At 41.1% G+C, this 144,179-nt stretch overlaps 1 protein-coding gene across 7 annotated transcripts; it reads left to right on the forward strand.

Annotated features, from left to right (window-relative positions):
* The first annotated feature begins 441 nt into the window (after nt 1–441).
* On the forward strand, nt 442–92,269 carry BBX (BBX high mobility group box domain containing). 7 transcript variants are annotated; one of them, XM_037063342.1, is made up of 15 exons: nt 442–613; nt 7,716–7,958; nt 18,693–18,888; nt 22,407–22,474; nt 29,601–29,681; nt 33,065–33,139; nt 40,543–40,623; nt 55,164–56,166; nt 57,152–57,290; nt 60,328–60,476; nt 72,431–72,520; nt 73,883–73,942; nt 80,940–81,137; nt 83,061–83,247; nt 87,326–92,269. In XM_037063342.1, the coding sequence occupies exons 1-15, from the start codon at nt 452–454 to the stop codon at nt 87,411–87,413; spliced, it is 2,820 nt and encodes a 939-aa protein (XP_036919237.1). In that variant the 5' UTR covers nt 442–451; the 3' UTR covers nt 87,414–92,269. The 7 variants fall into 7 exon arrangements, with proteins under 7 accessions (XP_036919237.1, XP_036919238.1, XP_036919241.1 ...); XM_037063343.1 differs by having other exon boundaries at nt 80,940–81,128; XM_037063346.1 differs by lacking the exon at nt 80,940–81,137.
* The last annotated feature ends 51,910 nt before the right edge of the window (nt 92,270–144,179 follow it).

Raw genomic sequence — 144,179 nt, forward strand, 5'->3', positions numbered from 1 at the left:
AAACATTTTTTTGCCCAAATTTTTGAGGGGGAGATAAGGATACACATATTATATGTGGGTAATATATGAAGTAACTTGTATCTATTCTTGTGTTTTATAGTTGTTAGTTACAAAAAATTTCTCATACCATAATATGTTAAAAAATAAATGCTAAAATTCCTTATAATATAAAAGCAAGTATCTAGATATAAATAAATAAAAATTGAATTAAAAATTAAAATGAAAGTTTTTTTCCTGAAAGTTTGGGCCACAAATGTGGGTGCATATTATACAGTGCAAAATACAGTACTCAGAATTCTTACTGAATTCAGTAAACTCCTGAGCTGGTAGACACCTTAGTCATTAAAATTTTAATCCAATTAAAGCTAAGGAAACTAAATAAACTAATAGTAATCAAACTTACTTTGATTTCTCTATTGTTCTCCCCTTTCCCTTTTCACAGATCACAGTAATGAAAGGCAGTAATAAAAATAAAGATCATTCAGGGGAAGGAGAAGGGGCTGGAAAACGACCCAAAAGAAAGTGTCTTCAGTGGCATCCATTGCTGGCAAAAAATCTCGCTGAGTTTTCAGAAGAGGAGGAAGACGAAGAGGAAGAGGAGGATATTGATAAGGTAATTCCTCTGTTTGTTATATAAGTTTTAAGGTTTTGGGTTTTTTTTTTAGCATTTATTCTAGGAATTTCAGTGAACACCTGTAGTCCATGCAAAAGATGTGCTTCTAAAGTCTGTGTAATTTGAATCCTATTTAACTACTTAATCTACATTTTTATTCCAAATGTTGATGATTCTTAAAGTGTCTGTACTTCCTAATGGTTTAGACTGAAACAGAGCTTTCTTAAATAGTGCTTCGATCAATTAACTAATGATGTGATGGTAATACTGAGATGCAGTGAAGGTGAGGGTTTCATAAAATTTGATGTGCTCGCCTGGCAGCCAACCCGTTGTTCCTCTGGCCTCTTTCTTTGCTTCTCGCCCAGCACGGCCACCTTCGGCCGCCCCACAGCTGTTGAGGTCCTCGTCTCTGGGGCGCCTGGCTGCTCTCACCCCATCCAGCCTCTGTTGCAATCAGTCCGCCGGGTCCCCTTCTCTGGACTCACATGGGAGCAGCCAGCTTTTGTTCAGAAAGTCACACAACCATGCAGGTGACTTTAGAAAGCCACATATTCCTCCAGGTCTTGACCTAACTCCTCATCATTAAGGACTATGTCCCCACCAGATGGGACTCCTCATTTTAGGTGTTCCTCCCACCCAACTCATTCCAGGTCAGAGGATTTCCTTCATAGCACTTCTTACTATTTGCCTTGTGTTTAACAATGTCCTTGTGTATGTCTGTTTTTCTCAGCTGGAATATAAGCTCAGTAAGAGCAGGGGTCTTGCCCTTCTTAATGCTCCTCTCCTTCCTTAGAAATTAGAATGGTGCCTGGCACATCGTAAGTATTGAATAGGTATATGCTCAGTAGAAGAATAAATGACTACGTATTTTGTTATTATAAATTTTATAAACACATTTTTTAACATTCTTCAGGCCTTTGACATTTCGCTCTTGGCTTGTGTCAGGTCCCTTTTCACCGTCTCAGCTGGTATTGTAAACATTTTTCCTGTTTTCTCAGATACATTCTCTAGATACGTTTTATGGTTTCTCTCAGTCTTACCCTTTCCCCTCTTTTATAGAGAAATTAAAAATGACCTCTTCAGTTTCCTCTCCTCTACTCACCTGTACACTTTTCTCCTTATTCATCTTTTCCCCCTTCTTTCCTTGTTCAGAGAAATAGGTGTTCCTCCTTCTTTTTGAGGACAGTGCGAAGTTTATACTTACTTCGATCTTTCTGACACATTTGCACCTGTTGATCACTTGCTCCTTGAAACTGTGTCTGTGTGTATGACATCACTCATTTGTATTTCTTCCCAAGTGAACGTGCCTAGTTTCTTTCAGTTGATGATCCTCCATTACTCCACCCTCCAGTGTTGATTTCTTCTGGGTCCCTTATTTTAATTTCTGGACTTAAATTTCTGACTATTTACTTGACATACTCACTTAGATATTACATAAGAATCTCTGTTTGATTTTAGTTACAAACAACACTGGATAGTATTTTACTACTGAAGAAAATAGTCAAAAAGGCAAATAATGAAAAAATAGTAAACCATTAAATCAATGCTGTAGAAGGAATTTGTAAATATTCTACACATGTAAAATATGTTAAGACTGAGTTCTTTTTATTAAATGTATTTTAAAACAAATATGTTTTAAAACAAAACAAAAAACAAAAAAAAGAATCTCAGTTTGAAGGTGTTCAAAATGAAGCCCTTTTCTCTCTCCTCCAAACCCTGTTCTCCTACATCTTCCCTTTCTCGGTGAGTGGCAACTCCCATTTTCAAGTTGGTTCCCCTGGAAACCTTGTCTGTTTTCTTTTGCACAAATCTCATATTCGTTTATCCATCAGCAAATTATCAGCTGTGCTTTCAAAATATGTCCTCAGTTTGACCATTTCCTAGCACTGCTGACCATTTCTGGTGCTTATTATTCTCTGTCTCTCTCTGCCTCTGCTCTTGTCCTTTTACAGTCTTTTCAACAAAGCAGCCAGAAGCATCCTTTCAGAATGGAAGGCTGGTTGCACTGCTCTTCTGCCCCAGGAGGGCAGGGAATTTGTATGCTCACTGCTCTAAGTGCATCACCTACAACAGTGCCTGGTGTCTGCTGAGAGCGACTTCAAATTCAGCCTGTCAATACTGATCTTTCTGCTCTGCACCAGATCTGATTGCTTTCATTTGAGAAAGCGTATTCTTTGTTTTGTATGAAGGGGTCTTGCCACTGAAACAAGAAACAGTCTTCCTTTTTCAAACTTTACGTCCAATTAGATACCTCTTGCTTTCACCTTATAAATAAATATTGTCTTTGTTCACATTACCCATTCTCATTGTTGCTCCCTTGACTCAGCGCCGTTTCCTTTTTTGTCTGCACAGCTGGAATAAACTTTTATCTGGTCTCTCTAGTTTTGGTTACTTCTAGTTTTGCTGTTATGATTCATGCTTTACACAGCTGAGAAGGTTTGTCTTAAGATACAAATCTAACAATGTCTCACCTGTGGTTTTTTTTTTTTTTAACTGGCTTCCTTCCCCCTTAGAGGGGAAAGGAAGGAGAGAGAGAGAGAGAAATATCAATGTACGGTTGCCTCTGGTGTGCCCCTGCTGGGAACTGGCCCGCAACCCAGGCATGTGCCCTGACTGGGAATTGAACTGCGATCATGTGATTCGCAGGCTCACACTCAATCCACTGAGCTATGCCAGCCAGGGCTCACCTGTGGTTTTAAGCAGGCTTTCCATATCCTAGTCTAGTATTAATGTGGATTTGTTACAAAGTATTACAGTACTGAGCCCCTGGTGAAAGAAAAATAAATTCAGATAGAGAGTTTTTCATTTTTATTTAATTTTATTTATTTAGTCACATTTTTTTTGGTTAGTTAATATTACTAGATAGTAGTTAAAAACATTTTTTGCTGGCCTGTACTTGACACATTAAAAAGTTGGCCATCTGTATTGGACCCCCCAAAGATTTTATTGGTCCATAAAATCTGAAACCAACTTTCAAACAAGTAGTTGGCAAACTTGTTTACATGATTAAAAGCATGTTTTGGGTTCGCTTTTTTGAGGTGACAGAACACACTCTTCATGAAGTAGCTTTTACCTTCTACATTCTTATGTCCCTTTTCTAATCTTTATATATGGTTGCTATTGAACTGCATATTGATGTTTGAATAAACCATCCAGCCTTAATCCCTATTAGTTCCCCCATGTCTCCCCATTGACTACCTGGTGTTCCAATTCATCTTTAAGAATTTAGTTCAGACAACAACCTTCCTAGGGAATCTTCTGCGTGCTTCCACCCATGTAATAGAGCTTCATTATTTCACTGGTTCCTTGTTGCAGTCAGCATACTGCTTTTTAATTTCTTTGTGTGTATGCCTTTCTCTCCTCTCAAAATAGCGAGCTCCTCAGGTCAGGATTCTATGTTATTTATCTCTCCCCAGCTCTTGGCTTGAGTTTTATAATTTAGTAACTGTGTCAGCAATTAGTCTGTTGTGAAGGGAAATGTATTTACTTCCTCGGCCTGCATCACACATTTTTGTCTGCTTGTTTTTTCTTTAGCTTCTTGTCACTTTGAGAATGCTAAAGAAATATTCCTTGAAAATACAAATTATTGTTAATGGTTGTATAAGTAATAAGAAAAATAAACCTATAGCCTTTAACCCATTAATAATCCCTAAAGTATTTCCAAATCAGATAGCTATGATTACAGTTTTGTTCTGTATTATTGGTGTTCGAAGATAATTGATGGTTAATTAAATATGCTTGCAATACTTAATTTAAGTTTGAAAGCTTTTTAAAAGAATACCAAATTAGATTAAGCTAGTGATTTGCCCAAGAGTATCTTACTGTAACAGTTACTCAATAAACATGATATAAAAGAACATGATTGCCTTTATAATAATGGTTCTCAAAGTGTGATTTTTATACCAGCAGCACCAGCATCTGCTGGGAACATGTTAGAAAACCAAATTCTTAAGCCCAGCCCCAGATCTTCAGAATCAGAAACTCTGGGAATGGGGACTAACAATCTGTTTTAACGAGGCCTTTAGGGATTTCAGTGCCCACCCAAGTTTGAGAACTACTGACCTGCTGTATAACACAGACTCCCAACAACCACAGTCCTTCTTGATCATACCTGTGAAACAAGAAATTAGAGAAACGGTTTTAGTAAGCATTCTGTTCACGGTTGCATTGTTTTAGGAGAAATAAACGTAAAATCATACTTTAGCATTAGAAGATATTTAATAATCTTAATATATTCTGAGATTCTATTATCAAAGATGTGCTTTAAGAAATTTAATCTTTAGCCATGTGCAGAAAGTATTCGTAAGAGGTGGAAGACTGGGCCATAGGCGAGTATACAGATGGAATGGACAGGATCAGGGAGCACTGTCCAGTCCTTGAAGACCTTGAGTTGAATGAAACGCTTAGAAAAAGGGAGGATTCAGAACTGGTTTTAAGGGTTTGGGCCTGGATGAGTTTATTTTTATCACTGTAGCATTTCACTAGACAGGAAAGTTTCATACTCACAAGCTTGAAAATTTACAATGTAGTTTTTCCTTCAAGTAATGTTAAATTTCTATTTTGATTGTTAGAGTAGAAGGCTAGCTACTTGTGATGTACACAGAAACATTGCATGGTGCTAGATTTTTATTATCTATCTCCATGTGAAACATTTTCATATTATTAGCTATAAAAAGCACTTTACAAAGAAGAGAAAGACAGCTGTCAATATTTGTGTACTCTGTGTGAATATTGTTAGTAATCTTCAAACCCATATACTACAATGGGTTTATTCATTCATTCAACAATTAAATACTAATGCTCCACCAGACATTGACCTAGATGTGCTATGTAAGGAAAAAATATAAGCAATTATAACGCAATGTAATGTGCTATAATGTCATATACTCAAGTTGCTATAAAAACTAGGCAGAAGAATACACCATAAGTTGTTTACCAACCTCTAACAGTGGTTGATAATTTTTTAAAAATAATTTTTTCTCAGTTTTAAATTGTTTAAATGGAGCTAAGGAAAAAATACAATTTTAGCTGTGGCTGGTGTGTCTCAGTTGGGCATCATCCCACAAAGCAAAATGTCTCTGGTTGGATTACCGGTCAGGGTACATGCCTGGCTTACAGGTCCAGTCCTTGGTCTCCCTACTTGGTGTGCGCATGTAGAAGGCAACTAGTTGGAAGTTCTGGCCAAGATGGAGATGTAAGTATAAACCCTTCACTTCCTTACACAACCAATCTAAAAACAATAAATAGCCAGAAGTGCCAGAAAATCAAACTTCATGGAATTCTGACAACCAAGGAATTAAAGAAACGTTCACCCAGACCAGTAGAGGGATGGAGATGGGCAGCCAGGCAGGCAGAGAGGACCTGGCCGGGAGGAGGACTACCTGGGCAAGGCAGGGCTGGCTGAACAGGAAACTAAGACTCAAAGCTGGTGGTAAACTATGGCAGGGGTTGCTACCATGGGAGAAACTCCCAGTCTCACATGAGAGTTCACTGGAAGGTGGAGCTAGAGCCAAGCAAGTAGCTTCATTGTTCCCTGTCTGATTCCTCCTCCACAAACAGTGCCACGAGGCATCAAAGAGGGTTGCCTCACCAGGTGAATTCCTAAGGCCCCGCCCCCTCCCCAACATAATAGGTGCATCAAGACAAAAAAAATACGGCCAAAATGAAAGAATAGATCAAAGCTCCAGGAAAAAAAATACAAATAAGCAATAAAGAGATAGCCAACCTATTAGATGCATAGTTCAAAACACTGGTAATCAGGATGCTCACAGAAACGGTTGAATAGGGTTGCAAAATAGAGGAAAAAGTGAAGGCTATGAAAAGTGAAAGAAGGAAAATATACAGGAACCAAGAGTGAAGGGAAGGGAACCAGGACTCAAATCAATGGTTTGGAGCAGAAGGAAGAAATAAACATTCAACCAGAACAGAATGAAGAAACAAGAATTCAAAAATTGAGAGGCTTAGGAACCTCCAGGACAACTTTAAACATTCCAACATCCGAATCATAGGGGTGCCAGAAGAAGAGGAAGAGCAAAAAATGGAAAACTTATTTGAAAACATAATGAAGGAGAACTTCCCCGATCTGGAAAAGGAAATAGACTTCCAGGAAGTCCAGGAACTCAAAGAAGTCCGACCCAAGGAAGCACCAAGGCACATCATCATTACAATACCCAAGATTAAAGATGAGAAAATCTTAAAAGCAGCAAGAGGAAAGGAGGTCTACAAAGGAGTTTCATAAGGCTAGCAGCTGATTTCTCAAAAGAAACTTTGCAGGCATGAAGGGGCTAGAAAGAAATATTTGAAGTCATGAAAGGCAAGGACCTACATCCAAGATTATTCTATCCAGCAAAACTTTCATTTAGAATGGAAGGGCAGATCAAGTGCTTCCCAGATAAGGTCAAGTTACAGGAGTTCATCATCACCAAGCCTTTATTACATGAAATGTTAAAGGGACTTACCTAAGGAAAAGAAGATCAAAACTATGAACAGTAACATGACAACACACTCCTATAACTATCAACAGTGGAACCTTAAAAAAAACAAACCAAAGACAAAAGCTAAGCAAACAACTAGAACAGGAACAGAATCAGAGAAATGCACATCACATGGAGGGGTTTCAGTGGGGAGGGGGAGGGGAAGAATATTGGGGGAAAGGTACAGGGAATAAGAAGCATAATTGGTAGGCATGAAATAGGGAGAGAGGTTAAGAATGGCATAGGAAACAGAAGTCAAAGAACTTATATGTACAACTCATGGACATGAACTAAGGGCGGGTAATGCTGGAGGGTTGGAGGGTACAGGGTGGAGGGGAGATAAAGGGGAAAATTGGGAAAACTGTAATAGCATAATCAATAAAATATACTTTTAAAAAAAGGCAACCAATTGATGTTTCTCTTTCACACTGATATTTTCCTCCCTTTCTCCTCCTCTTTTCCTCTCTCTAAAATCAAAAATAAATAAATACACAGACCTGATATATCCCTTCCGTGCTTGAAACTCTTCAATATTTAAAAAAAATACAATTTGAAAACCAAGACTAATTATTAAAGCAAAATTGCCCAGCATGTATTAAGCATCTGGCTTTTGTTTTGGTTGGTAATAGGTACAACTTCTTGGGGCTGATGGCCTAGAGCAAGATGGTGGTGAGGCTGAAGATGATGAGTCACCAGAACAGCGTGCCCGGAGACCAATGAATGCATTTCTCTTATTTTGCAAACGCCATCGCTCTCTTGTACGTCAGAAACACCCCAGGCTTGATAACCGAGGTGCTACCAAGATACTAGCTGATTGGTGGGCTGTTCTTGATCCAGAGGAGAAACAGAAATACACAGACATGGCCAAGGAGGTAGGTTCCAGTGACAAGGTTTTTATGGTAGACGTGAGCAGTCCATCCTGTAACCTCCAAGGAAGCAAGTAGGGAATTCCTACCGAAGGCCTAGCAGCAGGAAGGTGAATTCCAAAGTAGGTGTTAAGTAAAAACGTGAGGTTTGTTCCTAGTTCTGAGTTCACATTCCGAACACTGGTGGAGTGCCAAGAGCAGTATATTACCAAGAGGTTTTTTCCTCATTGTATGTACTCCACTGATGGTTAGAAGCAGTTGATTTTTATGAATGGTGATTTATTTATTATGATTTAGTTTCTAAATAGTTTTTCTGAGAATTCAGTTTCTGTTCTCAGAAAATGCCTGTAGTAAAAGATGGCCAACTCAGGTTACTCTAGTTGTATCATAGGAAGAGTCTTGATCCAGTTCTGATGCCAAAGAGCTTTGTGATGGTATCTAGGTCAATCTCTGGATCTCAGCTTTCTTCATTTTTTTATATTAGAATGAGGAAGTTAGGTAAGAATTTGTATCCCTTACAGCTCTAACATTTTTTGGTTTTGTAATATACACAGTTATCAAGAGATAGACTCCTGTTTTGTTGGTAGTGCAGCATGAATATTTGAAACTAGTAAAAGACAGTGGAATGGGATATACTGTGATATGTACATGCATGTTAACACTGTGTAGGCAGTAGTTAGTGAGAACCGTTTCCATGCACGAGGGCTATTCAGAAAGATGGGACATGAATCAATTCTAAAATCATAGCAATGACTGCATTTCTTCAAAAATCATATACTGCTCTGTTTCTAAATCTGAAACTAATGAGCTCATTGTATATTTAAAATATATTGTGTAAAGACTATTTAAAAGATTTTATTTATTTTTAGAAAGAGAAGGGGGCAGGGAGAATGATAGAGAAACATCCATAGGTTGCCTCTTTTATTCATTCATTTATTTATTTTCAGAGAGAGGGGAAGGGGAAAAGAGAGGAAGAGAAACACTAACATGTGAGAGAAATATCAATCAGTCGCCTCTTTCATGCCCCCAACTGGGGACTTGGCCCACAACCCAGGCATGTGTCCTGACAGAGAATCGAACTGGTGACCTTTTGGTTTGTGGAATGACACCCAACCTACTGAGCCACACCAGTTGGGACATAGAATATATTGTATAATGGATTTATCAAGTAAGGGGAAAACAAAGCAATATCATTGTGGTTAAACCTGAAAGGACTAATTCTAACTTTATTTCTTCAGTGTTGCCGCTTGTAAATGTTGCCACTTCTAAAAAATCTCGATTCATTAAAACTCTACCACCCAAACATTTGGTTAAGTTCTGTGAAAAGATGAACCAGCAGGGGACAAAATACAGAGTTTCAAGTGACACATATTATTAGGCCTTTCAGTGTGTGGCAAAAAATAAATATTTTAAGTGATGTGGTTTTATTGAGTTGTTTAACAAGCTCACATGGAACATAAAATTTTTTAGCCAATGTTCAGGGTAATTTGAATCAGAGTAAATGATTAGCCTAGCTGCTGTGTAATTAATGCTCACATAGGCTTCGGGAATTGACCGCTCTTAGAGACAGGATTTGTACTGTGTAGGGCATCTGGACAATTTAAAATCAGTTCTGGGAACCTACATGCTTTTAAATGTTTCAGTAGATTCTCACTAGCATAACAATAATTAACAGTAAAACTTTCTCATTAAATACCTTTAGATCTTTTGGTAGGCATGCTTATATGGTAAAAAACAATTATCTGAAGCCTCATGGGGAACTCCATTAGCTTCCTATAATTAAACAATCAAGTTTGTTTTGGATAACATGCAGCCTGTACTGAGTCCGTATATTGTTTGCCATTTCTTAAATACTGCTAATTTACAAACCCAACATGGCCACTTGAGGAGTATTATTTTCGTACAGGAAATCCCTTACTAATTACTTAATTAGGGTCAAAATATTTGCCATATTGGTGCTGTAATGAAATTTGTTAAGGTGGCCCCCTGCAGTCTGCTTCAAGTGGAGACCGTAAGTGGATCTTCACTTTGCATCTGGCCTTGTTTACGTATGTTACCATGAAATGTCTTACTCCTAATGCACGGTGTGGAAGATTCAGCTACTTCCAAAATCAGTTGGTTTGTAGTTATAAGCAATACTTCTTTCCATTTACTTACTTAAATGGGTTTGAAATTACATTAAAGTGTGAGTAATTCTGATGTTGCTTTTTTGTGTTAATATTGCAGCCTTAATTGAAATGTCAGTTTAATAAATAAAAACTTACTGAGTTGTTTCAAGGTACCAGGACCTGGGTGGTTGCTAGTGATGAATATTTTCTCAGTTCCTCAAGATCCCTCTCAGGCAATCATTTTAAAAACTCTTTTCTTTGTGTACGCTTTTAATTTTAAACCCCCAATTTAAAATGCATTCTCTGTTAGGACAAGACATATTCTTTCAGCATATCTGAGTGTGAATGTGAATGCTTATGTGATATTCACCAATATCTATTCGGTCATTATCAGTTGAGTGAGAAATACTCAATTTTTTCTCTTTTGTTTTTAAAAGAAACATTCTAAAAACAGCAGTGAGTAATAATGCAACTTTAGAGAGATTTTCTTTTATCTGAAAAAACTTTAACTCTTTTATTGCTTCTGATTATCTTCTATTAGTGCATCTAATGAGAGGAAGTATCCGTTCTGGGGTTTGTTTTCCGTTTCTTGAATTATTGCCCAATACTAATTTGCATTGTGGAAAAAAATGATTGAATGAGGGCTTTGTGTTCTCTGATGAGTCTCATTAGAACAATCATTTGGTTGTAAGTAATGTAAAAATGCCACCCTAAGAATATCACCTGGGTAGCTTTCTAAACTTCAGCAATGTGCGTGGTGGTATGGTGTTGCGGCTGTTCATGGATTCCAGTTTCTGACTGTGACTGTTCTTTAGGAGATGCAGAAGTAATACGACTTTTCCTTTTCACATATTTATGTATGTACTCTTACAGGTATAGCAATACAATCTGCCTTTTTGCTAAAGTATTGCTGGAACCTTCCACTATTTACTTCAAGTAATGATTATACTTAATTCACAGTCAGTTTAGAGGATCGTGTATCTTGCCCTTCAGGTTGAGCAGAGTCAGTGCAAAGAAGAGAGGAGAATCTGGAAAGTTAAGGCAATTTTGAATGACCTTTATAATACCTTATGCCTTTTTTTGTGTAGAAACAGAAGCATGAGGCTGAATGCATGCATTTATTGATTGATTGGCTTATTCTGGACTTACTATTTTACATAAGCATAAACATGTAAAGTCAGTTGTGATGGTCCCCGTTCTGCAGAGCAGGGATCTCAGGCTCTTTGGAGTTAGTATCTTGACCACTCACTCATACATTTGTGGAGCTGGGATATTCTTTGCCTGTTTGGCTTTGGTGCCCTTTTACTACTACTTGCTTTTCACTTTAGATGATGGAGAAAGAGATAAGTGGATTTGAGTTAAGTATGGCAAAATGGTAACAACAAGATGTCATGGGTCTTGGGGGCAGAGTCTGCCTGTGCTAGGGATGGGTATTAAGTGGGGGGGGGGGTGAGAAGAGGCTGTATGAACTTGATAGAAGCTGACTTGGCTTCAGTATAGGATTCAGAGGAAAAGAAAAGGACAAGAGCAGAAGTGGGAAAGTAAGAACAAGTTCAAAAACAATAATGTTCATTTTGCGCCAAATCTAGGATATGTGTAGGAGTAACAAGAAATCATGATGTTAAAGAAAAATTATGAGACCATGCTGCAAAGCTTGGAGGTTCATTTGTATGCCAATAAAAGAATTATGGAAAAATGCAATAAAGTGTAACTTGAATGTAAACTATTAAAGACGTTTGTAAATGTTGCTGTCTATTGTCAGTACTCTAGGAAACATTGCCATCAACGTGCTGCTCCGTGGAGTTTTTAGTGATTAGTTCTTCCTCCATATTTCAAGAAAAAAGTTAGCCTGTTTTGGGTTATTTATTTACAATTGGGATACTTTGTATAAAGACCATTCATTCCCCTGTGGTCAGAGATGGATTCCTGTGGCTATTATTACACTGAGAGGAGCACCTCATTTATCCAGCCTCCACGAGAACCTGTTACACATAGAGATTTCCGCAAAGGTGAAACCCGCCATTCCATTAAACACTTTTTGTTTTATATATTTACCCTGGAAGTTTTGTTTAAATTTTGTTTTCATGCCTTCTTTCTTAGTATTCAGAATGCCGTTTGAATTTTTGACAATTTCAACTTACTGTTTGCTAATAAGAAGTATTTTAGAATCTGTAATTTTGGTAGACCTTTGTGAATAATTGCATTTTATTTCAACTCATTATTTACAAACAAGAATTACTTTATAGTCTGTAATTTGGTAAGACCTGTGTGAATCATTACATTTTACTCCCATTTTTGTGTATTTGATGGCTCTCAGCTCTGCTGTTCTTTTGAATTTCCTCTTTGCTTTCCCAGGGGCCTGCCTTTTGGATCTACTTTTCCTTGTCAATTGACATTTCTCTCCTCTGTCAGTTACTCTTGGCCACGTCTGATGGAATGACGTACTGTTTATGGGGTTTTCTGAATGTGGCTTCATTAGGGGCTCCGTCACTTTGGGAGGATGTGGATGATAAAAGGAAAGATTTCAACTCTGTGTTTCACAATATGCGTTGTTTCTGAGGCCTTTCCCGTTTCTATATTTCAGATATCAGTACTTTCCTACTATATTAAAAACAATATTTTAGCATTTGTATTTGAGATGATAATAGTCAATTTCTGAATATTATACTATCCTGTCCAAGGTTCTTTTATGTAATTTAACTCATTTAATCCTCAGATGAATCCCATAAAGTCGATATTATTTTTCAATATGATGAGGACACTGAGGCGTAGAGAAGTCACATGTCTTATCCATGGAAGCAAGTTAGTGGTAGTGGAGCTGTGGTTCTCCTACTTGGCCCTTACCTTTCTCAGGTCTTTTGAGTTTCTGCCTCTGGAAAGGGCAGTAAAGATGCCTGTCCTCCCAAGGTTAGATACAAAAAGGCAATGAAGGTGCAAGCATTCTGTAAAGTTTAAAAAAGCTACGTAAATAAATGTTAGCTTCATTGTTATTTCTGACAAGCAAACTTATGTTTGCTTGTATTTGATATTTCACCTAATTATTATTTATTATTTTAATTAGGAGCTGTAAACACAAGGAAGGGCTACAAAAATGCAAAATTTGTCTTCAAATCACAAGAATCAACAAAACTAAATACATCATTTGCCTAACTTAGCAGATACTGTCCAATGTGATTAATAGCCCTTAAGAAAATAGATGTTCAGTTAGGTGAACTAATGACTTGATTTCAAAAATATCAATTTGCTAATCATTAGTGAACACTAGCATTTAAATACTCAAATAAAATAAAGTCACAAAGAGTTATGATGACCCCATAAATAGTGATAAATAGACCTCATAGTGATAAATTGAGCATTTAAACTCTATCTCTAACTCATTTTGGTGTTGATTTCAGATGTTAATTTTTAGATTGATGGAGGGACCTCATGCTGAAATTCATGTAAGATTTTTGGTAGTTTTTGTAAGAAGACCAGTTTCAGTTATGAAAGATGTTGTCACTAACAATCAGGTTTCTCAGGAGTCCTCTTTCTCCCCTCCAAGGTTTGATCTACTAAATGAGTTCTTTCCCAGTAAGATATCACATCCTTTGTTAAGAATCATTTACATGTTTTGGTGAAAGTCAGTACATGTTATGAAAGTGATTATACTGTCATTCTTATGAAGGAGTGATTACCAGCATCAACTGTTTTTAAAGCATTGACCAGACTAATTGAACTTATGATGTGGAGCTGTGCTGAAGACAACATAAAGCAGTGACAGTCACCGACTGTAATCATCTCTCTCTCACACGTATTCCACCCACCCACCCGCCTCCCTCTCACTGGTTTGTGAGCATCGACAAGACAACAGACAGTCTTTAGACACTGGGGATGAAAAGGGCACGACTTAGAGTCTCTGCCTCTGTATTGTTTACAATCCGTGATTAGCCACACAAACATACAAGGTGAGGCAAAAGTAGGTCTACAGCTGTTTGTGTGGAAAATAATACAATAATTAATAAATAATAATACAACCATAAACTGTTTCGCATACTGACAACTGTAAACCAACTTTGGGCAGACCCTGTATATTTCTTTTTACATGTGGTCCATAGGCCTTTCCCTGGCTCAGGTGTGAGAAATGGTTTTGCAAAGGGTCAGTAAAAGGGGAGGCTGCCAGTGGGTTGGAGAACAAAGGGCAAGAAAAAAGCCTGGAGTATGTGGGTTTTTATGGAAAATGGTAACTGAGAAATCACTGTGAGGGTTAATGTGCTGTCATTGTATCACAGTATTAACCTTGCAAAACCAAAGTCAGTGTAAATGATCAATACCAAGACAGTATTCCTTAGCTTAACCAAGTATGTATTGAGCAAAAAGGTTAAGAATGTGGGAGATAGGAAAAAGAATAACACAACCCTTGTCTTTAAGGATTTAATACTTAGGTTCAGAAGCCATAAATTCATGCAAAGACTCACAGGTCAATGCAAGTAGTGTGTGAACACCAAGGGTGGCCAATACATGTGAGGCAGGAAGAGCCTCAGGGTCAAGGACAGCCTATCTGTCCTTGGAACTGGGCACCGCATCAGTCATTTGCTCAACATCAGTCATTTGCTCGACATCAGAAAGACCTAATCATTGTTGTGATAAGGTTATTAAGGAATGAAATGAGAGAAAACTCTATGTAGACTGTATGTATGCATGTAGCGAAACTTAGCATGCTGGTCAACTGGTCAGCCACATGGGCAAATATCTATCATAACAGGATTAAAAGGGCCAAAGAGCCCCCACTTGTCTGAATGCACAGGGTAGGGCTGTTCATGCTGGGGCCAGGAGGGTGAACTCAGTTATCCTCTAAGAACGTCACTCTCAAGCTATTGGCCCTATCTTGTAAATAACCTCTTGCTAAAACAAAGTTTTCAGAAATCTCCCATTAGTAAAAAGCCATCTCATGGCTTATGTTTTTTTCTGCTAATTTTCAACCCGTTAGATAACCTAAGTGATTCTACTTACAAACACAGCTCCTGAGTTATGCGAGGTGCTCAGGAAATACTGGCTCCCTTCTCTCCAACCTCGACCAGCGACCAGCGCCACATTTCATTAGCAATAATAACGAGTCACTGTTATTCAGTAATGGTGGTAAATACGTCCTCTCTGTGACAGCATTTTGCATGCTTCATGTACAACAATGGCATTATTATATACGTGAAGACAATAACTTATGTTAATATTTTAAAAATTGGATCCTAACATTACTTTCTAGATCATTTATAAGAATGGAAATTTTATCTTAAAAAGCACCTTAATGTTAATGAAAGAGATATTTACTAACTATTCTCAAATTGTTTATTTTTAATGCAGGGGTAGGGGGGCGGCTACCTAAAACACCAGTAGTATTTCTAGTTATTAGTACAGTCTAGATCTTCACCAGAATGAAAGAGGATGGTAACCATAGTGAATAATAAGGACCCTGGGAATGCCTATACAAAAAAAGATAGCTGATTCTGGTTCAATATGTAAAATATAGCCATAAAACCTACCAGAATTTTGGAGGAAAGATGACAGAGAAAATTATCTGCTATTTAAAAAAGAGATATGGCACATTTTTTAAAATTGTGTCAACCCCTAACATATTCTGTGACAATTGTACCTCTTCTCTGTGGTAGGCAGAAATCACTTTGTACAAGGGTGAAAGGAAGATTTAAAAAGTGGCACTAATTTCTACTTCTTCCTTCTAGGGTCTCTCCCTCACAAAGTTTTTTAAAGATTTTATTTATTTATCTTTAGAGGGGAAGGGAAGGAGGGAGAGAAATACCAATGTATGGTTGCCTCTTGTGCGTCTCCTGCTGGGAACTGGCCTGCAACCCAGGCATGTGCCCTGACTGAGAATCAAACCTCGGTTGTTTGGTTCACAGGCCTGCACTCAATCCACTGAGCTACGCCATCCAGGGCTGCTTCGCAAAATGATTTTTTAAAAATTATCATTTAGATAATAAAACTTAATAGCACTATCTTATCTGAATTGTTGCTAGGTATCTTTACTAGAAAGAAAATTAGACTTGTTTTATGTAACAGAACATTGACCCTTAAAACTTTCATGATAAAATCACTCCAATAAAATTATACACTTCAAAAACTGACTTGACTGAGTAGCCACAGAAGTGCTTGGCTATTCTATTGTGGAAAAGTCATAAAGGAAAAGCTGAATGCAAGGTTGTTAGTTTTAAGCTGAGTTTAGCTATAGATACTATTACCTAATTTGGCTAATAAGGATTATTGTGGCAACAGTAGTTCATTTTCATATGCAAATTTTTAAAGGACAATTTTACTTCCTAATTTGAGTGATTGGGAGAAAAGTTAATCGGTTTGTACTAATTTAAAAAAATTAAAATTTCAGAATGTTTTTAAAAAGTGTTACTTTTTAGAAAATAAATAGGGATCTGGGTGAGTAAACATTATCTACGTTTCTGAAAGTATATTAATTGGTAAATTTTTGTTAACTGATTAGAATTGTAGAATACTTGTTTTCTTTAAAAAATGTGTTCAATGACGTTTAGTAATTTCCTTAAGCACTTTAAACTTTCTTCTTACAGAATAGTTTACAGCATGAATTTGCAATTGTTCAGAGTGCAAAAGTTAACTTTTATCTGCATCCCTTTGAATGATCACAGCTTCCAAAGTCATCAAGATTTACGGTAGTAACTGGAACTTTCACAACCAGAACTTTCTCCTTATAAAACTACCAAATTTATTTTCTGTTTCTCATGACAAATATGTTAATTTGTTGGAAAGCCTTTAGTTACTTTGTAGAGCAGTGACCTTTGTCTAAATGACTGTTCATCTGGCAGACCTGGCTGGCCTGTGTGTCCTTCACTGGAACACAGTAGAGACACATGTGTCTGCTACTTCCCTCTCCACCTCTCCCTGCCATTTGTCACTATCGGCCGCCAGACGGCGGGCAAGGCTGTCTGCCCCGGCTTAATATGTAAATCCCCTCATGAACATGTCGGACAGCCGTCTCTTCCATCATGTTTGATGCCTCAGATGCATCCTAGTGTATGATGGTAAATTCTTATTTGGCTCTGGTCTTATATGGCTCTGGTCTATGTCCTATGTTAATTATTTTTTAAGAAAGGTGAACTGTATCTTACAGTTTTTTATGCTTACCTTCCTACTGTATGTACTTGTGTATCAATATGCAGATGTACAGCTTTTAGTGGGGAAAAATTATTGAAAAAATTTGAATTTAGGTAATCATGAATAATTCTAAACCATTGACTATCTACAGTACAATGTTCATTTATATGGTTTAAGGTGAAGTGCCAAGGAAAGTTTGTTATTTGGATTACATGTATTTCCTTAAACCAAGAACAAAGGAACCTTTTTTTTTCCTACTGAGTTAAAAAAAGTTCTGGAGCTTTTTTGTTAATGGCAAGCTTATGGGATTAAAATAATTGCATTAATTTATTAGAGTATTCATCAGTAATAACATAATAGTTGAATACATAGAAGATCCATTTTACCAGATAACATAACTTTTAGTGATATATAATGCATAGAAATAAATATTATAAATTTAATTTTGTTACAAAATGGGAAAGAAGTGGCAGATGTGAGAAAAAGGGCTAGAGTGGAAGCAACAGAAAGAAAGGGGAAAGGAAGATGTCCGTGAAGGCTGATACCTCCAAGTACAGACATAAAGTCTGATGGGTGGATGGTAACATCACACAGTACAGCTCTCAACACGTTCACATCGGTGATCATTTGTGCTCATTACAAAACCCTGGGATGTTGGCAGGTGCAGTTACACTTAAGAACTGGAGGAATTGAGGCTTAGGGGTTAAACAACTTGCTTAATGTCCACAGCGGTCTAGTAGATAGATGGATTTTAAACCCAGGTGTCCAGACACTGTGGCCAGTACTCTTTCTTCTACATGGCCTTGCCTCTTCAAAAGACTGAGAAGTTATGTATCACTTCGCCCTACCTTGTTCCCCTTCTTCTGTTCTCAATCTTGGTTCATTTATCCCACAGCTGACTACTTTGCTCCGATAACTGTGCCTGCATTTTCCTTACTTAGTACATTAAAGTACAGATTTAATTTTTACTTAACAGATTAAGCAGCGAGCAGAAGAACTTCGTTACCAGCTTTGGTATTGACTCACACTTCATAATGTGTAGCAGATGCCATGCTGTGCACTTCTGTTTACAAGAACTCTCGGCGTTTTGGTGTTGTTTTCAGTCTATGGGAACTAAGGCTGGGGCCCAGAGGTGTTGTATTCTCCATTTCTGGTCTCTGTCCTTGGTCACTACAACCCTAAGTGGAAGGGTTAGGGTTTGAACTCTGGTTTTTCTGTCTTCAAAGCTATTGACTCTTTCCATGACAAATAACTCCCTTTCTCCACCAAGGTCAGACAACTTTTCGTGTACTAATAAAATGTTGAGGGTTAAAAAATTAAAAAATTGTTGGCTCTGTATCGTCATCCCACAGAGCATGAAAATTAATTCATGCTCTGAATTTTCATTCTGTGAGGAAAGCTATCAAAGTTACTGGACGTGTTTTCAGTCATTTTCCAAATGGGGTGATGATGTGAGGACAATTAGAACATTTTCAGTCTATGTATTAATTAAAACCTGTTGTCTGTTTTTTGTTTATAGTATAAAGATGCATTTATGAAAGCAAACCCTGGCTACAAATGGTGTCCTACCACAAACAAGCCTGTGAAATCCCCGACGCCCACTGTCAATCCACGAAAGAAATTATGGGCCTTCCCATCTGACTCTTCAAGAGACTTGCCAAGCCCCAAGAAAGCGAAGACTGAAGAAATGCCTCAGCTTAACTTTGGAATGGCCGGTGAGTTTAGACACTATTTCTACCTGTTCCTCAAGGACAGGGCAATACATTTAGGCAGTACTTTTCCCAGATAATATGGAGAGAGAGGGAGAGAACCAAAACATATGACCAATAGGGAATAATGGCAAATATAATATAGGATATCTTAAAGCTTTGGAGTATAGCATACATGAGTATATACAATTAAAGAAAAGAGGTATAGGTCAAGTGGTAGAGTCAATATGAATGAATTCCCGACATTGGCATTATGGAAAAGCAGACAGCGATTCAGAGATGTCAGGAGCTCAGGAAATTTTGTAAAGTAACAAAGTGGTTTAAAGACACATACAGTAAGCTGTCTCAGTAAGCACTTTAGTTACTGTGAATACTTAAAAGGCCACAGTTATGTACATCATCTGAGGATGTGACACATCAAGAATAAGAATATGAACAACTCCATGTCAGATCCGAAATGGATCTGACAGCTGTTTCTTGGAGGGAACTCCCATTCTACCCGTCTCCTGTCCCTGTTCCTAGACTGGCGGAGCAAATTTAAAATTCCAGGTGGTCCCATTTATTATGGGACCTTTAATACTCTTTGGGTGGTCAGGAGCGCTGAAGCATTTATAACCGGGAGATAACGGACTTGAACTCATGCTGTGAATGTCTCCGTCTTCCCTTGCTGTTGCGATGTGGTACTGAACGGAGGAATTTTCCAGGGTGAGATTGAGAGATTGGACAGGGTGGAAGCTTGAGGTTGATATTGAGCTATAGGGTTCCTATTTCATTATCACAAGCACTTTTCTTCTAAATGAGAGCACGGACCCATTGGTAATATGGAAAGTGAAGTTGAACAATATTGTGATGACACTTCTTTTTTTAAAAATAGCCAGTAAGCCAAATCAGTTTACTAGTTTAGTGTGTGATTCATAGTATAACAATGTGTGTGGTGCTGTCATATATAAAACCTAAGAAATGCATTCTAATATAATGGCACCATTCTTGGAGAACAAAGCCTTCAGGTGATTGTCATGTTAGGTGTGTAGTATAACTCTTAAGTGGGTTTCCAAAATGATACTTCTGCATATCTCAGGAAAATCAAAACAGAGATCTTCGCTTGCTTTAGCTGTCACTTTGTACAATTTTAGCTTCAAACCACTTGCTAGTAGTCTTAGTGAGCATTCTGGACTTCCCAGATTATATCAGTTGGAGTGTTTAAAAAAAAAACATTATCAGGACCAATAAAGAGTATATGGACGATTTGCTTACAACTGAATTCTTTCAATTAATATTCTATTGCTTTTTCTTCCAATTTTAAATCTAGGTCAGTCTGTGCAGGTTTTTTTTCATTGACTATCTCTGTATAAATCAAAAATAGTTGTAGATAAATTACAGAAAGCTGTGAATGATGTCTGTTTATAGCAACATTTCTGACAGTTTATTAATCTACCTTTTATACCTACAAATTAGAAGTAAGACCTGGCCTTCAACCAAGATACTTACAGGTCACCTTTTAAAAACTGTGTTCTTTATAGCAAAATACAGGAAAGAAATTTTACAAAAAATACGTTTCTTGAATTTATCTTGTTATGTAAGGGCTTGTTGGAAATGGATGTTGGAAATCTATGACCAGAGCCCTTGTTAAGTTAGGGTATAGTATGTAACATTGGTCTGATAATTTCAGTTATTGCCTTTTCTGTACAATGAAAGCAAATTGATTTGCCTTTAATTAAAACATGGACCTTAGCTATTTGAATGTAAGGTATACTGTAGGGCATTTCGGGGCCAGTTTAAGCTTTTCCTCAACAGGAAATCTCATGTTTTGTTTTCCCAGTGGTTCTTGTCACATGACATTTTGCTGTTTTTAATAACCTCAGAGCAGTCAGTTGCACGATTTCCAAGCAGGGAAAGCTGTGTAGAATTTAGTTTAGTATCAGCCTTCTTGCTGAAGGGAAAGCAGACTCTTTATATAAACTTGATATTTCTAAATAATACTATATAAATATTCATATAAAGCATGATGATAATTTTTTGGTCGGTGTTTTAGTATCTTTACAGCAAATTTCTTGGAAAGTCACATTGGCATATACCGTAAATAAAATCACATCAGTGTGTTTCTATTTCACCGTGTAATCTGATCTACCACGTTTTTGTCTTTGGTGGAAAGCAGTCATCCAATCCTCCTGATCTCTAAAACGGCACCTTCAAATGTATTTAGCTTCCCAGAGAACCAAATTAAACTCTTCCATTTTGCTAAACTCATTTCCTCCTCCTGATTTTTATTTTTAAATAGATTTAACTATCTATTTTAACAGCCACAATAGTTCTTAACCCGCAAAAAGTCTTGTTTCTTCAAATGAGCATGTTCCTACGTATTCTGTGTGTGTGTCTTTCTTTGTGGCTGCCTTTTAACATTAAGTCTTAACCACCTGATCGTTTGGTGATGTATTTTCCCCTCTAATAACCTCTTCCTTTTTTTTAAACTGCCTCCGATTTTCTTTTCAATTAAAAAAAATGTATAAAAAATGTGGTCAGGGTTGCTTCATGAGTTCTTCAGATAGATTGTATACAAGGATATACTTAAGGTCATACCTTTAAACAAAAATTCAAAAAAGAAAAGAAACTCCCTAATGTCTTTAAGCAACATCATACCTCTCCCTCACTTTTAATTGTAGACTCCTGAATTTAAAAAATCGTTTAATGAGTGCCTACATGCATATGATAGGTACTGAATTAGGCATTTTCACATATATTATTTAGTTAAAGTTCTGAAATTTAATTCATATAAGATAACTTTTGGGAATATAGGTTTCCAATTGTCTGTAGTACTTTCTTTGTTTATATGTAAGTTGGGTCATAGTTCTACCACTTTGCTGTTTCCATTTTGTTTTTCTTTCTGTTGATTATTGAAGGAATGAGAACAAAGACCTTTGGTGACATAAAAAGCATTCGTTTTAAGAGGGGCCTGACTCTACCCCTAAGATTTAGTATATCGAAAAGACATCATTGTTCATTTTAAATTTTAAAGAAAGATTATTTGAACAAAGCCTACTAGATTTCGCAGGCCCATGTTTTAAAATTTTCTCTGTTCTTTAGTTTCTGATAGCCTGGTTCTTTTTATCAGCCCTGATATTAAATAGCAGAGACAATGATTTGAGGATAACAATCTCAGACTTCTTAGAAGATGAGTATAAGCACTCTTCCGTTTAAAAAAAAAAAGAAAGAAACCCATCTATGCCCTCCATGCGGTAAGGAAAGAAACATCACTAAAGGAGATAATTCCCATTACAAGCAGCTGTGGTGTGGAAGGATGTATTGTGTTGGGACGGTGGGGCAACAGTGGTATTTAATGTGCTGATGAAAGTCAAGTACTAAGCACATATATGCCAAGCATAGAGAGTTTTGAAAAGTTTTTTATAGAAAGCTGTATGTGGTTCTGCTGGATTTCTGACGGCTACTATTTGAGTTTTCTTTTTACTCTGTGTTACTTATATGCACTTCGTGATTGTAAATTGATGATTTATTTGTTTTTGTCTTAGATCCTACTCAAATGGGAGGACTGAGCATGCTTCTTTTAGCTGGAGAACATGCCCTTGGCACATCAGAGGTAAGTCGGTTTTTCATTCCTCTCCATTCTGCTCATGCAGACATATGTATTCTGTTCACACTGTTGCTTCTGCACACTCACTGTTTGCAGATCATGAACAAACTTTACTTTTGTTTTCATTGAGCTCTGTATGTGCATGACATTTTGCCTTGGGGGTAACAGAAGTGATGTAAATGAGCCCAAGAGGGTGCAAGTCAGGTGCAAATTTTGAGGGTCCGTGAGCTGAGGAGTAAGAAATGTAAGAAATGTCTAGATCCTCACATTTGCCATGACTTTGTCCTGCGTTTGTGGGGTGGATCCTGTGATTCATTCAGTCCCATTCATAACATCCCCTACTTTTGTGATGTCCTCATTCAGACTTGCTAGGGAAAAGATGAGATATTTTAAAGTATGAAACTTCCATCTTTCTTATACCTGAGTAAATCCAAACTTCCATTTAAAAAAATCAAGAGACATGGCATTCCAGGTTGTTCTGTTCTTTAAAATGGAAAATGGAAAGGACCAAGGCCCTCATGACCTTGGTTTTATGGTCTTTTACTTCCTGTATAGTTATCAGTCTGCTTATGCTAAGCATTTTCAGGCATGGTTTTGATGTGCAGGTAGTAGCACTTAACCATGCATAGTTTGCATTTGTGGAATTCTTCTTTTTTCCAGACTCATTTAACAGAGACCAGATGAGTTAACCTGGAGGTCATGTTATTTTACCTTACTCAGGAACTGGGGATGGAAATTTTTCAGTTCCCCACCAGAATTGCTATGTAGGGGAAAACAGCAGTCAGCTCAATTTTATTTCATTCATATATGTTTATGTTTATATTTATATTTATTTATTTTTACTTTCTTTTTTTAAAATTGTGAATGTGTCATACAGATGACAGTTGAAGCCTGTTCAAATAGTGATTTTAGACAATACCATATAAGATTTTTACATCATGAAAGCCTTTTATTATAGTTTACATTTGGGATCCATAGTAGTTGACCAAATGCTCAGTTTAACTTATTTTGATTTCATTCAATTCAGTGGAGGAAAAAGTAAGTTGGTAGACTGGTAGTTATTTTACATTGTACTAATGTTCAGCAGAAAAAAGTAAATATGTCACGATGTGCCTCTGCATACTTACTCAGCGTGTTTGCCCTCCTAACACAGCAGTGTTTTTGAGCATTATTTCACTTTCTAACACAAGGCTTCTACCTAATAGCAATCAGACTAATTCTCACTTGGATGTGGATACCCGAAGCACGTCCCGAAAGGTGAATGTGAACGTTGGAATAATAATGCACACTTGACCTTTCAACACAGGCTGACTCACAGTTTCCAGCCAAGCATTGTATTGTGAAAGTCAGCATCATCTTTTCTAGCAGATTAGATCACAATGATGTTTTTCTTCCCAACATCTATTAACATTCTTTCTAACTTTCAGAAACAAATGTAAACCAATAAACAGCTGGTAAACTTATAGATAGACAAAAATGCTAGTTAAACAAAAGAATGCTTTTTTCCCCTTTGCTCGAAGTTTGGCTCCTGGGCTCTTTTTAGTGAGAATTTGTCCTCCTCACTTTTAAAAACAGCAGAGTTCTGACATGATCAGTGTTCAACGTTTTATTTCTGACGAAGAGGGGGAAACCATTTTGAGAATTCTCGAGCTACAGAAACAAAACTAAATGGCTTTAAGAAGTGGATCATATACAAGGGAATCAGCTAAGGAAGAAGTTGCCAACAGTTAGGTCTTTAAGAACTGCTCCTAGGAAGAAACTTTTTTATACCCACTTGCTCTTTCAAATGATTTATTTCTTGTTGCTTTGGAAAAGGAAGTACTTAATAAAGTGACAAGATAATATACATTCACGGCAATCATATGCTGGAGGAAGTGAAGAATGGAAAAACGATACAAACTAAAGTTATTAATAAGCAATATCCTTAGGCATAAATAGAAAAAATAATTTTGAACAACTGCTGCTTTTATAAGGAAAAACTTAGCCATCTCTGGTCACTTTTATTTCTTACCATTTTGGGTGGGACATTTGAGATGTTTATCAAAATGAAATTAGCTTTTGGCAATCTAAATTAAAGCCACTGTCCATTTTAGCTGGAACTGCCCATCCTGCGCAGCCTCTCCCATTTGTCAGCACTGAGGCTTAGAGGATCAAGTCTTTTTACCCAGCTTCATGGGCGGTCATCTCCCAAGCCGCACTGCTCAAGGCAGTGATGAACTTGGATGAGCTCCTCAGTCTTCCAGACATGGGTCCAAGGGATAGAAGTTGTTTATAGAAGTGGCCCGTAGTCTCTGCTGGACTGCCACACAGCTTGTAATGATACTGGAGCTTTACTCATGGCATGAAATCAGTAGTCTGGTGCCCTGGGCAAAACCAGGGACTTTTACTTTCAGCCAGATGACTTGATCTGTATTCTAATACGGGGATATCTCAGTTCTATGCAGCGTTTTTTGGTCATGCTGTCCAGGACATCCAGCCCGGTACCCTCCTCATCTGTAGCTCAGTCCTGGTACCAGCCAGCCAAGTGCAGTGCTTTAGTACCAGGTTTTCTTTAACCTGATTTAGGTTTAATTAAGAGTGGCTTTATTGGAGTCCTTAAAAACGTTTTGAAGGATTATCTTGGATGTAATATGCTTAGAGTTAATTCGCCTGTGTTTAAGATCACGTCCATTTCAGAGCTTCATTTAACATCTCATAATAAATGGAAATTAATGATCACTCAGATACTCTGAAGGACACCTCGCAAAAGCCACCAGTTGTATGAAAGGCTGGGTCACACTGAATGAGGGCGAACATCAGATCGCTGGACGTTGGAGTCACACAGGATCTTTACACTCGAACTCTGAAATGGAATCCTCTATCCCCAAACCCTCTCCTCCCGTAGCAGACAAGCTCATACCCCATCCCCCTCAAAACCTTCTTCCTTCTCTCAAATTCCCTCTTTTAGAGTAAGGCTTTAACTCACCTTAGAAACACTGGCCCTCTCTGACCTCTCTTCCTTTTCCTTAGCTCTAACATCTTTCTAGACAATTACTGAGGCCTCGAAAATACCATCTGTGATTTAATCGGGACCCCACATCTCAGCTGGTTTATTTCCTTAACCTTCTAATTGGTCTCTTGCCTCCAGTCACTCCCCAGCCAAGGTCATCTTGCACTTCCCTGACAGAATTATCTAACTGCACATCTCTCATTATGCAGCTCCTGTGACTAAAAACCTTGTCTGGCTCCCCATTACCTTCAGCTTACTTTTCGTGCTTAACACAGAATTCAAATCCTCTCAGTCTGATGCATCTCCTGTTACATTCTCAGCCATCTTAACCTTTGGCCACACTCGGAAAGTCACCGTTTCTCACACATACAGAACACTTGCCTTCATACTTTTCCTCCTGTTGTTACCACATCATTTCTACAATCCTGGTGTTCCTTGTAGGTATATCTTAAATATTACTTACCTTCTTTTACCCATCCCCCAAAAGGCCAGGGCTGCTTCGCCGTCCTCCCATAGACTTTGTGACATTCCACCATTATGCACTTACATTCTTACATGTGTAGCCCCCTCCTGCATTTGAACAGCAAGCAGTTTAAGGACCAAACACATTCCCTTAGTCTTATTTTATTGCCCAGCGGAGTGTAAGCTTCTTGAAAGCAGCAGTCTTTGGGCTGACACGTAATAGGGGTTCACTGAGTATTTGTTGAAGGAATGAGTAAATAAATATTTGAATTCGCAAAGGCAAGAATGTATAATTCAGATACAACACTTACCCTTTTTGTTGACTGTGTTCAGCACAATCCCACTGTGGGTGGCTCTGGTCTTGTACCTTATGAAGTAGGAGCAGGCTCTTGGTGATACGTAGCTTTCCAAAGCACTTGCCATCCATTTGACTGGTGTGATCTTGTTTTATAGCAGGGTTCTGGGTTGTGTTTATCTGTATTCAGTTTTCAAGATCTGAATTGCACCTGTGGGGAAAATACACTACTTCATCACAATTCTTAATTATACTAATCATTTCTCTTCCTTGGTTATTGTGAATTATAGCTAAATCAAAGGGAAGATTGGGTCTAAAGGAAATTGAGTATGTGGTTAACTTTGCTTTTGAAATCACTGTAGCTGTTTTCTTTCTTGGGTATATAGCTACCCCTAGTGGCTTTATAGGTTATTTCAGACTCTTTCTAGAAATAGCTTATTGGGGTTTTTCAAACCTCCCTTTATTTAACCCCTGTTTATTCAGTATCTTTTTTTTCTCATAATTAATGAACACATACCTTAGACTCTTTATATTCTGTTATGTTCAGCATAGGAATGGATATTGGGGAATCGATGTTTATCCATAAAAAGCATGCTTCACCTGATAAGTAATTCAGAGTACTGTAAATAGAAAGAGCAAGGTGACAAAACGTAGGATCCTCCGACAGTAACATTACTTAAATAGGAACCTTTTGTGGGAAATACTCTATTCACATTGTGTGGATCTAACCCCAGATTTCTTTACCAAGTATGTGTGTGCATATTATACATGCACAAAAATTCACCTTACATTGGATGCCTTATTTATCAAGCTCTGAAGAATGAAGTCTACATGTATACATCTTCCATGCCATTGAACCATTTTTACATTTTGAGATTTTAGATGGAAGAACATCTAGCATGTATCACATGCATTTCTGCCTTTTAGTAACATGTATTTTATCATTCTTATCCTGACAACTTAGAATCACAGTTACAAATATTAATTACTGCAGTGGACTGATGCCTTCAGGAGAAACTTTTGGGCCGTTTGTCCTACTTTAATTTTTGTTCCATAGATCACAATGCTCTGTCAGCATCTTGTCTATTCTTTTTGGCTTTTCTTGTTTCCCTGTGTCGTCTTGTTGCTGGCGCTGTTTTTTCTCAACCTCTTTCCTTTTTCTTAACCCCCACTCATGGCCCCATCTGATTTTCGGCTTCTGTTACTCTGTAGGCTGGAGAGTCAGGTGATCACATAGTTGTAGCACGATTCTCCGGGCTACTAATTGTGCTGTCTTTCCCTTTTGCGGCACTGAAGATATGTGTTAAATCCACACAACTTTAATGTAAGAGTAACTAGATGTTTTAGTGAGAACACTGTCCACTAGAGTAAAATGTATAGCTTTAGTGATTCTCTTACTGTTGTTTTAACCACTGGGCAGCCTGTGTTCTGAGACTCTTCGTATTCACACACAGAGAATCAAGTCTGTCAGCAGTTACTCGTCATACAGCTGCTGTGCGTCCAGGTGCACAGTGAGCACACGCAAACATGCATATGCTTCGATCGCATAGTGCAGTTGACATAACATGGGTAGCATTATGCACATACCTTGATGATTATTTACATTTGAACTCTCCATTTAAGAAAAAAGTTTTATTTAAGACCATCAGAACAATTTGCAGAGAGTCTTATTTAACTTTAAGACTGCATAGGCTTGTATAGTTATGGCCAAATAATCTATAAATGCCATTTGAAAGAGAGTTGACTTTCCTTCTTATAATTAATATGAACTCTAATTAAGTCATTGGGTAATTTAACTCCTTATAAATGGTAACTACTTTTCATGCATCATGGGCTCTGAAATAAAAATATATATTATATAACCCTGGCTGATCCAGCTCAGTGGATTGGGTCTTGGTCTGCAAACCAAAGGGTCGCTGGTTCACTTCCCAGTCAGGGCACATTCTTGGCTTGCTGGCCAGATCCCCAGTAGGGGGGCACGCAAGAGGCAACTACACATTGATGTTTCTTTCCCTCTCTTTCCCCTCCCCTTCTGCTCTAAAAATAAAATCTTTTTTAAAATTCTCCATTTAAAAAAATTAAAATATATATTATTTAGGCTTTATGCAGTATATGTAGCTACTTTAAATGATAACATATTTGATTTGTTTTTTTCTAAATTTATATCATGGCTACAACTAGCATTATTAAAATTTCATAAGACACTTTATATAATTTTCATTTATTCTTACACATGATTTTGAGTCAAATCTTGATAATTTGCCAAGATATCTAGGGGGCTAAAGACACAGGGTTTCTTTATAAACCAGGATAGTATTGATTTTTTCCATTATTCCTAAACTACAAGATAAAGAGGTATTTTGTTCAAGTACTTATTCTAAAAAGGAATTTGGGGTGGCTTATAATTTCAAGATTTGCTGGCCTTCTTTATAGCGTGTTTTATGTTAGGGACCAAATAAAAACACTTGGGGCATTAGACACACAACTTGTCAAATAGTCAATTACCAGTAAGGGAGTCAGGCTAAACACAGGTGGCAAGTGAATTAGAGCTTTACACCTTCTCTGTGAAGCTCTTCTCTGAGAGAACGTGGCCATTACTCTTTCAAATACAAAAGTGACAAAATTTTAAATGCTTGCTATTTCTTAGGGGGCTGTGACACTTTTTCAGAACCACATCTTGAGTGTCTAATGAAGAGATTCAGTGAGAAACTGTTTACAAGAATATAACCTGGGTGACTGTGAGCTCTTTGCATTGGATTTAGCCATCTAATATAATCACTAGCTGCTATTAAAATTACATTGGAAAAGGCTTAATAACTCAGGATAATTCATGTATTTTTAAAAAGAACATTTGAAAACTATAGTACAGTAATTCATTTTTATTGAAAATACCTATTTACACAGCTGGAAGAATATACATAGACTATAACAGTGCTTATCTTTAGGAGATGGCATTGTAGATGATTTTCCTGCTCTGTTGTTTTGTTTTGTTTTTTTTAAGATTTTCACAGTGGACTTGGATAGTCTCTTGTCAGAAATGTTCATGGTGACGCAACATATTAGAGAAACACAGGACGTGAAAGAAATAGATAAGTCTTTGGATTTGATGGCAGGAAACCACAAGATCAAATAGGCATCACCATAGAAATTTTTCTTGAGTGACTATCAACTTTCTAAAATGCACGGTGTTGCTCATCTGCTATTTATGGCATTATTTACAGTCAAATGGCCCCTTGAATATAACTACTTTTTTTGTCACAGTATTGCCTCAAATTGGGGCAATCAAAGCTATTCATTCTTCAAACAGGAATGCTCTAGGTGGTACTCGTCTTCTGTGTAATCCAGAAGCTGCTCCTGTGACGCCTCATGCCGTCTGTCTGTTTCAGATATCCTCTGGCCCCTGCAGGCCCGATGCCTCAGAGTCCCCTGAGTTGCGTCAGAAGTCACCACTATTTCAGTTTGCTGAGGTAATATATTGCAATTGATACTTAATAAGGAATTTGTAAAATGAGCTTAAATTTAAGCTAGTGACAGTAACTTAAAGCAATGAAGAACTCTGCTTAGCTCAATGAACCATAAATGGGAAAATAGAATGAAATTTTTAAAGATATTTTGGAACTCCAGAACTTTTTCTTTCATGGTGTCAGGTGGATAAAAAACATACACACAACCTTTATATATCCTTATATTGACAGATTTTTTTTTTGTATTTTTAGTGGAGTTTAGATTATTTACATTTGACTACAATGCTTGTATATTTGGACTAATTTTGAACATTCTAATGTCTTCTATTTGTCCTAATATATCTTAATGTCATGTTCCTTTTATTGTGAAACTTGTTATGTGCAGTCTCTTAATTGAGGAATAACTATATGTTTATAAAAGCTCATTATTAAGTCATGCTGAATATTAGTACACTTAAGCCTTTTTATTCATAAATAGTAAAATTAAGGATTGAATTATTGTTAGAACTTAGTCACTTATCAGATGTTAAAGCAGAAGATAAAAGTAACTCATGTCATTCATTGGCTATGTATTTTTTGTTTGTTTTTTAGTACACTTTTCATTGAAACTTTAGCATGCAGCAGCAGTTTCTGAAGTCTTACTGTCTTTTGTCTAACCTGTTGGGCTCCACACATCTCTAGCATTAGTTAAAAGGGATGGTGTAGAAAAGAGATGATAGTAGCAAGTATAAAGGTTAAGACTGCTTCTCTAAATATCCTCATTTACTCTAGAACTCAATATGGAGCCATCGTTGATTAATTTGTTTCTGAACTTGAAAGCACATGGTCTTCTCTCGGTCACTTGAATTGTCTTTCATGAGACCTTCTTTCACATTGCACCTTCCTGACATTTCCTTGGTGTGTAACAGTTTTGTACAAGGAGAGTATATTTATAGTTTCAGATTTTTTTCCTCTCTAGTGTCCTTTTCCTAGTGTTTCTAAGCATTTTCATCGGTAAACTGCTTTTTACAGTAGCCCTTCTTTTTAAGGCACTGTTTATAATATGAATGCCCTGCAGATAGTATAGGAATGTTGTATGTTTGCTAACATAAGATTACCTGTCGCTTTCCTTTCTGCCCCTTTGTGAAATGTGCCATGAATTCCAATTGCTTTGTTTTTGTTTCTTAAAGCGTTAATGTAATAGAGATTCACTCTGCACTCCCTTCTCTCCAGTAGTTATAGACACGTTAAATAATGCTGATCCCAGCTTTGAAAGCAGAGATGCTTAACCATTGATCTCTGAACCCCTAAGGATCTAATGAAATCTCTGAATTTTGTATGAAGTTTGGTTGGATTGGCATATGTGCAGTTTTGTGGGTTCTACAGCATATGGAAGATTCCTAAGAGATTTTCTGATCCTGTTGTTTTATATAAAGGGTCCCTGATCTAGTATTTCTTCAGGAGCTCCCTACTCATGTCATTAAATGAGTATCTTCTTTATCCAAATATTAACATGTAAAACATCCTTTTCTTGAGAAACTTGTGAAATTCTTTGCAAAAATGTAAATGGTTTATGCCACTCGTTCATTTTGTTCACCGTCCAATTTAAGCCTTGAAGGAAGACATTTTTCCTTATGTAAACTGTTTGCCTTCTCCTTGGGGAAGGAGGGTTGGTAGGAATGAAGTGCAGTGACTGAAGTAATATCTACCCAGTTTACAATTCCTGGGACTTCAGGAAAAGCCTTGTGGGTTCTTATTTACAGTCTGTCACAACTTGCACATGGTGGTCTTTTGAAATGTGACAAGTTTCACAATTTGACCAAGACGAGGTCTACAGTTTTGCCCCCAAATGTCCTCATTGTCTTCAGAGCACTTGGTTAATCTTAACCATTTATGATAATTTGTTTATATTTAGTTTTTTAAAAAACTTTGGAGATCTTTTTTATTTATACTGGCATTTATTCTAAACGTGGCTACGTGTCTGCTCCTGACTGGTGTGGCTGAGTGGTTGGGCATCATTCTGCAAACCAAGCGGCTGCTGTTCGGTTCCTGGTCGAGGCACATGCCTGGCTTGCAGGTTCTGTTGGGGCACACATGAGAGACAGCCAATTGATGTTTCTTGCATCAGTGTTTCTCATCCTCTCTTTCTCCCTCCCTTCCTCTCTAAAAAATAAATAAATAAAAAGGCTTATATGTCTGATTCAGAACTTACAGTGGAATTAAAATTTTGCTGATGGCTTCAGCGCTGTATAAAGTCAGTAATTCCGTCACTCTCTCTTATCTCTAAATACTTCTTTGGTACTCTATCACTGACTGGCTTCATTGTTTATCTAACTGGCATAATTTAATTGAGATTAAAATGTGATTTTTGTTGTTGAGTTATGATTAAGGTGCATTTTTTGTTTAATAAATACCCTTTGATGGAGTTGGTGACCAGAGTTAATTGAAGAAAAAGACTTTTATTACACTTGAAATGGGCTGCATTTACATTGTCCAGGCTTGCTGCTTTTGTGACTCACTTTTACCCTATATTGTAGCTGGATAGAAGCTTGTTCACTTTGGAACCAAAATTAATAATTGACCTTGCTCTCAATTCTCAGAAAGTTTTTCCACATGGCCCTCAGAGCAAATTAATGAGGCTGTCATAATTACCAGGTGAAAACAAAAGGCCTTCTAGATAAACCCAGTGTGGTGTGGCAGAATCTTCTGTCTACTGTCAGAAAGCTCAAGGGGGTGTGTGTGTATGAGTGTATGCATGAGTGTGATGCTGTAAAAGAAAGAAATGCTGTATATATTCAGTGAGTGGTTTGTTGAGTTCTAGTGCCATGGCTTATTTTCTCCTCACTATAATCCTGGAGATTATCATCACCATCATTAATTTTGGGAAAAATAAGTGTCAGATTAGTTGAGCTGCCCAAGGTCAGGTAGCTAGTGAGGAACGGATCCAAGATTCAATTCCAGATACCCTGACCCACATCCATATGCTTCTCCAATATTGTTTCACAACTGTCTCTAAGCAGAGAACAGCTTGGGAAGGCGGGGAGTGGTGAAGGGAAGAAAGACAGTGAGTGGCTTTACTTGCAGCTTCCAGCTTTTAATAATATTTTAAGAAATTCATTGAAATAAATTCACTTCAACAAGTCTCAACTGCTATTTGACACATACCTGATACCCTTACAAGAGACATGGCAAATGAGCCAAACTCAGTCTTTTTGTTCTTTTCAATCATCTGTTTTCAGAAACACGGTCTTTGTCTTCCTTTGTCATTTATACTGTTCTGAAAGGGTTTGCGTGATGACTCACGTCTTAATCTTTATCTGTGTCTACAGTAGAAATATATGGCAAAGTCTGTTAGTCTGATACGGGGAAATGACCTTGTGCATTAAAAACTACTTGTTTCTTTTCAGATATCTTCAAGTACATCCCAACCCGATGCTCCTTCAAAACAGTGTCAAGCATCAGCCTTGTTTCAGTTTGCAGAGGTATGGCCTTCTTTTTTTAAATATTTATTGGGCTCAGAAAACTTAGAGCTCAGGAAATAATGGAATGAAGTTTTAATAACATACAGTGAACTTTTGGCATGCCTCTTGCCATCCTGACATAATACACATTTGCTGTCTTTGCTATAATCATAGATTTTATATATATTTTATAGCCATCTATTGAAGGAGTTCATTGAGGATAACACTTTTCAGTAATTCTTTATTTCATTTTTGCCTTGTTTTAATTTATTTTTATAGCCTGGAAAAATTGCTGTCAACAGGAAGTCCATAGGGTCCCAATTTATTAAATTTTTCCGACAGTGAGATTATATGCTGTAATTCATGAATAACTCTCATAGCAAATGCAGTGGTGAATCTGATCTGTTAACTCATTGGTGCTTAGCTTTCGCTGTGGGGTAGCTTCAGCCGGTATTTTTATTAGTGTTTAATCCCAGATTTAAGTCAGGTTAGCTTTTGCAGGATCTCAGATTTCTTTGGTTTGTCAGCTAGAGAGTGAGCACACACTAGAGAGCGGGGTTTTTTTGTTGTTGTTTTTGTTTATTTTTTTTTTTTTTGGTTAGAATGATTTGGAGGCAAATCTGATACACTTGATTTTGCCACAAAGCCCTGGCTTCCACTTTAGGCCCATTTCTAACGAGCGCTATATGACAGATATTAAACTGTATATATGGTTCTGGAAAATAAAATGCTCTCTACTTTAGATCTTCGTCGCTTTTCCTTTTTATTAATTCCAGCAAAAAAGTGCATCTCATAAACTGAGCAGTTTTGTATAGGGTTGAGAGAAAAATGACAAGCGGGACTGTTCTGTTTAATATTGATGTGTTGAATCACTTTGATTCATTGAATAAGGAGTCTGCATAAATGAAATATAAAACGATGTCCTTTCGGCAGGAGAAAACCCAACATCTTACTTTGAAAATGAGAAAAGTAACTTTCAGCCCTTACATTAGAAAAAATGCTGCTTCCTCTTGGGACAGTTGTGCCGAGCACTGTGACTTTATACCCCCAGCTGGCCTGCTTCTCTGTTAGGCCTCACTGCCAGTGGGTTTGGGCAGCTCTGCTGTGGAAGTGGTAAAAACAACAGAAATGGCGTCATTTCATGAAGAACAGTTTGGTTGGTGAATCTGAATAAACTAAGATTTTATTTTAATTTTTCATTATGATAAATGGCATTTTCACTCTCTGGGGGAATAGTTTTGTTTAATATTTCCTTGCTTTCCCCCAGTTGTCCACATCCATTTATTTGATACTAATACCTTTTTCAAGAGTTAAAAATGAATTTAACATGATGACTAAATTTATCTTCAATCTTGATACCTGAGCTGATACTATCCAACTTTTTAAAAACACTTCCTTCGAAACAATGTATTTGCCACATATTCTGTTTCATTAAATTCTGCACTCTTGCATGAGTTTCAGAAAGGCAGTGGCCCATCTTTGGCACACCTCCTATTTACATAACTACCGAGAGTATTCAACTTAGTTCAAAACGTGAGTCTGAGATAGCTCAGCGGGTGCTGGTGCATTTGCAATAGCTATCACCACCCAGCATGACTGGCATTTAAGCAGAACCATCATCAGATTTATTAGGGGCTCCTGAAGCCCTGGGCAACTCTGAAGGATTAGTTTGATGGTAAAACAGCCTCTGTCCTGTGATCATGGAGGATGAGGTTTTGTGCCTTTCTTAAGTCAATTTGTCCTTACTGCGTAGTGTATTCACTCCTCAAAGCAGAAGGAGTTTAATTTTTTTTTAACCCTCTAAGGAAGAAAAGAACTTTTGACTTGGGAGTTGTCCAAGAGGCATTTCCACATGTCACCTCTCTACTTAATAGTATTATCTCCCAGGGGCTTCTGGTTTTTGACCATGGGACCTATGGATGACTTGAAGAAGCTTAAAAATGTGGTTGACTTGGAAACTTACTAGTTGTTGTTTCAAGGGATTGTAACAGAGGAAGACATGCATGATGGAAAAAAAACAAAATAAAATGTTTTGCCCTAAAATCACAGGATTTTAGGGCAAAAACAATTCTCCCTCCCAACTCTGAATGTTATTTTTGCTATTATATTTTGGCCAGGTTGTTATGAGCCCTTTAATTCCCAAGCAAATTAAACAAATTAGCACATGCCTTGTTACTGAGTTGTAAGTGTTGTACATGATTATATGGGAAGCACCGTATTTTTCAGACCATAAGGCGCCACCCAGGTTTTAGAGGAGAAAAATGGGGGGGAGGGGGGAATTTTTGAAACAAAAAAAATGTGGTAAAATATTTAATAACATAAGTAACATAATATTTCACCAATGTAAATGTAAACAGAACTCAACAACAGCATTAACAACCATTATTCCTCCCAAATGGGGGGGGGGGAGGGCAGGTTGTGTCTTCTAGTCCAAAAATACAGGTAGTTGATTCTCTCCGATATATACCCTCTTTGGTCACTTTTCAGCTGACCCAAGAGAACCCTAAGTAAGGTTCAGTCTCTTAACATTTTTTGAATGACCTTATTGTCAGCCTAATACTGGGCTGGTTTATTTAAAACTAAACAAGACCTAATTAGATGAACTAATAAAATTATCTACTAAAAGTGACTATGAGCATATATGTACATTGCAGAAATAGAATAGGCTGTAATTACTGTGATCATATCCCTAAAGCTCTTATAATTACTTCATAAGACACCCATCACCTTTGAGAAAACACAAAGACTCTAGAAATTCTTGTTTTAATTAGTCTTTATAGAGGTTCTCAAACTTTAAATAACACCGGTGGCTCCCTGAAGTCTTATTCAAATGTAGATGGTGGAGCCCCACCCCCAGGTTTTGATAGTTTCTGAGTCTGGAGTGGGTCCTGAGAATTTGCATTTCCAAAGTCTTCTATCTGGGAACAAGAGTTAGAGACCACTGCTCTGTAGTTTACAGTTTTTACCACAAGTGGTTCATTCATCATTTTAAGGCAGTTACTAGTGTGTCTGGGACCATATAGGGAAAGGAAGCAATGGACATGTAACAGAAAATTTCCCCGTGGGCCACTTTTTATACCCCTGTCCTTTTTCAGAGGGATTCTCAGTCCTGTTCTGTATACATAGAGGAAAGTATGTTTTTCATTTGTAATATAACTTATAATCAATTTTGTCTCTTAAAATGTTTAGCTATAATATCATTTTAATATCAGGCTTGCCGAATTCTCAGGGACCATTGCTGCTGATTTAATTTACAAATGTTGGTAACTCCAAGAAGAGATTAGCTAGATCTCTTGACCATGGGTCGTTTATTGTGCAATGTTATTAGCCTAGAAACACACCTCTTAAAAAACTCTTAAGCCTTGGGCATTTCTTTAAATTGAAAATGTTGTTTTTTCACATCGAGTCCTAATTCTGTGCCTTGCAAGATGAAGAGGATAGTTTTCCTTCTTAACCAAATCTGATAACTTTTAATGTTTATTGAAATTAACCTATATGGAACCAGGATACTGAATAGAGAACATTTTTGTTTGTAGATTCCTCCTGAATGCTTACATTTAAAGGCAGAAAATATGTCAGCTTTGTAAGACCTAGAGACATACAGTGCAGAACCTGTTTGCCTGCTCTCCCCTGCCCCACCAGCCCACCTTGTCAGCCTGTCTCCCATTCCTTATTGATACTCATAGTTCATCCACACTCAGCCGGGCCCATCTGAAGTGCCATCACCCTGTTCCAGGCCTCTATTCATTAAGCTGGTTAGAATGAGTTTTTTATCTGCGTCTTTTGTTGTTTACAGGTAGACTAACACATCCGTCACTTTTTAGATCTCATTTACTGAAGACTAATAACCGAAAGGGATGTCAGAAGGGAGCTCTAGTCATCCGTTATTCAACATATCTGAAAGCCATGTCCATATTCTCTCCTCTGCTCTGTGGCTGACTCTTATACCCAGAACATATCTTTGGGTTGCAAAATTACACATTTACTTTGAAGGTAGAGGGCTAATCTGGATGATTCAGACAAATAAGCAAATTTAAGGCATTTGTTTTCATGATGAAATAATCGATGTGTTACAGAATATTACACTAAAAAACCCCACCATATACTCACACTGCAGTTAATCAGTGTGAGGTACTGTGTGCTTCATTAGGAACATTAGTATTCCTTTTAAGGTAGGGTAGCATAGTCATCTCACATTGTTCATTTGTTCTTTGATTCACTTATTTATTCAGCTATTATTGGCCAGTTTCCCCCCCGGTGTATGATGTTTATGATATCCGTTATAATTGCAGAAGACTTCACCATCACCTAATTCGCTTTTGATCTTTAGTACCTGTTTCCTTACTGTGCTGACCTGCCTCAGACCAGCTATAAAATTAGCAGATTAACATCCACAGTGAGAGTTTTTCTTGCACTTTTGCTATACTTCACATAGTATTATTAATCTTTTTAATCAAAACATTTGTGATAACCAGAGGAGAGACTACATTGGAGTTTACAGATTGTCAAGCACCATCAATTCCAGGGAAGTAAAAAGCAAAGCCACAAATACACTGTTCAGTGTGGCCCACTACTGCCCTCGACCCGGGAGTGTAACGTAACGTGCATGTCTGCTTTCAGCCGACCAGCCATGGAAAAACATGTATTAACTCTATCGTTCTTACTTGAAAGGATGCATGTAACTTAAATAGAAAAAGTGGGGGGAAGGGCAGGGATGAACAGTGGTATAACAAATGGGCATCGCACAAACTATGCTTGTAATCGAAGCTACCAGAGTACACGAGATCATTAGAGGAAAATGTACTAATAAAAAGAGAGGGTTGTTAATGTGAAACTCTGAGGAAAACTGTTTAAGGGGTCACTATAGAAAGGAGAGCCAGCAGAGGAGAACAAGGAGAGGCCTAGAGGCGGGGGGGGGGGGGAACAAGGACCCTGCCGTAATGTAAAAGCCCAGGGAAGAGCCCCCCAGAAGGAGGGGCAGCCATGTGGGTGGCTGCAGAGAAGTCAAGATGAAGCTCAAGCCATGGACATTGACATATGTTCGGGGTTTCTGGCTCCCACTCTTACTAATAAGCCAACGACTTCTAGAAAGCATATCGTGTCACTAAGATATTCTGTGAAAATTTTATAGTTACATAAATTTTGGGCTAAAATACATCGATCCTTCCCTACATACACATGCCTCTTTGGAGATCAGGTTGCTAGCAATGTTGAGCATTTAAAACACTGCCCTATACCTAAAAATAGATAAAAATCCTCACATGAGCAGTGAGAAAAATTGTGCTTAGTAAACATCGGTGATTTCTTTCCAAAGGCAAAGAACCGTTCTGAAGCCCTGACTCAGCCAAGCATAAACTCAGGTGGCAGATAATACATCCACTGCATTAGGCATAGGATATATGGAAGTAAACAGATACAGAACCAGGGAGCGTAGGAGGCAACCTACAGCAGCCGAAGTGACAGCAGAGGGAGCCAGTGAAGACTTGGAACAGTGTTTGGGGTTGTGAGTGCAGCACCGTACCCAGCTTGTCCTTCAGTAATTCTTGAGACTATTGTATAGTTATGGGACAGATTTCATATTCTGCTGATCAATAAATAATAATTATCCTCTGACATGGCAATGTTTATTCTGTTCCATTTTCAGTATGTAACTAATTTTTGGAATTGTACTAAAAGAGTCTGTTTGTTAGTGTTAATAATGATAGATCTTTATTACTAATGAATGCATCATTTATTGAAAGCATCATATGGGCTTTGCACTGTGCCAGACTCTTCATTAACGTAAAATCTAATATTCACAACATAATACGGGGTGGGTATTACTGTTTCTATTTTGAAGATGAGGTAAATGAGGCTCAAAGTCTTAATTATTTGCTGAAGTCCACACAGAAGAAAGTTAACGAAGGCACATCTGTCTGACACAAAAGCCATGTTTTTTCTATTACACAACTTTGGTTTAAGGGCCTGGCATTCATCTTCGGCTCTTCATTTTCTCAAGTCACTGAGAATCGGTGGTTATATTAATGTGTTTGTTTCTTTTAGTCTAGTGATAAGGTGAGTAATTAAATTCAACTTGTCAGGAAAAAGTAGAAGTAGCATATATCAGAAAATTCAGTTAGAGGAAATTTTTTTAAACTTCAGAAAGACTGAGCCCCATAAATTGATCTTCTAAAGAAAAAGTAAGATTGGGATATACAAGACAAGACTGTTAAAAATAGCAGTACCTAGGAAGAAAAAGTCCTTAAAACTTATTACACTAGGCCCTTCTAAATAGCCCAGGTAGCTTATTATATACTGGCCTCTACAAAGGCCTCTTATGCCACAGGTGGTCTAGGGAGAAGACCCTCTGGCAACAAAGCACCCAGCCTCTCCTGGAGCAGACAGCTCCGGAGAATACCTTGCGGGACCGGCAGGATTGCCTCCTACGCTGAGCTGAGAAATACCGGTGTCTTTAAACTGAGAAAGAATTCAGAATCACACAGAATACAAAAATCCAGCTAGCTGCTCTAATGATGACAGAATTTCTCCAGTAGCAGCATGCTTTGTATAAAGATCCTTAACATGTCCTTCTCAGCTCCTTATGGAGTTAGGCTAGAAACTGAAATGAAATTTTCATATAAAAAATGAAAAAGGATAGTGTGCTGTTCGTTGTTGGTGCCTGCTGCAGTTTCAGCCAAACTTGAAGGAGAGTAAGCAGTCAACACAATGTTCTATGTATATGTACTATAAATGCGTTTGTACTGTAACATAGGTCCTTGTACAACTTACTCAGATTTGTGGTCTTGATTGTCGATCTTTGTGTGTACCTTAGAACATAGTTTCAAAGCCAGAGCCAGTGTTTTATGTGACATTCTTAGCCGCCCCCCCCCCCCCCCCCCCCCCCCGNCCCCCCCCCCCCCCAGCTCCTGCTGGGTATGTCCTAGCAGGTATAAATAGGTTAGGTATAAATGCCTAGGACATTTATACTGGATTCTCCAAAAAAAAATATTTGACTTGATAGTCTTTTCTCAGAGCTCCTGAATATATTCCTTAAGAAAAATTAACTAATTGCTTTGGTAAATACGAAGGAACTCTAAATAGCTCTTTTATATTTGACCATTTGATGAGTTGATATTTATATAGGAATGCAAATATGTGTCTCCTTGTAAGATTGGAGTATTAAATTTAAAGCCTGGAATATAAAAGATAATAGTATTGTCAGTAAACAGCCACCAAAGTCATGCCTCTTTTTGTTACTATTTTGGGAATTTACTAAATCTGGTTTCAAAATGATAATCTCTTAGCATGCCACATTCCAAATTATTTGGTACTTGGGAGCAGTGCTCTTCTCATAAACTAAGGAAAGTTCCTGAATGTGTATGAATGAGAAGCAAGGATTCTGATGTCACAATTAATATTCTTTATGTGAATTGCATTCAATACAGATTTCTTCGAACACTTCGCAGTTAGGCGGTGCCGACTCTGGAAAACGCTGTGGAAAGTCTGCACTCTTTCAACTAGCAGAGGCAAGTTTCTGAGAATATCCGGATAAGCCCTGCAGAGGCAGAGATTGCAAAAAGCCAATCATTAACACTATTCCTTAAACTTGTACCACCGCACCTTTGACCATAAAGTATTTTGTATCTAATTTTCAACAATGAGAGGGTTAACCTTTAATTTAGAGAGTTGTTTTGCTACTGAAAGTCCTTAAGCATTGAAAAAGGTTACCCAGGGAAATTGTGAAATCTTTTTCAGAGGTGGCATTTTAAAATAAGGTCAGTTTTGTCTCTCTCAGATTGGTTAAATAAGTCCAGCCTAAACCCAGAAGAATGGCCCAGGTCGTTTTCCTCTTAACTGATTCTCTTATAACATCTATAAATCTCTACAATGCACTACTTTTTTTATACCAGGTGGTTGATGTTTTAATTTTTGTTGCTTTTAGTGACACGAACTCAAATGACATGTTGGAAAGGCTGGTTTTGTAACACACATCAGTTATGCGTGTGATGGGACATGGATTTAAAATTCCTTTGGCAAACTAGGAACTGTGTTTTCATAAATCCTGTAAGGGACAGAACCCTCACTTGGTGGGCATGGCATAGGGAGGAGATGCCAGAAGCAGTTTTTAGGGTGGCAAGAGCTGGGACGTTCTCTGCTGAGCTGTGGTTGCTCTGCGTGAAGGAACAGGTGAAAGATCCATCTTTGTCTTCAGCCCTGGGACACCGTAGTGGCCGTTCTTTCTATTGGTGAGACAAATTAGGAGGTACAGAAATGGGTAACCAAAAGTCTCTTATAATATCAACTTTTTCTTTTCTTTTATGTTTCTGGCTTCCTCTGCATGAGTTTCTGTTGAGGGGTTTTTTTTGTTTGTTTCTCTGAGTGATAGTTTTTTTTTTATAGATCTTTTGTAGTTTGTTAACTTAATGGGAAGACCTGTCATTTTTCTAAACGTTATGGTAGCTCGTATCATAAAAATGTAGGAGTTTTAAATATCTTAACATTAAGTTTTTAAAGTCTAAACAGATATATACTAGAAATATAAAAATACAAAAGCCTGAAACAGTAAAGAAACACCCGCTCCCCCCAAAACCCAGCATTATCTACTAGAGGGCGAGCTCCTTACAGTACAGGCTTCCCCCACCAGGTGAGTGTTCTAGGAACCCATCTGTGTCAGTGCACCAGCTGGTGTTGAGAGAGGCTGTTTGGCTTCAGTGCTTTTTTTTTTTTAAGAGTCAGCACGTTTGCTCGTTTCATGATGGGTGATTTACAAGCCCACCTGTCCACACCTGAGTGTTCAGCAGTTTTTGACCAAAACCAGCTTGACCTCCCTGCCCCAACCCCCATTCATTTGATCTTGCCCTGAGCGACACTCTTTTTGTCTCCCTGGATAAGGAAAGTCTTCAAGGGGAGGGAACATTTTGCTGAGGTAGAAGAGGTAAAACAAAAAATGGCCAAAGCATTAAAAGGCCTCAAGATTGATGAGTTCAAAAACTGTCTTGAACAGTGGGAAAAAGGTGTCTATAGATGTGCCGCATCACTTGGAGAGTACTTTGAATGTGACTGAATTTTAAACCTGTAAGAATAAATACGCAGTTTTTTATACATAAGTTTCGGGGGTTTTGGCTCCCTCCTGGTAAACAGTAGAGCAAACTAACCCGTTGTTGTCTGACATTAAGCTGACACGGTACTTCCTGTGTAAGACAAATTCAGACCCAAATAGAGATCTAAAAATGACTAGAAAACTTATGAAGACCACAGGGAATAGTTTTAAAACTAACTGGTTAAGTCAGTAGCAAAGTACTACTTCAGGTAGAATTGAAATGGTAAGAATCTGCAACAAATGTGCCTTTGGAGTTAGAGTTATAAACAAGGCTTAGTAAACAGAGAGACTGTGAGGCATGCATTTGTCTGACCTCTTTAAGACTGTGGATGGTCAAGACAATTTATTTGTAAGAAGTGATTATTTTTCTTGAATAATAGGAGTGTGTAGTCCTCTCTTCATCTCTTGGTTATATGTGTATACACACATATACAAACACATACACAGGGCTTTTATTATTTAATTATAGAAGAAAAACATTAGTTTGGAAAGATACATGCACCCCTATATTCATTGCAGTGCTATTTACAATAGCCGAGATGTGGAGGCAACCTCCGTGTGTCCATTGATAGATAAATGGATACATTCGTTTTTTTAATTAAACATTAAATTGTAAAACAACCTAACTTTTGATATTAACATATCTTCATTAAACGGCAATGTATTTAAAAAGTATGTACCTTTGAGGTACTTTGCTGTGGAGGGGTGATGTAAGAGAAATTAATTTGTCTTATTTTCTTTCTTTTGCATAAGTCATAAAAAAGGATTTCCTATTAAATCAGAGCTCATTAAAAAGAACATTCTTCTAATTTGTAGGGATGCATCCCAAATATGAAACAGATGCTATGGTTAAACAGATGTTTGAATGCTGGTATCATAATTTAAAGGGGTAAAATGACTGCAATAAGCCTATTCCAATTAGAGCAAATCAGCTTATACTCAGACTTAGTTTCTTATAACATCTGAGTAAAAAAATATATGCTTTTGATGAAACAAGGTTGCTAAAAAAATAATTTACCAAGAAAATCTTCTCATATTATGTCTACCACGTGAATATGATGCTATAATGCTAATAGATTGTGTTTTAGAATAACATCCTAAAGCTTTCCCAGTTTCTAATTAAACATAAATATGTGCACAGTGGATTAATCAGCATCTCTGAATAATCACCAGTAGAAACAAGCTTTCTCAATTTTTTAATCTGATGTGTACTTGATGCTCATTTTTCTTGAACAAAACATTTATTAATTATGTCAGGGTGCCTCTTTAAATAAGTGGAACAGTATAACAGGATTTTGATGAGTATTTTTTCTGTTGGTCAGAATTGGTGGTACTGTCTAAAATCTGAAGGAACAGCTCCAAATTTGCATATTCCAAAGGGAAAGCCTTCAGGAAACCACCTTCAGTCTGGGTCAGACCCTGCTCTTGGGATTTATGAAGAGATGGCCTGACTCAGCTACCATCCCATGTACTGAATACTGCCGAGGTTCCTCCTCTCACCCCCACTCTAGCCCCCAAGTCATCAGTGAGTGGGGCAATATCATAGGCTCTCCAGTCATTTAGAATATTTTGGCTTTTTTCTCTGTTCTGAGGAGGAAAGGCAGCTCTCAGAGAACCTCTGCTAAAGATTGGTAGTGGTACCTGCAAAAAGTGGCAAGAAGCAAGAAATGTTTTAGACATACATTTACTGCTGTCCTCTTCACCTGATCAGGCAAAAAAAGAACTGGAGGAAGTTGGCAGCAGGGAAAGACTTGGAATGGCCTGCTGCACTCTGATTTGGCATTGCACAGATGTGTGAGTTTCCAGGGTCAAGTGGACAAATAGGAAATAGTTCATCTTGATCACACTAGAGGCCATGTCTGGAACAGTTTGGGGAGGGGTTGGCAGAGGGCTGGCCTGGGACAGCAGGGCAGGCTCACACATTAGGAAGTATTCAGTAGAGACCTATTGGCTCAGGACACTCTGGTGAGCTCCCATAAACAGGAGTGGTGTTCAACTGGTTTGCATCAGTACAGCTGTCCTGGTACCAAAATACTTGGCAGTTAGTACAAAGGCTGTGACCCAAATGCCCTGAGTACCCTTATCGCAATGCTACCAGTATCTCTGATCCGTCCAGCAACTGGAGAATCCTGTTCAGCCCTGAGACCACATCCCTTCTGACCGGTTTGCACCCCTGTCTATAAAATACTTTATATGTCATCCCTGCACTTGGTGTCCCCTGATGAGGTCATTCCATTTTATGTTGAGTAAGTTATCAGGAACAGAAAAAAAAGACATAACCATGGGCCGCTAGTTCTACCTCCACCATTTCTTCTACCCTCTAAACCAGAAGCTGTAGGCCACGAAGAAAGGGCCAAGAAGCAGCCCACCCGAGAATTAACCACTCACCCTTCCTCAATTCCATTCCTGTAGACTGGCATGAGAGGAGGAGTGAATGAGACCTCCCAAAGACAGAGGTTGTTGCTTGCAAGAAATGTCTTCTCTTCAGTGAGAATCAAGAAATACAGGCCTGTATTGCTGGGCCCTGAGCCCACTCGGGCAGGCAGAAAGGAAATTGGAGAAGTTGACAGCAAACACCAAGAGACTTAGATGGCCCTTTGCTCTCAGTTTTGGTATTGTCTGGGCCCCTCTCTATTTCTCTGGACCATGGACCAAAAGATACCCTGGGGACGGCCCTTTGAGCACTTGATTGTCATCTTAAACTGGATCGATTGTTAATAGCTGAAAGTGACCTAAAAATTCTGGGATCTGTTCCAGGTGTTTTTCAGGAATTATTCCAACTAGGAAGGGAGATTTGGCATAGTGCTTCTGAGGTCAGGGAATTCAGAAAATATAATCCTTTATGTTTGAACCTCCATGAGGTTCCTACTGTTCAGTTAATCAGTTTCTTAGTGGGCACAGATATTAGCATAATGTATTATGTTTCCTTTCATTTTGAAATTGATTAGGTTAGGTCATGTAAAGATCAGCACAGCAACAAAGCATCCTCTAGAGATCATTGTATGGTATAGTTGCTATAGTTGGAAGACACTCAGAGACATCTTTACATTTTAGCAAAGAATATTTCTACACTTCAGGGTCTCTGGTATGAAAATTGCCTAGTATATTAAACAGAACAATTTATTCATTTATTCTAAGTACCAATCATTATTGAGGGTTTACTCCATGCCAATAACAGTGAGGCTGCCGAAGCTTCCTGCACATGTGATGATGATGGTGATGATGATGATGACGATGATGATGATATACAGGAGCCGCCTTCTAGGACCTGGGACAGGAATGCTTTACTTCTAGGTGCAGTGCTGGTGTTTTGGTGTGCCGCTAGGGGCCGGAGCATAAGCCTAAAATTATTACTGTTTGTCTTCTAATTTTTCTGAAATATTATATGTGTTCTTTTATAAATTTGAGATTGTAATTGCAAGTTTTATAATCTGCCATTTATTATCTCCTGTGTGCTAGGCATGTTATAGGTACTTCTTGAATTCTCACATCCGTCTTCTGAGGGCAGGCACGGTTATCATTCCTCCTTCACACATCAGGAAACAAAAGGGCAGAGAACTTTGGTGCCTTGCCTAAGGACATGTAGACAGCACGTATTAGGGCCTCAGTAGAAACCTAGGCAGTGTATCCCCACTGCCAGGGCTCCTCAACACTGGGCTATTCTAGTACCTTGTTTTAGGTGAATACAAAAGACTGCAGGTTGCTTATTACAGAAGGCCCTGTGGAAGACAGCTTACTCCTACACATGTGTATACAGCTGAATAAGATGACAGATTGTTCAAGACTGCTGTCAAAAATGGAGCTGATATTTCCTTTTTTAAAAGTGTCTGTAATTTTAAAACTGCCAAGATACATCTTGTGCACTTAAATAAGGTACGTATTTGTGAAATTTGGAAGGTACCGTGCGGTCTTTAGGAAATTATGGTGTATGACTCCTGTCCTCCAGGAACTTGTTCTTCACTTGCAAAGAAGTGAAATACAAAAAGTTAAGGGATAAATAGTACAAATGGATTCATAGGGAACCATGCAATGAAAAGACAAAGTTCCACTTGAATGACCAGTGACACATAGAGTGGATATGTACAACCAGGAAGGGAAGAAAGTAACAGTAGCAGGAGTGTTCTGGGGACACAGCACCGGGGAGAGAGCATGAACATGGGTCTTGATGAAGCAGTTGTTGAGGAACAGAGATCGAAACTTGTAGAGTTGCTTTGTTTGGCCCATGATTTGTTGACTTGTATTATAGCTTGCATTCAAATTAGCAGCTAATACTGTATTTTAAAGTTACAGATTTTGAGTAAATACAAATGTTTTATTTTCTCATGAAAATTTAGAGATCTGAAAATACTGTACTAACTTTCCTGCATAAGAACAGTTGTTCGAAACTAATGGGTGGTCACCTCCTCGTAGAGGTGTTTGCTATACAGATGTGACCATCTTCTCTTTTCGCTTCTAAGGCCAAAAGTCATTGCCAGCACCCACTTGTCTACCTCCCCCTTTTATACCTGACCACCCATACACAGTAGAGATCATGACTTGTGCGTAACTCACTGTAGAGCTAAGGCTACAGCAAAGGATTAAAGGCAGACAAACGTGATAGGAGTAGATGACAAGTAGGTCAGACTGGCAGGAGTGCAGATTTATGGAAGGTGAAAGTAGAGTGTAGCTACAAGTTGGAAACACTACAGGGTGTTTATTGTGAAGCAAAGAAATTTCTGCTTAAACACAATGAAGGAGCCATTGAAGATTTGGGGCAAAGGTATGCAGTGCTGAAAGCACTACTTGAAGAGACACTTGGCAGCTGTGTGTAGAATGGAGTAGAAAGCCTCTGTGCACATCTAGGTATGAGAAGACAGGAACCAGGAGAGGGGGAACTGGCAGTGGGAACAGGAGGCAGGAACAGACACCAGCGAAGCTGGATGGGACTCAGTTGGATGACTGAGGAGTTGATATGAGAGGCAAAGCAAAAAGGGGTGTCCGAAAGGTGACACTTCATTCATTCTCATTTCACCTTAGAACCTGAGTGTGTGGGAATGAATGACTTTCTAAAGTTTGACCCTGGCCTTGGAGCTCTATTGAGGAAGCCTCAGTGTTTGTGGACAAAGAGGAAGCCCAATAGTACAAAAGAAGAGGAAAGATGCTGAGGTGAGGAGGGATAACTGAAGAAATCCAGTACTAAAAATGTCAGCAAGAGAGGGGATAGCCAGCACAGTAAATAATTGAGTTCGGAGAGCAGAGACCCATGTTCCCTGAGCACAGAAGAAAGGTTAAAAATTGTCACCACAGCACTGCTGAAGATGGCCCATGGTGCTTGTCTGTGTTGTACATTTCTTCTTTATGAAATCAGTTGTGTGTTGAGGTGAAGCAGAAGGTGGAGAATGCTGGATTTTTCCAGATACTCTCCTTGTATATAAAAAAGCAGGACTGTAGGTCTGGTGGGTCCAGGGGACTGAGGACCTTAACCCTGTTTATTAAAGAAGGTGGAGGCATTTTCAGAGGCCTTGACTCCTCTCTAGTTTTTCTTATATCCTAACTTGCAGGAACCAGTTATAATTGAAAACAAGTATAGACCTATTCTAGTATCCATAAAAATGAAATCTTGTGGGAAATTATGGCTCACTTTAAGAAAACCTGCATTATGATAAAATTACAGAAATTATATTCCATAATGAAAAAAGTAGGCAGTCCCGTCCCTCCAATCACAGTGGCATTCCCTACCACCATCAGTTGTAGGTGGTGTCAGATGCAGCTGCGACTTCAGGTTCTGTGTTATGTCCTCATTTATCCTGGATGCGCAGTGTCCCTTCATCCTCTTGTAACGCCCTGAAGCCCAGAATCTGAGTGTGCAGCTCCCACCCCAGCTTCCCCTTCACTGTCATCACATAGCTGAGTTCTGATACTTATCCGAGGGGGCTTATTTGAAAGTGGTATGTTTCTTTTCTGGGCAGAATCGTGAGTCATTTTAGAAAACGCCTGAAACTGTGCATTTCATTCCCGCATTGCACACACTTGCGGTACTTTCTGAGGAACTGGCGTACAGGAGTGCACCTCGTGACCTCCGTTAGCAGCTGGCCTTGTGGAGCACAGGCCACCCCCACCCCTTTGGACTTTTCAGAGATGGTACCATTTCTGAAGAAGTATTGGGCAAGGAGAAACATTTAAACCACCATTTTGCTTGGCCTAATTGTTTCAGCAAACCAAATTGTAAACTATTTAATATGCCCAGATTTTAGTGTTGAGAGACACTTAGACCACTACTCTGTGATCAGCTTTCTTTTATAATAAATAAAATTGAATTTCTTAGCAATGATGCTATTCTTTATTCTCTGAAACCATCAGCTAGTGTATTTTTATGGCCAAAAGAAACCATTCTGGTTTTATTGAATTATGGGAGAAAGGCACATCTTGGAAAACACTGTTAAATGCTATCCTCAGGTACTGTTTACAGTGTTTTGGCAGACAATAAGCCAGTGTAAAATGATTGTAAACATACCTTGGCTGCAAAACATTTGTTTAGTACTAAAAAAGCGAAGGTTCTGGAACTTCTTGATTAGTGTCAATGGGTCTGTTTTCACACTGCCTTGTTTTTAATCTAACTAGTTCCTTTATAATAGACAGTGAACAAAAAGTATAATTAAGAATGAAATAATATGGTAGGGTACCATTTGAACCACGTACTCATTTCTTTGTACCAATTAGAGGGTCTCTACTTCTGTGATGTTACCTAATACAGTTGATTATTTTTCATTGGGCATTTATCTAAGTCTTTTAAAGCTAGAAATATTAAGAAATGAATTGATACCTTCTGAGCAAAGGAATACATTTTAAAATGTCTGTGATTCAAAGATACAAATCTTAATGTACACAGATTTATTATGTCTTGAAAGCAAGTCCTCAGTAACAAACCCTGCACCTAAGGTATGGTCTTACCTGAACTGAAAATGACAACCTCCTTCACCCTCAGAACATAAAAAAAAAATCATCCCTCCATTTTATCTCACCCCTTCAATATTCTGTTGCATTTTTTCAGTCATTTTTAAGAGTATAGTTTTTATGTGTATCCATCCAGCATGTATATCCTTAGGATATTGGTTTTAACATCCTAGTTTTTGTTTCTCTTTTGGGAGTGAGTCATATTTCTTCAGTTACATTTCTTTTAGCACATTAGTGATGTGCCCTGCTGATTACATAAAACAGTGAGAAATTTTAACTGCTTCAGAGTTAAAATTTTTTAAGTACTGTCAAGAGTTAGCCCTGACTGGTGTGGCTCAGTCTGGTGTGACTGGGTTAGGTATCATCCACAGACCGAAGGTCATGGGTTTGGTTCCCAGTTGGGGCACAAGCCTGGGTTGCTGGCCAGGTCCCTGGTTGGGGACGTGCCAGGGGTAGCCTATTGATGTTTCTCTCTCACATCAGTGTTTCTCTTCCTTTCTGTCTCCCTCCATTCCCTTCTCTCTAAAAATAAATAAAAAATTTGAAAACTGTTAAAAATACTGTCAGAGGTAAAATTAAAATATTGGTGAGTAACTTTTCACTGGTGTTCTTGTGAAGCATAACTAAGGACAGTGTGATTGCTGGTCTAGGCCAACCATTGCAGGGTCATAATTGGCATTTTTTCCTGTAGATTTGTAAATTGACTCTTTCTTGGTATGAATCAGAATGCGTTTTAGGCTCATCCTTTATTTTAGAACTAATGAACCATTCAGTTGAATACAGTTATCTGTTGAATACATTTGATTTGAAGGTAGGTACTAGCACTAGAATACTTCTGGGGAAGAATACAAAGGTAAACATGAAACATTTTGTACCTTGTGAATTATAGTTACAAAAATAGAGTAGTTCCTGAGGGAATAGACCATAGATATCAAATATTTATGCCCGGCATTTGATTTAAAACATTAACATTTTAACTTCTATGAACACAGCCATGGGAATTCCATCCAGCAGGTGCCCTGCAGGTGATTTTACATTCTTACTTTAGAAGAAAGTGATCAATTTAAAATAATCATAGAATAAATTGTCATTTACTAAAGTGTGTTTTGTTTCAGGGCCTGATGAACAACCAACCTTCTATTAAGGGCAGCCTGACTAATTAATAACACACATTAATTCTGTGCTATCACAATGCAGTTTTATTCACTTGAGTTCACATCTGTGTTTTTTGAGTTCACTATGAGCTTACCTGTGCACATGTCCTTGCATACTTACATAATGTAGTGTGTATGCACTTTATTAAATCCCACTGAAGTGTTGATATATGTACCCAAAGTAGATATGCTTGTACCCAGAAGTGGAACTGAGCTTAATTAAGAATTGCTTCTTGAAAGGTAACTGATTTAAGATCTTTCTGAATCTAATTTTGTTTTATATGTTTCTTTTCAACTGTAGAATCATTCAATACTACAATGAAAAATTGGAGTAAAGCAGTTAGTCTACTAGGGTCACAATGTGCTATTAATGATACCAATATGAATGTTACTACTAGTAATAATGGCCAGCATCTATTCTATATGGTATCAGGCTCCCCAGGGATGGTTGTCACAATATATTCTTCTTCTGTATTAGGTACTAACTTAAGTACAATACATATGCACCTCATTGGACCTCACGGTGTTCCTAAGGCAATTACTATTAACAGTCTTGTTTTGTAGATTGGGAAACTGAGGCACAGAAAAATTTAGAGAAAATGAACTTATCAGTCTATAGTTCTGCACAGTCTGGCTCTAGAATCCCTGCCTTTTGTGACTGCCTTTCAGTATAGAATTTGCACACATGTAAGAGTGGTGGCGTTGTCTAAGAGTTATTATATCCATAACTGTTCCCAGGTTCTGTGTATGTCATGTAGAAATATAATACAGACTGCTAATTCCTAGATTTTTGAGAATTATTTCTAAGAATATAATGTTGGAACTCATGGAAAAGGAGATAAAAACTGGAAATTATCAAAGTCTTCCTGAAAAAAAGTCATTGTCAGTTGTGCTATAGACAGGCCAGAGTCTGTTCTCCCTGTGTGCTGGCTTTGTATTCGAGGGGGCTGCAGACTGCCTTCCCTGGGTTCCTGTGTCCCCTGACTTCCCACTGGGTTCAGCTAGTGAAAGACACTGGTGGGACATGAAAGGGAAGAAAAGGGAGGCCGGGTGGTGCAGAAATGAGGAGGGTTGGAGGCACAGCAAAGGCAGCATTTTGTTCATGCACCCAGCTCTCCCCATATAGGCCCACCGCAGTGCCACCTTCTACTGGGGACTCAGTCCCTGGGCTTCAGTGGCAATTGTTGTACCTACTGTGGCTTTCTGCTGTAGCTGATCCTGGGCTGCATCACCACCCCCTGTTCCAGCATCTCAGTCCTTCATGACCTGTGTGACCAACTTATTCCATGCATTAAATTTCCTCAGCTAGATATGCTTAAATTGTTTCTGTTTGCCTAGTTAGACCCTCGCTGGTGCACAAGCTATTTTCATTTTCTGGTTGGTATGATTATAAAATAGGCTAATGCCGTTGGCATATTATATATCTAGATTTCAGCAAGACTTTTGACAGGTAATCTTATGTCCTTGTGAACAAAATAGGGGGGATTTAGACTGCATTATAAATTCTTAGATTGTTAAAGTTTATTAATGTTCAAGTCAACCTGATGAAAGGGCTCTAAAGGTTTACCAGAAGACCCTGTCCTTGGCCATGCCCTACTCAACATTATTACGGAAGATCTGGACAAAGACATAAAACAGCTTATATCAAATGTGTCCATAACAGAAAGCTGATAGGTAATTTAATTCAAAGTTTGAAAGGATAATCTTTATAAAGAAAATTGAAAATCTTGCATCTGGTACAAAAAATATAAAGACATAGAATGGGAGAGGCCTAGCTTCCCAACATTATGTGGATAAAGAAACCCAGGATTTTAACTGACTGCAAGCCACAAGTGTGACCTCTGTTTGGAGAGGGTTGGGGGGAGGGTGGGATTTGTCTCTGGGCTGATTAGAAGATTAGTGTCCCTGACAACGGACAAATAGTTCTGCTTCTCTTCGAGAATATTACAGGAAAGGTAGGAACTTAATCTAAGAAAGATACTGCTGGATCTAAGCGTCACTGTTCCCCAACCCTTGTAAAGCTTTATGTCATTTACAGGTTGTATTCACACGCACTTCTTTGCCTTTCCCTCACAACAACCCAGTGGAGGATATACTCTTACCCTATTTCTCAGCTTTTATTTCCTCATAGGGGTTCAAGTCTAAGATAACATAGCTTACTTTGTGGCCTTCAGCAAGTGAGGTCTGGTGCTTGTTCGTGAAGCTAGCTAATTTCAATAAAGCCCATTCTCACTTCAGGACACCATACTGCTTCTCGATAAGAGGGATCCAGCTTTGAAACCTGGGGAAGCTTTTGCATGTGATGAGTAGTTAAAGGAAATGGGAACATTATGCTGGGAGAAGAGACTTGTGGGAACATAAAGTCAGTCTTCCAAGATTTGAAACTGTCACATGAGAGAGTAGATTAATTTGTGTGGCTTCAGGGGAAAACGAGGACTGAGGAGATGATAGATTTTTGTTCAGTATTTTAAAAATTCAGACAGAACTGCCCTCTCTTAATTAAGGTCATTGCTTTTGTGTAAAAAACTGGATAACTAACTCTCAGGAATATAGTAGTCAAGTGAATTCCTTCATTCGGAAGAATGTTAAATTACACATAACTTCTAGTGCGACACCCAACTCTGTCCTATTTGTTTTAGGTTTTTGGTTATCCCGACTCATGGTTTGTAGTTTTTGATTAGAAGTTAATTTGTTTTATTTTTATAGTTTCACTTCCAGGAACATAATTGTTTTTCTTATAATTTAGGATTAACATACCCTATTTGTGAAAAAACTTGTAAGAGTCTGAGACAAGGAAGTGAAGGATGCCGAGTGCTCAGTGTAATTAACTTGAGAAGAAATATTACGCTCTTTCCTGGAATATGTCCCCAGAGTAAACGTCTGCGTTTGTTCCATTTCATTCCTCACTGTAGAACCCTATCAAGGATGATGAGGAGAATCATTTTGAAATAATTGAAGCAGAGAATAGAGTTTGCGAAGTATTATTAAGTTTGATAAGATGAATTTGTGCAAATGCAAACGTTGGCAATATCACAGTAAAAACCAGCATGTTATGGTAAAAGGTCGCTGAGATGACTTAGTAAAGGCCATCAGAGTGATGGTGATTGAAAAAAACATAAAATTTACCTTGGAGTACCTCCCATCTTCTTTTCACAGCTGGTACAGTCTTTTCCTCTGCATTGAGATAGTTACATTCATGAAGGGCTAGGATAATTAAGAAAGGAACATAAAAATACTTCAAAATTGATACAAAAAACAGCAAATCATTCATGAGAGTAAAACATGCAGGGAAGATTAAATATACTAGTGTTTCAGACATAGATAACATTTTGCTGTGACCTTACTTCAGCTTAGGTTTAATAAAGGAAAGTTCTTAGTCATCATAACTACTTGCTGAGGTCTAAAAGTTAACTTACTCGATTTTCTGAAAAAGCTTCCTTGTGAACCCTTAATGTATCAGATCTTCGCTGCGAGTGACTCAGAGGGCTTGGTGCTCTTGTCATGTTCATTTTTTTAGATTTGCATTGTCTGCCCGCACCTCCACCCCTTCTCCAGTTTCTTCCCAGATTTACTAATCATAACATAATTCTCAAGAAAGAATCTGAGAGACAAGTACTAAGGGGGGAGGAGGGCTGAGGTAAAGAGCCTCTGATCATTCAGTTCAGTGTATTATTCATTTACGAATTTGAATTTGAAAAATGATTTCACAGGTGTTAATGATCTCTGACAACTTGCCATTTGATAAAATGGTGATTTTTCTTTTAAAACGGATCCTGAGTAGGATCCGTTTCCTACTCAGGTACTTGATTTGGGGGCTAAGCAAGCCCCCTACTCTTTTCCCTCCAAGTTGCTTCCTGCAAAATAATAAGATGAGTAATGTTTCAGAATCCCATTGCTGTCCTTGGCCTAATCAGCATGGTTTCTCCTTTAATGTCCTATCAGTAAAATTAGGTGAGCTGCAAATTTTAAACAAATTGCTGCCAGATATTTTTTGGGTATTCAGAATGTTTTAGATTTTAGGAAATGATGATAGTGTGTGTCACACCATGACAGATTCCCCAATGCAGATTCTGATAGCAAAAGCATATGAATAGACACATAAAGTAAGATAAATTAAGGCCTTAAGCAGTTTCACATTAATTCTGGTCAGAATTTGCAGCCAAGTAAATTTGGAGGAAATGGAATTTTCCACCAAGTTAGTTTAAAAGAAATCACTTACTTTGCAGAGCTTTTAGTGATCTTCAGCATTGTGGACCCTATGAAGGTTAGTTCATTTACCAAAACCTTCTGGAGTTGTTTAATGAATTATCCTATTTCTGATTTCAAGTAGATAGGTAAAAATTGTTGCCATTTTTCTCATTTCTCCCAGAAAGAAGAAAGAGCAAATATCGGAACACAGTTTGGGGGTGATTTGCTAAGTAATTGCCATAAGTTCTCTCTTTAGACCTCACAGAATCTTTTGAGACAAAGTGTTTTGATTTTACTAAGGCAACAGAGGAGTAAGGAGTGAAGTGACTCTTTCGAGCTATAACGTTAGCAAGTAGCAAAACTAAGACTCAGACTCAGGTCCTCCAACTCTGGATCCCGTCTTCCTTTTACTAAATCTTGGTTTCATAGGAAAAGCTTCCAATACGCTAGAAAATAAGAATTAAGGTATATGCTTGTCTAGAGTGTAATGAATACATCATAATGTCTAAAACCTTTTATTATCAATAATTTGAATCATTTAAGGTAGTTTGGCAGAAGAAGACTGATTATTATAAAAGTCGAAGTTTAATTATTATTTTTAAAGGGATGATAATTTAAAAGTTTAAGCTAAATTTGAGTATAGAAAATAAGATTTTTTGTTGTTGTTCTCCCATTTGTTTTAACTGTTTAGATGTGTCTGGCATCAGAGGGGGTGAAAATGGAAGAATCCAAGCTAATAAAAGAATCAGATGGTGGAAGAATTAAAGAATTGGAGAAGGGAAAGGAAGAAAGAGAAATAGAAATGGAGAAAACAGATGAAGCCAGCTTGCAGAAGGAAGCAGAATTTGAAAAATCATTTAAGGAAAATGTAAAAGATTCTAAGGAATTAAGAAATTTTGAGGAGCTGCAAACAGATGATATAATGGCTATAAACATGAAAGATCCCAAAGAAACTAAAAAGGAAGAAGCGGACGAAGATCAAAAATGTAGTCACTTCTCTGATTTTTCTTACTCTGCCAGTAGCAAGATAATAATAAGTGATGTTCCCAGTAGAAAGGACCACATGTGCCATCCTCATGGAATTATGATCATTGAAGATCCCACGACAGTAAACAAACCAGAAAAGCTAAAAAAGAAAAAGAAGAAAAGCAAAGCGGATCGACATGGAAATGATAAGTCCACACCCAAGAAGTCTTGCAAAAAGAGGCAGTCCTCGGAGTCTGATATCGAGAGTGTCATGTACACCATTGAAGCTGTCGCAAAGGGAGACTGGGGCATCGAGAAACTTGGGGAAGCCCCTCGCAAGAAGGCCCGCACATCCTCCAGTGGCAAGGGAAACATTTTGGATGCCAAACCACCAAAGAAAAAAGCGAAGTCAAGAGAGAAGAAAATGTCAAAGGAGAAATCCTCAGACACCACCAAAGAGTCAAGATCTCCCGATCTCATTAGTATTTCTGCCAGCAAGAACATTTCTGGTGTGGCACCAGAGGGTGTGAAAGCAGAACCATTGACCCCCACGGAGGTTGCATCACCATCCAGCTTATCCGGGCAGGCCAAGCCTCAGGACAATGAGTCTCACAGGAAAGTAGAGACTTGTGGCTCCCGGAAATCTGAGAGGTCTTGCAAAGGTGCTCTTTATAAAACCCTGGTGTCCGAGGGCATGCTCACCTCTCTGAGAGCTAATGTTGACAGAGGTAAGTGACTTGTACAAATCAGAAAAGATTATTGAAACCTGGCAGAATTTCTCCTTTAGACTATTGAGAAGAACACCATAAAGAACAATGTGGTATCAGAATCATACTTTACATTTGTCCTGTTCTTTATGGTTTATAGATCACATACATTTGTCATTTTACTCTCGTGTTTTCTAGCACTTATTGAGCAGAGTGTCTTCAGAATATGTGTTAAAGGAATTAAATTTTTAAATTCTTAAATTTTTTTACTGGTATGGGCTGGGTTTTTGTTTTGAAGGATCAACATTGCATGTCTGAAGCTCTTAGTCTGTTTTTAAAACTGATAGAAAGAATTTTCTGAATCAAGCAGGCATGTTTAGCAGAATCTTGACTTACAGGATCCAGAAGGATGTGACTTATCTAGCCTTCTCCATTAGGTAATCAAAACTAGAACGAAAGTGAAGGCTCTTTAAACGTAACAGTATCCAGAGGCCTGTATTCCATTGAGTGGTTCCGGTAAATTCATCTGTTTTAAAATACAGCATCTGGCTAGGGGGTTACCTGTGCCAAACTAAATGCAAACTAGGGATCTGTGAATACTGGTCTAGCAAGCCCTGAATGAAGATCCTCGGGAGCTCATAGTTCCCCAGGGATGTCATTCTAACAAATCTTGGAGAATTAATAGTGCCCACCAGTAAAGGACTCCTATACCCTAAACTGATTCTTTAACGGAAAAATCACTAGTACTTCGTCAGTCTCTGGAGTCATGCAGTACCTGCTGAATTATGACAAGACAACTTATATCAGAGACTGAAAGTTACTCTTGCATGTGTTCTGTTATGAAGGGTGGTGGTCCATCACAAATCACTCTGAGTCTCTGACCAGTTACAAATAACATCTTGCCCATGATGTCTAAGGGGTCAGAAGGTCATTTGTGAAGCAACTAAAATTATTTCCCTCCCATTCCCAATATACTGAGCACATCCTCTCCTTTGAATTTCCTTAGGGAAACGAAGCTCAGGAAAAGGAAACTCCTCTGATCATGAAGGGTGTTGGAATGAAGAAAGCTGGACGTTTAGCCAGAGTGGGACCAGTGGGAGCAAGAAGTTCAAAAAGGCAAAGCTGAAGGAAGACTCTTTCCTTGGGTGAGTGCCTGTGAGCACAGTCGGCTGCACTGCCCAGACCCCAACTGTGGTAGGATTTGCAGGGCAAGCATACATCTCTAACTGCTTATTCTCTGAGTATTCAGCACTTACTACAGTCTTGACATAGGAGGGGGCACTAACTAAGTGTATCCCATGATTCCTGCTGTTAACACAATTGTGCGTGGCAGTGTCATTCACTTTTTAAGTATCAAACTTAGGCCTGAGTTTGAATTGAGGTCCATTGTGTGTATTAGTGGTATGATACTGTAAGTCCTTATTTTTGCCCAGACACATTTTCCCATCTGAAGTTTGCAGTGGACGTTATATGTTTACATGTTATATCCTGTATGTACCTTATTTAGTATTTCTAAAGGCATGTACGTTTTTTTTTAAAACAATGAGAGCTGAAAATATAAGGTTAAAAATACTATATTTCTACCTCTAATCTTGTTTTGTTTAAGTCATGTTCTGCTCTAAAATAAAAATAATAGATGTTCAATAATCAATTATATATTGAAATGTACTGTCTAGCAATAGCATACATCAAGATAAAATCATTAAGAATTATTTCATTTTATGTTATGCCAAAGAGTCTGATACCAATCTTAATATAAAGCATTTTGCAAGTTATGAGATCTAATATTTTAAATTGGTGAGGAAAGCGTCTGAATATTCAGTTTTACTGTTTTGAAAATCCTTTGGGATTTCTCTGAGCTCAATTTGAAAAAAATACATTGAAGACAAATACATTTTTATATTTCTCATATTTTTTCTTAAATGTGTTCAAAGATATGCAAATTTTATGCATTGGGAATATTGTATTTGGTTTATTCATAAATATTTGCATTTCTATTTGTGGAATAATATATTTTTTTCTTGGATGTTACAGTGCTTCAGAGTCTGATTAATTCTAAGGCTCTAGGTCATCACAAAGTGTGAGAGTAGAAATTGTTTCTCATGATGATCCTCAGGATTATTTATATTGAGATAATATATTTATAGTTTCACATATTTTCTTTCTAATATTTTTTAAAGTCCAGAATAGTTCAGATTAGTCTTGTTTATATTATGCTTCAACAATGACATGAAAACCCTCATATTTGTTATTATCAAATGATACTTTTCAAATGAAATGCTTCCTAAAAAAAAGTGACCAAGGACCAAGGCTCTATAACTTCTGAAACTACCAGTGTTCTGCTTGTCTACCCAGCTAGAGAGAAGCTGCTCTTACGTCGGACATAGTGAAGTTTTAGGGGAATACAATAGGCATGACATTTCCCCAACAGGAAGTTCTCTGATGACTTCCCTTAGATACAGCTGAAGCTAAGAGAAAGATGTTTTCACAGTCCTCTTTGAGGAATAAAAAAGTGAAACAGTCTTTTGAGAACCTGTCCCTGCAAAGAGACTGCTGTGTGCATTGCTTGTTTGTTTGTCTTAAAAAAAAATTATTTCTAAGGAGGTTTTCTACAGACTTAAATCAGCAGCAAACTTCTGATCTTTCCTCCTCTCTCCTTTAAATAATTGCCTGTCAGATTCAGACTTATCTGGGTTTGCCTTGTTAAGAACACACCACCATAGTGCATGAGCAGTGAGAAATGCCACTTCCTGTCAGTCTTCGTTGAGATTTCTAAATGAGCATTTTAAATCTTTCTACTGCAGAAAATGTGTGCTATCTCCTTACTTAACAGTAGCCAAGAGAAATTCACTCAGTATTGGCAGTTCTAATTTTATAGGCTTACCCAAGAAAAACATAGGTGATTATTCTAGTTGAAAAAGAAAAGAATAGCAGGAAACCCTAGCAGTTAGATCTTGCATTTTCATATTTTTCTCTGGGTTATTCAGAGTATCTCAAAAATTCACATCTTACAGGTGGCTTTCTGATAAATCTAATTAGTATCAGATGGTATCTGATTTTCCATTAGTATAAACATATTTTTAGCTGAGTATGAAAAGATGATTTTAGTAAGGGAGAAGCATCACCCCACCCACTACCCTTTGCAGCTGCGATAGAACTTAGTAGGGGCCTTCTTTTGTCAATAGTCTGATGGTCATCTGACTGTCTTATCTCTGTTCCCCACCTCTTGTACGTTCTTCCAAAACTGGGAACAGTTTTCGGTAGACCTCCTATAGGTAGCAGCCTAATGCATTAGCTTCTTGCAAGTTGCTTCTCCAAGCTGCTCTCTTCCCAGTATGCCTTCCATTTTCCATCCACTGAGCACAGTGATTCTCCTGCAGCTTCTCCCATCTGTTTGGGCTGCATCTTAGTTAATAAGTCTCACTGGCAGTGAAAGCCAGCAGCCAGCCTAGGACCCAGCCGGCCTGCTACCATTGCTGTGGGGGCCTTGGAGATCATCAGAAGCAGCCCAAGGACTTCCCAACTTTGCTGGTGACATTTTTGAAGTCCTTTGTGCTTAGTGCTAGGGTGGCGTTGCCTTTATACTAGTGTGTTCATTGAAAACTGGCTTTACTTTTCTCACTGAGTGTGTTATTCTCATCCCGGTCAGTTCTCCAGGATGATTTTCTAATATTCAGAATATTTGCTTGCATTTTCTTTGTGTGTGTATGCTTTAAAAAATACATATTTTTAAGAAAACTAATCTTACAAAATTGCCAGCATGCCATATCACCAATAATCTTGGCAATCTGGGTGCATACATATGAGTCTTTAGAATGAGGCACTTGTCTGGATGGAATATGCTTTGCATTGAATTTAATGAAAAATCTTTATGCCAGTGGAGAGAGTGGTAAATTCTCCACGTTAAAAATGCCCAGTATTTTAAATAATGTTTCAGCTTTTCTAAGGTAGTGTTAGCTTTTCTAAGCTAACCTGTCATGTGAGTTTACTAAGAAGACTGTGTTGGTAAATCTCAGCTTTTCTGAAAAGATATTTCTTATCCTGTCTAGAATTTATTAACAGTGACCTAATTCTCAGGAACCCTGTTTTAAAAAGAAATGGTGTAACATATATTTTGTATTGTTTTCTGTTTAAATATTTATATCATGTGCTGATTTTTTTACATCCCTTCTCTTTTATTAGCTCAGCAAAGCTGCATGAAGAATTTGAAAAAAAATTCAACAGCCTCCCTCAGTATAGTCCTGTTACCTTTGACCGGAAATGTGTATCTGTTCCCAAAAAAAAGAAGAAGACTGGAAACATGTCCTCAGAACCGACTAAAACCAGCAAAGGTTAGATGTGTGCTCTCTCTTCTTGCAGTGTGGTCAGAATTTCAACTGAACCCTCTTGTACGCTTCTGCAGCTCCCTTTAGATGTCACTGGATAACAACTGAGGCCATAGCAAGTTGGAATTTTGGTTGTTTCCAAGATTACCTTGATTCCTGACTTCCTTCTTCCTTCATCCTAATTCTCCAGCTTTGGTCCTTCGCTGTCTCAACCTATACTTTTACCCTTAAAGGGGTAGGTTTGTGAAAGTGTTACACATGGTCTTCGACTTGCTGTTCTCCAGAATTCTGATTTGGAAATGTAGATGTTTTCTTGAGCAAAAAATGCTGAGTATAGCTCTGTTCCCTGTATCTGCAGCATGTTGGACTCAGGGACTGTGAAATTGTTCCATTTGCCTAATAAGCAGACTTCATTCTTTACTGGCAGTATGAACCAAATGAAAATAGAGTTCCCTGTAATACTCTGGTTTTCTTAAATTTAGGAAAATGACAGTGTTGCTCACCTTGAGAAACATGTCTTCTAGTTTTACTCTAAGTGCAAAGATTGGTGCGGAGAGTGTATCTCTAGTTTGCCACACAGGCGTGAAAGACTGTTCATTTAGCTCTTCTGTAAGGACGGTGAATGGAGAAATGCAGGAGTGGTATGGCCGAGCTCTCATTGCTTTCAGGATCCAATTCTGAGCAGGACGAGTTGGAGGGAAGAGTTTTTGTAATTACCCTGCAGCTGCCTGTTGCCTGCTTTATGTCAAGTTAGATTATGTATTTCTAATGAGTGGATGTTTAAGATGCGGTATATCTTAAGGTGAATCTTAATAAATTCTCAAAATCATGAATAATGATCAAAGATAAATTAATGAGGAGATACAATTTCATGCATTCTAAGAGAGTATCTAGAGTGTTTGTCTAGGGAAAATTATCTGAACAAACCTGAACCTTTGTCCCTCAGTATCTAAAACCCCTTTGTGCACAGGTATTGACATAACTGAGGAGGGTTGCTTTGAGATCTGTATCTTAAGATGGCTCGAAAGGCTGAAGAAAATCCCCCTTCAGGATTAAAGGCAGAGGGGAATGTAAAAGTGATTTTAGCTTAGTTTTCCTCTGGGGTTTATAAAAACAAGTCTGGTGAATAAAGAACTAAACCAAGTTGCGTCACCAAGGTTGCTCACCTGGGAAAATAAAATAGGGCCGTATCACGATCTTCCAAGACAGGTAGGAAAGAAATCAAGTAGCATTGTTGACAGGTAGGTGGCTGAGCACTGTTGTGGACTCATTAGCTAATGCAGTGACAGTCTCTGTGCCCCAGCGATACTTAGGAACAAGCACAGTGGTCCGTGTGTCCAAAGATGCCACTGACCTTGAGCTCCCATAATGCTCAGATTTAAACTTGCTGATAAATAAATGCCTGACAAGCCAATGAAGTGGAATTTGATTGATATACAGGATGTATTCTCTTCCACCCCTTGTAGTTGAAGACATTCGTTTTAGAGCTCTGAGGATGGCCGATTATCAATCAGGAAATGTAATGATAGATTTATTTTTGTAAAACTGTGAAACTCCCAGAAGTTAGGCCCTGTTTTCATGAGACCTTCTCTTAGTTATCTGTTGTATGTTTTTTCCCTCCCAGCTAAAATGAACAGTATCTCTTCTAATGCGAAATAGCCTTTTGGAGGTTTGGGTTACACTTCACGCAACATCATCTTAACTCTTCCGCGACGCCTCTCAAGCCACCAAGTCACTGGTTCTTACACATGACACCAGTAATGATGTAGGTGGGCAGTCTTCCGTAACTGTAGATTTTGCTCTGCATTCCAGCTCATGGAGCAAAAGGCAAATATCATAAAGCAGAAATTAGATAATATATTCTCTATTTCTGAAACTAAAGGAATGGTATTTGTGACTGGTATTTTGCTTGGCATTAGCAGCACCAAGGTACCTGCTACAAGATAGTAATGAAATCATCATACAGTTTTGCTGTAATTGCCTGGTCTTTTGAGGATAGAGATTGTCTTCTTCAACTCTAGAGCCTTTGCCTCTGTGCATGAGGAGTCCTTCAAAGCGAAGACTTGTGTATGAGATCATTAGTTCATTCGTAAAAGCCCATGTGTCCATAGGAAACCTCACTTTTCCTCCAACAGTTCACCATTTGTCTATATTTTCTCCTGCGTTTGTTATCACTTAGCAGTCTCCAAGCTACACTCCAGGTTATAGAAAACATATAGAATTTTTCTAAAATGTAATTTCTAGAGGAAATGAAATGGGTGCATCTATACAATTATACATCTCAGAATCATGGTGCCTGCTTGGGTTTACACTTTCCTTTTCCCAGCAGTCTCCTTATTTATATCTGTATTTCCAGGTTGTCTTTTCCCCTTTCTCACTGTCCCGTTCATTCTCTCTGCCCTGTCCCTAATGCCCTTATGTCTATGTAATAGGTCTCATCAGAAACACTAAAGGAAACAAAAAAATAGATGAAAATAACTAAATGCCACATTCTCCAACAGGGCTCAGGCCACGTTATAGTAAGCAGAGTACAGTGAATTAGAATCTCCTTTTGCTTCTAAGAACAAATTATAATCCATCTAACTCAGTGTAATTCAGCTGAAGCAGCCCATGCATACATGTTTTCTGGTTTAGCTCTTACAGTTACTTGTATATATTCAAATGAAACCTTTAAATTATGAGTCTAAATTTAATTGTAACTTCCTAAGAGATTTGTTTTGACACATTATTTTAAGTATACTGTTAATGTTTCAAGCACTTTTTACAAAAGTGTCAGAAGTCAAGATTGCTGTGCAAAATAAATAATTTTCAAATGACATGGGGTCATGGAGAAGAAATTAATTGAGTTCAATTTAGATTGTTTAAATCATTCTCCAGCTTGACCCTTGACTACACTTTTCCTCTTTCATCCCCTCTCTTACTTTGTTTCTTAGCCCATCAAACACACTGTTAGTCTTTCTCAGGTTCTTCGAGCCCACACTTATATGTTAAGATTTAAATTTCATATGCTGAGGCATTTGAGATTTTAAGAAACAAGCAGATACACAAAATTAAGGGCTGAGGACAGAATCCCCCCCTGTTGGGGTTTGAGCCAGCCTGAGGGTGCTTTCAGTGTTAGAGGACTAAGATCTGTCTTAGCCAGGCCAGTCTTGCTTGTGTGGGAGTTATGGTTTCCAGGTTGGGCAGAACTCTGCATTTTGTCCTGTAACTGTTGGTTTGCAAGTCTTCATGGCCACCAAACATGTTCAGGAACATGGTGACGGCGCATTTGCAGGTGTCGAAGGACAGAGGCTTTCTTCTAAACTAAGTTGTCATTTTTGTAATGAACACACTAAGTAATCAGTAACCAATGAAACAAAAGGTTTCCAATAATTTATAGCAAAGGACCCCCAGCTGCTGCTCCTGTGCATCTGCTGACTTGAGTGAGTGAGTAGACCAGCCACAAGAGGTTAGAATTCAAGAGGACTGAGCCACCTCCCCGCGCTGGACATGTGCGCCTGGTTAAGGAACTCAGGGTTGTATTGGGTAGAAAGAGGAGGGACAGAGATGGGCAGGGAGCTTGAGGGAAGTTAGTTTATTGAAAGAGAGTTGCCAGGTCTTCGCTTTCTGAATAATTCCTTCTGACTGTCTTTTCTTTTTACCTCCTCCATTCTTTACCCTGTGTGGAATCTCAACATTAATTAAGATAACGAATAGTAGTAAGTTTCTGTTTATTTGCTATTCATTACAAATTTTTACTTTACTTTCTTTAGGCAAAATATCAAACATGTACCATACTGTGGGCAGAAATCAAGTTGTTAATTTCTTAACTCTAATATTGCTACTTTTCAATTCCTCATTGGAGTTTTTCACTTTCTTTTTTATATAAAGTTGTCCTTTATGTAATTTGTTTTATAGCACTAGTTTGGGATGGCTAGGAGCAAGAAGTTTAAAAATAAAAGTTTGCAGTAGTTCCTCTGTGTACCAAACCACTTTAGTGGTCCTTTTTTCATGTTAAAATTGACAAGCTCTATCTTTAGTTTTGTCCTGAAATTATATTTCTTAGATTTCTCTGAGTGTGGTTGGATCTGAAAATATGTATCATTTTCTTCTTTCATAACCCACTGCCTGTGTCACATCGGTTTGTTTCCGTGACTTACTGCCTGTCCCCATTGTCCTCATACAAACACACAATGATGAGTATAGAAATCATTCTCCCTGTGAGCCAATTCCTTATTATTATTAAATTCTTTTTCTACAGATAAATCACTGGGACTCTTAAGGTCCTGAGAAATCTCAGAATGGCTTTTCTTCTTTTTTTTCTACTTCTGTTTTCTCTGATTGCCCATATATCTATCATTCAGGTCCTGACGTTTCCTCAGTCGTATAACATACATATGAGGCAGTGATTACTAATGGGCTGTAGAGAATACCTGTAATGTTGGTGCGGTATATACACATATATTTGTACTTTAAATTTATTTTCTTTTTGTTATTGCTCACTTTTTGTGAGGGAAAAAAAGCCAATGAGATGAATTTTTATTTGTATTTTAAACTACCATTAGCCAGTTCAGAAGTATTTACTATTAGTGATTTAGAAGGATGACTTGGTGTAGCCATCACAAACTCTCTCACAACTTTGTTATCAATAATAGCAGCAACATCTGTCATTTCTTGAACTGTTACCTTGTGTCAAACAGTGGTTTAAGAACTTTATTTATTTGTTGATGGAGCAAATGTTATTGAGAATGAGTCATGTGATGAGACCATTCTAGGCATTATCTGCAGAGTAATATATTTGTGATTGAAAAAATAAAGAACCCTGCTGCCTTGGAGGTTACATTATAGTGAGGGTACCAGACGATGAACAAGCCTAAACAATAAGCAAAGTATATAATGTATTAAGAAGTGAGAAGTGCTGTGAAAAAAAAGAATAAGTTTGATAGAACTAAGCAAAAGATCAATAAGGAAGGAAAAGAACTCTAGATACCATTTCTGTCTGTATATAGAGCACTCCACCCAACAATAGCAGAATATACGTTCTTTTCAAGTGAACATGGAACTATTTCTAGAATGCAACTTATACTAGGCCATAAAACAAACAAATTTAAAAGGATTGAAATTATTCAAATCATGCCTTCTGACCATAGTGGAGTGGAATTAAAATTCAACAACAGAAATAAAATTTGGAAACTCACGAATATGTGGAAATTAAACAACACACTCTAAATAACCAGTAAGTCAAAGAAAAAATTAATAAATCAATAGAAAAATCAGAAAATAGTTTGAAGTGAATAAAAATGAAAACAACATATCAAAATTTATAGGATACAGCTAAAGTAATACTTAAACATTTATAGCTATAAATGCATGTGTAAAGAAAATTTCAAATCAGTAACCTAACCTTCTACCTTGAGACACTACACAAAAAAGAACAAACTAAACCTAAAGGAAGTAGATGAAAGAAAATAATAAAGATTACAGAGGAAATTAATTAAATAAAGAATAAAAACAATAGGGGAAAATCAATAAAACTAAAAGCTGCTTCTTTAAAAACAACACATTTGAGAAACTTTTAGCTAGACCAGCGAAAAGAGGGAGAGAGACAGAGAGAGAGAAGACTCAATTTAAAGGAATACTGTGAACAATTATGTGCCAATAAATTAGATAATTTACACCAAGTAGACAATTCCTGGGAAAACACAAACTACTGAAACTGACTTAAGATAAAAATAGGCAAGCTGAATAAACCTCTAACTAGTAAAAAGATTGAGTTTAGTAATAAAAAAAGTACTTGGATTTGGAGGGAAGCCCAGGCCAGGAGGGCTTTAGCACTTCATTCTACTTAACATTTAAAAAAGTATCATTACCAGTTTTTGACAAAGTTATCCAAAAAGTAGAAAAGGAGGGAGCACTTCCCAACTCATTTTATGGTGCCAGTATTACCCTGATGTCAAAAGTGGATATCACAAGGAAGAACTGCATGCAGACCAATATCTCTTACAGATATGGACACAAAAGTCTTTAACAAAACACTAGCAAACCAATTCCATCTACATATAAGAAAAATTGTGTACCATAGCAAACTGGGATCTTACCCCAGGAATACAGGGTAGGTTTAACGTCAAGAATTTAATTAATATACCATATCTATAGAACAGTACCAAAAAAGCATATGGTTATCTCAGGAGATATAGGAAAAGTATTTGAAAAAACTATAATACTTTTTCATGATAACACTAAACAAACTCAGAGTACACTGGAACTTTCTCAACCTGTTAAAGGTCATCTGTAAAAAACCCACAACTAACCAACCTCATACTTAATGGTGAAAGATTGGATGATTTTCCCTAAGATAGTAAACAAGACAGAGCTGTTCATTGCACTGCTTCTATTCATTTCAGTAGAGGTTCAAGCCAGGGCAATTGAGCAAGGAAAAGAGATGAAAGGCATCCAGATTATGGAAAGGAAGTAGAACTGTCTCTGTCTTCAGATGACATAATCTTTGATAGAGAAAACTTACAGGATCCACTAGAAAATTATTATAGCTAATAAGTTAGTTTAGCACAGTTACAGGGTCAAAATTATTATACAAAAGCCAGTGGTATTTTTATATACTTTCAGTGAACAATCCAAAATGAATTTAGGAAAACAACATTTCCAGTAGCACCAAAAAGAATAAAGGTTCATTCAAGATGGCAGAGGAGTAAGTGGTAGCTGCACTGACCTCCTCCCAGGACTAACCTGGAATTAGAACTAAATGGTAGAGAAATCACCCAGAATAACCAGCTGAACACTAGCTGGAGAGAAGCCTTATAGCCACAGACAGAACAAGCCACCACAACGTGACTGGTAGGGAGTGCAGAGGAGACACGAGAGGGTTGGCTGGGCTCCTGTGGGCAGCAGCTGAAGTGTCAGAGGGATATTTCAGTTGCTGGGGAGTTCCCCTTGAGAAGTAGGGGGTCTAAAATCCCAAGATGAGCTCCCCAGCATCAGAGCTGGAAAGGAACCCCAGATAATACCCACCTGTAAAAAGCAATAGGATTTCTGTCTGCCAGAGAGAGGCTGCTGGAGGTGCAGGGAGCCTGTGAAAGGCCAAAGCACAAAATTCCATTTGCAGCCACGTACCTTGAGTGCCAGCAAATGGAGGGCAGTTGACTAGATACGCTTCAGAGTCTGGTGTTGGTGGCTCTAAGGAGAAAACTGAAGGAACAGCCACCAGGATCCCTGTGCTGAGTCATTTTCCAAACGACAGGAGCCATCTCTCTCAAGCTGAGCACTCCTCTCTGAATGTCATCAGTCTGAGGGGAAGCAAAACTCCTGCCCACAGGAGAAAGGAATTACTCTGCCCCACCCTGTGGTGCTTACACCAGGTTGTGGATGACAGCTTGATTAGATTAACAACTGAAATGTTTGGTGGATGATTAGTTTTAACAGCTAAGGCCAAAAATACAAAGCAGCCAAAATGGGAAGACAAAGAAACAGACCCCAAATGAAAGAACAAGTGAACTTTCCAGAAGAACTAGATGAAATGGAGGCAAGCAATTTATCAGAGAGTTTAGAGTAATGATTATAAAAGTACTTAACAGCATGAAAAAAGACATGCAAGCCATAAAGAAGAATCAGAACTAAAGAATGCAATATCTGAGATAAACAATTCACTGGAAGGAATAAATAGGTTAAATGAAGCAGAGGATTGAATCAGTGTTTTGGAAGACAAGGTAGGAAGAACGTTGAGGCAGAGCAGCAAAACAGAAAAAGAATTTTAAAAAATGAGGAGAGCTTAAGAAACATTTTTGACAACTTGAAGTATAACAACATCCTCATCATGGTAATACCAGAAGGAGAAGAGAGTGAGCAAGTGATCGAGAACCTATTTGAAAAATTAATGATCGATAACTTCCCTCATCCTTTGAAGGAAAAAAAAATCACACGAGTCCAGGAAGCTTAGAGAGTTCCCAATAAGTTGGACCCAAAGAGACCTGTATCAAGACACATCATAAATAAAATGGTAGAGGTTAAAGACAAGGAGAGAATCCTAAAAGCTGCAAGAGAAAAACAGTTAGTTACCTACTTTAAAACCAAGGCTGTAGTAAGAGACAAAGACCACTACCAACCATAAAGGGAACAACCCAACAAAAGGATATAAACTTGGTAAATCTTTATGGAGCCAACATAGGAACACCTAGAAATGTAAAGCAAATCTTGATGGACATGAAGGGAGAAATCAACAGAAATACAGTCATAGTGGGGGATTTTAACACTCCATGGACTTCAGCAGATAGATCTTCCAGGCAGAAAATCAAAAAAGAGATAGCAGCCTTAAGTGACATGCTAGATCAAATTAATTTAATTGATAACTTAAGAGAATTTTACCACAAAGCAGAAGAATATATACACTTTTCAAGGACACATGGAATGCTTTCTAGGACATACTGCATGTTAGGACACAAAACAAGTCTCAGTAAAATTAAGAAGATTGAAATGATATCAAGCATCTTCTCTGACCACAATGCCATGAAACTAGAAATCACAAGAACACTGAAAAACATGCAAAAGCATGGAAGCTAAATAACATGTTATTAAACAATGAATGAGTCAACAATAAGATTAAGGAAGAAACCAAAAGATACCTTGAAACAAATGAAAACAAGGATACAACAATCTGAAATCAGTGAGACTCAGGGAAAGCAATCCTAAGAGGGAAATTCATAGCATTGCAGGCCTATTTCAAGAAAACAAGAAAAAGCTCAAATAAATTATGTAACTTCACACTTAGAGGAACTTGAAAAAAACAAAGCCCAAACTAGGTAGAAGGAAGGAAATAATAAAGATGAGAGCAGGAATAAACAAAATAGACTCTAAAAAAATGATATAAAAAATCAATGAAATCCAAAAACTGGTTCTTTGAAAAGTTGAACAAGATTGACAAATCTTTGACCAGACTCATCAAGAAAAAAGAAAAAGAACTCAGATATATAAAATCAGAAATGAAAGATGAGAAATAACAACGGACATCAAAGGAACAAAAAAGATTATAAGAAGATATTATCAACAATTACATGCCAAAAAAGTGAACAGCCTCTATAAGTGGATAAATTTCCAGGAACATACCATCTTCCAAAAATAGATCAGGAGAAATGAGAGGATACCATATGATTTTCCTTTTGTGTGGAATCTAATGAAAAAACTGAACTAACAAACAAAAAAGAAACAGACTCAGATGGAGAGGAGATGACAGTTGGGGGGGGAGGTTAGGGAGGGGAGGGATCGAGCAGAAAGGAAAAAGGATTCACGGACAACAGTGTGGTGACTGCTGTGGCGGGCAGGGGATATAAGGGGCTATAAAGGGACTAAATGGTAATGGGGAAAAATACAGTGAAGATTAAATGAAAAAAATAATTTTTTAAATGAAACAGATTTTTTATTGAACTTTATTACAAAACTCAATTGTCAGAAATGAAAATTACAGAAGATTGAATTTCCAAGTATAGTATCTTTAGTTGATTATTAAAATAGGCTGTCAAGACTGTAACTGTTTGGTTCTGTTCTCCTTGACTCAGAAAAGAAGTAAAAGAAATTCAGACAAAATGCACTGTGGTATAAATAAATAAAATCTTTTTAAAAAGATATTAAAGTACTTAGATGTGTAACACATTGAAAGCTACAAAACGTTGTTTAAAGAAAGGTCAAATGGAAAAACCTTCCAGGTTCATGGTTCAGAAGACTCAGTGTTGTTAAGATGGAAACACTATTTCTTTTCTAGATATTGACACAGGATCTTAAATTTAATTTGGAATTTTGAGGCATTTGGAAGAGCCAAGATACTTCTTAATTTCACAACTGGTTTTAAAAATGGAAATAAGACAGTGTGCTAGGTAGACAGAGATCAATGGGATAGAATTAAGGGCCCAGAAACAAACCTATATATCATTGGTCAACAGATTTTTCAACAAGGATGCCATGACTTAGTCAATGAAAAAAGAACTGTCTTTTCAAAAAATGATGCTGGGAAAACTGGGTATGCATATTCCAAGTAATAAAATTGGGCTGTTATAAATGAACTCAAATGGAACAAAGACTTAAATGTAAGAACTAAGTCTGTAAATACTTTCAAAGGAAACATAAGGGGGCAGTCAATCTTACCTCAGATTTGACAGTGGATCCTTTGATATGACACCCAAAACCTCAAGCAGCAAAAGACAAAGTAGATCATTGGATTGTATCAGAATTTAAAACTTGTGCTTCAAAGGACACTAACAAGAAAGTAAAAAACATCCCATAGAATGAAAGAAAATATCAAATTGTGTATCTGATGAGGAACTTTTACCTAGAATTTATAAAAAACTTGCAACTCAAGAAGACAATTTAAAAATAGGCAAATTATTTGACTAGATGTTTCCCTATAGAAGGTATACAGATGGCCAGTAAGCGTATGAAAAAATGCTTGTGTTTGTCATCAGGAAAATGCAGATCAAAACCACAATGAGAGCCATACCACTTCACATCCTTAAGATGGCTTTAATTGAAAAGACAGATAAGCATTACTAGAGTGTGTTTATATTAATCAGGATGTTAGTCTGACAGTTCCTCAAAAAGGTTAAGCATATAGTTATCCTATGACCTAGCAATAACACTCCTAAGTATATGTCTAAAAGAAATAAACACATCCACACAAAAGCCTGTATATGACTGTTTATAACAGGATTATTTTTAATAGCCAAAAAGTAGAAACACCTCAAATGTGCATTAATTGACAAAGAAACAAAATGCGATAGAGTTGTATAATGGAATGTTATTCAACCTTAAAAAGGACTGAAATACTAAGCCATGCTACCACATGGATGAGCCTCACAGACATCATTCCAGTTGAAAAAATACAGATAAAAAGGACCATATTATGTGACTTCATTTACATGAAATTTCTGGGTTTCTAGAAAATATAAAGTAGGTTAGTGATCGCTTAGTGATGGGGGAATGCAGGTATAGGGAAGAGTGAGAGATAGCTAAAGGATATGGAATTTATCTCTGAAGGGATAAAGACTTCCCCAAATGATAATGATTGCCACATATCTGTGGACGTAAAAGCTGTTGACTTGGGTACTTTAGACAGGCGCATAGTTCTCCCTGGGAAGGCAGAGCGTGTGGTTGCCGTGCTGGTAGGCAGGTGGTACATAGCGTGAGGGCAGTTTATAGAGCTTCTAATGTTTTTCCTCCTCCCATCAAGCCTATGAATTGGACACTATTATTATTACCATTGAAAGAGGAGGAAACAGAAGTGATTTGAATGGTTGTCAGTTTTACGTAGGAATATCAACAAAGTATAGAAATAACCTACCTTGGGGAGGTCAGTGCTGTTGCTGGCATTTCTGATTGGGAACTGCAAAATCTCACTTCTGTTTTCTCCGTCTGAGAAAACTAAGATATAATCTGAGGCTTCTCCCTCCCCTGGGAAAAATGGGGGGGCAAATATTTTTCTATTTTTAAATCACTTTTTTCTTCCTAGAATATCCTCAGAACAGGCCAGAAAGCCATCTAATGCCATCAGGCCAACGGTGATCCTGAAAGTGCTGTCCTGGTTGTGACAGTCAGTAGTTTAGGAGAGAGAAATGCCTGTGTCGTCCTTTTCTTCATGGTGTTTAGGAATAGAAAGCAAAATCTTTTCTTTGTTACAGACTACAGCTACCCTGCTGTTACTGGTTGTGGTCCGTCTCTAGTCACTAAATCTGTCGGCTGAGGGAGTCCTAGCCCTAATGGAAGCTTCTGCCCAATATGTTTTGAAGGAAAATCTCACTGGGTTTTATATAAGCCTAAAGGAGGCTGAGCACTAGTTACATGAGTAACAATTCAGGTTCACACTTCTTCTGACTCAATTTGCTTATTCCACAGATGGGAGGAGGGTGTGATTATTTAGAAACACACAGTGCTGTTTTATGGAACATTGCGAATTTAAAATATATTTATATTAATATTGTCTGTAGGTCCTTTCCAGTCTCAGAAAAAGAACTTATTCCACAAAATTGTCAGCAAATATAAGCACAAAAAGGAGAAGCCTAATGTTCCAGAAAAAGGTATTGGTGCCTTCCATCCTCCATTAAGGTTTCCTGGCCACCTCCATTGTGAAGTCATCTTTGAGTAATGCTTCTGCGCACCGGCTGTGCCTTTTCCTCCCCTTCGCTTGCTTCAATGTCATCAGCTCCTGATGCAGGCGTGTTTGTTATTTCTAGATCCTGCAGCTAATTGCAAAGAGAGATCTCCTTGGATTTCTGCTCAAATCCCAAATTTGTCTCTCTTTTCAGAGTTCCATATGAAACCTAAAATTGCTTTTTCTCATCTATATTTTGGTGTATTTTGTAATTTCTTGAGCTCTTTTACCCACTTATTTCTTTGACTACTCTCTTTTTCTCATGTTTGGCTGCCTTCCTACCAGGACCGCATTTTCCTACCTCCTGAAACCTACCAGTTTCAGAATCACAGAAGTCCCACGGTTTCTGTACTTTCTCTGACACTTGAGGATTCTTGTCAAAGAGGATTTCACTCCTAAGTCATAACCTGCTTTTTTTCCCAACTATGTAATTCATCGTTTGCCAGACTCTTCTTTGTACCTCCTTTAGTCACATAACTGTTACTTCCAAAGAGCACTAGAGATGTATTTGCCCTCTCCCCTCCCTTTACTCTGAACATCTGTGTCATTGTTACGATCCTGATGGGCCCTTGAACCCTCATCGAGGCTCATCTGAAGGTTTTTTTCTTCTCATAGTTCAGGATGCCCATTCGTCTTTCACAGGAAAGATAAATCTTCCCATTTCGGTCCATACAGCCCCATGTCCTGGGAGTCAGGCTTTCTTTGGCATCTCCCGCATGTCAGTGTCATGACCACCATGAGCCTCCTCTTTTGAGCCCATTTGCATCCTACTTGCATGGCCAGATGTGAAGCCTTTCATGTTTCTAGGATGAGGCTTAAAGTGCAGCTGTCTCCCATGTGTAGATATAAGTGCCTGTGTATTCCTTTATGTAACCTGTTATTAGTTTGGGTTTTATTTACACCACAACTTCAACCTCTTAATTTGGTTCTGTATACTAATGTCTTTTTTTTTCTCTGCCTCCAGTGGAGAAATATTACTGTTTAGGTAAATTGTGAGCTTGTATCATTCCTTTTTAACTCATATTAAGAAGTTTTTAATTAAAGTCATAGAATTTATCCAACAATGTATCATATAAAAGGTAAATTTATTTTAGATCCATTTTCTGTGTAGCCTAGTATTTCAGTTGGCAAATGAAGTTTTGAGAATTAAACAGTTGAAATGAAGTTCTGTTTTATTTGTGTGATAATGCATTTTACTTAAGTTGTTTCATATATGGTCTTATTTTTACAGTGTGTGTATCTGTACTAGGAGTAGAGTTTCACTTTCCTCTTCTGTCATTGTTTTCAGGAAGTGGGGATAAATGGTCAAACAAGCAATTCTTCTTGGATGCCGTTCACCCTGCAGAAGGTAAAAAAAAAGCAATATTCATTGTATCGTTTCAGGTCATAGGTTTTAAAAGGTGTAATTTATATGGGCTCAACCAACAGCATTAGACCTGCGTGTTCATAATTGGGTTATTTTAAATTTTCAAATCAAAATTTACATATTTTTGACCCTGCTCAGGGTCACGCGGTGTGTCATATGGAGTTCAATTTGTCAGAGGGGGATTCGTATCCTTTGAGCCACGTTAACCAGATTTTTCATAACTAAAAGTATTTAGCTTTGCAGTTGGTGTTGCAGGCTGATGCTTAGGGGAGTTAGAGTGGGGCCAGCCTGGGGCTGTCCTGGTGCGCTGGGCACGGGCGGGCCTGCAGGCGTGCTTCCTGGCCTGCACTTCTTTTTCTAGCCAACCTCTTGGTACCTGCAACATGTTTAGGTGGAATACCCCAGTGGAACGGAGACTTGTGTGTAGCCAGAAAAAGGCCCGTGTAAGACCAGTATAATGTTACAGGTCCTAGGTGTCAATTTTATTTCAGAATTTCTCACAGACATGTTTATTTGGGATGTTACCTAATTTCTATTAAATATCAAACCCTCAGGTGAATGTTCATTCCTGTGATGGTTAAGGAACTGTCCTTCCCTTCTTCCCTTCGAATTCCCTGTTTTCCACTGTGCATAGATTGAAAGAGCTGACCGTTTTTGTAGTGCTGAATTAGGAGTTGATTGATTTGAAAAGTGGAAGGGATCTTCGAGGGCATCCAGTTCAACCTCTTTGATTTACTTCTGGCCGGAAACAGGGAACTTAGTGAATAGCCCGCCTCTCTAGGCTCCCAAATACACTCTCATTCCTTTATGAAAGCGGAGAAAAAAACTAAAGTGCACGTTCTGCCTAACCCACTTACCCAAAATGCTCATGTTTGAAAGATACGTATAAAAAGCATTCAGACTTGAGTTCATTGTAAATGTGGAGAATAGTTTTATTTGGTAGGTGCGGCCCCGTGAGCCGCATGCCGGCCTTTACAGCATTACTTTAGCGGGAAAGGCCGGTGGTGTCTCTGTTTTCTGACCTGTTAACTCCTGTCGCAGCTGCTGGGGAGTGTTATTTCTCCACTTGTCTGGCAAAACAAGTATGAATAGCTGCTGTGCTCTCAGCATTAAATTCTGACATCCTAAAATTGATACGCCTTAGTTAGCTCTTGCACATTTTAAAAATGTATTCTACACAGATTTAATAAATGTGAGACAGTGGTTAAACTATAAGAGGAATCTAAAGGAGGCATTCAAGGCCACAGTACGTTTTCTTTTGAAACGATACTGCTCTAATATTTTGTTTTTTAAACAGTGAAAACCCTAACTCATACAAAATGAGTTATCATAGCATGGCAGTGTGGTAGACCTGGGTGCGAATCTCAGATCAGTCACTAACGAGCTTTCTTCAGCAGGATAGATTGCTTGCCTCACTCGGACTCACTGTCCATGTTGGTACCAAGTGCGTATGTGATACATTTACTCCAGGTGGGGTGAGTGATGAGGTGTGATAATACATGAACCATAAACTTCATTTCCCCTCTAACACTTGATGATTTTATTACTGGGATATCTTGAGTAGGTGGTGTGATGCTGAGCGCAGGCTAATTCTGAAGCCCTGATTTTCTTCCCTTTTTGGGAGTAGAAAAGTAAATCAATTTTGAGTCTTCCGAGCAATCCCAAGGGTTTAGTTGGAAGTAGAGTTATTATTGGTGATATTTAATTATACTTCTGACTAATGTGTGTGAAAATTACCTGTCCTTCAGTGTAGAGTGCACATTCTTTGTACAGGGCCAGTTTGGAAAAAGGAGTTGGTTCGAGCATTGGAAATTACCAGTAATTTACCTTGACCTCTTGTTGCTTTTTTTTCACACCATCCCCTACATTTACCTGTCTGGGTGGTCAACTATGTATTTTGTGAATTAGCTCTTTACTTTAACCAGTCTCTCACCTGTGGCCACGTTACTACTTATTAAAACTTGAATTATGAGAGTGTAAAGATTTAAGAGAATGCAACTGTAATCTGGATAACGGTAGCATGTGTGAGCCGCCCTGGGCAGAGGTTCGTTAGACGCTGTTTGTAGTTGATGTGCTGAAGAAATGTTGATTCAGTGGAAGTTCCTCCGCTGTTAGCTGTTCCTGACTTCTGCTCAAGTGGAAGACTTAAAGTCCACTATGCTCTTTTTGCATCATCCCGAGTATAATTGGATTGTAATTTGTATTTTTTTTCCAAAATATCAGAAATCTTTAGGTGCTTAGTAATCACATCTGAGGTTTAAAGGCTAAACGTATAATCTCTTTTAAGCATTTTCCCACATGCTTTTAAAATTCAAAATCACTAAACTATTTCTTGAAACTTAGCAGATCACAAAAAAAGATTGCTTATAGTTTAGACTTAAGGGTAAAATGTTGAGACAAACCAGGACATCCTACCTCTGTCACTTCATCTATCTGTCCTCCAATTGATGGTGTCATGTTTGTGCTGAAGCTACATTAAGGTGTCTACAGGTAATAGAAACGATGAGGGTAATTAATGCTTAATAGTACATTACAGTTTCCAGAGCACTTTTACGTATAGGTTTTACTGAAAATGAATCTTGACAGCAACAAATTAAGGAAGGCCTAATTCATGATAAGGAATTGAAGACTGACCATCATAAGCAGGAAGGCAAGAAACCAGTAGTCTTTCCACTAAAGCACATTGGCTGCTGCAGTTTGAATTTTTTTAGGCATATCTGTAGATGTGCCTCATTTGGCTCAGATGTTGAAATTATAAATGGTATCCTATAAGGAAAGAAAATAAAAAACTTCAAACTATGGATCTCCGTAAGATTAGTTTCTTTGCAACACATCTAATTACAGAGGAGATAAATCTAGTTTATAGTTAGATTTTCAAACACAAGGCACAGCACTCAGGCTTACTTGATCTTTTTTTTTTTTTCAGTTCAAAATAGTTGCTATAAACTTCAGCAAGGTCTCCTGGGATCTTAGATTAGGCTCATTCATTTGATTCTTTTTCCTGTGTTCCAGTCAGCTTCTGACTGCGTTTTCAGCTCACAGGAGAACAACCAAAGGCAATGAGATTCCGGATTTGGCTATAATAATTTCAGTGCAAGTTGATTCCCCTAGTTGGAATGTGAATTCATGACTCTGTAGCACTCTAGTGGTCTCCCAGGGTACAATACCAAACACTTCCTCCACATTTTGGGAGTAGAGTTTGGAAAACAAGAGCCTGTTACTGCCACATTCCTAATGTTGCTCCAGGAGTGAGCTCACATTATCACTCTCCAGCGATACGCTCCAAGTGTGTTATGATTAGCGTGGAGTGTAAAAGCTAGCCCTGCGGACTTGTTTTGCAGTGCTTGGGTAGGTTTGTGTGTTCAATTACAAGCTGAAAGAGAAATGACTTAATTTGTTTTTAGACGACAAAAACCTTTCTTTTCTCACATTTACATTAGTTTGTCAGGGAGAAAAAAAGTAACCTGCTTCCTGCCTTGATACTCAACTTCATGCTCTTTCCTGTCCCTAAGCTTTTTCTTTTTCCTATTTCTCACCACCAAGCCTTCACGAATGTTGTTAGAGTCAGATCGACTGTCCTGTCCCAGACGACTGGTTCTTTGACTTAGCCTTACCTATTTTTCTGCCTTGGGGAGGAGGGCTCTCCCCGAGTGCTGACCCTGAAGGTTGTCATCGCTCTAAGCCACCAGTCAGTTATTGAATGTTCTGGGGTTCACTCCTGGGTCAAAGCACAGGGTAGTGGTCACTCTTAACTCCTCTTCCAAACTCTAGCAAAATTGTATTTACACATCCTTTTCAATCCTCAGGGCCCACATTTACTTCTTGATCTGACGGTAGGTTTAGAGGAGATGGCATCTGGAGAGGTGGCATCGCCTCCTTTTCAGTGGTTTGTGAGAACTTGCTTTATTCTCTTTTTTTTGCCTCTTAATCTGCAACCTGATTCACTCCTTTACTGGTTCACTCCAACCTGCACCATCCTCTGGGACTTGCTATCGCTGGCATCTGCTAGCCGGCCTGCATTTCACCCTGTGGCTCCTTGCATGGTGGTTTCTGAGCTTCCTCTAGCGCTGATAGCTTTGGGGCCTAAACTCTACCTCCCATTTGCAGTCCCTTTGCATCCACCCTTGGCTTTTCCGTTGCGTGTTTACCAGTTCATCTGGAAGGCACAGGGAAAAGGGTAAGCATTGAATAGAAATGAAACCATTTGAAGGCTTACCCAAAACAAAAAGTCTTAACAGTCCTACTCAAGGGATTACTCTTTAATTTTTTTTCAGTTAGAGGTGACAGTCAATATTACTGGGGTTTTCTGTGCTGGTTTCAGGTGTACAGTGTAGTGGTTAGACATCCATATCCGTTATCAGGGGAATGCTCTTTCCTAGCCTTGAGCCTCTGGAGCAGGCCGGAGACTTGTTTTTCCCTGCTCAGGACTCTGAATCTGGGCTATGTGGTGAAATGAAAAGAACTTTAGGGCTGGGGGGCGGGGGGTGCTCCTTTACAGCTAATCTAGCCCAGACTCCATCTTTACGGGAAGGAACTGAGACGCGCGGTCCCACAATTAGTGAATTTACAAGTCGTGAGTAGAATCAAGGATCCTTGATGACTGTGACCTTTCCGCCATGCCTTCTCTTTGGCTTTCTTGGTTCTTTCTTTCCTTAAGCACCCCTCCTCTTTGGAACTTGCTCTACCCCTATTTCCTCAAGTTTGGGGTTTTTCTTGGAAGAAGAAGAGGAGAGAGGAAAGGTCAGTGTTTTTTCTGGAAGGTACATCTGTAATGTAGTGATCATGCTGGAATAAGATACCCCTGTAATAAGGAGGGCCAGCTCATAGGTCTGGGTCAGAAACCAGAAACTTTGAAGCTTGCTTGTGAATATCCAATAGAGGTTATGTGATTCTCATTGAGAACTCAGATTTGACTTCTTTAACCCATAGGATGCTTTGAATTTCCAGGCTAATGCAGACTCATGAAACGTCGTTGGAGTGTTTCTAACCAAATTATCTTTTATTTTGCTTTTATTGAAGTTCAAACTGAAAAAAAATATGCATTACCACTGACCTGTGTTACACTAAATATCAAAGTATAAATATGCTAAGACAATTTGACCCGGGGATAGGTCTACAACTTAAAGGGGCCTTTTTTGTAGTTGTTGATTATTTGCTTGAAAAGGTGTTTGAGAGCCTTGTCAAATAGCACATTTTTAAAAATAAATAAGTAATGATTATCTTAAGCCTGTCCCCACACAGCTATCTATTAGGTGACACTGAGGTAAGGCCAGGCCCTAAATTATGTTATGATTTATGCTTTACATTCTTCCTTTTGATGTAACTGAAATTATTTCCGGCCTGTTTTGGAATGGGAAGCCTGGAATCAATCCCTTGAGGGCAAAGATTTTACTAATTCATGGCCCTCCTTTCTCAAGGAGGTATCTAACTAAACCCATTAGAGAGCTAGAGTAAAAATTTTACATGAAGCCTATGCGAGTATTTATACGAACAGTGCATTTTTTCACATCCTTACTGTCCTTGTTCCTATTACAGCTTTTCTTCTTGTCATGTCATTATATACTCTTATTTCCAATGTCTGCCCTCACGTCCTCTGAGAAGCAGCTTCAGTTTATCCTGCAGGTTTAGTTTACATGGAATTTGTCATGTCGGACCTTGATTTCCTGAGCCACGCTCCCCTCTTTGTCACAAAGAATTTCTGTGCCTGTCTTAAGAGACCGGATAATTAGCCCTGGCTGGTGTTGCTCAGTGGGCTGAGCACTGGCCTGCAAACCAAAAGGTTGCTGGTTCCATTCCCAGTCAGGGCACATGCCTGGGTTGCAGGCTGGGTCCCCGTAGGAGGTGCATGAAAGACAACCACACAGGAATGTTTCTCTCCCTCCCTTCCCCTCTCTCTAAATCAATAAAATCTCTAAAAGAGAGAGAGAGAGATTGGATAAACAATGGAAAGATGTATCTCTTATCTGCCCAAGAGACCTGCCTCCACTAGAATAAAAAAAGTCTTAGTCCTGAAACCTGACTACATGTATGTACTTATAAATGCTTCCTGTATGAATATCTGCATATTCTTGTTTTGAAAAGGGGAGAGGAATGAGCTCCTATGGAAATGAGTACATAAGACCCAAGTACTTCTAAACTCTTTGAACCAGGAGCAAGTCTTTGGTGGCAAACGTGTCCCTTACTCTTGGCTGTTGTATTTAGGATTCAAGCATGTGCTAGTAAATGATTTACTGATAATCAAGTTAAAATTAAGGGTACCTAAAATTAAACTTTTCAAGGAACCCTACTGACATGTGGTACTTCTTTAAATTATCTCACTAAACACATTCACCTGATCCTAGAACGTAGCAAATAGAGGATTTCATTATGTTCTGGCTCCACCAATGTATGTTAGTCAGGTCCTTACCAAGCAGTCAGTGAAAAGGTCAGTCCTCACAAACAGCTTCTTGTTCTGATCAGTCCAACTTGGTGATTGAAAGCAGCCATCTCTATGCTCACTATAACTTTAAGAAGCACATATTTAATCTCAGTGTCCTCAGAAGAAGAGGAATTTCCTCCATCACCTTCTTTGGATCCACTTGCCATAAGGATCTCAGGTAGGGACCCTGACCACATGTACAAACGGTGGTTCTTTGGGACACAGTTTACACAGATTTCTGTACAGTATCCTTTCTATTAAACCTGCAAGATCCAAACATTTAGAAAATGTTACTCCACTGGCCTCTTGGTGTTTTGTATTCTATTAAAAGAGAGAGGGCATCTAAATCCTCTGTACCTAATCTATCAAAGCAAATATAAATAAATATATTTGTTTAAAATCATGGGCATTGTTTTATTTTTTTCCCCATCAATTCTTTGAAAACTCTGAGTGTAAGTTCTCCATTCAGATGGGTCAGACATCCAGAAATGTTTCCTTCCAAGAGCAATGTTGGTGCCATGTGTTTTTGTGTGTAACTGTATATGGTTTGTCCCATTTCAGCCATATTTACAGAAGACAAAAACACCACAGAGCCTGCTTATAAGGTTAGAAACGCCCTATCCATCCCCAACACTCCAGAGCCAGCAGCAGCGCAAGAACCCCTGGTGGGCAGCCAAAAGAGAAAAGCAAGGAAAACCAAGATCACACACCTGGTCAGGACAGCAGATGGCCGGGTGTCACCAGCAGGAGGTACTTTGGGTAAGAAAAGGGAGCATTAGGCAGAGAAAACCAGACCGAGCAGCTGACACTCATGGCCACTTTGGCCAGCAAATGACTCTATGCCAGCTGTGGGTCGTTGCAGAAAAACAGGTCTGTTCTGTGGGCTTGGTCACAGTAACATTTTCTCTTTCTGGATCTCCTTGAGAACTAGTTTTCTACAGACTTCCAGATGTCCATGTGTTAGTCCATGTCATGAAAGTGTAGCTGTTTTCCAAGAGCATATCTTGAATTCCTAGAAAGGAAAGGTAATTTTTAGGATTGTCAGCTTCTTCTTCTCTTTCTCCGATGCACAGAAACAGTCTTGGTTAAGTAAATTCCCAAAGATCCTAGGTGTTTAAAAATACTGGGTGAATCAGCATTTCTCCAGGGTTCACTGCTCAAGTCGCCACGTGCCAGGTTATCGGGTATTTAAACCAGTGAGTTAAGGCGCCTTTGAAAACATCCGGCTCTTCCTGTGAAACTGATTCAGACCACCAAGGGAGCTTGAGAACGCTTCTGGATTTCTTGGGTTCTCTGAGCTGATCTTTAACCAACTCTTAACCTACAGTGAATGTCTCCATTTTCACTTGTGGTCTGGGTCTTTTTGTTGTTCCTGGTGGTCTCCGTGGCAGTAGAATTACCTGACAGGCCCTGGTTAAGGAGCGGGGGTCGAGTGTCCTCCCTCAACTCTTGGGGCTGCTGCACCAGCTAGGCATCAGTGGTCTTAGCTGTTGCCTTTCTGCCTTTTAGCAATTCGAGCATCTCATTCCATCAGCCCTGAAGTGTCCCTCCTCCTCATCCTAATCCAATTTCCAGAAAAAGGTCAAAGGTCTATAATTCTATAAGTAGGGTGAAAAATGTTTAAATGAGTGTTTTTGAGAATGAGATTTATAAATATCTGATTTAGGTGAATTATCGTTGTTTATAGAGATTCATCATTTGCTGAGATAGAGGACTGTTAGCAAATTTTGTGCACTTTTTTTGCACGTGTACATTGTTAGACCCGTAAAGCATGTTAAAGATCCCCGATTTTACCCTGTCATGTACGAGGTGAAGCTCAAAGAGGTAGAATTTTGTTTCGAATGCTTCGAACCACCAAGCAGAAGGGGGGTGAGGACTAGAATGTCAGTTCCCTGGTGTTTACTCCAGCGGCCCCTCCCGCCTTCCCTGTGTGTGTGCGCATGCGCGCAAAGGGTTCCGGCCTCGTTTTTACTCATAGAAAGAGTGAAAGGTTTTAGAAAATAACTCCCTTTCATATAGTAAAGCACATAGCTCTTTCATGTTCATTTAATATATGGCGTTTCTGCCTTTAGTAATTATTTTTTGTAGTTGAAATGTTTTTAAAATCATGATAAACCCTGGTCCTCTATCGTAGCTACATAATGAAGGAAGTGGACTCATTTCCAACACACATATTGGCCCTTTCTCTTTCTTTCAGTAGGTCTTGAGAACAAAGTGACAACTGGGACCTTACTGGGATTAGTGTTGCCCACCCCGCATGTGGTGCCACCACACACTGAGTGTTCAGGGTAGCGCAAGCTCCAGCTTCCTCAGAAATAGTTGGTCAGTTGGGTTTTTAAGGGCCCTTTCCCAGCACCCACAGGCCCCTCTGCCGAAGTCCCTCGGGTTTTGTTTTGGCCAAAACCCGTTTTTCCGTCTCCAGGACTGACCTGGTCTTTGACCTGAAGTAAAACAGAGCTTCTGTTAGGCTCAGCTTCGGGGCACAACGCTGCCCGTGGTGGCAGTTGAGCTTAGTAAAGAGTTTTGTGACCGTGGAAGAAGAAACTCTATAACAGCCTTCCTGTTTGATGGGTGACAAAGGTGAACAGTAAAGAATATTGAATCATTTCACTTGTCTGGTGCAGAGTTTTCTCTGGAGAGAACAGAGGGATCCTCTGGTGATGGGATCCCATTTCGTTACAGATGACAAACCAAAGGAGCAACTGCACCGGCGCCTCCCTAAAGCCACCGAGGCGGGCTGCAGTGACGAGGGCGCACACAGCACCGAGGCCGCCGAGACCCGGAGCAGCACTCCCGAGATGCCGGCCGTGTCTGCGTTCTTTAGCCTGGCGGCGCTGGCTGAAGTGGCCGCCATGGAAAACGTGCACAGGTCAGTGGTGGGCAGCTTGTTCCGCCAGGGCTGTGGGGGTCCAGTTCAGCTTCACCCCTTCCACAAAACGTGGATGGAAAAAGCAATGCAGAAGCCAAAACATCCTTCCTGACGTCATTTGTGACATTTTCCACAACACACGTGGTTCATAAGACTTGTCTCCAGAGTACTTCTGTTGATGTGAGGTTATAAAAAGTGTATGTGCTAATTAGCAGTGTAGGAAAATACAAGAGAATATGGCCAGGCAAGTGTTTATTTTGAATATATTACTCCGTGGCTAAACTTTCAGTTCGGCAAAGAGCCTGAAAGAGCAGAAAAGCAGCATTATCTAGTCACTGAGCGTGAGATTTGGAGTCAGGCTTCAGACCTGGGTTTGTGTCCGCACTGTGTCACCTGCAAAGTCAAGGTCTCAAGCAAGACCATTCATCTCTGGAACCCCTGTTTTTTCCTTCTATAAAGTGGGTGTAACTGGTGCTCAGTCTGTAGTCATGTTACATGGAGTAGATCTCGTGTCCCAGTGCTCACAGGGGGTGAACACCCCACGGAGGGTGGTGTCGGTGGCAGTGGTGGTACCAGCAGAAGAAAACAGTGCTGGTTCAGGGAAAAGCGTATGTTGGCATCAGACTCCTGGCAGGCAGGAGGCCTGGACTTATCTTCCACTCTCTGTGCTTGCTGCAGAGTAATTTATTTCTCTGGGCCTCAGTTTTTTCATCTTACACTGAGCACAGTGATGTCCCCAAAGAACCACACAGCAGGTATGTGTGTGATCAGCCAAGATGGCGGGTACGAAAGGCTCGGGAACTCAGTAGAGCCCCACAGAAAGCATACGAAGTCTAAGTGCGTGATTGAGTGCTCTGCAACTTAGTGGATCTTTTGAGAAGGCCAAAAAGCCTTTTGTAAATTCAGGTATTTCATATTTTTATCGAGAGTGGATTATCCACAGACGAGCTGCTTTCTTAGCTTTTCAATCCTCAGTACAAAAGAGCTGGGAATCAAGGACAACTTGTATACCCACCCGGCAGACTCCATTCTCCTTATTCACATCCAGGTTTAGGAGGCCCTGACATAAGCTTTGTTTGCTTCTTGCTCTTTACCTGTCACTTTACAGTTCCAGTCCTGCCTCACAAATAACCTGTAGATATTTCCAATAAGTCAGATTCCTTTTCATGTGTGCACTGCAAGTGCCTAACAGCAAGTGAGTGCTGACAGACGTTGTTAAAATTTGCCCAGGTCTCTGAGGAAGATAAATGCATGGGTACTTCTCCATCGATGGAGTTTCACGATTGAGTACAAAGGACAAACTCACACATATACAAAAGGGATTAAATATATGCCTGAGTCTTAGTAAGTGCCCCCATAACTTGTGGAATAAGAGGCAGGGGCCTGGCTGGTGTGACAGGGTATTGAGGGCCAGACTGCAAACCAAAAGGTCATTGGTTCAATTCCCAGTCAGGGCACTTGCCTGGGTTATGGGCCAGGTTCCCAGTTGGGGATGCGTGAGAGGCAATCACACACTGATGCTTCTTTCCCTCTCTTTTTCCCCTCCCTAAAAAATAAATAAAATCTTAAAAAAAAAAAAGAAAAAAGGAATTCAGAGGGGTGGACGATGATTCTCGGCTCAGACAAGGCTACTGTGCAGTCCCCTTGCTGTTGGTAATGCTCCCTTCTGAACCTGGCTGTGCTCCCACCATAACTGTTAACCAGCCTTCCATGACTCCTGGTGTCTGAGAGCAGAGCCCTTCCACAAGCCAGTCCGCTCTTATTGCCACCCCCACCTCTCCTCCCTGCCCTGCCGTCGTGCAGTTGCTTCTCCTGTCCGAATGAGCCACATGCTTTCTGCCTTTCCTCCTCCTCCTCCTCAGGCGAACTGCTGCTCCTCCTTCCAGCTCTCGTTCTTCACCCTCCTCTCTCCTCCTGAAGCCTCTGTGCTCTCCACACACACCTTCATAGGCCACACTGGTCTGGAACTGTCTGTCCACGCTCTGTCTCCTTCCAGCATATTTTGAAAACAAAGCGCTGGTTTTATTCTCCACGTCCCCAGCTCCCTTAGTTTCTGTCACGTCAGTGGATGAATGAATGGATGAATGGGTGAATTAATAAATGAGGTATCCTTGAAGTATGACTGCCTAGAGTTAGCCAGCAGGCATAGAGAAAGTGGTGTGAGTAAACGTGTTTGTTTTTTTAACCTCGTATTAGAATACTGCTGCTTACTAGAATTCTACTGTCAACTTAACAAATAGTGTTCTTAAGAGCTAGAAAGATTCCCCCAGGGAATTTTAATTATAACTTTAGCCCCTACTTGTTAAAGCAGAGCTACCAGGCTGCCCTCTACCTATATTCTTAATATAATTGTACCCTGCTGCCCATCAGTGATTGCCTGGGCATCGCCTAGGCTCCTAATTTAGAGGTTGGTCAACAGAGTTAGGGGTAGAAATACAGGGTCCAGCACAAATAACACCCTTTTTGTTACAAAATATTTTATTAAAATATCATAAAAATGTAAATCTGTAACAATAATATCACACTCAGGCATACCATATGATATTTTAGGTGAAATGTTCAAATTAAAACTATGAATTGTTGCACCCGTATTATTATTCCACCAACCACACTCGTGGGCCTGCCTTCTCCCGGACGCTGTCTGTTACCTGTGATCTTGCCACAAGAAACCGTCTCTCTCCTGTCCTGCTCTTTCTTCTTTTCCCTTTGATTAAACTTGCCTTTCACCCCACTTTTCCCCTCTTGCTCTCCTTTTTTTACATTGTCCTTTCCATTTTTACTTTTTTAATTTTGCTCTTTTTGTTTCTTTTTCTAATACTAAAATTCTTTTGATTTTGTAATATTATTACGTGTTCAGTCTTAAAGGTAAGAAATATTTAGTTTCATCTTTCTTGAAGAGAGTTGAACACATGAAACAGTTGATGCTTACAGTATCCCCAAATAAATTAACAGATTAATCTGGAAGTTTGATTAGAATACGCATTTTGTTCTTCCCTAATATCTTAGCCTAAGTGATCATTGGATTCTGACCTCCCCAAATGTTGTTAATTATCCACATTTTTATGTTCTGTGCCTCAAGAGAAAGGAATTGGAGGTAGGTATGGAGCACATATAATTTGAATTCTAAAATAGCACCTTTTGTTCTCTATAATCTGAAGAAGATCCTATATTGAAACCTTCAAACCAGTGAAAACGCTGCCGCTGCGCCACATGACTTCCGGGCAGCGCTGTGCACTGTGTACCACTGCAGGCCAGAGCAGGGCATGTGCGACGTGTGGGCTCAGCTGGCCTGCGGGGAGGTGTCAGGGAGGTGCACCTTCCTATCCTTTTAGAGTGAGAAGCCTTGTAGAAATTACCAAGAATTTCGAACAGTTTTTTTATACCTGTGAAATAAATTCTATTTTGTCCTACTCATTAAACAAAAGCTAAAAGAAAAATCAGCTATGTTCAGTGTAGTTCCAGTCTAAATGACGGGAGTTTTCCTGAATTTTTTAGTCTTGCCTAGAATTCTTTCTGCATGTGTGTTGATTTTGGTCCAAATTAATTGAATTTTTTCACATGCCACAGTTCAGTCCGTGCTTGCCTTTTCAACCCTGTACACTCTGTCCCTATGCCTGTAAAACTTTTCTTAAGTTAGGAGGATTTCAGTGTTTTCATTTGTTTTTTTGCATCATGGTATACCTCTTCCTCTTCAGGGATCATTGCTTTTATTGGCCTCAAGTTTTAAATTGGAAGATTCTTGTCCCAGAACATTAGCACTTGCCTTCACATTTCCCACTTCTTAGGGAATTCCCCAAATCTGTTGTTGCTTCAGATTCTACAAATGGAGGTGGTCAGTTGGGGACAGAGTATGTTGTTGAGTTGTATGAGGAGAACTGAGGTAAGAAATCCTTTAAAGCATGTGGAGAGAAAGAAGCTCTAAGGACAAAATTGGTTCATCAAACAGCATACATATATGTTGTAGATTATTACAGTAGCTATTAAATAAATTATTGGGAACTTGATTTGTCATCCTGTCCTATTTCTGGTAACAACATACTTTGAATAAGTGGTTTTTTTTCTTTCTCTTGTTCCACAGAGGTCAGAGGTCAACTCCGCTCTCCCACGATGGCCAGCCAAAAGAAATGCCACAGGCTCCTGTTCTTATTTCCTGCGCTGACCAGTGAAGCGCCCTTTAATTGTAAAACATTGTGCTTTACCTACTACCCTAGCCTTGTCTTTACCGAGGGATGCTCGTGAGTCCATGTGGTGGGAAATATAGACTGCAAACAAGTGTTTGTTGACCTACATGGCCCAGATTGACTTGAAGCAGAAGTTAGCCTCCTGGGCCCATTTGTTCTTTGGGGTGATGTCATCTGTCTGATAGTGAGCAGAAATGGAATGATCCTGGAGCTTTGCTTTCTATTGAAGGCTATTGACGGCCATAGGTGGTAACTTGGTAAAAGGCTGCCTTTACTGTAGCTCATCCAGCATCTCTTTTACCAACCAGAGAGTGTGAAACTAGTTTCGTATATTACCTAGTTATTCTTTCAAAACAAAAAAAAAAACCAACAAAAAAAACAAACTGACGCACTGCACTAGTTATTATTAGATATTCTTAGTCTTTTTTGTACATGGAGATTTACGTTCTAAGATGGTTTATATAATAGGTTATACCTACATTTATATTGTAGAATAATATTAAAAAGCCTGTTCCGAGACTCCCACACAGCACGGACAGGCAGATGTACCATTGTTAGCGGTGTATGCTCGGCCTTGTGGTCCATATATTCTGCACTTTTATATTTGCCACCAGAGTGGTAGTTTGCTGGCAAAAAAAAAAAAGAAAAAGAAAAAAATTACAATTCTTACAAGCTGAATTTTTTTCTTAGCCTTGAGTGACCAAGAAGAATTTGCTTGGGGCAAATTGTGGCAAATATTTTCCCAGACAGGGGAACAGTCCTGCAGATTCCAGATGACTGATGTTTTCATGCCTTGAGGATTCTTTTATTTTTTCACAGGGGTCTACGTGACCAATGGATCGTTCATACAAACAAACAAAAAAAGAGAGAAAAATATTATTCAAAAGTGACCTTAGTATTACTTCACTATCCTGAACACATTGAAGACACTCACTCATGTGGACTTGGAGCCACAGACAGACCTTTTCCATCCATCCCAGACAGACTGGACGGGTAGCGATTGCTATGCACAGCCTAACCGGCACTGCGGGTGTTCAGAGCCATTTCAAGTTCGCGTGGTTAAGGAGGTGTTGAGTAAATGATAAGGGATGTGTACCTGGCCGGAGTGGAACTCTCAGTCATAGGTCCACCTGCGAGTTTCTGTTTCCTTGTTGTGTTTTGTTGCTTTTGAACATAAAAGCCACTCTGCATATGCCAGGGCCAACTGGACTCACTGGCTTAGAACATTCAACATATTGACTTCACCACCTGACGTTCACAGCGTCTTGTTTCCTAGCAACAGATGCAAGTGATAAATCAAAATTAGTCAAAGGCTCCAGATTTCACAGGGTATTTGTTCCATAGCACAAAGTACTTCCCCCCTCTTGCATCGCAGCACAAACTACCAAATTTCAATTCTTGGATTCCAGCAATAATTTTTATGATTTTCAAACTGGCGGAATTTTGATAGTGTTAGTTCAAGTTTGAAGCTTTTGAATTAGATCTTTAACTGGTGACAGTTTACAAGGTTTTATCTAGCTTTCTAATTTATACTTGACTGAATTGTAATGATGATTTTTTTTCTAATTGTAATTTGACCTAATAGCCATATAAAAAAATTACTCTATTAGTCCTGACTAGGTTTAGCTTTTCATGGTTGTAGATATTACTTCAGTTTCGGTGCTGGAAAATATGTACAACATACTAATGGAATTGAAGAAGAATGCACAGAGACATTTTTTTCCCAAAGCAGGTAAAGAGGGCAGCAGAGCGTTGGCATGGTATTCTCAAAGATACACACTCCTTGTACAAATGGAGAAAGAAGGAGTTAGCAAGCGAGGTTAATCGGAGGTGAAAGCGTAACCCCGTTTGCTTAGAAATGAATCAGGTGAGCAGCCCCAGATTTCAGCATAATGTTTTTACTACGATGCTGTTTTATTAGTATTTTCTAAATCTCAAAACACAAATTGAATGTTTGGAAATTGCTGGGTCCCAGTGTTGGTAGCTGTTGGGAGTTTTTGGACCACTTGTTAGCAGTGATTTTTAAATTATTATTAGCTACAATCCAAAAAAAGAAGCCAACAAAAATTGTATGGTGCAGAACATGCACCTTGACAATGGTACTAACTTGTTACTCTATAGAACACGTTAGAATAGATCTATTTTTGCCAGAGCGCCCTCCTTCAGTCCTCCGATCACATTTCACTAGAGTTCCTCAAGAGATTGCTGTGTACATTCATGGGACCTTTTTTAAAAAAGAAGCAAAACAAAAGATTGCTTTTTTCTATGTGATTAATATCTTACTTGATCTGCTTTTCCTAAACCTCAGTGGCTTTTCCCTCAAGCAGGGGTGGGAGTGGGAGGGCAACTACTGGATATGACTGTTTTCAGATACTTAAAAAAAACTTTTTGTAGAAATGCTTACTTTTTAAGCTGTTAGGCACTGAGAGTAGCAGAAACCCTGCAAAGCTTTATAGTTCTTTAGACACTCACCTTGTAGTTTCTCTGAGTGGTGGAAGTCGTGGTTTCGGTAAGAGTGCTCTTCCCGTGCCCTGCATCTGCTGGGAAGGGGTATTGATGTTTTCAGGTAACAACGTGTGTGAGCACAAATGTCTCAGACCAGTGTGTACTTCTCCCCCTCCTCAGCACCCCCCATTACTTTCATGTCATTTCTCTCGTTCTTCTCTATTTTGGAAAAACTGTATTTCTACAGTGTGTACCTTAATCTGTCACCACCACCATCCACACTAACGTTTGTCCCACAAGCACCCTCAAGAGAAAAAGTTGCACCTTATGTATATCTCAAGCAAACCAAAATATGATGCTCTTCTGCTTTGTTTTGTCCTAAATTGTTGTATCATATCTTTCTGAAACCATTCTGATTTTAGTTGAAATTATCAATATTTATACTTTTAACCTTAATTTCTGGATTCAAACCTGTACATAAATCTTTTGGAAAAAAAATTGTCCTAGCCCTTCCCTGTGATGCTGGAAGTGGATGATAATTCAGTGTCTGATGGAGACACAGTACTGTTCCAGTTTCCTGTAGCCTTTTATTTATTTAGTTATTCTGGGTATTTCCTATGTAATTTTAAAGTGTGTAGAGTATGTTATAGTAACTGAAGCTGCAGCTCTGAGAAGCTGAGTGAAAGAACAAATACTGTAAGACACCCTTTTTTAAGTTTTTCTTTGTTTGGATGCTGTAAAGAATCAGGAAAAGGAAAATGTCGCATCGCCGCCACATTGAAGATACAGGTTCTTATCCCCAAATTAGGTTTGTTTCCAGATTTTTAGATCAAAAAATGTTAATTCATTAAAACCCCTTCTAAAGAATAACTCACATTGTTGTAATTCTGACAGTCGTATGTCAGAAATGTACTTACTTAATTTGGTCAAAACACACTTGCTGCGAGTGCCGCCTCGGAGCCGAAATGCTGACATCAGCCCCACGCTATCACTGATACGCTAGTTCCTGCCATTAAAACTGCTGGAGGGAAAAAAGTGAACACTATGAACCAGGAGCATCTGAACTGGTCTGGCTACTTAGAGTCCAAATGTCTGATCCTGTCATTTTCTTTTTAAGTCAGATGCTACTCTGCCTAAGTTGTAAAATTTTGTTTGCACTCTGCAGTCGTTGGCTCACCATATGACAGTGTTTGTACCTATGTAAGAGCTCAAGCAAATTAGAAATTGTTACAAAACCAAGAGGAAGCTGAAAACCGAATGACATGTTTTGTTTATACAGTATGTGTGGGGGAGGGGAGGGTGGGAACTATCAAATCGCTCTGTTCCACGTCTGGCATTTGGCATTAATGTGAAGCAGTGGGACCATGCTGCCTGCAAACTACTGTATGAATCCTAAGTGTTCTGGAGACCAGCAGCTGGAGGCTGGAGGCCGGAGGCCGGAGGCCAGCGCCCATACACCAGGGAGAAGCGCCACCTCTTCACCGAGAGGAAGGAGGGAAGGAAGACACGAGAGGCCTGGAGTCCTCATTTGCAAAGGGAACATTGGTGTGTGTGTGATGCTGAGGAAGAGATTCGCCTTGGATTGCACTGCTCCACAGAGCCCTCAGATAAGGCCAATTCTAATGGGCTACCTCGGCTTTCAAAGTTAATTTCAGTTAAGTCCTGTTTCAAAGGCTTGTCTTGTTTTGCTTCTGCCTTCAGTGCCATTTTCCACTGCAGTGTTTTGACTTCACAAACCGCCTTCTCCAGAGAGAACAATGTATCACTGAAAATGGGCAGCAGAAGCAAATGCTGTTGTTATGTTTGACCTATAAAGTATTCAGAGTGACTGCTAGGTGAAATTAAATTTTAGCTTTCCCCACATAGGACCTTGTTTTGCACCTTATGAAGAGTGTACTAATTGTTAAATAGATGTTGCGTTTATTTATACAAGCATTCCCAAAGAATTAGATTTGGATTTTTGTTTTTGAGTTTTGGGATTCTTAAAAATTATCTTACTTAGATTCACTAGCATTATACTTTATAAAGAGAAACAGTTTGTTCAGTTCATCTTACTAGTTACGCCTGGTAAAGTATTCAGGGTTTGATGGACTGCGTTGCTTTAGTTCAGAAGTGACAGCTGAGTTTATTACACTCCATAGTAAATGACCTTGTTCTTTTCACTGGGGACATTATCTTCCTTGCATTTCAGAACAAAGCAACAAAAGAGTAAATAAGACAGATTATACCACCCAATTCTGTCATACACCTCCATCTGTGTGTACTAAGTTTTTCTTCAATAGAACATAAATACACATTTTCTTTAAAGAAAAAATAAGTTTCCTCTCCTGGCCAAATTGTATTTGTGGTGGTATGAGTTACAGTGATAAATTAAAAGAGGAAACCTTGTCCTTAAAGGTTCCATGGCCACTGTTTTCTCGATGCGGTCAGTGGTCAAAATTGATCCTGCCCACAGGTTCGTTTTTGTGCACAGAATTAGTTGTTGTGGACATAACTACTACTTCCAAAGATTTTCTTATAACTTAGACCAGAGCTGGTTGGTTGCTGAGTAACAAGAACCTAATTCAAGGCCTCCCGGCCCTCCCACCCACACCGCAGACCTTACCTCACAAGCTGTCAATCACAGGCACACATGCTTCACAAACTAACAGCCCTCCCGTGGCCCGAGGAGGGGCCGGCTCCTGGCCCCACACCTGGCATCGGTGCCTCCAGCCCAGAGTGGCAGGGCTGGGGGAGGGGAAGGTTCGTGACCTGGAGCTCAGCACATGCTCAGCAATGTTTTTCTTATTTCTTTAGCACTAAACAAGTCTCTTGCTCTCAGGAATTTATCCAAAAAAGAATTGAAACCGCCTGAGATTCCACATAGCAGAGTATGAACTTTTCTCCTAGGTTTGAATTGCTTACTTGCCATAAATTAACCACAGCTTCATTTGGCGACCAGGTCTTAAGTCTATTGAGAGTTTCAGCGTGACAGAATCGCTCCTTTTCTTTTCTTTTGTTTTCTCTTTTTTTTTTGGGCTTTCAGAAATTGGCTCGGTTCTCTTTAGAGTTGGTGTAAACATGCCATGTAATGATTTCTTCTCAATGGTACAACAGAATTATTGCTTTCTTAGATGTATGTGTAGTAAAAGTCAATATACACATTTATATAATTTTTTCTTTAAAATCTTATACTTAATTTGATATTTCTAAAAATTGCACATGTAAGTCATGTGTATAACATGCTAAAGTACTTTAACTGTGATCTTAAAACTGAATAAAAATATTTAATAAAAATTTGAAATATTTTAAAGATATTCAAATGTATTTCTTTATGTTCACACTACTACCCGTGGAGAATGCGCCTACTGAAAACAGAGACAGCCTTTCATAAAAGTGAGCTGTTTCAGGGTGTCAGGTGATGGTCGCCCCTGCACCGCTGGTCTGAGACTCGCTGTGGTCTGAGCAGCACGGTTGCCCTTCCCCGGCGTGTGGAGCGAAGTCAGCCGGACAGAGGACAGGAGGTGGGCTGCAGTCTCCCCCTCAGGATGGCAGTCTTTGAGGTGCCCCGTGGGCAAAAGTTCCCACCAACCATACTGCCTTTCCCCAAACTAGGACAACTTACACAAATGATATTAAGACTAACCTAAACTATGAACTCAGACCTCAGCTTTGCCGAGTGTACTGCCCCTGAACCTTAGGACCTTGGGTTTTTTTTTCTTTTTTCTTGATCTCCTTTAGAATAATGCAGAGTACAAATACTTGTTTGGTGTAACTATATCAAATAGGCTTTGCATTCAGTCAGACCGCTTCAAATTCTGGCTCCACCAACTTACCACAGGGTTTTTGAGTCTCTGAACCACACTTCACTCATCTAAGTGATGGGGTTGGTCATGCCTCCTCACTCCATTGCTGAGATTAAAAGAATAGGTTCAAAAATGTTGGCATGGGGCCTAGGATGGAGAAGCTCATTAACTGGCGATTGTTGTATTTTTATTTCAACTCTAAGGCAGATAAGTTCAAGTATATTGAAAAGATGCGAAGTATCATTTTCTTTGTATTAAACTTGTAAGGGATGATGCATTAGGGGGAAGTGGTTTTAGGAGATAGGACGGTGTGGGAAACTAAGCTAAATTCACATACCTAACTCAGTACGAAGCACTGTTAAGGTTTTCTCTGAAATCAGCCTGCCTAATGAATTAAACTTTTCTGATACTACAGTGCACGTCCTTTGAAGTACTAAGAGTCACACGGCGGGGGGGCTGGGGGGGTGTTCCATACCAAAGAATATCAACGTTGTTAGAATAAAAATGTGGCAGAATATACGTAGACATGGTTTTATGGTCCAACATATATGAGACAGTTACATCTTTTCAGGTAGGACATGAAATCTCAAATAAAAAAATGGTTCTTAATAAACTAAAACTAATATTCCATTGCATACATACTGAAATGACATAAAATTATTAATTATAATTTATCAGAAACTCCTTTTGAAATTATGGAGAAACATATTCAAAAGTAGGGTCGTATATTGAACTTCATGTACCTACCCATCACCTGGCTTCAACAAGTAATATTTTCTCAACTTCTGTTTCATTTGTATTTTGACAATTTTCATCCATTGCATCCCACAGCCTCAGATAGGTTTATCCCAGGAGCGCAATTTCACGTATAAATACTTTAGATGCAGCCTTTAAAAACAAATCTTTTGATATGAACAATTTTTACTTTTTAAGTATCACCTCCTCACATTTCCAAAAATACTCATTTCCCATTTAAAGCAAAAGGAATCCATGAGCCACAGGAACAGTACTTCTGGAATGGCCATTTGGAATTAAAAAACAGTTAATTTTTTAAATATTTATTTATTTTTAGAGAGCGGGAAGGGAAGGAGAAAGAGGGAGAGAAACATCAATGTGTGGTTGCCTCTCCCATGTCCCCATTCTGAGGGCCCAACTTGGCTCACAGCCCAGGCATGTGCCCTGACTAGGAATCGAACCTGTGAGCCTTTGTTCACAGGCTGGCACTCAGTCCACTGAGCCACACCAGCCAGGGCTAGGAGATACTTTCAACTGGTTATTTCTCTACTTCCCTTTTTGATCCACAGTTTTCCAAAGGTTTAACTTGATCACAGCCCTTTCCTTAGCATGTCATTCTTTTATAATCTCTTTGTGAGGCTTAATGTCTACCAGGGCCAAGGGCTAAAACTTTTATGATTTCATATAAAACTTTCACAAACCTTTGAATGTCCTTCCCACTTTCCCCTTTGACCCTGTCCCCACTGTTTTCTTCCCCAGACTTGCAAGAGTGAAATATATTCGAGGGGAGAGGCAGAGACAAAATTGTAGGTGACCTCCAGAAGACTGGTGCCAAAGAGTTTAAATTCTGGAATTCTGGGTTCATCGGTCAGAAATTAAAGCACACAATGAAATCCCTTGCTGGAAGAGATAAAATGATAATTCTTACTTTAAGGCCCACCCCAACTGGAGAGCTCTTATCCTCAGGGGTTTTACAAAAGGTCCTTTTGTCTCGGGGTTGTGTATTGCAGTCAGAACAAAGAAATGGGAGGATTCAAAGTGGGATGGAGGAAGAAGAGGGGAAGGGAACAGTTGGTATAGATGGGCCTTTTAAGGCTTAATGTCAAAAGTCAAAATGGTTTTAAAGCCAGCATGAAAATATTTCCAAGGAATATATTCAAGAATGATTATTTTTTCCTAATCTTTTCTATTGGACACTGTGGTGCTTCTGAAAAGCAAGTTAGATAAAATTCTTATCTTCCAGAAATAAACATGTAACGCAGGGAAAGGGTGATCAAGGAACATGTATAAAGGACCCATGGACAAAGCCAAAGGGGGGAGGATGGAGGGTGGGAGGTGGGGTAGGGGGAAGTGGTGGTGGGAAAATGGAGACAACTGTATTTGAACATTCATTTTAAAAGTGGTGAGCAAAAAGAGAAAAAAACGTAAGCATTGGCAAAGTATGCAAAGAGCAGTGTACTACAAGACAAGTACAAAAATAGGGACTGAGCCCTGGCTGGTGTAGCTCAGTGGATTGAGCACGGGCCTTCGAACCACACGATCGTGGTTCAATTCCCAGTCAGGGCACATGCCTGGGTTGCAGGCCAGTTCCCAGCAGGTGACTCTTGAGAGGCAACCATACATTGATGTTTCTCTCCTCTCCTTCCCTTCCTCTCTAAAGATAAATAAAATCTTAAAAAAAATAGGCGCTGAGTTACCATCTAATTTGAAACATTTATTGAAATATACTTAATAGGAAGTCAGTACTGACAGTAATTTATAAAAGTTTTCTCCGACATATATATATAATCCTTCAGATAAATACTGGAGAAGTTGAGACGTTTCATAAAATTGAAATGTGCACTTCTCCCATAGTAAATATTGGCTTGGGGACTTATATCAGTATATTGGAACTAAGAACAATATTCTGCATGAGTCCTTAAAAATCTAAACTCCCTTTTTAAATAGAGGTATTTAACACACTGATGCTAGCTAGCCTCACCTTCATTAAACCAGTACTGTGTATCAATCAAAATCAAAACTATTGTTAGAATAAAATTGCCTAAATCTGTGTGCTTCATTCCACTTCCCTATTTCAAAGCACATGAAAATATTTCACCTCCTTTGCTTTGGCTCCAGGGAAGTTCTGCTACCCCGTGTCCATTAAACCACTTAGGTCTGGCTCCTCTAAGAATCCACTCGTTTAGCAAGTCCGCTTTGAGTACCTCCTACCGGAGACCCAGAAAGTAGCAACCAGATGACCTTCTGGGGGTGAGAGATTCTCCACTGAGATGCCGTACAGATGAGGTTGGGCAAGGAAATCAAAGGCTCCCGGGAGTTAAATACAAACTTCCGAGAAATAACAAATTCCACCGGGAGTGAAATTTGATAATTGGCATTTAGGATACTGTAAGAAAAGAAGTGGGTAGGGTATGTGTTCCCATTGTACTTTTTAAAGAGTTTTATTTAAAAATTCTTTTTCATACAAGAGATCTCGGCACAAGAAAAAAAATATGGTGCTGCTAAGACAAAGTCACAAATGCCTTGAAACGGACAAAACACGGATGCCGTGGTGAACCCGTGTGCATCTCCTTTATGCGGCCCTAGGCTGACCGATTCCAGGGCTGATGTCACACAGACAGCACGGTGTGGGAACGGCCTAGGAATATCTGCAATCGTAAGGTCTAGCAGCGTGGTGTGAGCACTTGGCCTTGGGTGACTTTGGTAGCCAGGTTGGTAGTTCCCTGACTCTTTTCCTTCATTTACGCACCTTTCTTTCTTCACCTTAGTCTCGACTCATGCATATTGCTGAAATTAAATTTTTTTCAATTAAATTTTTTTAATTTTTTAAATTTTTTCTTGGTATTTTTCTTCAACGATGGCACACCCCCTTCCAAATCCCTAAAAAAGCTTTCTCTCTGTGCTTTATTTTTTCCTCCATTGAGAATAAGATTCTCTATGGCAGGGCAAAATGCTGCAGCAAATCCTTTGCACCAGAATTCCCGGAGTGAGAAGCAGCTGCTAGTAAGGATTCTCATTTTTGATATGAGCTGTTGCCACTTCAATTTGGGTCTAAATTGGGCACCTGAGTCTTCCTTTGCTAATCCTCAGCTTTTAAAAAGGCTTTACCACAGGAAATACCTATTCTTATCTAGGGCTCTGAAGGACCACTACCCCTTCTGGAGTACTGAAGGCTGTCACATCTACTTTTTAAACTATGTTTACTGATTATGCCATTGACACTTGTCTCAGTGTTTCCTCCTTTGCCCCCTCCACCCAGCCCAGCCATTTCCCCCGACCCAGTGCCCGCAGGCCATCCCCACAGCATTGTCCATGTCCGTGGGTCCTGCATATATGTTCTCTGGCTGCTCAATTCTCTGTGCTACACTTCGCATCCCCATGAGTGTTCTGTAACAACCAACTTGGACTTCTTAATCCTTCACCTTTCCTCCCCACCCCCTACTCCCCTCCCATCTGGCAACCATCAAAACAGTCTCTGTGTCTATGATTCTGCTTCTGTTCTACTTGTTTAGGGTTTTTGTCAATTGTTGATATGTATTTGTTGCCATTTATTGTTCATATTTTTGATCTCCTTAAAGAAGACCCTTTAACATTTCACTTGATGGTGACATATTTCTTTAGCTTTTTCTTGCCAGGGTCTACTTTGTAAACATTCACCCCAGTAAGGGCAAATCAAAACCCACTTTTTACCTTTAGCTTTTGGCTTGGAGGAGGAAAAGGCACACCTTTCCTCCATTGTCCCAAATCCAGGTTCATCCCACACAAGCCATCTCCAATGCGCCGCTCAGGTTCAACCCCAAGGAGATCAAAATCGTACACCTGAGGTGCATGCGTGGGGAAGTTGGTACCAAGTCTGCCTCGGCCCCCAAGATTACACCCATGGGTCTGTCTCCCAAAGAGGTTTGTGATGACATCACCAAAGCAACCAGGGAAGAAGGGTCCGAGAATCACAGAGAAACTGACCAGAGCCGACAGGCCCGAAGGGCGCAGTGCCTTCTGCCTCTGCCCTGATTGTCAAAGTCCTCAAAGAACCACCATGAAACAGAAAGAAGCAAAAACAAACAAATAAATGAAAAAACATTAAGCACAGTGGGAATTTCACTTTTAATGAGATTGTCTACCTAGCCCAATAGATGTGGCACCAATCTTTAGCTACAGACCTCCCTGGAACCATTGAAAGACCCTGGGGCTGGCCCAGTCTGGGCTGCAATGTTGATGCCTGTCACCCTCATGACATCCTAGATCACATAAGCAGTGGTGCAGGGGAAGGCACCACTAGTTAAGAACCACAAGGGAAAATGTCTCAAGTAAAGATAATTTGACAACCTCAAAAAACAAAAACCTTTTTAGGGATCAATAGTTACCAACCTTCTTTAAAACTCCCAAATCATCTGTGTTAAGAAGCAAGCTGCAATCTCAGGCATGCACTGAAATTTATGAAAAACATTAGAAAAGGTTTAGAAAATTGAACAGTTAAATTTGGAGTTCACTGAGCACCTGTTGGCAGCCCCCAAAGACCGCCAATGAGATGTGTGTTGCCAAAAGGCTTCACTCATCTTCCCCCACCTCCCAAAGGTCGGATGTCCAATGAGTGGGTCACAGATGGAACAACATTTCCCACGAACCTACTGTGTGCCCTGGCTGAAGCAGCAGGGAAGGTTCCGAACCCTCCACAAGCCCACCTGATGCGGCACCTGGAAGTCTAGCGGGAATACGCCGGGACTGACTGGTGAACATGGCACAGCCGTCCCTCGGACACCGTTCACACTGAAACTGGCCCAAGATTTTTCTTCCCTGTGTGGGCATTTATCCATGTGAATTACTTTTTCGGGGCTCCTCTTTCACTCCTACCCACACATCCAATATTCCATATGCCTTCTTTGAAAACACAAATGGTTTTCTGGCCCGGGTGTGCACTGTTCCAAGTTGCCTTTGCGCGATATTCTAGCCTGCCACCAATACCACCTGCTCCTCAGGCAAAGATCTATTTTAGCTAGCGTCTGTCCCAGCTCTGGAGCCTACTGCAGAGAGCAGCATCAGCAATAGCTGCTGGCGAGACAAACCGAGTCATAAATTAGCTGGGGAAGAGCCCACCTTCACTCACGATCAAAGACAAGAGAAACAACCATGTGGCAAGGTCGCACAGCACGGCAGGTCTCGGAAGACACCCCAGTCACAGCCAGAAACCAGGTTTTCCCCGGGGCTCACCTCCCCCTGCTGAGGAGCGTGGGCTGCCTTCACAATCCTCCAAGACACGCACGGCCCGCTGAGGCTGTAGAGATTAAACTGCTACAGATGAGCAGTGCAGTTCACACTTCTTGGCCCCTTTTATTTCCTTCCTAGTCAATTTTATATGTTAAGGATAAAACATTAACTTAATTAACTTCATTTTTGCTAAAACCTTCAAAACGTACCCCGTACACACACAGTTCTCAGTTTGAAATCAGGCAGAAGGGTGATCGATCCAATTTCATGTGAACAATGACTTTCGTCCCTAGGATGCAAAAGAAAAGCTAGAAAGAGGAACTTCTTCCTACCTTCTTTACCTCCATTTTCAAAGAATTAAGCTAGTGTTCTATAACTCTGGTGTCGGACTTCCTACCCAAGATGCTTAGAGTTCTGTGTGCTTCAAATCTGCTGAACAGCCTGATGCACCTTTCCCAGTTCTAGAAAGAACATTTCATTCCCCAGCTGCCCATGAGCTAGCTGCCAGTTTCACTGAGCGGTCTCTGCCATGAGGTTGTAGAAACCTAACTACGCCCATTTCTGTAGAGCCTCCTTATTTATGTATGTGCTTATTTATTTATTACTATTGTTTGCTATTCATACCAGATAAGTGTGAGTCGGTTTATAAGCCATTCGAAGAAGGTCTCCTCTCCACCTCCTTGCATGTCTTACGCCTGAGCTGGGGACCTGCCCCTCACGTACCATCAGAGGCTGACTGCCTGGCTCCTTCCCAGATCAATAGGCACACCACCACCCCGCGACCAGGCCGCCAGGGAGCCAGGGGGAGAGAGAACTACCAGCCGGCCTGAGTTCGTTCAAACTTTCCACTTGGCTATGATTATCAGCCGGAGAATATTCTCCCGAGATGGCTGAGACCGAGTCCATTTCAAATGACTTCAAAAGGACATCGCTGTCATTGCACACTGGAGGAAACTGCCAGCTCTGCTCAGGAAAAGACAGGGCATTCTGAATGTGATACTGAAGCATAACTGTGAAATGAAAAGCAATTTAAATGTATTACTGGACAAAAACCATTAGCCCAATGAACATAAATAACCTTACAGAGGAAGGCCACTGTGCCCAGGTAACTTCTCTCTTAGTTTGGAGGAAACCTCTCTCTTTTTGGAAGGCCTTTGAGTGTCATTAGAGGTTTTTTGCAAGTGAAACATGTTATCAAAGAGCCAGATCTTCCGACGTCCGTGAACAACTCCACTGGAATTACCATGTGATTTTGGTGGCCAGGGAAGCCAGTAACAAGTGGTATAACCAGAACCAGGCAATTCTGTTTCCTGAAGGAAAATAAGCGTTCTCAAGTCTCAGGTTACCCTCAGGGATGCTGCCAAATTCCTACTGACATCACCCTCAGCGCGAACTACTCCAATCGATTATTTGTATTGTTAACACCGTCTTTATTTAATTTGATTCAGCAAGAAGAAAGGGGACTTTGCATCTCTAAGCTCAAGAAAGTTGTGACCCTCAGAGATATCAGGTGCGTAGAAGTTGGCACGTGGTCCCCTGTGCCGGGGTGTCTCTGGGATTATCCACAGCACAGCGTTCTCATCATGATCCCTTTACTACGCCCGCGACACCTGGATTTCATGCAGCTGGTGCCCATGAGGCCCTCCGTGTTGTACCCTCTGCCTGAGAGGCCAAGAGTGAGGTAGTGATCAGCAGCCCCTCGAACGTGTTCCCAATGGAGCCAAAATGCAGTCTGTCAGTTCACAGAGATAAGGTTTCTGTTTGGGGGTTTGGGTATTGTTTGTTGCTGTTTGTTTTGGGGTGTTTTTGTTTATGTTTTTGCCAAAGCAGGAGAGAGATAATCACCTTGAACTCTAAAAGAATATCTTTTGAAATCTCTTGTCTCGTAGTAGCTTGTTCCCAATGGGCCCAGCCCACAGGCTTCCCGAGGTGGGGACTGAGAACTAGTGGAGAGGATTCCTTTAAGCGAGGGATGGGAGGGGAGGCCTGCAGGATGGAGGACCTCTGAAAACAAGGATCCTCTCCTATTTACATGTTCATCCTGGCACAAGCAGAAAAGAGACATCCCCAGGAGTCAGAGAGCCAAGTTGGGGGGAGGGGGAGCCATTTTGTCCTGTCTGGCCAGCCTGTGCAGCGTCGGCACACGACAGTGGGCAACCAAATGTCCTGTTGATGGGGCAGAGCCTTTTCACCTCCTATGATCGGAACCAGGTCACCTGTGTTTCCTTATGTCTAATTGTGGGCACTGTCCCATCGACTTCCAGAGGGCATTTTGCACGTTCAATGAGATAATACATTTGAACCAATTTTTAAATTCTCAAATTCTACATACAAATATAGTGGTTTAAAAACTAGAAAGCTTTAACAGAACAAAAAAGCAAGACATAGACTGGTAGAAAAATATTTGCAAACAAATGTCTGTATTAAAACTTAGTAAGAAAACAACCCAATTAAGAAGTAGACAAAACATCTGAATAGACACTTCACAGAAGAGGATATAAAGGTGGCCAATAAGCATATGAAACGATGCTCACATTATATGTCATTAGGGATTTGCAAATCGCCACAACAAGGAGATACAACTATATTCCTATTAGAATGGCTAAGTCCTAAATCCTGACATACCGGGTGCTGAAGAGAACGCGGGATGAGAATGGTCCAGCCACTTTGGAATGGTTTGGCAGTTTCTCATAAAACTGAACACAGGCTCACCATGTGATCCAACATTGTTCCCTTAGGTACTTACCCAGGTGAGTTGAAAACTTCATACCCATACAAGAACCTACACACCAATGTTTATAGAAGCTAAAGAATGAGTGAGTGAGTGAATGAATGAATGCCCTAACGTGGAATCAACCAAGATGCCCTACATAGGTGAATGGATAAACAAACCTTGTATGGTACCTCCATATAACAGAATGTTACACAGAGAAAAGCGACGGGTGGTCAAGTTAATAAAAGAAATGGAGAGCCCTAGCTGGTGTGGCTTGCAAACGAAAGGGTCACTGGTTCGATTCCCAGTCTAGAGCTCATGCCTGGGTTGTAGGCCAGGTCCCTGGTAGGGAGTGTGTGAGAGGCAACCACACATTAATGTTTCTTTCCCTCTTTTTCCCCCTCCCTTCCCTTCTCTAAATATAAATAAATAAATAAAATCATTTTTTTTAAAAAGACATGGAGAAACTTTAAATGCATAATGCAAAGTGAAAGAAGCCTGTTGAAAAGGCTATATACTGTATGATTTCAACTAAACGACATTCTAGAAAAGTCAAAACTACAGACAGTGAAAGGACCAGTGGTTAGAGAAGGGATGAATAGGTGAAGAACAGAATCTTTAGAGCTGTGAAGTTGTTCTGTAGGATACTGTAATGTTGGATGCCTGGCATGGTGCATTTGTCAAAGCCCACAGAATGAGCACCACAAAAAGTGGACTTTTGCCCTGGCCGGTGTGGCTCAGTGGGCTGGAGCATTGCCTTGTGAACCAAATGATGGTCAGGGCACATTTCCAGGTTGTGGGTTAAACCCCTGATCAGGGCATGTATGAGAAGGCAACCAATTGATCTCTCTCTCTCTCTCTCTCTCTCTCTAATTAAGCAAAAAGTCCTTGGGTGAAGATAAAAATTGTTTTAAGTGAACTTTTATGTAAACCATTAACTTTAATAAAGATAATGGATCAGTGTTGGTTCACCAGTTGTAACAAAGCTGCCTCACGGATGCAAGACACGGAACTGGAAGGATGAGGGGTTGAGGGGACGCTCTGTACTTTCTCCTTGGTTTCTCTGTAAACCCAAATCAGTTAACAACGAAGTTTGTGCATTAAACAAAACATCAGACAGTCTCCTCCATGTATATACTTCTCAAATATCTTCAAAAAGACACAATTTACTGACTAAAAACAATATTAATTTTCTTACTGGCCTTCTTCTGTTTAACAAACTAACCGAAAAAATACAATGTTCTTCCTTTGGGATTCAGAGAAAGAAGAAAAGAAAACTTTTTAAAAATTTTGGATGGAAAAGATAAGTGATAAACTTTTCCTTTTCCTGAACTAGCCCATATGCAGAAAAGATTGGTAACCACTGCATGCAAATTAAAATAGAAAGTTCTCTGTGGGGGACAGCTGCCCAGTTACACAGGTGCCCTTGCTTGGTTCTAGATACAAGAGAATCGGTGATATATCCAGACATGCAATCACCAGAAAGTCCCCATGCCGCTGAGAGGGGTGGGGGCGGTGCCTGGCCCTGACGACTGAACCGCTGCCGTGTTTGGGGGGAAGGACTTTGGAACCTGACCACTATGCTGACTCCCGTTTGAAAGTAACAAAATATTCTTTAGACCTGGGGGAAAAAAAAAAAACATCTGAGAAGCAGGAGTCTATCTTGAGAAGGGACAGAGCTTCACTCTCCCGCAGATTCATTTATCCATCCCCTCAGCAAATTCTGAGAACAAAGGCTCGAACTTTGTGTGGAAGACAACAGGAAGAGAGGCCTCATTTCTGCCCTCATCGAATCGCCTGAATTCCGCCTGCGACCCAGGAGTCAGCAGGCGCACTGCAGACCCGCACGACGGACGCTCTCTGCGGAGAGGGGCCTGGCCTCGGTGTCATTTCTGTAGAAAGCAGAAAAACCATGGCGCAGAGAGAGAGAGAAAAGGCATGGATGGATGTCTGAGTAAACACAAACCTTACCAAATTTGATAATGTACTCCTATTCCTTTATAAGGTTTCCGATGGCAATGCTGAAATCCCAATCATTTTTATTTCATTAGATTTTCCTAATTCTTTATAATCTTCAGTATTACTAAACTAGAGATTGTAATCACTCTTTGAATTTTTGTACAAAAGTATTGATTCTCTTGCCTTCAAATGCCAGCATCCTGCTGTTTCTTCCGCTTTGGCTGCCCGTGGCCATCTGCGCTTTACTGCAGCTGCCCTGATGTCTGATGGGGCGGCGCGGGGGTGGGGGGCGGTGGGGGGTGGGGGGTGGGGGGTGGGGGTGGGGGGGTGGCGGGCGGCGAGATACCCATGCCCGGTGCATTACAAATGGCCTCTCTGGAGGCACTCAGTTACTCTAGGAAAAAAACTCAGGCTATTTTAAAGACATCAACAAATCTGGGTGCCCACAAATACTTCCAAAAATAATTTGACATATGATATTGTATCAATAAAGTCCCAGCAGGAAATAGAGGACATATTCAAATTGAACAAATGTGTGTTTAGTTAGAGAACTATTTACAAAGGTGTAGAGAAACCACAAAAGACAGAAGCAGGCTAGTAATAATGAGCCTTGTAACCCCCACCTCCCACCCAGGCCTGAAAGGTCTGGGTCCTGGAATGAGTGCTTGAACTTGGAGACACTAGGAGACACTTGGGGCTGAGTGGAAAAGGCGGATGATAGCCACGGTCAGCCCACGGTGCCATCCGCGTCTCCTCCCCTCCTCTCATCTCCTGCTCCGCTCCTCACTGGCCAAACTCAACTGAAATCCAAGAACTGAAGAACTTGTTGAATCTCACTGAGCCTCCCAGAACACAGAGCAGGACACGGAAAGGTGGAGAATGGACCAGGACCGCAAATGGAAGGTATCTGATATAGGATATGCGTGCATGCATGTATGTATGTATTAAATCCTCACCTGAGGACATGATTGTTGATTTTAGAAAGAGGGGAAGGGAGGGGAAAGGAAGGAGAAAAACATTGATCTGTTGCTTCCCACACACTTTCCCCCCAGGAACAAACCCTCAGCCCAAGAACGTGCCCTGCGACCTGCAGTTTGCGGGATGATGTTGCAATCAACCCAGCCACATGGGAGAGGACAGACATGTATTATTACTCACTTACTTACTTACTTAATTTGTTTTTGGACATGTATTTGTCGATGGCACCAAAACAGTCTAGACTTGTTTTACATCTTATCATTTTGAAATACATGGTGGGGGAGAAACTGTAAATTTTTTTTGCACGCTCAAAGCCTCCCTGTTCTGTGTGTCTGACCCGGAGAGTAAGGGGTTATAATTCGGTGTTTTTCAGGCGGCTCCACCCCAGAACGTCAGAGCCTCCTGAGGAGGGACCGTATGTTCGTGTGTTTTGCTCTGACCTTGAGACGAGCCGGGCTGTCAGCCTGAAAGACGGGCAGAGCTGTGCCCTGCTGATCGGGCCGCACGTGGTCCCTGCCCTCGGCCCTCCCTGTCTGCCCAGTGACCCAGTGACCACAGCACACTTCCGGTCTGTTGGGAACAGAGAGACGCGTACTGCAGGAGGCGAGCCGTCCCACTGGCGGGTGGGCGGGGGGCGGCGCTTCGGAGTTAAACGCTCAGCCAATTTAGAAAAAAAGTTGGGATGAGTACATGGCACCCTGACAGATTTTTCCTAGAGAAAATGTTTGTAGTGATTTAATAGTTTTGATCCCTCTCACTCGTTCTCCGAAGTTAAAGGCAGCCGAGCATTTGCATCTGCACTCTGTGCCAAAATACAGCTTTTGTATTTAAATATTTTAGTTAAACATATCTTGTGTTTGTAGAGCATTAATGCTGTTGACAATACTCCGTGGCTGCCCCCTTTAGGGAACTGGAATCTGTCTTCAATATTAGTAAACAAACCTTAGAAAACATGTGACTAGGAACCAGGACTGTGTGAGCTACTCAAAGAGGCCCTTGAACGGGAGAGCAGAGACGACTGACTCAGGGGCTGGAGACAGCAAGGAAGACGGGGATCTTAGGTGCTCCCCGGCTGCTCTTCCTGCTCGTTTCACTTTGGAGGCGTGCATTTGATCCCATTGCCAAGGCCCCATTCAGAGAGACGTGGCTTTTCTCCAGGGTGAAGCACTCCTTCCCTTCCAGCTGAGTATCTACTTGGAATTCCTTGAAAACTCATCTCTACCCTTGGACATGGGCCTCATACACTTGACTCCACTTCCCTCTACTTAATCTGGACCTTAAATTCAATAAACAGTCCCAGTGTCTCGGGAGGGCAGGAAATGCATCAGCAGGGAGCTGAGCCATTGAGTACACAGCAGAGGCACCTGTGTTGACGCCACTCCCTGCATCCGAAGCGGCCCATTTCCCTGCCCCTTGTCTGTGCCACAGCTGAACTTCAAGGGTGAGGGCTCCAGTCCCCAGAACCAAGGAAGGGGGCCAGGACGAACTCCAGACCACCTTTCCCATTCTGGTCATGCAGCTCTCCAAGCTGTTTCTGTGTTAAGAAGCTGGGTGTAAAGAGTGCTTCATTTAATGGGCCACATGCAGGCTAAGAGGGAAATTGGAGCACTCACTGAGAGCTGTGCATTTCCATCAGCGACTTGGGCCTGACCTGAGGTAGCTAATTTGAAGGAGGGGACTACCAAGATGCGGTGTTATCCCCCTCAGAGTGACGCAGCACCATGGACAGGGTCCGTGGTGGGCGCAGACTGAACCAGAGACAGAGGGAAGGTTAGAAATAATCAAGTGACCTCACTCTGCCTTCTCCTGCTCTCCCCCCCACCCCCCCGTGTTCTCTCTCCTTCTCGCTCCCCAGCCCTCTCCCACCCATGAGTCTTCTGGGACGGGGGTGGGGGTAGGGGAGCCCGTCCTCCCTAACCCCACTATTCTGTGCCAAGGAGGGGAGAGGAGAAGGGGTAATCTGTCATAGCAATTTGAGACCTGGACCACTGGGGAGGTCAGAGCAACTCTCACATGCATGGCAGCAGTGACCCAGGGCTCAGACCAGATGGGGACAAGACCGATGCCGTTGTGACCCTCAGACTTGAATGTACCACCATCACTCAGCAGGGCCCAAAGATGTGATGTGAGCCGCTGCTGTCTGCCTGCAGGACCCGTGCAGGAGAGTTGGCCCAGACCCCTTTTATTAACAGTCTCCAAGGGACCCCAACACGCAGTTTTCCAGCCTCGGACACATCCACTGATTTCCAAGTAGTCAGCTCTTACTTCCGATGAACTACTTCTGAAAGACCAACACTTCCCCAGACATTGCTGCTGTTCCCAAAGCCATCAATGACCTGAACCCCAAATCTGAAGGTGCATTGCCCTCGCCCTCCCCAGTGTTCTGTTGATTGGCCCCTCTGCCTTCCCCAACAGCTCTCCTTTGGCGTCCGTGGCCTCCCAGCAGCCTGCTCCTGCTGCCTGGCTCAGCCCGCTCTATCACCTTCACTGCTTCCACGAGGTTACTGAGGCCTTTTGGTCACGAGCTCCTGCCCCCAAATCAGTGCCCAAGGCTGCTGCATAACAACCTCTTTCCTTGATTAGAGCATCTTAATTATGCTCTAGGAATTTGCTTAAACAGATTAATCATCCTCGAGGACAAATTTAGAAGCCGTGCTTGCTAAGGGATCTGCTCTGAATATTCCCTGGGAGATTCGGATTACACCTGCCTGCTGGGCCTCGGCCAGGCCGTGGGTGCACCAGGGACTCGCCACGGGCTGAAGGCCCTCTGCTGCCCCTGCTGCTTCTCCTCCCTCCTCCAAGCAGCAGGGCAGGCTGGAGTGACACGTGGTTGTGAGTGTGGCTGGAGACCGAGAGTTGGCCCTGGTGCCCTCTCTCCTCTAGAGAACTGTCTGCACTCTGACGAGCAGATTTGTAGACTCCTCTTCAATGAAATTAAAGTCTTAGTCCACTTACTTGTGGAAGCCCAGGTCCACAGTGGCTCTCATTAGAATATCTAGCTTTTAAAAACTACTGACATTGGCAAGTTGCCCCAGACCAACTCAACCAGAATCTCCAGGATACGCCATCTCTATTTTGAAAGAGCCGCAGAAAGAGCCCACTAGGGGGTTGCAGGGAGAGCCAGGTGGGGAACCATAGCAACATCTGAGCACTATAAGATGGGTTACTTCTGTGCAGTTAGATGTGGGGAGTCAGCCCCACTGGCCTTTGGTCCCGAGGACAGATCTGATACTAATGAAATAGAACAGAGGATCGCATCTGCCCAGAGTGAGCATTCACAGACCCTTGAAGCTGGGGACACAGTTTCATGGTGATTGAAAGCCAGGGCTTTGGATCAGACTATGTGGATTTAAATGCCCTTCTACTATTTCTTAGCTCTGTGACCTTGGGTAAGCTATTTGACCTCTCTGAGCCCCAGTCTTCTCATTAAAAATTGTAACAACTTCACAAGAATGTAGAAATTTGTGGATAGGCCCTGGCTGGCGTAGCTCAGTGGATTGAGCACGAGCCTGTGAACCAGAGGATCGCGGTTCGATTCCCAGTCAGGGCACATGCCTGGGTTGCAGGCTGGTTCCCTGCAGGCCAACTCCCAGCAGGGGATGCACGAAAGGCAACCATACATTGATGTTTCTCTCCCTCTCTCCTTCCCCTCTAAAGATAAATAAATAAAATAAATAATCTAAAAATTAAAAAAAAAGAAATTTGTGGATAAAAGTCTACAAGTGAAGACCTTGAAATAGTGCCAGGCATAGAGTAAGCTCCCAATCCAAATTAGCTGTCATTATTTTCCTCATTATTCTCCTCTACAACACCCTTTGGCTCAAGGGTAGATCAGAATGTTCATGAGAAGACAGGTCAGTAGACTTTTCCTAGTGTATTTGTTAGGGTTCTCCAGAGAAACAACTGATGGGGTATGTACGATGTGATTGTGGAAGCCACAATCTGCTTTCTGCACTCTGGAGACCCAGGAAGGTCAGTGGTACAATTCAGTCTGAGTTGAAGTCCTGAGGACCAGGAGGACCATATCCAAGAGCAGGAGATGATGTCCCAGCTCAAGCCAAGAGACCAAGTTTGCGCTTCCTCCACATTTCTGCTCTGTTCAGGCCCTCTACTGTGGGTGAGAGTCCTCTTCTTCACTCAGTCCACCGATTCAAATACTAATCTCTCCTAGAAATGCCTTCACGAACACAGCCAGAAATAATTCATTACCAGTGATCTGGGCATCTCTTAGCCTAAACTGACACATAAAATCAACCATCAAAGTTTCATCACTTGTCAACTGGGCACCCAAACACATGTCCTTAAACCACACTTAATCTCCAAATAAAGATAAAAATTAGATTGAGGTTCTGTTTAATATAACAACTATTCTGTGTACAACCAAAAAATGTGCTGACCCCGCCCCCAACAGAGCCCACATAAGGTCCTTCAATGATGTTTACTCCTTTCCTGATTTCCTGAAACCTAAGTACTATGCTGGGAAACTAGTATTTAAATACTGATATACATTAGATGCAACATATATTACAACATATTTGCTTCATATATATATTTATACATACAAATGAATTCATAGCAAAATACAAAGTGAAGACTCATGACAATTACATGCTCATTTCTTTAATTGGTCACATGATTATAGCTTGTATTTGTAACTACGTTCTACTACCCACTCTGTATTCCCTTCGCCTTCAGCAAGCACCTCAGCTGGTCATTATTCTGACCCGGTGGGGTGACCCAAACCTTCATTTCTGAAGTGACTGGACCATTAGTAGGCCAGATTGGATTGGCTTTTTCTAGTTTTTCATTGATCTTAATCAGAGGGCAGGGGAATCTTTGTGACACCCCAGGGAGACTCTGTGTTCCAGATATACTCCCCTTGCCTGCACCGTGCAGTAGTCGTCCAATCTCCCTCTGGTCTGGATCAGTCATCCCAGCTAGCATGGGATGGGTACCGCTCTGTGGGTACCCATTTATTGGGGTAACGCTCTGTGTTGCCCATTTATTGAGAAGCATAAGAAGTCCAAAGTTCCTCCCATGGGAGGAACTAGCCCTCTAGGCCAGCAGAGCATAAAGAAATGAGAACAGACTCTGGCCATGTAGCTCAGTTGGTTGGAGCATCATCCTATACATCAAAATGGTCATGGGTTCAATTCCTGAGCAGGATGTAATCAGGAGGCAACCAATCAATGTTTCTCTCTTACATCGATGTTTCTCTGTCTCCCTCTCTAAAATCAATAAACATATCTTCAGGTGAGAATTTAAAGGAAAAATGGAAAAGGAATAAAAGATGTTAGTGAATCACTAGGAGAAATAGTGAGTGGTACCACTTACATTTTGACCCCATAATTCTTGGACCATAAATCCTGTTTATCAGAGACGTGGCACCATAGGACACATCTGCAGCTTTCTGAAGAACTTTGTGCTAAGCCTGCAAGGCATGGCCATCTAACTGGCTCTGTAACTGAGTCTTCAAAAGGCCTTTCTACTGTTCTATCGGGCCAGCTGCTTCAGGAAGGTGGATCCACAAGACCAGTGGGTTCCACGGCCACACTTCTTTTGCTGTGAAGTAAGTGCCTTGATCAGCAGCAATTCTGTGTGTAACACCAGGATGGTGTATAAGGCATTCTTCAGGTGTGTGGGTGGTAACTTCAACAGAAGCATTGTGTATAAGGAAGGTAAGTCTGGGTACAGAGGGAGCATCTATTCCAGTGAGTGCAAAAGGTTGCACCTTCCATGATGGAAGTCACCCGATATAATCAACCTGTCACAAGGTGGCTGACTGATCATTCCAGAGGACGGTGCCATGTCGGGGGCTCGGTGTTGACCTCTTCCGCTGGCAGCGGGAGCACCCAGCAGTCGTTACAGCCAGGTCAGCCTCGGTGAACGGAAGTCCATTCTGCTGAGTCCGTGCAGGACCTCCCTCCCTGCCAGCGTGGCCTCTTGATTCAGGAGCCCGTGGCACTAGGCCAGGAGTGGCTGGGCTGAGAGGCTGCCTGGCATCCATGGAGTGGGTCATCCGACCCCCTTAATTATTAACATCACCTTTTGGTGAGCATTTACACAGGACACAAATATTTTCATCTTTTGCTCATTCAGAGAGGTCTGTTCACTTACATCTTTCCCAAATTTCTTTCTTTTTTTGAAACCATTACGTTTATTTTGAATATGAAGATTTTTTCTAATTATGCATAAACTGCTAACAATGTCCAAACTTCTTTATCATCAATTTTTCAATCATGTTCCTTCATCTAGCTAAACCATCGGCCACAGCCCACGAATCAGTATATAACCATGTGTTTGACCATTTCTCTTTCCAAGCAAAGCGAACAAACCAGGTGCATGCCTGAAATCCTGCCCACTGGGAAGATTTCCCTTCACTGTCCTGGGACGTCCCCGAGAGAGGCTGCAGGCTGGCACTGCCCATTTTGGGCGGTGCCTGCACATTCTGTAGAACTGCCTGCAAACTGGGCCCAAGTGCTGTCTTCCTCTGTGAATGGATTCAGGGACCGCCCCAAGAGACCACAGGTGCATGCTGGGAGAGAGAGGGCAGTGCCGAAAGCCCCTGGACCATGGTCATTTGGGCCCTTCTCATGAAACTTGTGCTTTTAGAGCCTGCTCAGAGCTGATCACACTTATATGACTTCCATTTGATGACAGGGTACGTGCCCAAGTTTATAGCTTGGTGGGTTAGATGACACCATCACCTGGTAACTTGGTGATCCACAATCAGGTGTTCACACTTTACGAAGGCCTAGTAGCAGGCCAAGAGCTGCTTCTCAAACGGAGAGTCGTAGTTTTCAGCAGCTGATGACAGAGCCTCGCTCTAAAATCCTAAAGGCCTGAGCTGTAAAAGGCTGCAAACAGAAAGGTTTCGTCGTATCTGTCACTGACACCGCACGCATGATTGAATCTGCTGGCTCATGTGTCTCAAGTAGCAGAAGAGCTTACTCCACAGCCTGGACCTGTGGAAATCTTCTCTTACCGTGGGCCCCAATTAAAACTAGCCGCTTTTCAAGTCACTAGGTAAATAGGCTGAACAGCACATCCACATGAGGAATATGTTGCTTTTAAAATCCTGAGGCCCAAGGTATTTATTGTGCCTCTTTCTTAGTTGTAGGAGGGGTTAGAAGCAACAACGTGGCCTTCACCTCTGAAGGGCTATTTAAACCCACTGGACCCTTGGAAATTTCATTGAGGTAGAAGGCCCCTGGATTTTAGTCAGATTTACTTCCCACCTTCTGGTACGCAAATGACTTACCGACAAGCCTAAAACAGTTGCTATTTCTCACTTAATGGGCCCAATCAGCATAACGTCACCAGTTTAGCAGAGCAGTGCGCTATCCTGTAGAAGGGATAGGCAGAAAAAAGTTCCTTAGAACTAAATTATGACATAGGGCTAGAGAGTTGATATAGCCTTGGGCATAACAGTGAAATTGTATCACCAGCCTTGCAACCTGAAAACAAACAAACAAACAATTTCTCAGCGGCCTTATGGACAAGGATGGAGAAAAAGCCAGATCAATAGTTGCATACCGGGTACCAGGGGAGGTGCTAATTCGTTTGAGCAATGAACCCACATCTGCTGCAGCAGCTGCCATGGGAGCCGCCACCTGGCTAGGCATACAGTCATCCACTGTCACTCTCGAAGATGCCTCTGTCTCCTGCACAGAACATACAGGAGAGTTCTACGGGGAGGTGGCGGGAATCACCACCCTCGCATCTTTCACGTCCTGGATGGTGGCACTGTTCTCTGAAATCCCTCCTGGGGTGTGGTATTCCTTCGGGTTTCCTATTTTCCCAGGTAGAGGTAGTTCTGTTGGATTCCCCTTGGCCTTTCCCATCACAATAGCCCTCACTCCACAGGTGATGAAACCAAGGAGAGAATTCTGCCAGGTGCTAAGCATGTCTCTTCGGTTATGCCTTCTGGACCAAGGTGGGGGATAAGAGATGGGTTCAGAGACCCACTGTGAGATGAAGCTGAGCTTAAATTCACTGGATACCTGACCCTACTAAGCCGCTCTCCTAAAAGGCCACAGTGATGTTTTGAGCCTCCTGGAATCAGTGTCCGTTCAGAGCCCATGTCTGACTGTCCTGAGTGGTCTGATTATTCCCTTTTCCCCAGTGTACAGTCATCCTTATGGAAGGTCCCTTTGGGGGGAGGCTGGGAGAAAGATTACACACTCAATTTGTGGTGGTATGCTGAGATCCTTCCCCGGGAGGACCCAGCTTTCCCTTCAGTCAAGGGGCTCTAGGTCGGTGCACAGGCTCAAGGCTGGAACGAATTCAGGGGCTGAGAGTCTCTGTTAGAAACACAATGCGAACGTCCCTTCTAGCTTTTCAAGCTGTAGCATTAAATGTAAAATCTCTGCTTAGACAGCCCATCTCGGTAAACTCAGCCTGATGCATTTGGTTACGTTACTGTTACCTCCTGTGTTATTAGCTCACCTCCTGGTATTCATTCCCATGGATATTCCCTGCCTTTTTGTCTCTATAAATGAAAGAACTCAAGTAGTTCTCTTGGACTGTAAGACACTTCCTCAGGAGTCACATTTTGTATCTCACCTAAGGCCTGCAGGGACTTGAGTCTAATTAGAGGTCTAGAAGAAAAGAGGGGAGGTGGGGGTGGGTGCTGAGGAGAACTAGCATTGTCTTGCATAGCAACTGTCTCAGGAGAGGCCATTCCTATTGGCTCACGCGTGCAGGTGACCTTCCAGACTGAGACAGAGACACTGTTTCTACTGGGGTGGGGAAACCTGTCACACTGGCAAAGAAGAATCGTCCTGAGACAGGGCCTCAGCGTTCCCAGCTCCATCAGGAGCTTCTCACATATCACCATCCCAACTCGCAGGACCTCATTCCATTCCAACCATTGCCTTCACTGTAACAGGAGACACTCTGTCAGGCTGGCTTTCCAACAGTTTCGGCCCTGTGGCTACAGGAGACAAGGCTCTCCTTCAGGGCATAATAGAAGCTTTCAGGTAGTTTATGCTGCCCTTGAGTTGGGAATTTGAATCCTCGACTTCGTCTCTTTCACCAGTAACATTAGGAGCAACTAATCACTGTCCTTATATTCCTTAGTTTTCTAAAATGCTTGAGAGGATCATATACAGAGTCACTTAGCTCGGTGCTTCTTATAAGTGGTTGATTGGGAGAATCCTGTGCCGACGTTTGGCTTATCTCTGGAGCCAGTCCACACAGCGGACGACCAGGGCTCTCTTTACTACTGGAAATACGGCCATTAGGGTTTTAGTCTAACCAGAGTAGCAAGACTATTCCCAAAACTCCAGAACAAATTTTAAAAATTCATCCTTAAAATTCTGTTCCTCTATAACCATTCCCAGTACCAAACTCTGCCCTGGCCAGGTTCCTCCAGAAAAATAGAATCTGTATGATATGGTTATAGATGCGGGTACAGATATAGATGATATAGACAGATATAGGTACGAGGAGATTTATTACAGGAATTGGCTGACACACTTATGGAGGGGAAGGTGTCCCATAACCCATCCTCTGAGAAGCGGAGGAGAACCAGGGAAGTCAGCGGTGTAACTCTGAGTACGGAAGCCTGAGGGGAGCTGATGATGTGAGTCTGAGTCCAAAGCCTCAAGAACTGGGGACCGGTGGTGTGAGTCTCCGTCAGAACCCAGAGGTCAGAGAAGCAGGAGCACAGACGTCTGGGGGCAGGAGAAGATGGGTGTCCCGGCTCAAGCACAGAGAGCAGAGGCACCCTCCCTTTGCCTTTTGGTTCTAGTCAAGCCCCCAGTGCACCGATGAGGGTGATCTTATTTCAATGTTAAACTCTTCCAGAAATGCCCCCCTAGACACTCTCAGAAATAATGTTTCAGCAGCTACTGTGGTATCTTGTAGCCCAGTCGAGTTAACACGTAAAATTAACCATCACATCTAGCTAACGAGGCTCAACTTGAAACAAATCAACGCCAGATCTTGTGCCGGCAGTCTCTCTACGTAAGGGATATAACAAGGCATGATTTCAGGTGTTCTTCTCAGGATTTATAGCCCTATTAGAACCAGATTGTTTTGTTGTTTGTATATGGTCTTTTGAATTTTTTAAAAATAGTTTGGAAGGGAAACACAAGTAAACAGAGCTAATCAACTCACAAGAGTGAATTCCAGGAACAACTATAAATAATGGCCTTGAATACAGCACGTGTTTTTCAGGTCATCGCTGTTCAGACGAAGCATATTTTATCTCCAAATCTTGTTGTATAAGGAACTGCTAACATACCACAGCTGAACAGGGCAGTGGAGAGAGTGTGGCAAGCGCAGAGCAGGAGAACTCAGTGTGTCCGAGGAGTGGGGCCAGGCCAGTCCCTCAAACCACAGTTCTCTCCGTCTGCTGGGTGTGCCGGGTGGTGCCTGTGCGGTGAGCAGAGCGGAACAAACAGCCAGGATCATGCTTTTCCGAACCGTGCCGACAAGTGTGCAATTGACTCTGAAGGCCAGGAGACTCCTTTTATTACATCGGAAGCAGAAAAAAATTAGTGTAGAAAAAACTGACAGACAGATCTGGGGGGAACGAAAGACTGGAAGCAGAGACACTGATCAGGACATGTGCAACCAGAGAGGTAGAAAAATGCACTTGTTAGTGCCGTGCTCCCAGCACGCATGTCTTTGGGGGAAAATGTGCAAGTGAGCCCAGTTTTTCCCTGAGACACACTATTGGCCCTAGCAACTCTATGTAATGTGAGACCACGTTAGAAGAAAATGTACATTTTTGATTGGGATAATTTGTTTTTTCATGATGTTGCTTCTATATACAGTAGATTGTCAAAATGAAGATACCTGACTTTTCACTTCACATCCATAAATACTTTGTGCACATCTCAATGTGGGCGGCACTCTGGGAAATGTTAGGCTGCATTTAAGGCATGACCTCTGCCACTGGGGAAAAAATTACAGTGGACCGGGAGGCCAAGGGAAGCCAAGCAAACAGTTCATCGTGCAGAGAGTGCTGACATGGGCAGACTGTGTATACCGATGAGTAATGGGAAATTCTAAGAGGCTGTACATCACAGCACAGAGTGTGGCGTCATGCCGAGGTGGAACGAGAACAAACTTGGAACAGCATGGTCGGTCCCCGGTCTCACCGACCTAGACTTTGCAGCCTCAGCTGCCTCTTCCATAAGGAGCTAGTATTACATGGGCCACTGACTCATGCTGTTCCGCCCTCATGCAGATGCGGCTTATTCTTAGATCCTAGTAGAAACTTTACACCAATCTCAGGAAATTTTTATCTAGGTTATAATTTTCAAATATGTGAAGGGTTAGTGTATTTGTAAAGGGACTAGCTACAGTATGTGAGACCCAGGGCCAAAAGCCAGATGGAGACACGCCATAGAGAGGTAACGGGGCGGTATGAGTAAGTCATTTTCTAACCTTCAAAACAGAATAGGCCCTGGCTGGTGTGGCTCAGTGGACTGAGTGTGGCCTGTGAACCAAAGGGTCACACTGGTTTGATTCCCAGTCAGGGCACACGCCTGGGTTGTGGGCCAGGTCCCCAGTAGGGGACGTGTGAGAGGCAACCACATGTTGATGTTTTTCTCCTTCTTTCTCCCTCCCTTCCTCTCTCTCTAAAAATAAATTTTGAAAGAATTGAAATCGGCACTACACAGGAGGCGGCCTCTGGCTGAAGACTGATGAGAAGGTTTTCACTTACGAGGCTTTTACTGCAGTGAGCTGACTTTAAATCTAATTCATTACTTTCTTACTCTTTTGAGATAATGCTACTTTCAAAATTTTTTTAAAGATTTTATTTATTTAATTTCTTAGAGAGAAGGTAAAGAAGGGAGAGAGAGAGACATTGATGTGAGAGAAAAACACCCGTTGGTTGCCTCTTGTACGTTCCCTGACCGGGGACCCAGCCCTGGTCAGGGTTGGTGACCTTTCAGTTCACGGAGTGACGTGCAACCAACTGAGCCACGCCGGTCAGAGCTGCTGTCAATAATTCTTAAAATATATATTAGTGGGTATAAATAGAAGGATTCTTTTCTTTCTGAATAAAGTGATATCAATAAAATTATTTACTCCTAACACGCCTGCCAAAGGTAAGTTTAAACATAACAAATAATTTAAAAAGACATTTCTATTCACATGTGGAAATTTATACAGCTGAAATTGTATCTATACCTGAATTATAGGGAAAATGATATAGGCCTTTTATTCTTACTTAATACATTTAATTACCAAGAATTGAGTAGAGACTTACTTGTAGACAAACTATCCATTTGACTCAAATCGGTATTTTTGCGCATGCCTATTATCAGCCTCTTAAAGAGCCACTCCTGAAGAGGGTTCCAAAATAATTGCTGAAAATGATTTATTGTGTTCCATCTGAACGCTTGATGAAGTGAAAGCATGTATTCCTTTGTCATAATTATGTATTTATCAGGATGTTGTTAGGGACAATCACATGGAACATTTATCTTAATGAAATTTATAGGGTAAAAGTTCACATAGAATATTATGTACTAGAAATCCCAAATTCAACTTTGGGGTCTGATCGCTCAGTCCCTGGGCGGGGCTTTAACGTCTCCGTCTCCACGGTGGAGCTTCGAGTCCCGGGCCAGTCTGTCTTACTGTACCACCTGCACCCAGACTGACTGGGAGGGGCGGGTCTGTGTGGTGGGGCCACGGGTAACGTCCAGTCCAGAAAGACGCCCACTTCTACTCCCGCCACCAGGCACGACCTCAGCCAGCTGCACTGGCTGAGCTTCTTCACAGAGGTGCATTCGGGCACAGGAGGCAGCAGCTTCCCTGTCTGTGGGAGTTTTATGTGTTTTCTGTTCCAGCAGTTTCTGCTTTTTGTAGGCCTCAAAAGTTAGACAGCACTACTATCCCAGTGACCCTCCACCTTGGATGCATGTTTTAATCTCTGCAAACTTTTTAAAAACACAAATATTGGTGCCTAAAGCAGTGGTTCTTGAACTGCAGTGTCAGAATCAGGGTAGTGGCTGGGCCCCAAGCCCACCCTCACCCACGGAGCTATGAGCCCAGTAGGTGCGTCTGGGGTGGCCCGAGAATCTGAGTTTCTAACAGATCACAGGCAGTGTTGAACTGCCCAGTCCAGGGACTAAGCTCTGAGAATCATGACCCAGAGATTTGGAATTAATTGGTCTTAGATGGAGCCTGGGCATTTATGTAGTTTTAAAAGCTCCCTAGGTGATTGTAATGTTGAGAATTACTATTAAACTTCTGTAGAAGCATGTGTTTTTAATTTTTATATCAAGGTTAAGTGTGACATGGAAAATCTTATGCTGAATACAAAGGTAGCAAAACACCAACTGCTGGATGCTGAGTGGGGCCTAATTTTAAATGCACTTACTGACTTAACTATTATACCAACAATAGATCTGGCTGTGAACACATATAGTAGTTGTAAGGCTATGAATATCTCATTAAAATAATTCTTACTGCATGCTTAAAAAACAACAGGCTTGCTTAATGGCACTCCCTGAATATCTTTCCATTTGTTTTACTGAGACTTCACTAAGGTCCTTATTAGAGGCTAACAGAATGTTGAACAAACACGGAGAAGCTGAACAAACAAATAAATGTGTTATTGACTATAACAAGGGAGCAATATAACACATTTTAGATGAAATAGGTTCATTTCAAATTAATGCCATCACTAAAGAGCCTATAAAACCTTGATTTAGAATTAAATCTTATGTTGCTATCATGTATCACATCAGATCAATAAAGACAAAATAAGCAAAAGCGACTTGGGAAAAACCGTATGGATAAATCAGTGAAACAGAGAATCGGATAAATATCTTTAAAGACCCGTGGGTGTGTTTCTCTGCATACGTGTCCTGGGAACCCTACGTCAGAGCCTGCTTTGGGTCTATCACAAATCTATGGTGGAAGCTTCCCTAGGGAGGGGTTCACCAGAAGGTCGAAACGTTCTGTCTGGCATATGGCCTTGCCTGTCAGGGATCAGCGGGGCTCCTGGGGTACCTGTAACTTCGTGCACTCTGAATGCAATTCTTGAAGATCAATATGATCACAAACACGGAAAAAGATAAGGGGAACTTCCAAATCTTAAATGGTGTTTCCATTTTAAGGATGATTTTGAAAGTCAAAACAGGAACCTAAAGGAAGTAGATATGTCCCTCGTGAAAGCTTTTTTTCTGCTTGCTGGTATGGAAGTGTTCCTTCAGATAGAATATGGTATCTAATGTTCAGGGAGCACTTTACAGTTTCAAAGAACTACTATATGTATTACTCATAAAGTCCAGGCTTAATAAAAAAAAAGAGTACTTTTTGGAAAAACTATCCCAAGAAAAGAAAGTAGAAAATGATTTGCTTGCTTTTGTTCCATGATGTTTACCCAGGATCTTGATGTGTTAGGTACCAGCCGAACCAGAGGTTGGGGGAACCGCCAGTGACCGTGGGAGTGGAGGGGTAAAGGCTAGAGAAGTTGTGGAACACACTCTGAAAGACTCCAGAGGCCTTGCCGGAAGCAAATGATACTGATTTACTCAAGGCCTGAGAGTTTTCAACCGGAAATGCCAAAACCAAGATGCATTCCAAAGAAGAAATAAAAGATAAAAGCTCTTACAGTTAAAAAACACATTCTTCAGAGTAATCAGTTCTGAATCCTTAGTGGTAAGATTGGTCCAGGATGGTTATCAGTCAGATGCCAGGGATGATGGATGCCAGGTGGTCTGGAAAACGGGTGCTGGGAGGTCTGGTCAGGTCTGATGGTTTGGATGGTAGAGGCCAGGTGGAGGTATGAGTCCCCCAGGGGTGATCAGAGGGTATCTGGAGGTCCAGGCATTGCTGCAGGACTGGAAAGTTCAAAAAAAGTTTAAGTTCTCAATAGTTAGAACAAGAATGTAGCTGCCTCAGCCTTCATAATGTTAATACTTTCAGCAGCTTGGTTGAAGTGACTCCATTTTGTACATTCTCTGCCAGAAGAATTGCTGGAAGTTGTTGCCCTGGCTGCAGCTGTGCGGTCGGACACTCAGCTCCAGAGATGAGTGGGGCTGGGGGCTGCAGGGGGTCCGGCCAAGTGAGTGCAGGACCAAGGGCTGTATCCCAGGGGGCTCTCATGGGCCAGAAAGGAGTCTAAACTGGATGGATGAAAGTGGACACTTGAGAGAGTTTCAAGATCAAGGACAATACAGCCAGAAGTGGGTCAAGATAAAGAAAGCCAAACCAAAACAGCAAAATAAAACAGGACTGGGAGGAGGCGAGAACACAGAGTGAGGACTTGGGGGGGGGGAGCCTCGGGGGGCGGGCAGGCCAAGTCACCAGCTGGGTGCTCCCCTGGCTGCATGTTGCTGACATCATGCTCAGGTCCGTCCCCCCTCCACCGCCCCATTTGGAGGAATCACTGCCCCAGCTGCCAGCTTGAACTTTCCCCCAAGCTCTTGTTGGATTGTGTGAGTGAAACCATGCTTTCGCTGACAGTTTCTTTGTAGTAGGAATCTACGGCACACTTTCATATTGTGTATCAGAGTAGGCCATCAGCTCAGAATATGTGACTAATAAGACTCAGACGTCTTATTAACTCATACAATTAAGAAATTCCTTTTCATAGTTTTTATGTGGTGGGAAGACGGAACCAGGTTAACGTATCCTTTCCCATTGACATAGAAAGTAAAAAAATAGCTCACGCAGTCCTGAAAGCACATTTTTAATCCTCTTCATTACTCAGCTAGATCAATGCCCTTCTTCCTACACATACAGTAATGAGACCCAGGCAGGTGTCCTCATCGTCCTCACTCCTCCTCGGCACTAAAGAGGCTTACCCAGCCAGCTGATCCCGACCACGTGACTCAGCTCCTTGTTCCAGCCAGTGAAAAAAAGTATCATGCTGCTTCCCATTTGTAAGACTCATCCCTCTCACTTTCTGCCTCACGTTTGCTATCTCTCTTGTCGCATATGCTGATTCAACACCACACATTCAATTAGACGTTCCCCTTCATCTCACGCAGTGGCAGCAGCAGAGACGGGATGAACGTGCCATTTAAAGCCAGGCCATGAAATGCCTTTGCAGGCGGTTTAAAGGACCCACCACGTATTATTCCCATCCCGGGATGCTCGGGACAGCTACATCTTAGTAATTGAGTAGTCAGTGCTGCTAAGACTGACAGGCTGCCCGTTTCCTCACAACCACGCTCTCACTTTGGGCGATCCTCTGAACATTCTCTTAAGTGGTGCTCAGAGGAACAGGCCCAGAGGTTCTGAATGCAAGGCCAAATACCAGCATCGGTTTTACGCTTTGATCTAAACCTGTGACTGGTCGCAAGCCTGAGCAGGTTAGAATGGAGTGTGGGTGGGGAGAGGAGCTAGTGGGAAGGAGGGAAGCTGATCCAGGGCCCCACTGTAGAACAAGGGCTCATAGCGGCCATTGGGCAGCTGAGGCACTTGGAGGCTGGGCAGGGGTGTGGGTGGGGAGTCAGGGTTCAGGGGATAAGCAAGCCCCAGCCATACAGAGGCAAACAGGTGGAGTTTTAGCTTCAATAAAGCAGAATGGCAACCAGACAGGTGAGCTGAGCCTTCAGGTGAGAACCGGGACTGGTCGCCCAGAGGTACAGAGCCGTGGCTGGGCTACGTCACAGGCTGGCGGCCTGTCTGGGTGTGCAGAGTCCTGAACTTGGTTTAATACTCTGCTTTCCTGGTCTTGAAACTCTTAATAATTTTTCAGTCAGGGGCCTGGCATTTTCCTTTTGTGCTGGGCCGGTCCTGAGTGGGTGTTTGGGGCCTAGGTAAGGGATGACAGGGTGACATTTCTTCTCAGGTGACATGACCCCAAGCATTAATTTAGAGCTCGAGGCACAACTCCATTCTGCTCTAGAGTCTGCATCACTGTTTCCTTTATGCCGCTCGGTGCTTCTGCAGAGCACCTTCATTTCCTGAAGTTAGAGTATTTAGTTTTTGTTTACTGTCCACTTCTCCTTTTCCCATAAGGTACGAGGACTTTGTCCATCATACGCATTGCACTGTCCCCAGTTCCTACAGCAGTGACTGAACCACAAAAGCATGTGCTGTGTGAATGGTTACCCCTAAGCCTTGGGAGAGGCTAAGGGCCCCAGGGCCGTGGAGGAATTGCTGGGCTGCACAGGGGTCCAGTCTCACACACGAGGCTCTGCAGTCTGGCCCAGAGGATGAGCAGCTCAGTATCAGGGAAGGAGGAACCCGGTGTCCAGGATGGGACTGGCGGAAAAGGGAGACTGGACAGAATGCAGGGGGGGGGGGAGTAGGTTTACAGTTGTTCGTGTAGAAAGTAATAAAATAACTAATAGGTAAAAATACGAGAATAACCTCTGTGTTTTGCATGCTCACAACTGTAAACCTACTTTTGCTCCACCTTGTATGTGGATAGAAGAATCACTAAGGAAGCTGAGGCAGGAAAAGTCGGCAATAAATGGGGGGTTGCTGATGCACTGTTTTGACTGCCTCAGAGTCATGTCCAAATTGGAGAGTAACACATGTGTGCTCCTAAAGTAGAAAGAAATATAACCGGTTGTGCTCAATTGTGCCCACTTCCAAAGACCTGGGGGTGACTTCCAAAGTTTTACGAAAGTAACTAGTGATTGCATTTGCCTACGGGACCTGATGAAAGTCCTTACTCATGACGTCATCCTGCGCCATTCTAGGATTGTCACAAAACTAGCTTTTGTCACTGCACGTCTCACTCTGCAAATCTTCTATGCTCCCGAGCCCTGTTTTCATGGCCACAAATGTTTGCCACGGCCGCCTGACCCTCCCGCGTGCCTCGGACCCACAGTGAAATCTCCCGTCCTTTGGACGAGAGAAATGCTCCAGATGCAACAGCCTCTTCCTTTCTGCTCTCTCTCCAAAGTCTTTCCACATCTCGGGGACCCCTCACCCTGCCTTGCCCTGACTTGCACGATGGACAAAGTGAGTTGCTACAGCCATGATCTCAATAAATTGTCACTTGTTCTCATCTCAGGTTATACAGATGCAACTTTCTTCTTGTCAACCTCACTCCCAGTCAGAGGATCTGAGGATTGACCAAAGGACAAGACACCACTGAGCTTGTCATTTAGTCCAAACGTGAGTTCTACTTAATAATAAAAAGGAAGTTTGTTTTTTCAGTGTTTGAACCTTGCCTTCCCCATAGTGGAGTGGTTAAGTCTGTTTCTGAAAGCAATACGCCTTGATTCAAATCCTGGTTCTGACACTTGTTAACTCTGTTACTTTCAGTGAAATATTTAAGTTCTCTGTGCCTCATTTTCCCTATCTGAAAAATTAACTCCTGCCTTATTGATGAAGACTAAATAAATTGGTCATCTTTGTCAGTTTGGGCTGCTATAACAAAAATACCTTATACCAGGAGGCTTAAACAACATTTCTCCTTCATAGTTCTGGAGGCTAGAAGTCCAAGGGCAAGGCATCGGCAGATTCCATGTCTGGTGATAGCTCACTTCCTGGTTCATAGACGGCTGTGCTCTCCTGGTAATGTCACATGGCAGAAGGGGCAGGGGGGCTCTCTGAGTCTTCTATAATAATGGCATTCACCCCAGTCACCTCCCAAAGTCTCCATCGCTTAATACGAACACATCGGGGATTAAGTTTCAGCATGTAAATTTTACGGGGCACAAACATTCAGTCCATAGCAGTGATACATACAAAATGTTTAGAATGGGCTTGGTGTGCTTTAAGAATTCAGTGTCTGTTCGCTGCTAATGTCATTTTGTTATTTTTAGCAGAACCTTTGTCAGCCCATCTCTTCTGATGGGAAATCAATTTCTATTCTCATTTATCCCCTTCCTGTTTGGGCTTCACTGCTCCGGAGGCAAGGGTGTGGGCTCAGCTGCATGGCATCTCTCAATTATTAATTCATTATTTAGTCAATTAGTACCGATCTCACAGCTTACATGAAGGCACAGTGCACCCATTTTTTTTTGTGCAGGGAGCAGACTGGGTGGGCATGGACTGACCTCGGGTGGCCTGGCCTGAGGATCGTGTCACGGCTGAGTTCTCTGCCTGTTGGGCACAAACTGGCTGTTCAACGGGCTGACCAAATATATGGTGCGAGGAGCAAAGACAAACGAACTATCACCATGGAGTGCATCATTTATAACGTTCATCTAGGGCTCCCCAGAGTCCCATCAAGCCTAAGACTCCCTGGAAAGAATGGGAACCAAATCAAGCCCGTTATCAGAGGGGAGCATCTCTCTCCAAGGCACCTTCTAACCAGGCGAACCTCCAAGTCGGATAATCTGCAAAACAGAGATAATTACACCTGCCTGCTCTGTGTCACCTGGAGACAGTGTGAGTATTAATTAAATCATGACTGCCAAGAACACTGAGCTCCTCTGAGATAAATGCTCTACAAATGCAATCTGGGCTTATTATTCAGAACTCCATTCTGTAAATGTCAGGGCAGACCTCCGATTTATGAGACCAGACCACATCTGCCCGACTGGAATTCCCCCAGGGATAGAAAGCCGGTCTGGAAAATTCCCAACAACCAAACCCATTACCAGAGAGCTCTACACAGTCCCACACAACTAGACAGATGCTTTGGTAACTGCTCTCAGAGTCTTGCACCAGGCACTTAGGTTTGGAGTGACGGCTTCGGTAGCAACATCGCTCGGATCCCAGAGGAAACTCTCCCGTGTGGTCATGACCTCGTCTAGCTGATTCCACTTCATGTGACTTTACTCTCGTTACTGTAGAGTGACCAGCTGTCCCAGTTTGCCGGGAATGCATGACTTTCAGTGCTGAAATCAAGATAGTTCTGGGAAAACTGAGCCAGTTGCTGCCCCAACACATTACTAAGTAGTTAATGCCAAAGTGCTTTGTGACTGGGGAATTACTTCTGAGTCTTGGTAACCTCTTCTATAAAATACTGGAGTTGGAACTGATAATTAAAAAGTACTTTGTACAAGGTGCTGTTGTAAATACTTTATATTTAATACTCACTATAAGACATTATCATACCCATTTAACAGATGAGACTCATGAGACAAAGGAATTTGCTTAAAGTAACACAGCTGGTGAACCAGAAGGACTGGGGCTCTGACACAGGTGACAAGGTCCCAGGCCGAGTGTCGTAAGCATAAAATACTGGCTCTGTAAGATTTTCCTACAAAAAAAAGCCATTTCTCTTCTCTATTTATAATAAAAACTGACTATAATAAAAACTCAAAGTAAACAAACACTGGTACATAGCTTCTCTATATCTCCAATGAAAAAATACAGACCAGTTTAGGACTCCCTATGCCAGATGGTCAGCAAATCTGTTGTCTCCCTGTGAGTGCCCCCTCCCCCTGGGTTGTCCAAGGCTGCAGGCTACACAGGACAAATGATTCATCAGCCACGTTTGCTTGCAAAGAGCTCCGGAAGTCCTATGGTTCCACTCCTGCCGCTCCTCTGTGCTACTGCCTGCAGGCTCTGCTGAGAGCTGCCCAGGAGCTGGCCTGTTGCAGCAGGCTGAACCATCACTGCGCAGGACTCCACTCTCTGAGATGGACCAGAGTATCTCAGTGCCAGGGCTGGCCAGAGATGGCACTCCCTGCTTGACTGGCTTGGAGTCGTCACAGCTCAAGATGCCCTGGGTCAGAATAGAACCAGGCATCTGCTTAGGTATAGATGCAGACCTTTCCCCCTCCCCTCCCCCAAGATTTCTGGTCTTATGGTCTTTTACGGGCTTTTCCTTCCTCAAATATCAACCCCCCCCAAAAAAAACCAAAAAACCAAAACCCCGAAAAACTGGTTACAACATCTCTTTACTGTGAGTGAGTGACCTACTCGTCATCCTAAGGGCAGTCATCTTAGCTCCGCTGCTGTAATAAACATCATCGGCCGGGTGGCCCAACCACAGAGGTTTGTTTACTCGTAGTTTTGGAGGTCCGAGGTCTGGCAGCGCCGGGCCCCAGTGAGGGCTTTCTTCGTGGCTCCCAGAAAGCCACCCTCTCGCTGTGTCCTCACGTGGTGGAGAGAGCTCTGGCGTCTCTCCTTCTTTTTGCAAGGGCACTAGTTCCCTCAGGAGGGCCCCGTCTGGTGATCTCATTAAACCTAGTTCTCTCCCAAAGGCTTTATCCTCCCAGACTATCACGTGGTTTGGGGGGTGGGGAGATAGCATTTAGTCCACAGTGGCAGCCAAATGACTATCCCCCAGAGGCCCCACATCTTATGTCCCTTCCAAAGGGTAGAACCAGCTCTCATAACTTAGAGGTGATTTACTCCCCTTATTGTGCCCTAGCCAAAAATAGCTTTCTGAGCACTCCCCTGTTTTTGCGGAAAAAGAATAAGAAATTACTTAACTCTCCAAGACAGCATCTCACCCTGCCTGTTCAAAATAGCATCAAAATGACGAGCTAACTTACCTGGAGCTCAGTGACGGAAGAATTGCACTGTAGTTCCGAGTGGCCTGGGCCTGTCCTCACACTCCTACCTTTGATTTTGAATTCAGAATTAGGGTTAGAGTAGCTCAATCAAAATCAAAGTATTGGGGTTTTTATCATTCTACAATTACCCGTCGCCATTAGCTGGAAGCCAGTTTCTGTTCACACCACGTTTAGCGCTTCAGCATCTGTAGAAGTGTTCGCATGAATCACGGAGCCCAAAACGGACACCACGTGACGCAGGAGGGGACGTGATTGGATGACTGAGCTGGGGAGATCAGGCCTTGCGGACAAGTGGTCTCCCACTACCGGAGAGCTGGCTGACAGGTGGTGCTCCACCCACACGTTGTACAATTTCACCCACGCTTCTAACACCTGCCTTGTTCTTCGTTTTCAGGGCCGCGCCCTACGCATCCCGCTACTGAAGCTTTGGTTTCATGAAAAAGCAACGCATTTAGAAGATAACAGTGTTTCTCTGGAACCATGCCACCTTCCCGGACATACCATTAATAGTCTGTTTTCTTAGGGGGGTGGAAAGGCCAGGTCAGAGATGGGAGGGACCCTGTGCTGGGGGCACCAGTGCTAGTCCATCCCCTCCGCTTTTGGTCGGGTGTCTTTGGCGAATGTTACAAGAAATATATAAAACAATGTATATAAAACACTTGGCACAGGGTCATGTTCAATGGATGTCAGTTGATTTTATTATTTCACTTCTCTGATAGGACAAAGTTATTCTTTTTCTTTTGTGTGACATAAAAATAAGTAAATGAATGAATATTTGTTGAATGAAGATTGTTTAGACTGGAGGTTCCCAGAATTTTGGATTCCAAGGCCCATTAAAACTTTAGAAAATAAATTGAATTGATATAGAGCTGTTGACTTCTTAGTTTTCTAAGCTAAGGCATGGGAAAGTTCATTCCCAGCGAGTAGCAATGATTCGGAGCCACAAGCCTGAGGAGCTATGGTACAGGTATGACCTATGACGACGACGGAATGTATTTGACTTCCAGGAACACCTGGCACACCACCCGTACCCTTCTCGTGTTGCAGAGCAGTGGTGTTCACGTGGTGGCCTGGCACGGGGGCACGGGCGGGCACGTAGGAGTCACAAATCCAGCCCCAACCTTTGCCTTCAGGAACGCCTGAGCCAAATGTGCGTCATTCCTGATTTTAGAGATGAAGATCTCACGGTCCTGCGGGCAGTTTGTTCTGACGTTTAATCATGCTTACGTTATGTCCAGGCCACCAGACATTTCTTCGCTGGGTCAAACCAGCAAAGAAAACAGCAGCCCCACCTGCCCTCCGCTTTCAGGATGGGCTGTGCCTGCTGGGGTTTTACACTTACGATCAAATCAGCTCCTGGCCATTCCTATTGGGAGACAAGCCCCACACGGTGCATGCGCTCCCCACATTAGAGAAATCAGCAACCTGTGACTGCCATCGAAGGCGTGTGACCCTGCTCCCCCTCTTCCCTCTCCAGACACACCGTCATGTGCCCCATACTGGTGTCTGTCTGGATGAGCAGTGAACCGTGTATACAACAATGGTCCCAAAAGATAATAAAGGAGCTGAAAAATTCCTATTGCCTTGTAGCCATTCTGAAGTCATGTAGCAAGGCACTACCCACATGCCTGTGGTGATGCCGGCGTGTGCAAACCTACCACCCGCCAGGCAGGTAACAGCACAGCACGTACAATTCTGTACTACTTGCAAATGACAATGAATGCCCATGTTATTTGTGTATGTTTTCATTACGCTATACTCTTTACCGTTATTTTACTTTCTAGTTGTTAAAAATAAGTGGACATTTTCTGCTTACTAGAAAAAGTTTGCTATGAAAGAGCATGTCCTGTTATGTGGGCAGCAGCCTCGCACATCCCGTGTTTGCCCCGTTTCTGGACTGCATCATTTTCTCTGGTGCTTCTTTTAATCACGAGTTGTTTTGTGCAGTAACAGGCCGTACAGGTCTGTAGCCTCGGAGCAGTGGACTATACCACGTGGCCTAGGTGGTGGTGGGCTGTACCATCTTGGTTTCTGTAACTATACTCTGTGATGCTTGCACAATGACACGAAATCGCCTAATGATGCATTTCTCAGAACATGCCCCTGTTATTAAATGGTGCGTGACTGTGTAAGTGTTCTGGAAGTATTGGAATAAATATAATTCATCCCTTTTTCAAGCTGTGTGGTCTTCAATCAGAGTAAGTGCAAAATAAAAGCCAGCTTACCGTCATGCCTAGTGCATTTCTCCGTGAGACCCAAGCAGCCACTTGAGCCACTGGATACATTCCAATGTTCATCCACATTTCAGAGCCTCATAAAAAGTCCTCCCAGCCCTGGCTGGTGTGGCTTAGTGGATTGAGCACCGGCCTCAATTCCTAGGGTCTCCGGTTCAATTCCTAGTCTAGGTCACATGCCTGGGTGGCAGGCCAAGTCCCCAGTAGGGGTGCATGAGAGGTAACCACACATTGATGTTTCTCCCCGTCTGTTTCTCCACTCTCTAAAAAATAAGTAAATAAAATCTTTTTAAAAATGTTTTTTAAAGTCCTTTCATAGTTAGAGTAGTTACAAGAAAATGATATCAGAATCTCTCTACCAGACATTTGTAAGAGTTAGTGCAAGAATCTGAAGACTTGCTACTCAGAAATGTTTAATAACCTTGCACAGTCTGTATTCTGTTTGGGGATGTGCCAAGTATGATAAGAAGATTGATTTTATTTGTGACGAAGGTTAATTCATGCTACAAATAAGCTACACAAGGGGGATGGCTTTTCTTTATCCTTTTAGGATAAAAATTACAGTGCTGATTATCTACCAGTTTTGTTTAAGTTGGGCCTACACAGGACAGCTCATTACTGATGTGCTTCATTATTTTGGTGCTTATATATAGCTACAAAATGGTTAGATGATTAAGCACAACACAAATTTAATTGTAAATAAATTTAGGAGCCAGTCAACAGGTTTATTTGCTTCAGAACTCTTTCCAGTGTAACAAATACATATTTTGAAGTGACGATTGGGGGTAACACAATCTTTGTATTTTTATCTGTTTTACAATTATTCTCTCTTCAGTCTTTACCTAAGGTGGCACCTTTTCTATATCCTCACATCAAGATAAATCATCTAACAGCAGAACAGAATATTTTAAATTTTCATTATCCTAGAACACTTCAAAATATAGGGCTTTCAAATGAGCAGAAGATAGATACACAAAACATCAATCTGTAGTCTCAGTGATCAGGATACTCATTTATATACTTCTGTTTTTGTAAACCCAACTTCAGATCAATCAAATAAGTTTTTGTACACAGAGACAGACTTATGCATTCTTTCCATGGACCAGAGGAGTGTCCCAAACACACTTCCCTTAGTTACTAAACATCGTTATTACATTAAAAAAAACCTTTCTAGTTCTGAATCAATAAAGAAAAGTTTATGTTTAAAAAGAACAGGCTCCCAGGACTCAGGCAGACAGCTGAAAACAGGAAATATGTCAGCTTTATTCAATTCATACCATTTGATATGAGAGCTTCATTCCTCAGAGGGAGAGCACGCTTTGGGGAAGACAGAAATACATGTTCTGCAAGGGAATTCTCTTTACCCAGGTGACCCCGTGCAATAAATTCTGAAAACTCAAATTATGCAGTAAGTGCAGAATCCTTCTGTGCTATGTCAGTACATCTCATAAAAGCCTAGTTGTACCCTTTGCCTACCTCCTTCAAAAAATGAAAACATTTTAAAAAAAACAGAGAAGGATCCAGTACTGTGAGAATTCCCTCCATAGGACTCTTGCCTAAAAGAAGATAAATCGCTGTTAAAATAGAAATAGAATTGGCTCTAGTGGGCTTTTACAATCCAGTGTTCCTGCTTTTAGCAAATTCAAAAACCAGTACATTACTACGTTCATTTTCTGTCAAGGAATTATCTTTTGAATACAAAACACAACCTGGACTGCGTGAAGGACATCGGAGAAGGCCACAGACATACCGAGCAGCGACAATGGTAGTGATGTTTAAATGCTTTTATGGGAACGACTGGAGAGACAGGCCCAGTGGGAATAACACTTTCTGGGAAGCATTTAAATTATAACTCTCAGAGGTATAACTATTCACGTGTGTGTGGACCATGTCTCCATAATGCTGCCAGTCTTTGCTGATATATTATAGCGTTGATGCTATTTATAATCGACAGAATTCCTAACTCGGCAATCACGTAAGTTTGGTGATAGTAATTATGACAGGATACATAGCAGCCAGAATGCCTTGTTGCAGTTATTGATGCCGTCGGCAAGCACAGCCAAAGAAGGTTCATTGTGGCTGTTTTTTAATCCATCCAACAGGGCGGAACCTGTATGTGTTGGTCATGAGAAAGACTCTACACAGCATTTTAAAATAGACTTCCTGAAGAAGTGGGAGTGGCACAATGCGGGTGGGGTAAAAAAGGTAAGGGGAGTATACATTAAAATCTGAGATGCCACGTTCTGCTTGCCTTCAAAAGTCAGATAAAACTTTCCTCTGTCCAAAAGTAAAAAAAAAAAAAAGAGAGACTTCCAGAAAGATGTCACAAGGGTACACTGCCTCTTGAAATGATTTAGAAAGAGTTTATTTATTTTTTAAAATAATCACATATGTGTGGATATAAATTATACACGCGAACATATGCTCAGCAGTCCCACCCGCGGGAAGGCTGGGCTGACACGGGTGCGGCGCCGATGCCGACCTCGACCCCCGGCGCCCTCCGGGGGCCAGAGCGCACTGCTGTGCGGCCCAAGCGCCTCTGGAGCCCGGCCAGGCGGTTACTTCCTCTACTTTTCTTACCACCGATGCTGGATGAAAAATCAGATGCAGAGCCTTTACTGCCTATAATTAAGAGCTCCACTGCTGCTGAGATATAAAGATTGAACTGTTTGAGAAACAGACATTTTATCTGGTGGTTGGTTTTATTTCCTTGTGGCTTCAATTATGAGTAAATGTTTTTCTTACTTTTTACTTTTCCCATAAGTAGTCTTTTCAGCGGCAGAATGACTACTCATTTTTTAATAACTACCAAGCAATAAAGTGAGATGTCTATTTGAGAGACAGTGGGCGTGCATTCTAATCATTCCATTCATCACGCTTTTGGGTTAGCGGAAGGCAGGGCTTCCGGAGGCTCCGGAGAGGGCAGCGCGAAGACTACAGGAAGCTCGTGGCGGCGCTTCGCTTCACGATTGCTCTGGGATTGAGTAGGCACAGGCAAATAAAATACAATCAATCCTGTTACCGTTAGAAACTCTGTTATATAGAGCACTGGTGTGAGCTTGTTTTTAAAAGCCTATGCCCTTTGACTCTGCCATGTACAATTCTAGGAATCGATCCTAAGGAAATAAGTAGATCGATAGCTGGGGTGTACACTCAAGGACATCCTGTGCATCATTGTCAGAGTCCTCGTTTTGGTTCAGAGTCTGAGAGCAAACCTTGCCTGGATACAGGTGGGTTTATTTCCAAGGTGATCCTGAGAAGCCGGATGGAGAGAGTAGGAAAGGAAGAAGGAAGAGCAAATACAATGAGGATGCTTTAACTGGGGTACTGGAGCCCAGTTTCGTCACACCCTCATGAACACAGTTCAGAAGGCCCTACTGGAGATTTCCTCTGGAAGGAGAGGAGGCTACAGCATTTACTCACTGGTTCTGTCCCCCACTGGTCGGAGGTTGCTGGGGACAGTGGGGACAGCTCTCTCTCATACTTCCCAGCTCCTTCAGCACCGGGGGAGCCCCTGTGCTGGCTGGGCTACAGCTGTCAGCACAGGTGAGCCTGGGCTTGCGTGACACTTCACCGTGGCAGCTGTGGCTGTGACCAGAGGCAGGCCAAGGAACACAGCCCTGTGACCCAGGAGTGCCAGCCCAAAGCACAGACACCCAAGATGTCCCATAATTGGGCACTGTTTAAATTGTTATAGATCCCTACAATGGCGTATTTTGCATTTGCCAACAGTTACAATGTCTGTATTTCTACATTTATTGACCTGAAGAGGCATTTGCCAACAACCACCAAAAAATCAAGTTACAAAGTGGTTTATATAGACTCTGTGTTCATTTTTTTTTAACTACAAATATATAGGTGTTCTCTAGGTGACAGAATGAACACAAAACTGTTTCATGCAAATTGTTCCATATGGTATATCTTTTAATTTTGGAGAGACATGGACATTTTCACATCCAGCGGGCAACACCAAGGAGGCCAGTGCAGCCGCACACAGTGGGAAATGCGAACCAGAGCCCCCAGCTGCCCACCCCATCACTCTGACCCCACCCTTGACCTGGTGGGATCTCAGGGCATCAGTCAAACTCATTCGTGTCGTGTGTGCGTCGTTCACCTTCACTGCGTTCTAACTGCGACTACCGAGTGGCGATGAGGCAGAGGTTAGCAGTCCGTCTGAAGGCACAGAAGGAAAAAGACAGCCTCCCTTTGTTCAAATTTTGTGGCTGGTCCACAGGGGGTTCAACAGTTTTAAAGATCTTGCCTTTAACAAAAGTAATTTTAAAATAGAATAATAACAGCGCTGGTGCTGATACAAAAGCAGCAGAAGCAAATCTAAAGCATTTCAATGTGTATAAAATGTGATTTACTCAAGACCTTTGAAAACTGATGATTGAGTAAATTGGAAGAGGCCTAAATTCCCTGGGAAAAGGCGTTCCTCTGCATGGTGGAATTTCAAATTACATTCCTTTGTTGGCTTTTTTTTCTAATCTGTCTCCCAAAATTATGTTAGTTGAGCAACAAAGCATGAGGATGAAAGGAAGGGGAAAGGAAGACAGGGCATCTTCTTAGTCTCTTGCAGTTTTTGTGGTAAATGGTCATTAATAAACACACAGAAAGGCGGTTCCGGGGCATCTGCATAGGAATGTGTTGGGAGGAGCCGGCCCAGACGGGGTCCACTAGCATGTTAGACAAGGCAGGGATGATAGCACTTCCCATGGTCCACATGTCAAATCTGAGGGAGAGTGGCTTATATTATAGAGATGATGAACGAAGTTTTCCCTCTCCCACTTTCACCAATCTTTGATGTCTCCTTAAAAGGTGACCCTCCAAGTGACAAGAGTCTGGGGTGGGGTCTCACTTATGTCCACATAGTACAAACCAGCTTCTTGACTTCACAGAAGAGCGAGGTCAGATGGCCTGGAAGGAGGCCGGAAGCAGACTTCCCAGAGAGCCTTCTCTGCCCACTCCGACCACACCGGTCAGATCAGCTGGCCCGGCTAGGCTTCCCCCGTCGTGAGTGGCTCTGTCTAGGTGGCCAGATGAGCCCGGCTGAGCAAGCGATGTAAACCTGTTGGTTGCGGGCCATTGTGCAATAGCTGCTTTTTTTCCTTAGTTATTTTATTAAGCTACACAGTACCTGGTTTCTTTAAAATAAAAACACAATGATTTCTTAATTATTTTTAAATAACGCTATTTTAAAGTGCCGTACATTTTTTTTTAAACATTTTATTTATCTTTAGAGGGGAAGGAGAGAGGGAGAGAAACATTAATGTGTGGTTGCCTTTTGTGCGTCCCCTGCTGGGAGTTAGCCTGCAAGGAACCAGCCTGCAACCCAGGCATGTGCCCTGACTGGGAATCGAACCACGATCCTCTGGTTCGCAGGCCCGCACTCAACCCACTGAGCTACACCAGCCAGGGCTAAAGTGCTGTACATTTTTAAACGTATATGTTTCCTGGCTGAATGAAGCTATATAAAATTCTCCTTGGAAAGAAGTTAATAAATATTTAAACTTTTCTGTGCATAAAAATAACGACGGTTGACGGGCCCCAAGAACAGGGATATTTATTTAAACTTCATGCATTTTAATAGAAGAAACGGTTCAATTGTCCTCCCTCCCTTCAAAGCAATGATTTTCAGGCTTGGATTTTCCACACCCCATGGTATTGCCAATTATCCCAAGGGAGGCCCCAGAATTGCCATTGCCTTGCGTTCGGCTCATCACATTCATTGATTTAATAGGTTCACCTGGACATTTTTCAAAAACAGTAATTGAAAGTGCAGCCTGACAGGCTAGCGGGAGTTGGGGGATTGGAATGGGCATGGAGGGCAGGGCGGGCGACAGCTTTCTCATCAGCTACTCCACCAAGGTACATTGGATGCTGGTGCCAAGGATGCTGGCCCGGGGGCGTGACAAAACTGTGCTCTTTGCTGTAAATCTAATCCATTCAAGAGCAGCCATGATACAAAAGCTGCGTGTTTTCTCACTATCTGAGATATTCACTGAAGTTTCCACCTCCATGTCAGTGTGGTCCCCACTGTCTCCGTCCCTGCAGGTATCTGGGCAATCCTGTGCCCACCTCGGGGGAGGATATGACTCAGAGGGCAGAGACCAGAGTGTGAATAATCAAACGCAAAGGCCTTGGGGGATGATGAGGGATTTGAGGAAAATCAAAATCTCTGGGAATGAGAATGTTATAAGGGATTATAAGGGAAGAAGTCTCCTCTGGGGACCGGGAGGGATTTTCCCAGAACCAGTAGAGACTAGAAAGCAGAAGACAGATGTTTCCTTTCTGTTAGTAACTAGGAGCTGAAGCACAATCTTAGAACCAAGGGACAGAGGAGAAGAGCTGATCGAGCCCAGGAACAGGAAGATCCCAGGAGAGAAACTTCAGAGTGAATATGGGAAGTGGGTCCTTACACAGCATCGCAGGGAAATCCCCATGCCTCCAAAGAGGTGCAGACACAGTGGGGAGAGTTGTGGGGTCTAAAGGTGCCAGCTGGCCAGTAGGAAGGCCTATGTCAACTGCAACCTGGGTGGGTCAACAACGGAGGACAGGCAAGGCCCCAGAAGGCATCTGTGTGTAGAATATCAAAACCAGGTGCCCCCCACTCCTGTTATACCCACACCTGGGTACTTTGTGAACCCCCCAAACTTACATTCAGTTCTGTAGGGAGGAAGCACAAGAGTGACTGAGAGTATGTTCCTAGGCTTTGAGACAGATGTTAAGTTTACTGGTAGAAAATAAACAATGTCTCATGCATCTAAATTATGAACACAGTTCCTGTCACTTCTTGTGTTATTTATCGTTACCTTATTTGGTCGAGGTTAAGAGGATACACTATAATTGTAGATTTTACCATTTCAAAGCATTTCCATGAACTTTTTAAAAATGTGATTTCCTCCCAAAGCGGTGCAGTAGACAGTAAGTGGCTTACACTGTCATCCTGGATGCGGGCGCTGGGAACAGGGTGAGGGACACTAAGGAGACTGGTCAGCGTTGTGCAGCTGAGACCCACGTCCAGTCTCGCCTGACCAGTGCTATCAAGCCTTTCAACCTGTCCGACCACCACTTCCTGTGCCCCCCTCTATGAGACCACACAAAGTTTCATGTCTTCTCCGGCATGATTTTCAAAAGACTCTTTTAGAACAAACAGTATATTTAAACAAAAAGTAAAGCAGTGGGACAGAGAATTGCTTTGCTTTTAAAGTTTATTGGGCCCATTTCTGTCGTCCTTAAATGTTATTGAACTCGTAAGGTGTTTGAGGGTGAAAACCACTTCTTACTCATCCCTTACTGTGTTTTGCATAGAGGCCCATCAGGGATTAATTCCCTGATTGGTTTATTCCATATAGAGTTACTAGGGCAACAGTAGCTGAAAATCCCCAGAAGGCGAGGGGTGGGGCAACGTTGGAAACTACCTGCTCAACTCCCTGCATACATAGTGAGAAGCGTGACTATTCCAGGCCAGAGCCAGATAGGGACCAGATAGGGAAGTTGAATAGCAATAAAACCTGGGCTCCTTATTCCCTATATGCTGCATTGTCAGTTAGCTTGAGCAAAAATGAAGTCAGACTTTGGTGAATTTAACAATGGCCTCCAAACCTCATTCATAAAAAGTAGCCGTACACCCCCGCCAAAAGTTTTTATCACATAATACTTTCCTCACTTGAGATCCTTTAAAAAATTATCTTCTAATATCTTCTACACAGAAAAAGGAGTCATAATAAATTTCTCATATTGAAAATGTCAAGCTCTGGTTTGTTAAATGATGATGTCAGTGACTATAAAATATGAATTTCTGGTTAAAGATACCAACTCTGCAGAGGACTTGGATTCCAGTATCTGCAGAGATGCGAGTGATAGGGAAGCTGCTCTGTGTGGGCTGGTTTGAAATGGTCCAATGACTGCCGTTTGTGTACCAGCAAGGCAGTGTCCGTGCTTGTCTGAGAGATCACGCTTGCTGATAGTTGGGCTAATATCGGTCACTGTCACTCATCTCTAAAGCGGATATTGCCAAGTAGCCTCATTCTCATGCGAGAGGTGGTGGCTGACAACGGGGATGATCAGGCACCAATGTCCATTGAGTGTCTAATACGTCGAGGGACCATGCTAAGGGGATGGGGTGCTTCCGCTTCTGTAGGAAACTGGATGACCTGCAGTCACTTGAACAGACCGTGACTCACTCACGTGTCATCACGGGTACATCCACTTACCAGGTGGTCTACAGGAGCACACTGGGCTTCTAGGTGGCATTCTGGGTGCTAGGGGTATAGCAGCGAACAAAGCAGACAAGCTCTTTGCTACCCTGGAGTTCATATTTCAAAAAGGAAAGAAAAAAAACAAAAAGTAAGAAAAGAAATGAACAAGTTAATCACACTTTTTCTATTAAGCAGTTAACTGCACCATATCATTTAATTGTCAGAACATGTGGGCGCTGCTCTTCATTTAGTATTACCAATAAATACAACGAGGGACAGATGGGGTCAATAACTCTTCCCAGGCTCTCAGAGTTATGCGTGGCAGAGAGAAAATACCAACCGAGAAATCTTATCCCAGGGCTCGTGCTCTTACCTGTTACACTATGAAACTCTATGAAAATGGAGAAGGTAAGCAGGAAAATCTCAGATATTCCACACAGCAATATTTTCCATGATATGTCCCCTAGAGCAAGGGACATAAAGGAAAGAATAAACAAATGCGACTTCATAAAAAATAAAACCTTCTGCACAGCTAAAGTAAACATTAGCAAAATGAAAAGGGAACCAACTGTATGGGGAAACATATTTGCCAATGATATCTCGGACAACGGTTTGATCTCCAAAATATATAAAGAACACACAGAACTCCACGCCAAGAAGACAAATAATTCAATCAGAAAATGGGATGCCCTGGCTGGCGTAGCTGAGTGGATTGAGCGCGGGCCTGCGAACCACACGATCCCGGTTTGATTCCCAGTCAGGGCACATGCCTGGGTTGTAGGCCAGTTCCCAGCAGGGGACTCATGAGAGGCAAACGTACATTGATATTTCTCTCCTTCTCTCCTTCCCTTCCCCTCTAAAGGTAAATAAATAAAATCTTAAAAAAAAAGAAAATGGGCAAAGGACCTGAACATGCACTTCTCCAAGGAGGACATACAGAAGGTCCAAAGACATATGAAAAGATGCTGAGCAGCGCTAGCCATCAGAGAGATGCAAATTAAAGCCACAATGAGATACCACTTCACACCGGTCAGAATGACCATCATAAACAAGTCAGCAAACAGTAAGTGCTGGTGGGGTTGTTGGTGGGAATGCAGACTGGCACAGCCACTGTGGAAAACAGTATGGAATTTCCTCAAGAAACTAAAAATGGAACTGCCTTTTGACCCAGCAATTCCACTGCTGAGTTTTTACCCTAAGAACCTTGAAACACCAATCCAAAAGAACCTATGCACCCCAATGTTCATAGCAGCACAATTTACAATAGCCGAGTGCTAAGAAGCAGCCTAGGTGCCCACCGATAAATGAGTGGATCAAAAACTGTGGCACATTTACACAATGGAATACTACGCAGCAGAAAGAAAGAAGGAGCTTCTACCCTTCGCAACAACATGTATGGAACTGGAAAGTTTTATGTTAAGTGAAGTAAGCCAAGTGGTGAAAGACAAATACCGTCTGTTCTCACCTATACGTGGAACCTGCCATAATTAACAAAACGAACTGCCAAGCAAAATATAGCCAGAGACATTGAAATCAGCAACAAACTGACAGTTACCAAAGGGGAGGGAATAGGGAAATAATGTGGGAAGGAAGAGAAAGGGGCATAAAATGAACATCTATGAGGGACACATGGGCAGAACCGGGGTAGGGGGTGAGCTTGAGAGCAGGAGGTGGGCGTGGGTGGGGCAGGGGAAAGTGTTGGTGGGAAAATGGAGACAACTGTATATGAACATCAATTTTAAAAAGTAAAAAAAAAAAAAAAACCTCTTTGAAAACTACCTTTTAAGTGCTAGGACTGATCGCCTGGGCTGGTGTGGGAAACAGAAAGTGATTATTAGGCGCACGTAAGGTGGGCAACACACCCAGACTGCAGGTGTCTAGAAAGGTTTTCTGGAGAAGTTGAGGCCTGATGGGGGTCTTAGAGAACAAATGGGAATTAACCAGGGACAGGGAATGAAGAGGCATCACAAGCTGAGACAGCGACCCTAACTGTATGCGTGGCCTGTGCTCTGTGGGGGTCCTGAGACAGAAGGGCTGAAAGAAATCAGGGGCTGCATTTCGGAGGGCCTTGGGGGCTTCCACTAGTAGTCTGGTCTTTTTGTCTACAGATAATAGGAGCCACTGACTGACATCAAAAAGGAGAATGATAGGATCCTATTTGCATTTTAAATGGTTCCCATTGGGCCCCTTGGCCACTAAGGGCTTGGTAAGAAATGAACCCATTTCTCTCCTACTGCCTAAGCCCCACTCCCAGAAGCAACCTGGGCCAGGTCTGCCATAGTCATCCCAGACACCCTAACACCAGCAAAACATGCTACTATTGATATAGAGAAACAGATTTTTAACTGAGATGCAAGCTGACTCAAAGATAGCATGGTTAGACAATGTTCTGCATCGTGGGTATTTTCTTTTTCTCTTTCTGACTTTATCGTACCTAATGCAAACCTTGCAACCAACAAGCCGAGGTTAAACGAGTTTCATACGATCTCTCAGCACTGCTCAGCTCATCGTCCATCCCAGAGCCTCCAGCAGGTAGCACGACTGGGACGGGAGACCGGCGGGGTGAAAGTGTGCATCAAGGTCCAAGATACCTTTTCTCTCTTCTCCTTAGTTAAGAAAGCAGTGTGGCGAGCCCTTGAACTTCGAATAAAAAAGTCCGAAGTTCTTTTTTTTATAAAAAGAACTTTAAGGGCTAATAATAAAAGCACTTTTATTAGCCCTTGAACTAATAAAGTTGGATTCGTATTCCTCCAATGAAGTCACAAACTTCATGGTAGCATACCAAGCTTTAAAAAAAATAGAGGAATAAGACTATGTATTCCGGGTTTAATTTTTATGCGTAAATGAATTCTGGAAATATACACAGAAACCAACCATAAGTTGTCCAGGGCTGGGAAAATGGCAACCAAGGAGATGGGGAAATTTTTCATCTCATGTAGACATAGTTTTTAATCTTTGAACCAAGGAAGTGAATTGCACACCCAAAGGATATCTCTTCTTTAAAGGGAATATAAACACAACTACTGGTTAGATTGTGGTGAGAACTGAGACAGAGCAGGTGAAATAACAGGATCCTGAAACACATGAGTAAAAGCGATATATGGGGTCTGTCTGGGAAAACTCCAGCTATTATTAATATAACAAGGTTGGTTTGCAAGGCATCCATGTAACCTGGCAGCCAAGGAGAGTGGACTGGAATGCACGTGCATGAACAATGATGACTTCGCTGTACTAGTCAGTGGGGGTGGTACACATGAGCATGTGTACTGTGTGGCTGTCGCATTCAAAATGACTGAGCAAGTATAGTAATGAATCTGCATCGAATTTTGTGTGATGCTTGCACTCTCATTCCTCTGGGGAAACTATTTGGATGATTCTGAAGGTCCCAGCTATGGGCAAGAGCTATGGGCAGCTTCATCATGACAACATGCCTGCTCATGCATCATATCTCATGCAGAGTTTTTGGCGAAACATCAAATCACCCAGGTGACTCAGCGCCCCCTTCAGCCCAGAATTGACTCCCTGTGACCTCTGGCTTTTCCCAAAACTAAAACCACCTTTGAAAAGAAAGAGATTTCAGACCATCAATGAGACTCAGGAAAATACAACAGAGCAACTGATGGTGATTGGGAGAACTGTGTGAGGTCCCAAGGGGCCTACTTTGAAGGGGACTGAGGTGTCATTGTCCTGTGTACAATGTTTCTTATATTTTGTAACTTCTTCAATAAATGTCTCTGTTTTTCATAATGCATGGATGGATACTTTCTGGACAGGCCTCGTGTTCCTTGCCCTTCAGGGACACGTACTTCGGCGTGTTTGCAGTTTTATGATGATGGCAAACCAAGGGATGTACTTCTTCCTGGTCACCCTACAGAAGTGACAAGGTGGTCCCAGAAGAAGGTTGCTCACTTGACCAGGAGCCTGCCACTACATAAAACAGAAAAAGAGCTTTCATTCCCCGCATGATTAGTCAGCAGCCACTCCTTTGATTTATTTATTCTTAAAGATTTAACTTATTATTTATTTTTAGAGAGGGGGAAAGGAAGGAGAAAGAGAGGGAGAGACACATCAGTGAGTGAGAGCTATATTGGTTGCCTCTTAGATGCCTCCAAGCAGGGGACCTGGCCCATCACCCAGGCATGTGCCCTGACTGGGAACCAAACCAGCAACTTCCTGGTTCGCAGGCCGGCACTCAATCCACCGAGCCACACCAGCCAGCACATTCACTTTATTTTTCATAGTTACAAGAGGATTTGTGAGCTGATGAAGTATCTCACTATTTCTGAATGAGAAAAACGGAGACATTTTCATTGAAAAAAAATCTACTGCTCACCTAGCCTAGTCCAGACCCTCTGGTTTGGCTAAAAATCTTTTTGAAAAATATGTGGTTGAATGGCAATTACAAAAGGCAGAGAAAGGACGTCTCCGTAATTTAAAGCAATAGTCGTGAAATTACTTGAATTCTTTGTAAAGATTAATAGCCAATGAGTTATGGGTTTGAGCTGGACTTAACATTTGCTTTTTATTTTATTTTAGCAAATATTTATGGAGGGCTCTCTATGTACCCAACACTATTTCATATGCTGACTGGGCTTTTAAAGAAATACTGCATATAATTCAGCCCCTGTCTTCAACATTTTTTTTCCTTTTGGCAAAAGTATATCAAGCTGCATGGAAGTGATTTTTTGCTTGTATGCAATAAAGCACCAGGGCAGTAAGGAAGCCCTCTGAGATGGGTTTCCACGGAGAAGAGGAGCTGTAGATGAACTTGGAAAAGTTAGGCAAGCAGGATGTGAGAAGACACTGAAATGAACTGCTTGCAGTCATAACTGTAATGTCTAGACATTTACATGGAAATGTCTACTGTCTATTTACATGTAATGTCTCATGTTCATGGCTAAACATACTCAAATGTCAATTGTACTTTGCACCAGAAATATGAAGCAGTGAGTATGAAAGTGTACAAACCAGAGAACAACTACATCTTGCTGCTTAACCATGTATCCCTAAGTCGCGTTTTAATAACGGATCACTGTCGGAAACTGGGACAGGAACCGCCTCTGAAAACAGCCACACGGGTACTGTGAGGTGTGAAATGACATCTCCTTCTCTTTCCTAGCCCCGAGAGTGTGGCGGGCCCACGCAACAGCAACACTCTCCCAGGTGTGGCCAGGAGCTTATCGACAGCACCCTTGGAATAGCTTGGAAAATTGCTTAAAAAGTGTTCGGTGCCACGTAGGTTATACATTCAGTAAAGGTACTTAAACAATTGCAACCTTTTCTAAGAGTAATGGCTTTTGATTAAAAATATATACGTGTACATAAATATACAAACACACATTGCATACACATATATGTAAACCATATTATTTCATAATTTAAAAACAATAACCCACTCATGAAGGACATGTCACCCCTATCCTGAAGCCACAGGCCACAACACGGTGGCACCTGCACCCCTCCCTCTTCTCAGGTCGTAGGTGACGCCTTGCTCTCCTTCCCATGCTGCCTGCAGGGGCCTGATGCTGAAGGAAATGAGAACTGCAGCGCAGACAGCAAGGCGGGGCAGCGGGCAGTCTTGCCTTTGGTACAGTGGACCTCCCCTCCCTACTACAAGGGCTTGTCTGTAAGCCTGGAAGCCAAGGGCAGTTCCTTCCAATTAGGCCACTGGTCACTATCGGGGATTTAATACAATTAATGAAATGACTATTTCGATGCAGAATATTATGCTATCGTTACAGTCCACTAAGGAGCAAAAACACAGTCTCTGCTTAGGAAGCTTATGGCCTGAAAGGAATACAAACAGACCTCAATTTCCTTTTTTCTCACTTGAGTGGATATATCTCATACCTTCCTGTCAAATCAGAAAGGCTCTGTCAGGGAGCATGAGCTCCTTTTAATATGTGCTCAGAGTGAAACCTAAAGAGTTAGAACGGCAAGCACAACAGTACCTGTTCACAGGCTTGGTGAGCGCCCCTTCCAAGAATAGCCTCAGAGTGGCGATTACCCAGTTCTCCCGTCCAGGGTCTTGAACCAAAGCATGCGCAATCCACCTAAACACTAAAGAAAGTCATTTTCAAAAGAAAATTAATGGTTGCAAACCCTCTAAAATGATACAGTGGTTTATTTTGCTTACCTAAATTACTATTATTTCCATTGAGAAATCATGGTATTTTACATCTGCTGACTTAATGCTGTAATGTCTGTGTACCTGCAGAAAGAGGCCCCAGGTACTGAAGAGATGTATCTAATGGGAAGAAATACAAACTGTAATGCTTTTCTCAAAGAGCAAACCTCTAATTTCAGTAAGAATTGAGCGACATGGTGTTCTTATATGAATAGCCAAGGGTAAAGGTGTGCCAACTGTAAGGGAAAGAATTAAAACATTTCTAAGAATAAACTCTGGCAATATCTACAAGAGCGGTCTTCCCTAAGTTGTTCTTGAGTGAAAATTTGGAAATGTTTGTTTTAAGAATTCTGTTCTGTTGTTTTCTGTGGTTCCTGCCCTTCCTTTCCTGTCTAGGAGTAACTTCTGGGTGTTTCTTTGCTCTTGCACTCCCCAAACGTCTGACCCCTGATGTGTGGGATTTCCCCCACCCCCCTCTGTTTTCTCACATCAGCTGAGTGTCCTACGGTTCAGCTCAGTTCTGACACTGTCTACCTGAAGGCAGCGTGGATTCCACAGGTGAAGGGCTCAGACGCACAACACTGGCACCACTTGAGACTCCGACCCCAAGTCCCCAGCCGTCAGGGTGTCACCTGTACTTCTGACTAACAAGCAACAATTGGGGTCCCACGGTTTCCTCTCTGGATTTTATAAATTTCTAGAAGGGCTCAGAGGAGCAGAGAACACGTACATTTACCAGTTTACAGCAAAGAATAACTAAAGGATACGTGTGAAGGGCCAAACTAGATCTAGATCAGGCACAGATCAGGCACATCTAGATCAGGCACAGACGGCTCCCAGGTGCCGGAGCTCTGTGCTCGTGGAGATGGGGTGCACCACCCTCCATCCTGTGGGTGCATTCGGCAGCTCGGAAGCTATCAGAACCCATCCCTCGGGATTTTAATAGAAGCTTCTAGGGAATAGGGAGTGGGGTTGAAAGTTCCAAGCTTCTCATCAGGACTTTGTCTTTCTGGTGA

Source organism: Sturnira hondurensis, unplaced genomic scaffold (genome assembly GCF_014824575.4).
Source record: "Sturnira hondurensis isolate 20B ecotype Veracruz unplaced genomic scaffold, ASM1482457v3 Scaffold0014432, whole genome shotgun sequence".
NCBI classification, from domain to species: Eukaryota; Metazoa; Chordata; class Mammalia; order Chiroptera; family Phyllostomidae; genus Sturnira; species Sturnira hondurensis.

Coding starts and splice junctions, on each gene's coding strand:
- BBX (XM_037063342.1), top strand. CDS start 452: ATGAAAGGCAGTAATAAAAATAAAGATCATTCAGGGGAAGGAGAAGGG. Junction 614..7,715: donor AAGAGGAGGATATTGATAAG/GTAATTCCTCTG, acceptor GGTTGGTAATAG/GTACAACTTCTTGGGGCTGA. Junction 29,682..33,064: donor CACTATTTCAGTTTGCTGAG/GTAATATATTGC, acceptor GTTTCTTTTCAG/ATATCTTCAAGTACATCCCA.